Below are 144,179 nucleotides of genomic sequence, written 5' to 3' on the forward strand. Positions count from 1 at the left end.
CTTAGAGGGCAAGGTTTGGAGTTGAGACCTAAATTCAAATCCAGCTTCAGATACTATGTAAAGGGCTTAAACTGAGCAGATGCACTTGGATAACCAAGCACTTAAGGCTAATTACCAATTGGACAATACTCTATTAACATATGCTTGGAGGATGGCCCTGCCCAACTATTCTGTGCTGGCTTGATCTGTGGGTGTAGACAGAAAATTGTGAGAAGGATCAGAGGGTGGAGTAAGACAAGTGGGAGTCACTTTTTGGCTGTGGAGAGAGAGAAAGGTGTGGAGATTTCTATGTCCATTCCCCTGTCTGCTACTCCAAAAGACCAAGAATAAAGATCAAGGACTTTTGCTTATCCGGACTCCGGCTGATTCTAAGGAATCCAGGGTGCTAACTCAGTCTTCACATTTGGCATCCAACATGAGGCTGGAGATGGGCGAGAATATTTTCCTAATATCTGCTCCATTTCAGCTAGAAAAGGTTACTAGGTTAGCCCTTAACAAATTAAGTTGCCTATTTGTCTATTAAAATACTCACCCAAATTCATGGTCACTGAGGACTTCTTCAGTGAAAGTAGGGTCCTTGGTCCACAATATTGGGATGTGCACCTGAGGAACAAATGTTAGAAGCATGTCTCCAAAAGACCATAGAAACACTAAGGAATTATAAATTGCACATGCTCCAGAAAAAATTCAAAGACATGCTCCTTTTCAATATTTAGGATATGAAGTATACCCTAAGGTGCTTACAGTACAAAAACTTTCCTTAAGAACAGAGAAGCTAAACACCTTAAATGACTTCCAGAAATTGATAGGAGATATCTAATGGATGCGTCCAGTGTTAGGCCTGACTACCTATCAATTGAAACCATTATATGACATTTTAAGAGGAGACAGTGCTTTAAACTCACCACGTCAGCTTACAAAAGAAGCTCAAGAAGCTTTGAGAGAAGTTAAACTGGTTTTATCCAATGTGGTTGAAAGAGTCACTCAAAATCACTCAAAAACCATGGACCCAGATTTAACACCACATACTAAGATAAGATCAAAGTGGGTCCATGATTTAGGCATAAAGAATGAGATCATAAATAAATTAGAGGAACATAGGATAGTTTACCTCTCAGACTTGTAGAGGAGGAAGGAATTTGTGACCAAAGGAGAACCAGAGATCATTATCGATCACAAAATAGAAAATTTTGATTACATCAAATTAAAAAGCTTCTGTACAAACAAAACTAATGCAAACAAGATTAGAAGGGAAGTAACAAATTGGGAAAACATTTTTACAGTTAAAGGTTCTGATAAAGGCCTCATCTCCAAAATATACAGAGAATTGACTCTATTTTATAAGAAATCAAGCCATTCTCCAATTGATAAATGGTCAAAGGATATGAACAGACAGTTTTCAGATGATGAAATTGAAACTATTTCCACTCATATGAAAGAGTGTTCCAAATCACTATTGATCAGAGAAATGCAAATTAAGACAACTCTGAGATACCACTACACACCTGTCAGAATGGCTAAGATGACAGGAACAAATAATAATGAATGTTGGAGGGAATGTGGGAAAACTGGGACACTGATGCATTGTTGGTGAAGTTGTGAAAGAATCAAACCATTCTGGAGAGCAATCTGGAATTATGCCCAAAAAGTTATCAAACTGTGCATATCCTTTGATCCAGCAGTGCTACTACTGGGCTTATATCCCAAGGTAATACTAAAGAAGGGAAAAGGACCTGTATGTGCCAAAATGTTTGTGGCAGCCCTTTTTGTAGTGGCTAGAAACTGGAAAATGAATGGATGCCCATCAATTGGAGAATAGTTGGGTAAATTATGGTATATGAATGTTATGGAATATTATTGTTCTGTAAGAAATGACAAACAGGAGGAATACAGAGAGGCTTGGAGAGACTTACATCAACTGATGCTGAGTGAAATGAGCAGAACTAGGAGATCATTATACACTTCAACAATGATACTGTTAGGAGGATGTATTCTGATGGAAGTGGATATCTTAAACATAGAGAAGAGCTAAACTAATTCCAATTGATCAGTGATGACAGATCAATGACAGAATCAGCTACACTGAGAAATGAGTGTAAATTATTAGCATTTTTTTGTTTTTCTCCCCAGATTATTTTTACCTTTCGAATCCAATTCTTCCTTAGCAACAATAATAACAACAAAATTTGGTTCTGCACATATATATTGTACCTAGGCTATACTATAAGATATTTAATATGTAGGGGAATGCCTGCCATCTAGGGGAGGGGGTAGAGGGAAGGAGGGAAAAAATTCAGAACAGAAGGGAGTACAAGCTTGGGATAATGTTGTAAAAAATTACCTATGCATATATAGTCAAAAATGTTATAATTCAAAAATTAATAAAAAAAAATTTTCAAATCAGTCAAAAACCCTTGGAAATATAAGTTTTTGCTACACAAGAGGCACCCACAGCAGCCCTTTATCAAGGAGATAGTGTGATAGAGTGGGTAAACCTCCCAGCACAACCAGAAAAAAGCCTTACTCCTTACCCAGTGCTTGTGGCTAGAATTTTATTAAAGGCCATTAAAAGATCAGTACAATTATCTGGGATAAGACTTGACAAGATATACACCTTTTATACTAATGCACAAATTAATGTGTGCTGTGAAACCATCCTAGAGTGGCAAATTTTATTAGCCACGGCTCCAAATTTTACACATGGGTCCCCATTAAAGATAACCTGGCTATTACATAATTGCCTATGGATTTTTGAAGAAAAGGTTTCTAAGGTTTCTCCTAAAGGACCAAGTATCTTTACAGATGCATCCAAACATAACATTTGTGCTGTATACTCTCATGAGTTAACTATAAAAAGAGTAGTAAGAGCTTCCTTTTCAGTCCACTCAGCAGAATGAATTGTATCATTCTAGCTCTTACTTATCATCCAGGAGATGTAAATATAATATCTAATTCGGCCTATTTAGTATGTGTGGTACAAAGAATTGCCACAGCTCAAATAAAATTTATAGCCTCTAATATATAGCAGTTCTTTAAGGAACTTCAAGAGCAAGTGAGAAAGTATCCAGGTAAGATTTATATCTTGCATGTCCACTATCATAGTGAACTTCCAGGTCCTACTTTTGATGGTAATTCAAAGGCAGATAGCCTTCTAACTATGTTGACTAATACTCCTTTATTTCAAGAAGCCCAAGAATCTCATTTTAAATATCATTAGGCTGTTCAAGCTTTACATTTACAATTTGGAATAACAAGAGGGGAAGCTAGGAGCATAGTAAAAGCCTGTACAGCTTGTATTCCTTTCCATGCTTCTACACTCCCTTCAAGGAAGAACCCTCATGGTTTGAGACCTGATGAAATTTGGCAAATGGATATGACCCATTATAAATCTTTTGGTTGTCTGTCTTTTATCCATGTTGTGGTAGACACCTTTTCAGGATTCACTTTTGCAATACCAGCAGCAAAAGAGACAGCCCAAGTGGTCACTTATACAAGCATTTGCAATTATAGGTGTGCCACAAACAATAAAAATAGATAATTGACCTGAATATACTTCTAAATGTTTTGCACACTTTTGTGCACAGTATAAGATTTTTACGCACCACTGGCATACCTTTTAATCCTCAAGGACAGGCAATAGTAGAGAGGAGAAACAGAGACATTAAGACACTCCTCCAAAAACAAAAGAAAGGGGGAACACAAATAATCCTTGAGAACTTCTAAATTTAGCTCTTTATACCATTAATTTTAAAATTTTCAATAAAGATGCATTGGCTCTAGCAGACTGGTTTTATAACCTACCAAAAAGGCAGTGTCCAGTGCAAGCAGCTCCACTATCTTTAGATAATCACCCAGTGATGTGGAGAGACCCAGAAAGTGGTGAATGGAAGGGACCAGATAGGTTAACTGCTTAGGGGAGAGGGTTTGCTTGTATCTCTATAGGGGAGAAGGAATCAGATGGGTGCCAACGAGCCATACTCGCCTTGTCCATCAGAGAGAGATGGAGCAGACCCTTTAAAAGAAGGAGAAGACCCATGAAACATCAGGTGGTTCTGTCGCTGACTGTGCCTACCACTGAAAGCATGGCAGTTATGGCATTTGACTCATGGACATCAAAAATTGTGGGACTTCAAAACCCTCAGGCATCATTGGATTCTCTGAGACATGAAAAGACTGTTGTATGACTTGAAAACCCTCAGGAATCATTGGATTTTCTGAGAAATAATAAGACTGTTGCAGGACTTCAAAAACTTGTGGGGATCATTGGATTCCCTGAAATGTGAAGCAATGGACAATAGATTCGTTTTGGACTATCTCTTGGCTGCTGAAGAAGACGTATGTGTGACTGATGTTTACATAGCCTCCTTCTAGGACTTCTGGAAATCTTTTACAACACCATGTTGATTTATATTGTTTGTTATATCACTACTAGCATGTACAATTCATGTTTGTTACACCATATTGAGCCTGCATTGGCTATGGGGAGAGTCATCACAAATAGCCTGTGCATTATTGCTATGTGCTTGTGTAATACCTTTCATGCTGATTGGTTTGTGTGTACCTGTTTCTAATAAGACCCTTCAGTTCAGAAACCCACTAGCAATCCTCACTTCCCTTTGGTGCTTTTCATCTCCCTTCCTGAGAACTCAGGGAAGGTGTGATCATCTCCTTTTTAGTGCTTTCACCTCCCTTCCTGAGAAGTCGGGGGAGGGGGATGTGATCACCTCCTTTTTGGGGTTCTCACCTCCCTGAGAAGTCATGGATGGCATGACCACTTGTGTTCTGAAACCAAAGATAGTGGGAGATGTAAAGGGCTGAAACTGAGCAGATGCACTTGGATAACTGAGCACTTAAGGCTAATTACCAATTGGACAATATTAACATATGCTTGGAGAATGGCCCTGCCCAACTATTCTGTGCTGGCTCAATCTGTGGGTGTAGACAGAGAATTGTGAGAGGGATCAGAAGGTAGAGTAAGACAAGTGGGAGTCACTTTTTGGCTGTGGAGAGAGAGAAAGGTATGGCGATTCCTATGTCCATTCCCCTGACTGCTACTCCAAAAGACAAAGAATAAAGATCAAGGACTTTTGTTTATCCTGACTCTGGCTGATTCTAAGGTATCCAGGGTGCTAACTCAGTCTTCACAATACATCTTTGTAGAATTGGGCAAGTCACTTACCCTCTGCCTTGATTTCCCCAAATATATAATGGGTGGTTGTGTGGATCAAATGATATATTTTTAAGTGCCTGTCACATAGTAGTTTTTTTTAATATTTGTTCCCTTCTTTCCCTTCCTAATGAAGTTTTCTCTTTTGAATATGCAATTAGTTATCCTAACTAAAATAACTTTATGATAAGCATAATCAAATTTTTTCCAAAGATTAGTAAAGATACCTCAACATGAAAACTCCTTCCACATGTTCCCAGAATTACATTTCCATTTGGGTCCTTCATAAAGACCTCAGTTCACTGTTTTCACATCTCTCTGGAAGTTCAAATCTTTTCTTTGATTCTTTATATTGGACCATTATCTCCCTTGGAGAATTTAGGCAAAAAATAGGCAACTTATAGTACTGGTATAAAGGAATGCCCTTGAACAAGTAGGTAGTTCTCTACCACTCTTTACCATTTATATTTCTTTTCTCTTCATTTTTTTCTCTCTCTCTCTTCCTCACTCTTCCTTCTCTCTTCATATCTCTCGCCCAGCTTTCTTTTTTTTTTTTTTCAAGGTTAAATGGTTTACTATTTTAAAATAATATTTTATTATTTTTCTGTGTTAAAACAATTTTTTCCATCTCTTAACTTTCCTTGTTCCCTGGCTATTTTATTTCTGACTTTTTTTCTTCTCACATGCCAATAGCCTCCTTGAGCATTATTATTTAGGCACTCAGGACCAGAGAAGTCTTAATCTTTACATCTACCTGCCTGGAAGCAGAAGTCTGGACTAATGAGATGATTTAAGAGATTCAGACACAGAAGGGAAAATTAGAGATTATCTAATCCAACTGGTTAATTTTGCAGATTAATAAATGAGGGTGGGGCAGCTAGGTGGTAAAGTGGATAGAGCACCAGTCTTGAATTCAGGAGGACCGGAGTTCAAATCTGGTCTGAGACACTTAACACTTCCTAGCTGTGAGACCCTGGGCAAGTCACTTAACCCCAGCCTCAGAAAAAGAAAAAAAATAAATGAGGGTGCAGGGAGTTTTAATGGCTTGCCCAACATTATACAGGACCTAAATGTCACAACCAGCTAGGATCTGAATTCAGGATTTCAGATACTGAAATCACTGTTCTAGCCATAACAAAACTCTTAAGATTTCTTCCAGCTCTCTGATTTGATTCTCTTCTTCTGTAAAAGAACTAAATCTCCTCCCACCTCCCTCTCTCTCTCTCTCTCTCTCTCTCTCTCTCTCTCTCTCTCTCCTCTCTCTCTCTCTCTCTCTCTCTCCCTCCCTCCCTCCCTCCCTCTCTCTCTCTCTCTCTCTCTCTCTCTCTCTCTCTCTCTCTCTCTCTCTCTCTCTCTCTGCCCCCCTCTCTCTCTATCTCTCTCTCTCTCTCCCCCCCCCTCTCTCTTTCCTCTTTCTCTCTCTCTCTTTCTCTCTCTCTCTCTCTCTCTCTCTCTCTCTCTCTCTCTCTCTCTCTCTCTCTCTCCCTCTCTCTCTCTCTCTCTCTCTCTCTTTCTCTCTCTCTCTTTCTCTCTTTCTCTCTCTCTCTCTCTCTCTGTCTGTCTCTCTCTCTCTCTCTCTCTCTCTCTCTCTCTCTCTCTCTCTCTCTCTTTATATCTGTGTGTCTCTCTGTCTCTCCCTCCCTCTCTCCCTTTCTCTGTTTGTCTGCCTGTTTCTCTGTCTGTCTGTCTATCTCTCCTCTTCCTTAATTAAATCTTCTGGAATCAGTGAATGTTCCTATTGTACTCCACTTAAGACACTTTCATGAGAAACTATAAAATGTATCTAATCTCAAGGAAATGTTAATGGGCTCAGAAGGCTGAATATGACACTTATTCCCTTTCTTTAAGGGGTTCTTCTTCCCTGGATCATGTGTAAAGCCAGAGTGTGATAAAGCCAGCTTTTATCAGTTCTTGAGCTGATTGTTAAATTTTCAGTATAAGCAGTTACAAATCATAAAAATTAGAATTTGATTATTTTGTTGTCTAAACTTAAGAAAGTGATGGAAAAAATGCTAATAATGCAGATTAAATTTAAAGTATGCCATGCATTGGTTTTTCCACAGAGTCAGTTGTTAAATATTTACCAGTAAATCACTGAATATAACCCAGACAAGGGAAGTATTAGAAGAATCTGGCTTCTAATGAAAACAAGGTTGGGATCTCTTTTCTCTCATTCATTGTCTCATAAACCCTGGTCCTGGAACCCTAGAGATGCATTATTTAAAACTTAAGTTTTGGCTTATGTCTATGTCTTGGCAAAAGTTGGGGATAGAAAAAGTATCCATTCATGTCTGGGATAGTTATTTCTTTATTTCCCACAAAAAAAAATTGCTAAAAGACACAGACTTACAGCACAAGAATTGACAGGTGGTTAAAACAGTATTAAATAATAATTTTTAATTATCTTTTGTCATTGAGTCTTTTAGTCATGTTCCACTCTTGGTGACCACATTTGGTGTTTTCTTGGCAAAATTGAGGCAAAAAAGATTAAGAAACTTACCCAGGTCACAGAACAAGTAAGGGTTTCCAACACTTGATCTGCTGCATCACCTTCACTCTAGTAAGTACCTTTTATAGCAGCTGCTTAGTGGATAGAATGCTGCACCTGGAATCAAGAAGAGGAGTTCAAATTCAGCCTCAAAAACTGATCCTGGACAAATCACTTAACTTCAGTTTGCCTTAAACCAATGGAAAATGAAATAGCAAACCAATTCAGTATTTTTACCAAGAAAATACTATGATCAGTATGATCAGTGAGATATGAGTGAATGACTTGATAACAATAATTCAATCTTCTGAGAAGCTGATACTTAGATCAGTATACAAAGTACGGTTTTATATTTAGTTTAAATTAACATCCCATCATCTGGCTCTTTCTTTCTGTGAATACATCCTGGACTAAAGGCTTGATCAAAGGCCAAACTCTTCTCTGTCTCCCTACCCTCTGCAATCCTATATATGCAAAAAATAAAAATGAAACATTGGAATCTTGATAATGATACACAGAGAGATCTCTGATCTCATTGTATTGAGAGTTCCCACCAACCAAACCCATCTTATAACAATTCTTGTCCATGTCTTCCCCAAATTCTGCCACAAAGGGATCACTCAACAAGCTGTGGATTTTCCTTGCTTCAACTCTTGCCATGTGACTAGCCCGCCTTCTCTTTTTGCCACATAATTTTAAAATTATATCATCACTCTTGTTCTTTTTCAGAATTTCTATTGCTTCTCCTTTGAAGCTTGCTCATGCCTTTCATGCTTCGTTCTCCTGTCCTCTGTGTGATGTTTATCTTTAGTTGTGTAGTGACATTGCTATCCTCTGAAGAGAGAGGTAGGGAAAGGAACTAGAGTAACCCATAGCAACTTTGAAATTATAACAACCCATGAGCAAATTTTTATGTGCAATATAATTTTAGGTATAATGGTTTATGTTTTATAAATTATATATAATTTATAGATAATGTTATTTTCTGATCTAATTAATTGATTTTATATCTATAAAGGATACTAAATAAATTAATTCTACATACATTTCAAGTGAGCCAAAATTTTCATTAATAAACAGGAAAATTTTGCTTCAAAATTTCCAAAATCTAAAAGATAAAAAATCATTTATCTAAAACTATCAGCATTATTTATAATGAGAATAGACTAGAGACCATCCCAGTAAAGTCAAGTGTAAAACAAGAATGCCCATTGTCACCAAATGTTGTATTGGAAATCCTCACAGTAGCAGAAAGAGGTGAAAAAGAAATTGAAGGAATCAGAATAGGGTGATAAAACTATCTTTTTGTAGGCATTATGATGATATTCTTGGAAAGTCCCAGAAATTCAACTAAAAATGTTAGTTGAAACAAGTCATAATTTCAGGAAACTAACAGGATATAAAGTAAATCCACATAAATCATCAGCATTTTTATATATCACAACAAAACTCTGCAAAAAGAGACAACAAAAAACATCCCATTTAAAATAATTCTATGTAATATATTAGTGCACCTGCCTAAACAAATCCAGGGACTATATAAACAAAATTATTTTTTAAAAAAGCACCTTTTTTACAAATAAAATCAGATTAAAATAATTGGAGATATGTGAATTGCTTATGGGTAGGCAGAGCCAATATAATAAAAAATGATAAACTAATTTATATCTTCAACACCATCCTAATTAGATTACACAAAATTATACTGAATTCAAAAAAATAGTAATAAAATTAATTTAGAAAAACAAAAAATAACAATATCAAAGGAAGTAATGAAAAAAGCACAAAGGAAGGAAGTTTCACAGTATAGATTTTAAATTTTATTATAAGGCAGCAATTATCAAAACTATCTGGTACTAGCTAAGAAATAGAAAGGCAGATCAATGGAATAGAGTAGGCATATCATTTATAGCAGTAAATATACATAATAATCTTATATTTGACAAGTGTCAAGACTTAAGAATTTGGAATAAGAATTCATTGTTTAGTAAAAATTGTTGGAAAACCTGGAAAACAATATAGCAGAAACTAGGCATGGACTAATATCTCACACTATTTAGAAAGATAAGATCAAAATGGATATATGTTCTAGATCATAAAGAAAGATTTTATGAGAAAATTAGAAGAACATAGTATAGATTATTTATCAGATTTATGGATGTGAACAATTTATGAATAAACAAGAAATAGAGAACAAAATTAGGTATAAAATGGATAGTTTCGAGTACATTGAAAAGTTTTTATAGAAATAAAATAAATATAGCCATGATTAGAAAGAAAGTAGAAAATTAGAGGAAAAAATATAGAAAGTTTATCAGATAAAGGTCTCATAACTAAAATATATAAAATTTTTATCAAATCCATATAGCTATTCCTATTTATATCTAATGATAGCCATCTTTATGGTGGGAGGAAAGGAAAAAAGAAAAAATAGGAATATCAAGTGTGCATATTAAATTTGCAGTTTTATGTACAATCATCTTTTTATTGTATTGTAGTATAGAAATGCTTGCTGTAATCCATAAATTAAAAATAAAATTCAAATAAAACACTTTATATCTATAATTAATGCAGAAAATTTAGTTGGCTGAGTTATCTGGGAGGAATACAAAGAATTCATATTCACTTTCTAGTTTCAGAACTGACTTCATTCTAACTTGGGACAAATCACTTACTCTCCAATTTCAATCATTGTAATATACAGGAAGAACAATAATATGGAAAAATGTAATAATATTAAACGGATGAAAATCAGGAAAAATTTCTGACAAAAAGTTAAAGAAATTTTGTCATAGTATTTTGAAAAAAGAAAGCACTCAACAAAAACATCTCAGTTAGGAATGGAATCTGAGAATTTGAAGAGCCTCAGAATACAGACAATGCCTTAATCCCTCCTATCATATCTCAGACAAGTGGCCATTCAACCTCTGAAAAAATATTTCTAGTGATATGGAATTTATTACTTCATGAAATTACCTAAATAATTAAATAGCTCTTTTTAGTTAATATTGAGCAAAGATCTTTCCTATAATTTTTACCAATTGATAGTGGTTCTGAACTTTGGAGTTAGGAAAAAAAAAATAATTCTGATCTCTTTTCCACATCATAGCCTTCTCAGCATTTCAAGTCAGAATTTATATTCCTTTTCAAGCCTTCTCATCTCTAGGATTAATATTCTTTCAATTGTTTTTGTCAAAAAATCAAAGATTTAAAGTGAGAAGAAAACTTAAAGATCATCTAATCTTTTAAGATGAATTTCAGAAGGGTCAAATGATATGTTTAAAATAATAAGATCCAAGATATTCTGTCTCTAAAGTCAATGCTTTTAACACTATATACTCTATTACAATAAGGAATGAAAATATTATTTGTGTTCTCTAGTATTCAACATCATGTGAATTCCTCCACTGTTATCAAGAAAATTAAGGGCAAAAGCTATGGATAGGAACTTTCTTGTTGAAGGAAGGAAGGCAATGAGGCAGACTAAATTTACATCAGGATCTACATGCATGTGCTTACAGACCAACTAAATGCCACAAGTTGTGTCATCTGTTGATCTCTACATTTAGCATTCACTTCTCTCCTGGATTGTAATCCCACATCATTAACTACCTAATTAACATTTCCAACTGGATGTTCAGTAAGTATGCTGTTCAATCATTTTTCTGTCATGTCTGACCCCAGTTGGAGTTTCCTGGCAAAGTTAATGGTTTGCATTTCCTTCTCTAGCTCATTTTACAGATGAGGAAATTGAGGCAAACAGGATTGAATGATTTGTCCAGCGTGTCACAGAATTAATAAATATCTGAGGATAGATTTGAACTGGTGAAGATCAATGTTCCTGACTCTAGGTCCAGTACTCTCTCCACTGTGCCACTTGATTGACCCTTCCAATATGCGTTGTCAAATGTCTTATTTCCAAAGGAGAATTCATTATTTTTGGCCAAAAACCATTCCTTCTTCTTAATTTCTTTATTGTTGTTAGAATACTACCATCTCTTTAGAAGCTTAGATTTGTAACCTCTAAGTCATTCTCGATTCTCCCTTCTGTCTCATACCCTTCACATCTAATCAGTTGTCAAGTCTCTTCTTCACTCCTCTCTTATTATCATCAAGGATAACACCATCCTCTCAATCACTTAGATTCATATCACTCAAAATTATTGATCTTATAACTCTGAGATTTACCCCCACATCTCCTTTATGGTAGTTTTATTGCCCTTTCCTTGAGCACCAATCACTTATGCCAGGCATAATTATCATTATCTTTGTCACAAAGTTGTGTTGTCAGGTCCCACTAGTTTGCATGTACTGGTGAGAGTGCAAGAGTCGGGGGTGAAGACAGGGTTATATTTCCTTAGAGGATGTGATCTTGTGTTAATCTAAAAGATGACCAGAAATATCTGATGAGCACGAACACATAAATTCTTGTCTGAGACACCAAAATCTGAAAGCTTTCCTTTGTGTTGTTTGGTGACCTGTCACTTGTATCCCACTCATCTACATATTAATCTCTAGTATTAGTTCTGATTTAATTTGTCCTCCCTTGCCCTTGGAATTTTTTCCTTCTTAGTTTCTTTCTTGGATTTTTTTTCCCCCTTTATCCTGTCTTAGGAACCGAAGACAACCTCTCTTAGAATCTGGAATGCAGAAAATCTTTCCAGAAGCCCTTTCACTTCTTTGAGAAAGGAGAATTTTTTTCATTTAATGTACAATTACATGCTGTATAAGATAACAGAATCTCAGACTCAGAAGAACTTCAGAGGTCTTATGGTTCAACTACATGAACAGGAAATACCACTACAATATCTGTATGGAAGGAACATCTGCTTGAAGTTCTTTGAAGGGATACTTATTATGTTCTGAACCAGTTCATTCTGCTTTTGAACTCATCTAATTGTTAGGCAAGTGTTTCTTCTATTGGGGGCAGCTAGGTGGCTCAGTGGATAGAGCACCAGCCCTTAAGTCAGGAGGACCTAAAGTTCAAATCTGGTCTCAAACACTTAACATTTCCTAGCTGTGTGACCCTGGGCAAGTCACTTAATCCCAAGTGCCTCAGCAAAAAAAAAAAAAGTGTTTCTTCTATTAATCTTAAATCTGTTTTGGATAATTCTGACTTCTAGGGCCAAGCATAATCCTGTTGAAACTGACTTTTTTTTTTACCTTTTTTTTTTCCCCTAACAACCAGTTCTTTCTAACAGATAGAAGCAGGTAAGTGGCCTATGGTCACATGCTTAAATGAAATAATGTTTGAAAAAATGCTTCTCATCATGTCTAGCACATAGTAGACATCTGATTCACTGTTGGTAGTGTTGTGAACTGATCCAACTCTTCTGGAAAGCAATTTGAAAATATGGCCATAGGATTATAAAATTATGCATACCTTTTGACCCCAGATCTGTATCCTGAAGAGATTTTTTTTAAAGTAAAATAACTCAATATGAACAAAATTATTTATAATAGCTCTATTTTTTTGGTGGTGAAGAATTAGAAATTGAGAGAAGTCTGAGCAAGTTGTGGTATATATATTGTGCTATTAGAAATGATAAGCAGATCATTTCAGAAAAACATAGGAAGACATTTATAAACTGATACAAAATGAATTGAAACCAGGAAAACATTGTACATAGTTACCAGCAATATTGTAATAATATTCAACTGTGAAAAATCTCTTCTTAGAAATATAATAATTTGAGATAATTCCAAAGAACTTATAATGAAAAATGCTAAACACATCTACAAAAAGAACTGATGGAGTCTAACTGCAAATAAAAACATAGTTTTTAAAACTTTATTTTATTTTTCTTAGAGTTTTTTGTTTGTTTTCTAACATGGATAATATGAAAATATGTTTGCACAATTGCACATATATAATCTATTTTAAATTGCTTGCCTTCTCAAAGAGGAGAGAAGGGAGAAAAGGAAGGATAGAATTTAGAATTCAAAATTTTAAAAAATGAATATTAAAAATTGTTATTATAAATAATTGGAAAAATATAAACGTTTTCCAAAAAGTATGTGGAGGGCACCTCTTATGGAGCTAGGCACCAAATTTAGCTCCCTGCTGGGGAAATATTCTTTGTTAAGATGACAGGATATAATCTTTTTGATTCCTGTGATTGGAAGAGGTGGGAAGGGCAGTGCTATGTCAAAGATGAATGGTAATTAATTGAGCATCATAGGAAACTTGCCCATTATATGATCTATGACAGTGTGGGTCCTGGATAAATGCAAATGCAAAAGATCTGTTCAGTAGCTTCACAAAATTGTCTTAAACTTCTGAGACAATCTTACCAAATAAGCTATTTGAAATGTTTTATTTCCTAGTATTTTTTTAAAAGAGTACCCCTGAGTCTTTGCACTGTAATCAGCTTATAACATGAAGGAAATAAAACCTTCATCCTCTATATCTTATGTATTCATTGTACAGTGTTATAGTCATTGTATATTTTGTCTTCTCAGTTCTCTTTATACTTTTGAGATTTTTATATATAATATATACTATGATGCAATAATATTCTATTATATTCATGCAACACAATTTGTTTAGTTATTCCCAAATTGATAAATACCCTCTTTCTAGCTCTTTGCCATCACATATTTGTATAATTTTTAAGTCTTTCTTTCTGTCTTTCACTTCCTTGAGAATGTATACTTTCTAGTAAGATCTCTGAGACAAAGGATATAGACATTTCAGACACTTTTTCAGGATAACTACAAATTGCTTTCCTAAATAGAATGGCCTATTCAGAGCTCCCCCAATAGTCTAGTAATGTTACTGTTATCCTGGAGTCACTCCATCCTTGACTGTCTCCATCTTTTGTCACTTTTGCCAATTTGCATTGTATAAGAATGGTGATAATTTGTTTTTCTCTAATTGTTACTAATCTTGAAAAACCTTTCATAAGTTTGCTTTAAGTTTAAGATTCTTTTAAAACATCTACTCCAGGTTCAAATCACCCAAAAGTTATTGATCTTGCAACTCTGAGTGATTCATTCCCAGATCTCTTATAGGGTGGAAGTTATGTTGCCCTTTCCCGAGTACCAATCACTTGTCCCAGGTATACTATTACCTTTATCATCTATTCTTTTGTAGTTCTTTGTGTTAAATATTTGTGTTAATTCTCTTTATATTTTAGATATCAGACTCTCATCAAAGATAAGTGATGTAGATTTGTTCCTGTACCTATTGTTTCCTCTCTTATCCTAGCTGCATTGATTTCATTTGTACACAAAATTTTCAATTTCATGTCATCAAAATTGTTTTGTTTGGAGGGAATATTCTATACATTTTTGTTTAAGGATTCTCCCTTTCATTATAGTTTTAAAAAGTACCTTCCTATCCATTTCCTCTGATTTTTATCATGATATAAAATTATTTACTTATTTTTAAATTTTATTTAAGTTTTTGATTTTCAAAACCTATGCATGGATAATTTTCAACATTTGCCCTGGCAAAACCTTGTGTTCAAATTTTTCCCCTTCCTTCTCCTCACCCTCTCCTTTAGATGGCAAGTAATTCAATTTATGTTAAACATGTGTAATTTTTCTATATATATATTTCCACAATTATATGATATAACATTTTATATATGAATGCCCAGTTGAAATTTATTGTGACATATGCTATAAGATGTCCTTTTTTTTTGCCAAACTATTATTCAGTTTTCCCATCAAATTTTTTAGTAAAGAGTTATTGCCTAAGCAGTTTATGTTCTTAGTTTTATTGAATACTTGATTATTGAATTCAGTTGTTTCTGATTCTTGTTTATCTAGTCTGATCCACTAATTTGTATTTGCTTAACCAGCAATGATTAGTTTTGATGGTTAATGCTTTATAATATAGTATATTCAACAATACTCTTTTCCCTTTATTTCTTGTCCTTTTTCATAATTTCCCCTAGATTCCAATTAAATTTTGTTATCTAGATCAATAAAATAATCCTTTTACAGTCTGACTAATATACACCTGTCATTTTTATTATTTGAATTATTTGAATATTTTGATAATAATGAACAATGAATATCTCTTCAATTGTTTAAAATTATGTTTGCATAAAAGTTTTTTATAAATTGCTTTTATAGATGTTGAATAAGTCTTGGTGGACTGACTCCCTAATACAATATGAATTTTGTAGTTATTTTGAATACTATTCCACATTCTATTTATCCTACTTTTTTAGTATCACTTATATAGAAATGAAAATATTTTAATGGTTTTTTTGTGTCCCACTTCTTTATTAAAGATAATTATTGTCTTGATTAGTTCCCCTGATCAGAAACTCTGCTGTAACCTGAGAGATCTGGTCCTGAAAGAGAGAAATTTTGTAATAATTGCTGTCCTATCCAGCATAACAAATTCAGATTGCTCTTTAAAGTGCATACAAGTTATATAAGTTACAAGTGCAGTATCTAGTTCTTCAACTCAGTTGGGCACAATTTCATGCATAAATTCATCTAAAACATATTAAGCCTCTATGTAAGGTAATATGCTAGCTAGGAAAACAGAGATCATGAATACTACAATCCCTGCTTTAAGGAAATTTACAACCTCCCGGGGGAAATGTTAACAGGTATACAAATAAGTATAATACAAGGCAGGGTGTGGGAAGGGAAAAGAGAACTTTTATGGTCTATTCCAGTTATTTTTCCTAGGACATTCTTTCCTAAACTCAAATCACTCTGGCTCTCCTTGATTGGCCAAAAAGAGGTCACTGGCCAAAGCCCCATTTGGTCATTTTGGCCCCAGATTGATTCAGAGTGAATGTAAACAGGAATTACTTCTGTTTTGGCCAGAAATCCTGAGGCTCTTCCCCTTCCAGATTAGATTTTTTTTTTTTAAACTAAATGAAAAAGGCTGTTTTTTGCCTCAATTCTTACCTGGTATTTATCACTGAATGGGCATTACACCCAGGGCCATCTCCAGTCATTCTGATCTATCTCTTACCACTGGACCCAGATAGCATTGAGGCTAGTGACTTGGCAAAGCTCACCCTTCCTTAAAGCCAACTCATTTGTATGTCACCTCAGGAAACAGATCTCTGGAGAGTTCACCCCACCCCTTTTCCTTTTAATTGTTCCTCCCGGCTTTTCTTTATCAAAAGAGTGCTAGATCTCTCTAGCAGATGATGGAGTCTCTTTTAAAAGAGATAGTACCCAATAGCTCTTTACAGACGTCTGCTCTGCCTGGCATACTCTCTAGCTTCAGGGAAGCAGAGAATATTACCCAAGAACAAGGGTTCTGCCTCCAAGTGCTCTCTCTACCTCAATGTTTTGTCCAAACTTCAGGACACAAGATGAATCTTCTCTAAACATTTCTGAAGACTCTAACAAGAGGAATGTCTTCAATTAGAGACCACCTCAACCAGTCATTTTCTGACTGCTTGTTAGGTTGTTTTTCCTCTAGATTTTGGTCAATTCACCTTGAAATGATCAGCACTAAGCAGCTGTAATGACCAGCTTGAAAGATCTGACTTAGAACTTGTTAGGATTGCTAGGTGAGAACTCAGGTTGTCTGGACAATGACAAGGTGAGAATTCAGGTTGTCTGGACAATTACAAGGTGAGAACTCAGGTTGACTTGATAGTTTTCTGGCTCAGAGCCTAGAAGGAGCAAGTTCATTGGCTGAAATGGTTCTTCCCAGAAGCCCTTGCATTATCCTACGCCCATTCTCTGAGAGGATAAAAAGAGGCAACATTGAGCTTGGAAAGCATTCTGGACTGGGGAAGGACAAGGGCTGGAGGACAGCACTCCAGGAAGAGGAGAAGTCTCTGCATTACATCAGGCCTGACGGGGCTCTCTGCAGGAAGGGAAGTCACTTCTCTGGACAAGAGTTAACAGCAACTGCCTGGAGACAACAGTTCACTACAAGAAGAAGAATCTGTCTGAGAGATTTGAGTAGACACAACAGATCTCTTCCCAGAGAGCGATCTGGCAGCTTCTGGAGACGACAGCTCGCTACAAGAACTCACTGGAAAACTCACTTCAATCAGCTCCTGGGCCAGCCCTCCAGCTAAGCAATCCCTTCAAATTGCGCCCCTAAAGAATGACTCAGCTCTATGCCCATTCCAAGCAGGAAGTAGTTTCAGAAGATGAGATTATTGCCCCATACCCCAAAGGACTTATTTTTTTTGAGGGGAAACTGATTGTTGGGGCAAATGGACCCCAGAGAAATATTGTCCAGTGTCTGAGTGGGCCCCCTACTGGGGGTGCAAACTGATCCTGTGCTAATCTCCGCTATTGTTCCCTAGTAACCAACTTTGTACCCCTCAGGTGTCACCAAACTTTGGCCTCAGTTCATCTCTGTAACATTTCTACCCTACTGGCTTCTGTATTTCACTCCCAATTTACAGAGACTACTTAACAAGTGTCCCTGGTTTTGGCTTCTAAAATTTCAACATTGGTTTGCTAAACTTCTTTCTGTTTAAGGACTCACAACCCATTTTTCAAAAGATTTCTTTAACAAATTAAAAGATTGGGGAAGTGGTAAGATCTTGAATAACTGGGTGATACTGGTAGAGAGGGACTAGATTGATGGAATTGCTCTCTGGGGCAGGCAGGGAAGGGCACTGGTAGGAATCAAGTTTAGTCTCATAATCTTACTCTGTGTGGAAGGTGTAGGCAGCCCCATCTTGCCATGTCCAGTCAGAAATCTGAGTTATATCAGACTCCTGAGATTGAATTTCCCCTATAAATCTATTCATGTCTCATATCATCCTTGCTGAATGAGTCCCTCTTTGGATTATAGTCACCACAGCATTCTGCCTCAAGGTTTCTTTTCTTTCACCCCCATCCCCACACCACATGGTGTTCCCCCACTGTGCCTTATAGTGTCTTTCATCTTCAATAGGTAACTAACTCTTTTAGGGTGCTAAATTCCCCTATAGATTTAGCCTGCCAGCTAAGGGCATACTCCAACCTCATGGAGTGTTCCCTTCTTCTTGCTTAATTTTGAGTTCCATTAGGGAACTTGTCTTTTCCATCATTAATTATTTAAACCTTTTTTTTTTTTTTTTGGCTATGGGCTCTCTCAACTCTTACTATATTTACCATTTCTGGTGTCCATTATATCTCTTCAATTGGTCTAAAGCCTTTTCTCCTAAATAAATCTACCTTTTACCAAAGAAAATGGCCATTGTGAATTCTTCACATGACCTGATCCCAGCATTTAGTGCCTCAACATTAGATGCCTGAACTCAAACTAATTGGTAATTGCTTTCCTAAATCACATTATTTGATGCCTATAAATCACATCAATGGTATCACCTTCTTGATGTGTTATTCATCATCAAGAATCTTCATTCTTGAATGAATCTTGAATAACCTGTTTAGTATTTAGGTGATGAGGAAGTGATATCAACAGTTGGAGCCTTTAGTCCCCTGAGCCACCCATCTGTAGTGATGAGGTCCTGAGTAACTAGGTAGGGTTGGCAGCAAAAGACTGGATACTTGATGGAATTACACCCTGAAGTAACAGAAAAGGGAATTGATGGGGATCAGTTTAACTTTGTATCCTACCCTTTGTGGAGGTTGTCCAGTCAAAAATCCAAGTTATGTCAAATCCCTGAGGTTAAATTTCCCCTGTAAAAAATCCCTGAGGTTAAATTTCCTCTATAAATCTGTCCATGGCTCATGCCATCTTTGCTGAACTCCTTTGGGTTACATCTGTCACAGCACTCTGCCTCATAGTGTCTTTCTCTTCCTTTCTCCCCCATGCCATGTGAGGTCTCTCCTCTCATCCCCCACCATACCTCTATTCTTTTCTCCTTATAGCTAATTAACTTTTGTAGGGTGTTAAATCCCTTCTAGGATTTAGCTTGCCAATGGCATACTCCAAACTCATGGAGTGTTCCCTTTCTCCTGGTTAATTGTGAGTTTCACTTAGAGAACTTGTTTTATCCACTGTCAATTATTACATGCTCTCCCAACTCTATTTCATGTTTACCAATCCTGGTGTTTGTTCTATCTCTTCATTCTGTCAGTAACTTCTTCTAAATAAACTTACCTTTTGCAGTGAGAATGGACATTTTTCACATGACCGAACCCCAACATTTGATGCCTACATCAATCTCTTCATTTGGTGCTGAACTCCAAAGACATCATTTGGCTACATAATCACATCATTTGGAATTAGGAACTGCTCTCTTAAATCGAATCATTAGGAATGTCCTGATATCTTTTGAAGAAAATTTAGCTTAAGAGTTAGGATACACCTAACTACAATAGAGTATCACAGTTCCTTCCTTATTTCAAGACCAACACTCTATCTACCAAATAGGATACACCTAACTACAATAGAGTATCACAGTTCCTTCCCTATTTTAAGACCAGCACTCTATCTACCAATTAGGGTATCTCTAAAAACTGAATTTCATTTACAATATTTTACTCCAGTCAGACTTGGGTTTTTCTTCTCTAGAAATTGAATAATGAATTTACCAATTACCTTAATTTGCTTGAATTCCCTTATTATCCACAAGAGACTGGAATAACTTTGGAATCAAATCAGCCAGTGAGGAGGCAAATTGAGTGTTCCTTAAGTTTGACATACCAGGGATCATTTGCATAGTCTAGTGGGTAAACCCAGAACCCTTCTGTTATGCTAGCAACCACAGTGCCTGCTCAAACAGCTTCATGCTGGTTCCAAATGGACAGAACTTGCAGAAACATCCTGCTTCTAGGTACTGAGTATTCTTCCTAATCTCCTTCCTCTCTTTGTTGTAAAACCATACAAATCACTTCCTAAACTCCCAATCTTTGGAGCAATAGACTAGGTTATGCTGTTCCTAAATGCTTCTAGCTTTTATATTCAAACTGTGTCCCCATTCCCTCTGTTCAGGCAGATGCTATACCCCCAATTAATTATTCTGCCTCCAGTTAACTCCTTCCAATACACACGATTTGGGGAATCTTGAAGTTTTGCAACAAGGACTACAAATCTGGGCACTGGAGATGGATATTATCATTTGTATTTTTTGAGGTTAATAGATGAGGAAAACAAATCAGAGAAGACTGTATATTGTATATTGAGTTTCATGTCTTTGGGAAAAAAAATTCTTACATAGAAAATGTAGACTAAAATGTTATAAGGCTTATCAAAGGGAGAAAAAGATTTCATATCAATCACTGAGCTGAGCTTAGATATATCAAATGCAAATCAATGTGATTGCTCATGAAAGGAGTGTCCAAAGGTTAAAACTACTTCTTTTCAGGCCTGTAAACTGTCACACTAACTAACATTCACACTAATCAATACTCCTGGTAATTCATTCATCCTGGTCAGATGCTCTCTTAGAAAAGCAGCTTAATCTCATATCTTCCTATAAATCATATATAGTGTAATTCTTACTTGCACTGCTAAGTTGGGTATCCAGAGTATAGCTAATATATCTCTCCTCAAGTTTTTGAGAATAAATCCTGAGAGATTGAGGATGGAGTAATACTATAGTTTATAAGCCTCAATCAATACACCAATACACCAATTAGTTGGTATCAATTAGCCAGCCAAGTTTAATTACCTTTTAGAGAGCAGTATTTCTTAAGGTGGTATAGTTAAAACCATTTGGAGCAAAACATCTCCCCAAAACTGAAAGCACACTTTCATAAGTATACACAGAATTCTGAGGAAATTGGACCCAAACTTAAAAAGCCCAAGTGACAAAGGGCTATTTCATAGATTCTGGAAGTTTTGGAGTTTGTTTTGTTTTGTTGTAGGGAGGGTAGACGGATTGGCTTTTTTCTTCTTTTTTAAAAATGTCAGTAATATTTTATTTTTCCAATTACATGTAAAGCTTTCAACATTTTGTAAGATTTTGAGTTCCAAATTTCCCTAAGTTATACATGCATAATAAGTTTAAACAGTTTCATATTAGTCATGCTATGAAAGAAAAATCAGAACAAAAGGAAAAATTACAAGAAAAAATTGGTGAAAATACTATGCTTCAATCAACATTCACTTTCCATAGTTCCTTCTCTAGATGTGGGTGGCATTTTTCACCCCAAGTCTATTGGAATTGTCTTGGATCACCGTATTGCTGAGAAGAGTTAAATCTATCATAGTTGATCATCACATAATCTTGTTGTTATTGTGTACAATATTCTCTTGGTTCTTCTAACTTCACTCAGCATCAGTTCATGTAAGTCTTTCCAGGTTTTTCTGAAATCAGCCTGCTTATAATTTCTTCTAGAACAATAATATTCCATTACCTTTATATACTATAATATATTCAACCATTCACCAATTGGTGGGCATCCACTCAGCTTCTAATTCCTTGGGAGTTGGCTTTTTTTCCCCTAAAAATCCTTTTCTCTTTTTTGTGGAACCCTCATGAAGTTTTCCTTAGATACTGTGTAACTTTCTGCTTGATATCTTATAGAGTTCTGCTTACCTTTCCTTCAGTGTGATTAATTTGTCTTTGACTCATGGTGTGGCTTCTGCTCTCAGTCATAGTTATCCCAAGGGTACTGCTAGAAATGTCAAAATTTTCAGTCTTTCAAAGTTGACAAGGTTTCCCTCTGTTCAAGGTGATAGCGGGGATGTTGAGAGAAGGATAAAGGCTCTTCTCTCCAAGTAATTCCTTCATTGGGCTTTTTTGGAAAGATTTCCACCACAACCTGGCCAGGCATTTGTATTCTGAAATGTGAAGTGGCTTGGAATTTTATATCAACTTCACAAGCACCTCTTCAGTCAATTCTAACATACTTCCTTTACTACATCCAATGATTTTCACTTCTTCCAAAGTGATAAAGGACTTTTTGCACTGAGTTTTAATGTCTTTGGTGGAGTGATTGATTCAGTAGAGGTGATCTCCCCTAATGAAAGTGTCAGAGGGCATATAACATCTTATTAATAACTTGAAGTAGAGTGGGTGATTGATTTTTTTTTGTTTTATTTTTAGTTTACTACCATTACACACACACACATACACACACACACATTCATACACAAATACAAACAAATATGTATACGTGTGTATGTGTGTGTATTCAACAAGAGGTTTCAATGAACTTTTCTTTTTCTGTCTGAACTGTTCAAGAGTCTCAATCAGTTTTAATTAGTCTCAATAATTCAAACATCTCTACTCCAATCCCATATCTACATAGCAGCAAAAGTGATTTTCTTAAAGCACAGGATCTGACTGTCTCTCTCACTCATTTACACACACATATACACACACTTTCTTGCTCTCACTCTCCCTTTCTCTGAATAATGAAATAATGAAAAAAAAATACAAATTTAGAGGTTTCCTGCTACCATAGGGTCAAATATAATTTCCTGTTTGGTATTTGAAGTTCTTTGCAATCTGGCTCCTTTATACATTTCTAGCCTTATCATATACTTTCTCCCCCCAAATTCCCAATTCTACTGGCCAATAGACCCTTTGTCACAAACAACAATCCATTGCTCATTTCCATGCTATTATACTAGCTGCCTTCCCTATTCCTAGAATGGTCTCCCTCTTAACTTCCACCTTTTGTAATTCTATTTTCCTTTCAGATTCAGCTTAAGCAATACTATCCCCTCATCCCTCATCTCTCAATTGTTATTGATTTCCTTTCTAAGGCTATGTTGCATCTATTTTTTTAAAAGTCTTGTCTAGGATGAATACAGAGAGGCTTGGAGAGACTTACATGAACTGATGCTAAGTGAAATGAGCAGAACCAGGAGATCATTATACATTTCAACAACAATACTGTATGAGGATGTATTCTGATGGAAGTGGATATCTTCGACAAAGAGAAGATCTAATTCAGTTCCAATTGATCAAGATGCACAGAATCAGCCACACCCAGAAAAGGAAATGAGTGTAAATTGTTTGCATTTTTGTTTTTCTTCCCAGGTTATTTTTACCTCCTAAATCCAATTCTCCCTGTGCAACAAGAGAACTGTTTGATTCTGTACACATATACTCTATCTAAGATATACTATAACATTATTAACTTGTATAAAACTGCTTACCCTCTAGGGAAGAGGGTAGAGGGAGGGAAGAGAAAAGTCGGAACAGAAGTGAATGCAAGCAATAATGCTGTCAAAAATTACCCAAGCATATGTTCTGTCAATAAAAAGTTATAATTAAAAAAAAATAAAAGTCTTATCTAACATTAAGCTCTATTGGGAATGGGGGGGATTAACATTAAATCCAGGAGATTATACCACTATTTCAATCCCCTTCCCCATTAAGAGTATCCTCTCAGCTATAGACTGTGGCAGAGTGCAGGTTAGGTTCAGTCTTGGCTTGGCTCTTTGGAGTTGGGCTGGTTCCTTTTCTCATACTTTTAAACTTATTTAAACTCCTATTTAGACAACCCAAATTAATCTAAGGATTTTGCCCATGTCAAAGTAGCCTCAAAACAGGGAAGAAAAAAATTTCTCAATATATAATATAAATCAGATTGGGACAGATTTGTATGTGTATATGTATGTATGTATAAAAATTCTAAAAGACTTACAATACACATTGACAGAGAAACACAAGATAAGATTTATCTCTTCTTAAAGGTTAATAGATTGCATCAGAATATCAAATAATTAAATCTCAAATAGGCATGGCCTCACTTCACTTTGGCTCTGAACTCCAATCAATTCCCCATCATCTTCCTGTTAATGGCCACTTTTTCTGTTGAAGAGATTCTCTTGAGCACCAATTAGTTGGACCTGATGCACCTCTGAACCTCTCAAACACACAAAATTGCCTCTATACCTGGATGGATCCATTTTGAGAGGAGATGTTCAATCTCCTCACACAGGAAAGGAAAGTCAAAGCAGAAAATGTAGCCAGGGCCTAAGAAAAACATATCCCATTAAGAATCTATTCCATATAGGAGAGGTTGTGAATGCCAGGGTGAGGAAGGGCTAGTCTATTTACAAACATGTACAAAGTGTAGGACTTGCACAATACTGCCTAGAATGGGCATCTGCATCGCCTTTTAACTCACCTCCTGTCATAAGTTGGAGAGAATTAAGGAACCATTCTGGGTTTTCTATGTAATACTAAAGTTACAAGTCTTTTCATCAACAAGTCCCCACATAGCCAGAAGCAGCCAGTAAATCTATCATCCCCAAAGGGCCCAAATATCGAGCCAGTACATGTGGTTGGTCAAAACCAGAAAGATCAACTAACTATATTCCATGGCATGGCTGTTGTCACATACTTGTGTAGACACACCAATATACGTTCTATGAACATATGTTAGAATGTAAGTTCCTTGAGGGCAAGGATTGGTCTGGATGTTTCCAGAACTTAATACAATGTTGGGACCATAGTAGGTGCTTAACAAATGGTTGTTGATTGAGCTATGAAATTAGAATATAACTGTAATATATGACTTCAAGATGCTTTCTTATCTTTTTTATACAAAAACCTGAAAGAATACGAGCAACAATATATTCTTTCACTTTGAGCATTACAAAAATTAAGTGATGTCGTAGGAGAAAAGGGGTAGAAAAGGGAATCTTTGGTTTCCTTTAAAACAACTTGTTTCACCTTGTGAAAAAGAAAACAGCTTGTCCTGATTCTACAGTTCCTTGTGCTTTCCCTCCCAAAATGACTTTGTATTCATTCTGTATGTATTCTCTATATCTTCTGTAGGTGTACTCTTATAAGTGGGCAGCTGGGTGGCACAATGGATGCGCATGTTAGGAAAATTCATCTTTGTGAATCCAAAATACAGCCCCAGGTAATTACTAGTTGTGTGACGCTGGACAAGCTATTAAACTCTGTCTCAGTTCCTCATTTATAAAATGAGCTAGAGAAGGAAATGGTAAATCATTCCAGTACTTTTGCTAAGAAAATTCCAAGATGGGGTCATGAAGAATCAGATACAACTGAACAACAACTTATAAAGGTATTATTACACTCTGTGGAGCAAGGGCAGGAATGAGCCTATAGGTGCCTTTCCATGGAATGTGTACCAGAGCTCTTCTGACAACTTTTGAGTTCACATGGGTCTAGGTGCTAGAGGGCTTTGCTTTGAGAGAAAGATGCAATTCCTTTTTTAGCCACAGAAAAGAAAAAGTTAACAATTCTAACGATCTGCAATTTTCTTCTCTTCTATTCTGCAAATTGTTAATACTCTTGAACCTCTCCTACATAAGAAGCAGCATTGTGCCTTTCCTATACCCATGGTAGTTTTGAACATTTGTTTCACCTAGACAAGACTGAGACTAGAAAACAAAGTCCTAGCTACACTTCTACTTTGTATTCTTTCTGAGAATATAGGTGACTGATTAGTCCAAAGATGAATGCGTCCTAGCTTGTGCATGAGAAGTTAACAGATCCTGGGTCCTCAGTGAGCACAAAAAGTATCTTCTTCATGTCCACCAATACATATCTTTAGAGAAAAAATGACCAATAACAAGAAAATGAGCCTATTCCCTGTTTTGGCAAACTAAAAGACATCTACCTACCTAAAGAGAATTCTATGGATTAAGATGAAATGAACTAGGATGAAATGTAAAATGTTTATTAGCAATTCTGCAAATAGCATCCCATTTAAGCTATCTTTTTTCCCTCTCAAAATGCAGGGCTCTTGATGGAATGATCAATGTGGAGTGAGAGAGCAGAGATAAGTTGGCCATAGAAAAGGTGGAACAGGTGGTTTGGAGGTAATTGTGGTGTTCAACTGGGGCAAGGTCACATGGAACTTGAAGCAGGCTGAGAGCAATTTCAATAGCAGTAGTGTCATCAGCAGCAGTTGAGATTTTCCCTTCTAAGGCAACAAGAAAGCACAAGGGAAGACACTGAGAAGTGCCTGAGAAATATAAAGATTGATACTATTGAAGGTCACTTCTATGGTTGCAGTTCTAGTTTGGGTAGATTCATTACAGAGAATGTGAACAACTGAATTGCCTCTATCCAACTCTCTTATTACCTCCAATTGATTGTTCATTAACAAGCACTGGGTTGCAATTGGTTTTTGTATTGTAAAATGTTTTCTTTATAGTGATTTTTCCTCTTTCATGCTATAAAACTAGAGTTAACCCAGATATGTGTGTTTTCTGCTGTACATTGGTTTATAGTGTGAATGTACAGTGGGATAATACTAGCAATTCAAGAAAGTCAGCAAGGAAACATTTTTTCTAGTGCAGAAATTGGAGTTAGTTTATCTGTCTCTGTCTCTCTGTCTTTCCCTGTCTGTAACGTGCTCTCCTGGCAGTTACAGTTACTAGCTTAATAACCAGTAGCGCACTCAAGAACAACCACGTGTAATCTTAAAAGCCTTTATTATACCTACTCACATAATGCCCTAACTGATGCCCTGACTTGTTGGTTCCCTAGTGAACACCTGGTCAGAAGACCCACGTGTTCACTACCAAAACCCTTACCTCTTTTGGCTATCCATCTTGGCTTGGCCACCCAGGCTAGGAAGCCAAGGTGAAGAAGGCCAGGTTAAAGAGGACCTCCTGCTGCCTGCAGTGGGCTTACATAGGGCCTGTGAGGTCACACACACAGCCAATCAGCGAGAGAGTCACACATTATGAAGCTATCTCAATATGGCCAGGATCCCGCCCAAGGGCAGTCCTAATATCCACAGAAATTACTTCCGGGCCTCAATCTCCTGATGCACTGTGGCACCCATTTAAAGGCCCCTTACACCTGTCTTCCTTCCTCCTTCCCTCTTTGTTGTTAGGGGCATAATTTATGTATCATTTATTCTCTATTTCCTTCTAATGTTATAAGCTCTTAAAAGGAGAACCTTGAAGGGGAACCCAGGGCTACTCATCTGCCTAGAATTAAAAAGCCAGATTTTTTATTTTTTTTAAATATAGCTTTTTATTTACAAGATATATGCATGGTTAATTTTTCAGCATTAACAATTGCAAAATCTTTTGTTCCAATTTTTCCTCTCCTTCCCCCCCACCCTCTCCCCCAGATGGCAGGTTGACCAATACATATTAAATATGTTAAAGTATATGTTAATTACAATATATGTATATATGTCTATACAGTTATTTTGCTGTACAAAAAGAATCGGACTTTGAAATAGTGTACAATTAGCCTGTGAAGGAAATAAAAAATATAGGCGGACAAAAATAGATTAGGAATTCTATTAGTGGTTCATACCCATCTCCGAGAGTTCTTTCACTGGGTGTAGCTGGTTCTATTCATTACTGCTCTGTTGGAACTGATTTGGTTCATCTCATTGTTGAAGATGGCCACATCCATTAGAATTGATCATCATATAGTATTGTTGTTGAAGTACATAATGATCTCCTGGTCCTGCTCATTTCACTCAGCATCAGTTCATGTAAGTTTCTCCAGGCCTTTCTGAAATCATCCTGCTGGTCATTTCTTATAGAACAATAATATTCCATAACATTCATATACCATAATTTATTCAGCCATTCTCCAATTGATGGGCATCCACTCAGTTTCCAGTTTCTGGCCACTACATAGAAGGCTACCACAAACATTCTTGCACATACAGGTCCCTTTCCCTTCTTTAAGATCTCTTTGGGATGTAGGCCCAGTAGTAACACTGCTGGATCAAAGGTATGCACAAGTTTGATAACTTTTTGAGCATAGTTCCAAATTGCTCTCCGAATAGTTGGATGTATACAATTCCACCAACAATGTATCAGTGTCCTTGTTTTCCCAATCCCCTCCAAAACTGTGCATTTTCTTTCCCTGTCATTCTAGCCAATCTGACAGGTGTGTAGTATCTCAGAGTTGTCTTAATTTGCATTTCTCTAATTAATGACTTGGAGCATCTTTTCATATGGCTAGAAATAGTTTCAATTTCTTCATTTGAGAATTGTCTGTTCATATCCTTTGACCATTTATCAATTGGAGAATGGCTTGATTTCTTATAGAGTCAATTCCCTATATATTTTGGAAATGAGGCCTTTATCAGAACCTTTGACTATAAAAATGTTTTCCCAGTTTATTGCTTCCTTTCTAATCTTGTCTGTGTTAGTTTTGTTTGTACAAAAGCTTTTCAATTTGATATAATCAAAATTTTCTATTTTGTGATCAATAATGATCTTTAGTTCTTCTTTGGTCATAAATTCCTTCCTCTTTCACAGGCCTGAGAGGTAAACTATCCTATGTTCTTCTAATTTATTTATAATTTCATTATTTATGCCTAGGTCATGAACCTATTTTGACCTTATCTTGGTGTATGGTGTTAAGTGTGGGTCAATACCTAGTTTCTACCATATTAATTTTCAATTTTCCCAGCAGTTTTTGTCAAACAGTGAGTTCTTATCCCAAAAGCTGGTATCTTTGGGTTTGTCAAACACTAGATTATTAAAGTTATTGATTATTTTGTCCTTTGAACCTAACCTATTCCACTGATCAACTAATCTATTTCTTAGACAATACCAAATGCTTTTGGTAATCGCTGCTTTATAATATAATTTTAGATCTGGTACAGCTAGGCCACCTTCATTTGATATTTTTTTTTATTAGTTCCCTTGAAATTCTTGACCTTTTGTTTTTCCATATGCAATTATTTAGTTTCCAATTACTTTTTGGTCTATTTACCCCTAACTTTTTGTTGTATGTAGTTTTTTTTTTTGCTTTGTGATTTAAAAAATAAAGCATTTACTATTTCTGCCTTCCTACATTTAATTTTGAGGTCTTTATGTCCTATCATATGGTCAATTTTTTTATAGGTTCCATGAACTGCTTCGAAGAAAGTATACTCCTTTTTGGCACCATTCAGTTTTCTCCCAAGATCTATCATACCTAATTTTTCTAATATTCTATTTACCTCTTTAATTTCTTTCTTAGTTATTTTGTCTGATTTTCACTGTTGATATAATTTGGATTTATTGATGTAATCTGGCTTATTGGTGGAACCCAGAGAGTTCTTCTTTCCAGAGAGTCTTTGGAAAGAAGGTGCATCAGGTCTAGACAAGTCGCTCTTCCCAAGTACCAGCTGAGGAAAAAAGTCTCATATTACTTTCAGTTTATGTTCAGTTATGTATTGACAATGGAGGCTTCTGGGAAATGTATTTTTTCCAATTGGAAAGAGACAGTAGAACTGAAAGAGGGAGGAACTGTGCTATGAGAACAAATACTAATCCCAGAACTCAATGGCAATTGAAATGTGCTGCTACTTTTGATGAACCATAAAATTGACTATAATTATAAGAAACTGGAGTCTCCACTAGTTTGCTGATCTATTTATGGTGATTTGCCTCTATATATAACTTGCTATTTGCCTAATGTGCCTACCTCATTGAAATGTGGGGATATGGCAGATTTATCCACTCTCCACTTTTTCATCTTTTGACTACGAAGGGAATGTTCTTCCCCTCCTCTCCCAATCCCACCCCACATATTCTCCAGCAGACACAACTGAAAAAAAAAAGTAACTCTGTCCCATTTTTCTAATCCCGAGTCTCTTTTTTTATATATAGTTTTTATTTACAAGATATATGCATGGGTAATTTTATAGCATCGACAATTGCCAAAACTTTTGTTCTAATTTTTCCCCTCCTTCCCCCCCCCCCAGATGGCAGGTTGACCAATACATGTCAAATATGTTAAAGTATAAATTAAATACAATATATGAATACATGTCCAAACAGTTGTTTTGCTGTACAAAAAGAATCGGACTTTGAAATAATGTACAATTAACCTGTGAAGGAAATCCAAAATGCAGGCGGACAAAAATAGGGGTATTGGGAATTCTATGTAGTGGTTCATAGTCATCTCCTAGAGTTCTTTCACTGGGTGTAGCTGGTTCACTTCATTACTGTTCTATGGAACTGATTTGGTTCATCTCATTGTTGAAGAGGGACACATCCATCAGAATTGATCATCATATACTATTGTTGTTGAAGTATATAATAATTTCTTGGTCCTACTCATTTCACTCAGCATCAGTTCATATAAGTCTCTCCAGGCCTTTCTGAAATCATCCTTCTGGTCATTTCTTACAGAACATAATATTCATATACCACAATTTCTTCAGCCATTCTCCAATTGATGGACATCCACTTAGTTTCCAGTTTCTGGCCACTACAAAAGGCTGCCACAAACATTCTTGCACATACAGGTCCCTTTCCCTTCTTTAAGATCTCTTTGGGATATAAGCCCAGTAGTAACACTGCTGGTCAAAGGGTATGCACAGTTTTATAACTTTTTGAGCATAGTTCCAAATTGCTCTCCAGAATGGCTGGATATATACAATTCCACCAACAATGTATCAGTGTCCTTGTTTTCCCACATCCCCTCCAACATTGTGCATTATCTTTCCCTGTCATTCTAGCCAATCTGCCGAGTCTCTTTTTTATAAGTGAGATTGTACCCATTATTTCAGGGTCTGTCATTACTTGAAATCAAAGATGGGGGTGGGGGCAGGCACAACTTTAAGGGGTTCTTATATTTTACAAAGTATCTACAGGCTTGGCATGAAAGGTTAAAAGATCTCAGCAATAGAATTGTAGAGAGAGAATTACATTTCAATTCTATTAACGATACTATAATTCTTCCAAGAAGAACTCTCAAATTTGAACTAGGAACTTGCATAGATTTCCCCTGGAATATGAGCCATTGGAACCATGGTGCCCATGATGATCTGGGAGGCACTCTTTGACCCTGGAATGGGGTGAGGGGAAACTAAGAGAGACCAGAAGAGAAAGTCTCAGCTCTAGGCTGGCTCTGTAAGTATGATCTGTGAGGATTTAAATTCTGCCTCTTTTGGGTTATTAAAAAGAAAGTAAGAACCCAGACTGTCCCCTTTCCCTCATTCCCGGTTCCACAGTGAATTATTGCCATATGTGTATATAGTGAAACAGTGACACCTGGTGGTTATGTTTATATTTTCTTCCTCTCACCTCCTACTCCTACCTCCTACTCCATCCCCATGTAAATATTTTTAAGAGTATGGACTGTTCTTCTTTCATTTTTGTATTCCCAAAGCTTAATATAATGTTTGACATACAGTAGACACTTAATAAATGCTTGTTGGTTGATGTGGACTAGATGACATCTAGCTAGCTAGCTCTAAAGCTATGATCTATGAATTTACGATAAAAGGCCATAATCTCATTAGGTTAATGGGGGGAGGGAAGGAAACTGATCAAAGTGATTAAAGGTAACACTTCCCCTCGATCACTTATAAATAAATCCTATCACATTTCTATATCATCTGTTCTCATCAAATCCAATAATTGTCCATGTGGATATAGTCTGCCCCGGATAAAACAATCCTAATGTTTTAGGACAATCCTAATATAAAACATGGCCATATGCCCGAAACTTAGTTTTAAAACATGATCACCTATAGAAAACATTTTATTATTTATTGTATACCATTTTAAAAAACTTTTAAAAAATTAACATGTTTCCTCCCTCGCCTTCTTGTTTCTTTCACTTATGATTTTTTAGATACTTGAATAAGAAAAGCTCAAGAGAAAGTTATAACTGGGCAAGCATTTGGTTGGCAGCTAGGTGGTCAGTGGATACTATGCTAGCCCTGGAGTCTGGAAGATTTGAATTCAAATCCAGCCTTCGAACCGTTAGTAGTTGTGTAACACCCTTGGCAAAACTTTTAACTTCTGTTTGTCTTGTTGTTTGTAGAGCACCAATAACATCAAAGAATGATGCCCTGACTTGTAAACTGAATTTAAGGGAGTTATTAAGTTGTCTGCCCCACTCTCTTTTCTTGAGTCATCAAAGTCCAATGGCAACACAAAAGTCAGAATGACTGGCAATGGCCCAGGATCCAGAGGATGACCTTAGCATGCTTGATATCTGAGCTATAAGTATTCCACAGCACCTGCTTCAGCTGCCTTCAATGGACCTTGAAACATTTTTTTCATCCATCCATTCCATTGGGGGAAGTGCTCCATGCTTGGAGTAAACATCTAATTCACTGACAGAATTATAGCCAGAGGTGAGAATTGGGTGAATCAGGTAGATAAGCAGTTCTAAAAAGGGATTGGCAAGCCCTTATTCAAGAGGTGCTAGTCCTGCTGAAAACCCCATAAACCCACCCAATCCACTAGAGAAGGAAATGACAAATAACTCTAGTATCTTTGCTAAGATACTGGACCCAAGGACAACAGGGTATATAGGGTCATAAAAAGTCAGAGATAACTAAACAACTTTGTAAAAAGCTAATGGCCATGAATAAAACAGTCATTTTGGGATTGCTCTTATTCATATATTTATTTGAATGATCCTTCTATTATTTTACAGATGATGACTTCTGTTAACAAAAAGATCAACTCCTAACCCTTAAAACCTAAAATCATTTGATTCCCAAGGGTATTCTTTTTGTGTGATCTATATCAGCTACACTATTTTCTTTGACATTCTCCTCTTCCTGATTCAGGTAGAGCCTGGAAACTATATACTTCCCCCTGGTGGTTACTATTGATGTCTGTTTCACATTAATTTTAATGAAAGCAATTATTAAAGAAATAGAAAAGACAGAATGAGAAAAAGTAGCAATATTTGAAGACATGTCCCAAAGGAATAAAGGAAGATGCTCCATTTAGTAGAAAAACATGAATTCTTGCAGAAAGAGCTGAGAGGAAAAATATTGGGTTTTAGTCCTGACCCTATCACCAATAACTTGTGTTCCCTTAACTTTAGCTGATGCTTGCGTTTTGTTAAATAAATTTTAAAAAAGGTATAATATTTCCACCTACCTTCCAAGGTTTCTTGGAATTAAGTGAGTTATCAGAAGTGTGAGTTCTTTTAAAAAGTTAAATGTGCCATATAAACATTTGCTTTGATAAATTCATTCTTTGAACAAAAAAAAGTAATATGAGCTATGGCATCACTGGCATGTATAATGCTTACATGTGATTCTGTAACGGCTGCAACTCTACATTAGAGGCTGAATACAAAATGTTACTTAAATGTTCCTGTTGGCACACAGTACTCTATTTTTAGCAAACCCAATTAAACAGGATTGGTTATTATGGCTTTTAATTTCTAGTTGAGTCTCACTCGATCTTCAAGTCTTCTTTATTTATATTATTACAGCAAAGTAGAACTAGAGGAGGCACCAGTGTCCTATATCTGTTTTAATCATCCAGGTGTAATGAAGATAGGCTGTTAGAAATAAAGGCAAATGACTAGAAAGTTATAGGAAAAAAGGCAAATAACTATAAAGATTCTTAGAAATCATCTAGTTCATTCTCCTCATTTACAGATAAGGAAACTAAAGCTCAAAGATATTAAACCATGGAAATAAGAGTGGAACCAGGTCTTTTAGCTCCAAATCCAGTATTCTTTCTAATCTACCATACTGCCTTTGAAAGACACCAAAAGATATAACACTATATCTAATCTATTTCTATGTCATAATTATTTGCAGTGTGGTAACTGTGGTAATGAGGTTCTTTAGATGATTGGCATCCATGACAAAATTAGTAGAATATTTTCCTTTCTTTAGTTTAAATTGCAGTTAGAGGAAGGTTATTTACTAGGCTGATACAGTAAAAAGAACACAGAATAAAAAGAGGAAGCGCAAGTTATTTGTATAACCTTGGCCAAATCACCCCCTAAACTGAATTTATTTCCTCATCTATAAAAGGAGTGTTTTGAACTTTAATCTATAATCTAAAATAGCATTTCTTCTAAATTCTTCCTCTTTCTTGTCTTTGCACTCTTATGAGTTAGCTACTATTGTCAGTCAGGTCTTGGATGTCCTGTATGTCCCAAATTTGCTTCCCACTAATGATCTGATAAAAAACACAATTAGTTCAAAGCAAAGACATTTTCTAAGATGGCACAGCAAAACAGTAGCTACAAAACATTCTCCGGAGTGCACTCTTCCACAAATATACATAGTCTCCACTGGAAGAGTAGGCAGGAACAAAATACAATGGTAATGAAACATATATACAGAAAACATATATGACCAAGACAATTCATGCCCCCCAGTACTGTAAGGCATTTAATGTTTTTTTCTCTCTTCATGGAATTTAATAATGCTTACCTGGAAGCACAGTATCTCTTCTGGGCTCTCAGCATCCATTCCTGGACACAACTTGATTCTTGATTGACATGTTCATGTCTCTTTTCTATTGTGTCTTCTGCCTCATGTTGCTAAATGCCACTCTTTCCCGCATTCATATCTGACCAGAAATTACATATGTCTCCATATAAAATGTGGAGACATATAAAAATCAGTGGGCTACTAACCCTTTTGTTTTCTGAATTATACTTGTCTTTATACTATAACCTCCTTATTTGTGATTATATCTTGGATTGAGTCAAATCAATTGATCAGGGGTCAACTCCCTATTTTTTACTAAAAATGCCACAAATTAAGGAGTTTTTAAAAACATTTGTGTGCAAAATACTTTGTCTTCACAAAAAAAAAAAAAAAACCCAAACCCCAAATTAAAAAAACACCAAAACTCTCAAGTTTCTGCCCTCCAGAAGCTTCTATACTCTTGGTGATATCCTATATTTGTAAATGAATAAAGAATATATAGAAAGTAATTTGGTGGGGAAAGAGCACCAATATCCCTCCTATGATCAGGAAAGGTCTTGTCTGGGAAGAGGTGATACCTGAGCTGGGCCTTAAAGGAGACGAGTGGTTTCCGGAGGCTCTATGATATTATAACATACAAGTATTTCAAACATAGACATTTTTATTTGTCAACAAAAATATAGCCTCTCATTAACCTTACCACTGTCTTATGAGATGCTTCTTAGATTCAAGGGATTAAAGTCCTGCTTGAGGTGTATTATTTCTATATCTGGGCAGCTCAACCTTCCCAGACCTGTTTTCTCATAGGTACAAATAAGACTGGACGGGATGGAATCTGAGTCCTTTGTGAGGTGACAACGATGATGCTTGTGGGATTTCATGCTCGACGGATCTTCCTTCTCCAGAACTAGGCAAAGAAGGGATTATTTGCCTCTCTCTTTTATGATTGTCAAGCTTAGGCCAAGAAGCTGAGCGGGAGCTTGGCTGAAGGGTCAGCCTGTCTCTACGCTGCATTAAGCTACCTTTACGCTGGAGTTCCTGTCACAGAACTCCCATTTCGTAAGGGACAAAGGCTGTACTTCCTTTATTCCCAGCTCTTCTCACTTCCGAACGTTTAGCTCCACCGTTTCATCAGCAGCCTTGCCAAAGGCACTTATATGTCCTTTTCTTGAGTGTAGGAGCGCTCTGAGAGACAGTACTGTCTAGTTCGCTTATGTTCTCACCTCAGTGTTTAGCACAATTTGTGTCGGATACATAGTAAATGTTTCACAAACGCCCGCTCTGTTGATCTAATCTATGTATCCATCCACTGCCATCTAACTTCTATCCATTTGTTTCCTAGCTACTATGTATCTTCCATCAGCCACTATCTATCCATCTATCCATTTGCCATTTATCTCTTGTCTTTGTATTATTTATCCATCTATTATCCATCTGTCATCTATCATTTATCCATCTATATGTCTGTCTGCCCATCCACCCACCCATCCATCCATCCATCCATCCATCCATCCATCCATCCATCCATCCATCCATTCATCCTGTCTCTCTTCAGAAAACCTCACTTCACTCATAAGGTTCCACCCTGGAGACCATCGCCAGGGGGTGGGATTTTCGTCTCTCTCCCTGTTTCCGGGTCCCTAGAGGACAGGCACTTGGTGCCACCTACAGCGGCCCTCGCTCAGCTCTCGCGAGCTTACGTTGTCCCGGAAGTAGCTGGGCGCCGTGATCGAGGGGCGCTGTTCGTACCGGGATGTGTGGGGATTGTGTGGAGAAGGAATATCCGAATCGGGTGAGCTGCAGGGCATGGGGTCTTCTCAGTTTCCCCTGGCCTAGAGTCCGGATATCTCCTACTCTGTAGATGGGGAAGGAAGGGCTGCCTGAGCTATGAGCGTAGAAATAGACTCGCTCTGACCCCCGGGAGGAAGGATGGTCGGCCCCGGTGGGCTGACGTATATATGTTTTGGCCCTTGACCTTTACCCTGGCGGTACCCATCAGGCATAGTCCCGCTTCTGGAGCCAGCTGAGGGCCTGCGTAGGTAGAGCGGGTCCTTTATCGTCTGATTAAAGTTTCTGCGGTATTCTCTGTCCTGTTCCACAATCACTATATTGTTCCTTCCCAATCAGGCTTTTTGTAAATTATTAATTTTATTGGGGAATTGATCCAGATTTCCCAGCAGAGTTTTTCTTTAACTTTCTTTTTTCAATCAACAAAAATCCACCACTCCTTCTTAGTCTTTGAAAAAGAAAGAAAAACAAAAACCTTGTTGCAAACATGTATGGGCAAGCAAAATAAACCCCTTCATTGGTCACGTCCCCAAAATAGATGTCTCTGTCTGCCTTGAGTCCTTTCCCTACTTCTCTGGATAGCACAGGACCTCTAGATTCCAGATTGAACCCTATGGGTAGGCACTATGTAAATGCGTATTCTTATCCCTTCTGATGGAAAGTAATCTTGCTTTGTCTACCTCACAGGGTTATTGTAAGGAAAGTCCTTTGTCATCCCTAAAGCACTGTAGAAGTGTGAGCTATTAACGTCCAACGGTGATTGATAGAGAGACGGGGGATTGATGTTCAAGTCTAAATTCTACAAAAGTTACAGTTCTACAACATCTTGGATTTTTAGCAGGGATGCTAACTTCTTTAGTATTTTTTTCTTTTTTTCTTTCCTCTAATTTTTCTTCTATTATATAGGTTTTTTAAACTTAAAAAAAAAAGTTCTATAGGATTTTAAAAGGGGTGGGAAGAGTTAGAAGCATTTACAGACTTCACAACAACTGTCTTGTATATATCCCTTATTTTGTTTTATTACTAGGGTTCCTCCCATCTCAAAGATTTCATAGATCTTTTTTTATTTTGCTTTCCCCAAATATCCATCTTGCTTGTCTTAAAATCTTCATCCATACATATGATACAGAAAAACCATAGGAAAGGTTTATAGACGCGATTAAAGGTCATCCAAGCGCCTCTCATAGTATTTCATAATATCAAAGCCAGTTTTAAAGCATCAAGGCAGATTTTTTGTTTTTGTTTTTTGTTGTTGTTTTTGTATTTTTTATTACATATTTCATAGAATCACTCTTGGTTCTTTGGGAACAGTCCTGAAGCAGGAAGGGGGTTTGTTCTCTCCCCTCCCCACTCCCCCCTCTGTTTGACATAGAGCTACAGGTTTTCAATTTAGTCCCTAAATAGCTAAAGAAATGACAGATACAGATACTCAACGGCCACTATTTTTTTTTTTTTTTTGAGTTTGGGGTTAAGTGACTTGACCAGGGTCACACAGCTAGGAAGTGTTAAGTGTCTGAGATCAGATTTGAATTCGGATCCTCCTGAATTCAAGGCTGGTCCTCTTTCCACTGCGCCACCTAGCTGCCCCAACGGCCACTATTTTGGCCACAACCAGGGACCATGCCCAGCCTTGTCCAATGGCAAGTGTTCAGTAAAGTAAATGTTCAGCATTGTAATGCAATTCCAAAATGTTTTAATCCCTTTGATGTAAATATCTTCTATAGCAGTTTTGTGTAATTTTTTTGTGTTTTTTTTTTTTGTTTGTTTGTTTGTTTGTTTTGTTTTTTGGAAGAGATTTGATTGTAAGCCTGTTCTCTGTTTTGAGGAATCTTATGTTTGGACCAATTCTTAAATGTAGAGGAATATCTAAAAATATTTAATATAATATACTCTTTCTTAGTTTGGTTTCCTGGAGGTCTCTGGGAGCAGCCTTCCTTTCAGTTCAGTAATCACCACAAGTACAACCAGGTCATTAAAAGTCCAAATCCTTTATTATCTCTTTCAAAGTCTTGTCTCTTTTCCTCCCAGGTTAGCTTTCTTATAGTCCAGATCCTTTATTATCTCCTTCCTGGGGCTGGGCAGCTTTCTGGAGAGGCTTTCAGTCTGGCCTTGGTCTTAGTGGGGAAAAGTGCAGGAGTCCAGGCCAGCCACCAGGAAGATCGAATTGAATTTTTCCCCCAGTCTTTTGCCTTCTCTCCTTGCTGAGGGTCCTAATTTATATGCTCTACACTGAGTATACATCAATTATTATATAACTAGGAACCATTATTTGTTGTAGGATTAAATCAAGGCTAAACTAGATTTAACCATTGTCTCCTTGATTCCACTTAGTACCTTGTTTCAAGTTCTGGCCCATAACATTTAAGATCCTTTGTGGCCATAGGGCAAAGAATATCTAAATAAGGATTCAAAAAATTTAGGTTCTAATGTTATTTCTGCTATTAGTAAATATGAACTTAGATCTGTCTCATTATCAATCACCTGATATGTAAAATGGGATAGTTAGCACTATCTAGTCTTCTAGTTGTTATGAAAAACAGATGAGATAATTATAGGAAAATCCTATAATACATTTACATAGCATAAATATAAAATTTCTTGGGCTTTAGTTTTTCAACTATAAAATGAGAGTTTGGACTCTGATCCTTTGAACCTCCTGATGGATTAATATTTTGACTCCTTCACTGCCTGTGTGACCTTGTTCAAGTTATTTAACCTTTATGGACTTCAGTTTCCTGATCCTGATTCAGAAGAACTTCTAGCTTAAAAAAAATTTAATTTATAACCTTACGAACATGAGCAGAAGTCAACGAGATAGGCAAAGAGCTCACCTTTCCAGACATTTCATATTTCTATTCCTCAAGCACTCCATATTCCCACAGAACTGGTTTCTGTGCTGTGCCTTATTATACATGTTCTCCATTTTCCACTTCTGTAACTTTGTACAGGCTATTCCCCTACCTCCTACCTTCACCCCATGTTTGAAATATCCTATTTTCTCATCTCTTGAAGGTGAGAGATGGAATCACTAACAGCTTTCAAGATTCAGCTTGCTGAAAGGTTTTCCAAAAGCCTTTGCTGACTTGATTCCCCTCACCTCTTAGTTATTCTGTATCATTAATGTCTAGCTAGGGGCCTTAATGTAGGCATTTTATAAATGTTTATTTAATTGGATCCTTCATTTCTACAATTGTTTACTGAGCAAAATCCAACAGGGTATGTTCAGAGCACTGGTAGGTCCTAAGGAAGATAATAAAGTTTTAGATGGGACACAATTTCAAAGTTGGAAAGCCCCTCAGTACCTGTCATATAGTTCAACTCATATACTTGAAAAAGAGTCCTCTCTCCAGCAGATCTGACAAATAGTCATCCAGCTTTGATGAACTCTGCTTAAAAAAGAGAGAGAACCATTTCCTCCTTAAGCAGCCCATTACACTTTTGTATAATTCTGTTCCAAAGTTTTTCCTTTTGCTGAGCCAAACTGTTTCTTTGCAACTTTAATTAGTCAACCTGGGGTATACGAGGTGTCCAAGGAGGACTAGCATCTCTAGTGAAAGGGCTTGCCAAGCCTTTTCCAGGGCTACCTTTGATGTCCACCTGGTTCTCAATTCGCCTGTGGCTCCTAGAAAGTAGCACCCAACCCTCGGTAAACCCTCTCAGCAGACAGGCTAAACCAGATTGAGGGTAACTGATGGGTCACAAACCTATTGGTGAGTTTGCAAGTATTTATGCCAAGCATGTGAAGACTGATTTTTCTTGTGAAGCAGAATGGGTGGATGAGAACAGTTGTTCTCAGGGTAGCTAAAGGAAGTGCTTAGAATTTAGATATCAAACACACCAAGGTCATCCTGACTGTCCTGCCACTGGACTTTGATGATTCTGGAAAAAAGAGTGAGGCTGATGATTTTGTGGATAACTCTGCTTCACTTAAGACGTTACTCAGTGGTGTCATTGATCCTCTTTGAAAATGAAAGACAAATAACAACAGCAGGTAAAATCAATTTGATTTCTTTACTTCCAAATTCCACTCAGCAGCCACAGAGCAAGAGCAGTTAAATTAGATGCCACCATCTGAGATTATCAAAAAACAAAGATTCAAAAATAGAGAATGACAGAAAGTGAGGAGAGTAAGATATTCTAGATTGTGAAACATTATAGTGGCAAGCCATAGAGTTAGGCTGTAATGGAGGCAAGAAAGCAGACTAGCCGATTATAATATTAGGGCACCTAAGATCAAGAAATGGATATAGAGTTGGAGTGAGTGATAGAGAGGCTGGAGGCTATAGTGAGGGATTTTCAAGTACCAGATCTTGACAGCTGAGAAGCCTTTGAGTTTGACAAGGAGGTTACATAAGACTTGGAATAGCATAATTTCAACAGAGTAAAGAAGACAGATTGAAGGTAAAAGAAGGCATTCATATTGAGGAAATAGAGGCAGCAGATATAAATTACTTATATATAAGAGATGATTAGTATTCGAGGAAAGGAGGAAGGAAAGACAGTGGTTTAATGATGGGAATATGGAGTTATATCAAGGGAAAGTCTTATTTGGATAAAAGAGACCTAGTTGTATATGTAAAGGTCAAAGGGAAGGAATTAGTGGGGAGGGAGAGATTGAAAATGTTATCTAAGGGAGCAGCTAGGTGGCGCAGTGGATAGAGCACCAGCCTTGAATTCAGGAGGACCTGAGTTCAAATTTGGTCTCAGACACTTAACACTTCCTAGCAGTATGACCCTGGGCAAGTCACTTAACCCCAGCCTCGGGGGGAAAAAAAAGAAAAAGAAAAGAAAATGTTATCTAGGGAGGGGATAATGAGTTAGTCTCATTATAAATCTGGCATATGTAGGTAGCTGCTAATTCAGACTGCCAATATGTACAATATTTAGATGTTTCTCTTTTGGATATGTACAGATGTCTGGAGGTTTGTGGTGGTTGCATTTCATAGACAAGCAGCCAGTTGGCCTGAATTCAGTACAGATGGTGATGTGTTTACAATGAGTTCTTGAACAGAATCATGAACCAAATATGAGAATGGACAGTATTAATTTGCAAAACCCAATTTTTTTTCTGAACTCAAAAACCTTTCTTCCCTCAGAAATTAGTCTAATGAATTAGTTTGAAACACAACTGAATCTAATTTGTACTATTTTCTAAAACTATTGTATTAGTACATCATTTGAGACTAACAAAATCTTTTCCAAAGTAATCCAGAATTGAAACTAGGATGCCAATCATGTCCATTCTTTGGTTTAAACTATTCAGCGATGCAAGAATATTCATTAAAATCTCATTAATTTTAACTAGAGAAGTCAAACTTAAGTAGTAAAAAGTGATTTTACATATAAAAATATTTTAAATAGTTTTATTATTTTCATAATCTCCATATGCAGTAAGTTATATTAGGCTAACAATGTTTCTTCATTCAAACTATAGTCTAATAAAATTTCTTAAAATACCGATAAATGACTTTCAATACATAAGTACTCAAATATTTTGCTTAAAACTTATTATCAATCTGTATCCAGAAAGAGGACTGTAAGAACTGAATATGGATCTCAACAAAGTATTTTCACGTTTTTATTTGTTGTTTGCTTGCTTTTTGTTTTCTTTCTCATTTTGGTCTGACTTTTCTTATGCAACATGATAATTGTGGAAATAGGTATAGAAGAATTGCATATGTTTAACATATATTGGGTTACTTGCTGTCTAAGGGAAGAGGTGGGGGAAGATAAAAATTTGGAACACAAGGTTTTGCAAGGTGAATATTGAAAACTGCATATATTTTGAAAAGTTAAAAAAAATAAAAAAAGATTATCTTCTAAAATTTTCTTAACCAAATAAATTCAGTACAGTTCCTTTCAGAATTACCATAAATTCCTGAAATTAATTTTTCTGTAATATATTGTGAATTGTGTCACTTCTTATCACAACATTCTTTCTGGGTCAGGAGTGAAGGATAGGCATTCCTCACAGCAAATGTACATATTTTTTCAATTCAAATACAACTTAACTACATTTCCCAAGTGTACTTATTAACATAATTGAAATTTATTTTTAAACCTTATTAATGTGTTTCTGCTAATATTTTGAAACTATTGTTGTAGTAGGCTACATATTATTGTGGAATTGATGTTTTCTTTTTTCCTCCCAGTATAAAGAAACCCTGTAATTCTGTATATTTAAATCCACATTCTCAAAAGTCTGATGATTGCAGCTATTCATCATATGGAGGACTCATTGACAAAGGTCCCTTGTAGCTTATCTTCACTGTTTTCAGTGATTTGGAGCTCAAAAGCCAACTCTGGAATCTGTATGGTACATTTATATTCAGCTATTCCAAACACTTGGTTTTTTTAATAACACAAAAGTTAGATTGTATATCTTTTCTTCCATTATGCCGGTTCCTGAAGCTTGCATTTTATAAAGAGATCCATTTTGTGGTAAGATCACAGATACCTTTACAGTGGCAACTGTGAGAAAATAGCATTTTTGTATTGGAAATAGCATTGAACTAGGAATAAGACAGTTACAGGAGTGGTTTGTTTACTTGGTAACCATATGACTGTTATTTAACTTTCTCATCTGTAAAATCTTTCCCAGAATTGTTGTGAGACTTAAAAAAATATACATACAAGTATAAACTGTAGAGTACTGTACAGATTATACTTCAAAAGATCTATGATTTCATTGGTTTCACTTATGTGAAAAGAGATCTTTTTCATAATTCTTTTCACCAAAAGAAAAAAAAAATCACCTGCTGATGAGCTTTTTCAAATTTAGCTACATCTTGGCTTATAGAACTTACCAGAAAATGTTCACTATTATTACAGTAATACTCATTTTAAACAAAAGTATTCTAGTTTTGCTAATTTCTCTTTGTACTAGTTCATACAGGTTTTTCATGTATTTCTGAAATCTTTTCATTTTTTTTAAAGCACAATATTACTCGATCACATTGATTTGCCTCAATTTGTTTAGTCATTCCCCAAATGATGAGCATCCTTTTCAATTTTTTTCAAAAGAAAAAGTACTGCTATAAACTTTTTGTACATATATATCCTTTTCATTTGATCTCTTTCAAGCAAGCAAACCACAAAAAAAGATGAAAATACTATATTGTGATCCATATTCAGTCTCCTCAGTCATCTTTCTGGATGCAGATGGCTCTGTCCATCATAAGTCTATTGGAACTGACTAATAATACTGATGTTTAAGAATTATTTGTTTCATCTGTCCATAGAGGAATGTAAAAAATTAAGATTTTTAAAGTTTATTATGTTTCTCAAAAAAAAAAAAAAAAAAAGAACCTACTAGAACTTGGGTTCCACAGGCATATTTTTTTTTATTATTAGTTTTTTATTTACAAGATATATGCATGGATAATTTTATAGCACTGACAATTGCCAAGCCTTTTGTTTCCCTCCTTCCCCTCACTCCCCCTCCCCCAGATGGCAGGTTGACCAATGCATGTTACATATGTTAAAGTATAAATTAAATACAATATATGTATACATGTCCAACAGTCATTTTGCTGTACAAAAAGAATCGGCTTTGAAATAGTGTACAATTCCTGTGAAGGAAATTAAAAATGCAGGTGGACAAAAATAGGGGTATTGGGAATTCTATGTAGTGGTTCATAGTCATCTCCCAGAGTTCTTTCGCTGGGTGTATACCACAATTTATTCAGCCATTCTCCAATTGATGAGCATCCACTCAGTTTCCAGTTCCTGCCACAGGCATATTTTTAACAGAATGCAGGGCTATGTCTAATCTGAGAAGTCATGAATCTTATTTCTTATAAATGTAACATAATTATATTTTAATTTGAGGGATATATTATATAATTTGAGGGATAGCTAGGTGGCATAGTAGATAAGAATATCAGCTTGGAATCAGGAAAACATCTTTCACTGAGTTCAAATCTAACCTTAGACCACATACTACCTCTATGACCCTGGCAAGTCATTTCATCCTGTTTGCCTCGGTTACCTCATCTGTAAAATGAACTGGAGAAGGAAATGGCAGATTACTTAAGTATTTTTGCCAAAAAAAAAAAAAAAAGCAAACCAAAAAAACCCCAAAACCCAAATGAGGTCGCAAAGAATTGGACATGACTGAATAACAAAAATTCTTGTAGGGTATCAACTTGTATATAGTTTTTTGATCATTTTTATAGACTCCAAAGTAGAAGGGACCTTAGATATGCTCTGGTTTACAAATCCTAATTTCTCTGTTGTAGGAACAAACCCAGAAGAGGCTATGACTTTTTTCTGATATTACACAGCTAGTGGCAAAATTGGAACTAGTTTCTAGCACTCTAACACTCGTGTTTTTTCCACTGGACCATGCTGTTTTTATGAAGCATTACTACAAATAATGTTATAAAGATCAAACAAACTTTCTTCTGTTTTGTATTTGTATCCTATTTCATGGATTATAATCTTGTTATCTTTCCCCTACAAATCATCAGCTACAGTTGGAAACGTTTTTTGGTCCATGAATCATATTTGGCTGAATTATGATTATATTAAGAACTAAGAGGAATTACTCTAAAGTTCAGCTGAATACCATACAAATACAATTAGAAGGCATGGCAGAGTGGGTAATACCCTGGATTTGAGTCAGGGAAGACCAGGCTTTGGATACTATATCAGACTTAGACACAGCCATATGACCACTTCACCTCGAACAGCCTCAATTTCCCTATCTCTAAAGTCACTAACAAGCATTTATTACTCATCTCTTGGGTATCAAAAACTGTACTACACAATTGGAATATTACTAAACAAACTGCCACCCCTATTCTTAAGGAACTTGCATTTTATTGGGGAAGATATGTATAAGGGGTAACAGGAATGAGGAAGAGTTTTATGTAGAAAGAGGTGTTTAAATTGCTTCTTGAAGAAATAAAAGGAATCTAAGGAAAAAAAGATTCTAAAAGGGAATAATATTATCTAACTCACATAGTTGTAAGGATCATATGAGCCAATGTGTGTAAAACACTCTGCAAATCTTAAAGAATCACATACATTCCCTGCCTATTACTACCACCAATTTTACCATAGTTCCAAATTGTTCTCCAGAACAATTGGACTCCTTTACCCCTTATTAGAAGTTCATTAGTGTCCTGGTTTTCCCAAATCCCCTCCAACATTTTCCTTTTTTGTCATATCAGCCAATCAGATAGGTGTGAAGTAGTAGTTGTTTTAATTTGTATTTCTCTAACCAAGTGATTTGTAGCATTGTTTCATATGAGTAAAGATGACTTTGATTTCTTTATCTGAAAACTGAATATTTTTATTCTTTGACCATCTATTTATTGAGGAATGACTTGTATTTTAATAATTTGACTGTTTATATATTTGGGAAAGAAGTCCTTTATCATAGATACTTGTTGTGAAGTTTTCCCTTGATTTTATGCATTTCCTTTTCATTTTTGGTTGCATTGGTTTTGTTTGTGTAAAGTTTTTAATTTTATATATAATCAAAATTATTTTACATTTCTAAATGCTCTCTATATTTTCTTTGGTCCTAAATTCTTCCTTTATCCAAAAATAAACTATTCCATGCTGTGTAAATCATGTACCTATTTTGATCTTGTAGAGTGTAAGAAAATGAATTTTTATTCTGAAAGCTTGGATTTTTATCATATACTAGATTACTATGAGCACTTACTATAATGTATTGTGTATCTAGTCTGTCCAGTGATCTACCACTTTATTTCTTAGCCAATACCAGATTGTTTTGATGATTACCACTATATAATACAATTTGAGATATGATATGACTTTCACATCATTTTTTACTGATTGTCTTAATATCCTTGATCTTTTGTTCTTCCAGATAAATTTTGTAAAAAATTCTGTAAAAAATTTTTGTTAATTTGATTGTGTGGTACTGAATAAATAGATTTAGATTTATCTGTATTCGTTAATATTTTTCCAATTGTTTAGATGTGACTTCATTTGTGTGAGAAGTGTTTTGTAGTTGTCTTCATATAATTCCTGGGTTTATTTTGGCAGATTGACTCCCAAGTATTTTATGTAACCTAGTTTAAATGGAAGTTGTTTTTCTGTGTCTTCTTGTTAGACTTCAGGAATATATAGAAATGATGATGATTTATGTGGATTTATTTTGTATCTTGCAACTTTGCTAAAGTTTTTAATTATTTCAAGTATTTTTTTAGTTAATTCTTTAGAATTGGCTCCATTAATATTATAGAGTATTAAATGTGTGTTTCATTTTTAGTGACTTTTTTTTTTTTTTTAAGCTTATACTATCAAGGATTCAGGACAGGAAAGGCCCTTAGAGATCAATATTCCAATCCCCTCATTTTTCAGTGAGACTCAGAAAGGTTATATTATTAAGGTCACACAGGCAATATAGTATGATATTTGATCTGTGGCAAGATATAATTGGTATTCTCTCACTGCATCTTTTAGCCACTTGGAAGGCTAATCATCTGAACTCCAATTTGATAAAGAGGGTCTTGGATCTTTTTGGAATGTTGTACTTTCTTCAAAAGAGCAAATTTGAGTCATGGGTTTTTCTGAAAGTTTTGTCTCCATGTTCATCGAAATTTTTCATTAGTAATTTTGTAGTGAAAATGTTTTAGTCTTATTTAAAATATTATATCTAAATGCGATAATACTGTGGATTTAAAAGACTATATTCTTGTTTTAATTTTTTTTTTTTAGGGTAACACCTGCCTGGAGAATGGGTCTTTTTTGCTGAACTACATAGGCTGTGCAATGTGCAATAAACGGGACTTTATGCTGATTGCAAACAAATCCATGAAAGAGGAAGATGGAGAAGAAATAGTTACCTATGATCGTAAGCAGGCTTTGTGTTTCTTGATTAGTGGACTATTTGTTGTTTAATTTAACTGATAAGTAAATAGGACTTTAGGTTTAAATTTTTGTGTTGTGTGAAGTGCTTTGTTAACTTTTTAATCTTTTTAAGAAAAAATACACTAAAAGCTCAATAGTGAAAAAAACACAGGAACAAAACTTCATTTGAGTTCTGACTGACCAGCTGCATGTCATTGAACTTCTATGAATCTCAGTTTCTCACCTATAAAATACTGTTTGCCTCCAGGATTGTTGTAAGGAAAGCACTCTGAAAACTGTAGAGAACTATCTAAATGTGAGCTGCTATTATTATTTAATAGACTATAAGCTCATTGACAGTAAGGATTGTTTCTTTTCTTTTTTTTTTTTTTTTAATGTCCAACCTGTAGCACAGTGCCTGAGATATAGTAGGTACTTTAATAAATATTTGTTGATTGATTGATTCTACATGAGAGGATTTCCCAGATCATTGAAATCTTCACAAACCTAAGACAGATGAGATATTTGCCGGTAGAGTCAAAATTGAGGGGACAGAAAGCATAAAATTTTCATTTACTGTCTTAAGCACATTTTGCTCTTAGAATAGAAGGGCATTATTTTATTTTATTGATTGATTGATTTTGACTCATAATTTATTTATTTTCTTCTGACCTTAGTTACAGATTAGCTGGTAATGGTGCTATATTGTTGTATTTACTGCTCCAGGTTGCTGTGCTTTTTGAATTCTTATTAATTCCTTTTAAGTTTTTCTGTTATCTTCCTTTTCTTGAACTGTCAATGCACCTGCTTGTAGTAGGATCTCATTATCCTCAACTGATCTGACCAAAATTTTTTTTCAATATTTTAATAGTTTTTATTTACTAGATATATGCATGGGTAATTTTACAACATTGACAATTGCCAAGCCTTTTGTTCTAATTTTTCCCCTGCTTCCCCCCCCAAGATGGCAGGTTGACCAATTCATGTTACATATGTTAAAGAATAAATTAAATACAATATATGTATACATGTTCAAACAGTGGTTTTGCTGTACAAAAAGAATCGGACTTTGAAATAGTGTACAATTAGCTTGTGAAGGAAATCCAAAATGCAAGTGGACAAAATTAGAGGGATTGGGAATTCTATGTAGTGATTCATAGTCATTTCCCAGAGTTGTTTTGCTGGGTGTAGCTGGTTCAGTTCATTACTGCTCTATTGGAACTGATTTGGTTCATCTCATTGTTGAAAATGGCCACATCCATCAGAATTGATCATCATATAGTATTGTTGTTGAATTATACAATGATCTCCTGATCCTACTCATTTCACTCAGCATCAGTTCATGTAAATCTCTCCAGGCCTTTCTGAAATCATCCTGTTGGTCATTTCTTACAGAACAATAATATTCCATAATATTCATATACCATGGGAAACCAAATTTTAAAGAAAACCAAATAACTTCACTTATTAAAATTATGTATAAAGTGAAAAAAAAATCTCAAAATGAGGGTCATAGGATCTCTCATCTCAGTCAAGTATATGAATTTACCACATGAATTTCAGGATAATCCTTTTACTTACTGAAGCCTTTTTGGGAGGCTAATTTCCAGCTTCTTTATCCTAGAATCAGATAATTGGAATAAGTGGGATATTCTCTCAATAAAGAATTTGGGGGTGAAGAGGGATGGATAGCATCCCTTTAAAATAGAACCAGGCAATATTGATAAGGCAGCACAATTTTAAAAAAAAACTTTCCTTTTCCTTTTTGTATCTTTTAAACTTTTTTTTAACCACTAAATTCACTTTAAATGTCTGAAGTAAATCTTATTTATCCACCCCTAATTCTGACTAGTCCTGATTAGTTCATCGCAGAGATTTAGTTACCTTACCTTTAGTTATCTTAGAGTTTAGTTACCCTCTTTTTGGAGGGATGGAAGAATTGTTATCACATAGTAGCCAGACATGAGTATTTTACTTTAAACTTAAATACATAATGGGAAAAGGGAAAAAAAAATTCCATGTACACAGAGAACATGATAGGATTCAGAACAGAAAAGAGGATTCAATATAAAAGAAATTTTCATTACAAGAAGGCCTATATAATAAATATTCACATCTGTGTCAACTTTTCTTTGCTTCCTTGTAGATTTTCTTTTATTTTCTGCTGTGTACTTTTTACTTTATCCCTATCCCTCTCACTGCCTTAAAGAAGGCTACAATTAAGCATGGAGATACAAACACATACACAGAAACACATATGTATACACATAGACATTTATCTCCATAGACATAAATGCACATATAAACTCATACCCATATTTTTAACATCACTCTGTGGTTAGTTCTACTTGTCATCTGCTTCTCTGAAGGTAGATAGTATCTTTCTTCATAAGTCCAAGTCTTGGGAGGGAGTGGAGGGAGGGAGGGGATAATTTGGAAAAATGAATTAAAAAAAAAATTAAAAAAAAAAAAGTCCAAGTCTTTCTAAATCAACCATCTTATCATTATTCCAACCTAAACACATCCTGTCTGAAAAATTGCTTATTTAATTCCTCTCCCCCCCCCATTTTCTGCATTCCTTCTATTCTTGGCTGAATAGGTTTTATTTATACAAGTAAATTTTAATTAAAAGTAATAAAATGCAAAATGGATAATTTTGAATACATTAAATTAAAAAGGTTTTGCATAAACAAAACCAATGTAGCCAAAATTAGAAGGGAAATAGAAAAATGGGTAAAAAAATTTTTTACAGCCAGTCTTTCTGATAAAGGACTCATTTCTAAAATATTAGAAAACTGACTCAAATTTATAAAAATGCAAACCATTCCCCTGTTGATAAATGGTCAAAGGATATGAACAATTTTCAGATGAAGAAATTAAAACCATTTCTAAAACTACGGAAAAAATGCTCAAAATTACTATTAATTAAATTGGAATTTTATATACTTTCAGGATACGATTTCAATTCTTTCGTTGTAAAATAGTATAATAATATGTATTTGTTTGTTTGTTTTTAATACATTGTACATGGCAACCAGAAGATTATATGATGATCAAGTCTGATGGATGTTGCTCTTTTCATCAATGAGATAATTCAAGCCAGTTTCAGTGATCTTGTGATGAAGAGAGCCATCTACATACAGAGAGAGGAATGTGGGAACTGAGTGTAGATTACAACATAGCATTTTCATTCTTTTTATTGTTATTTGCTTGCATTTTATTTTCTTTCTCATTTTTTTCCAGTTTGATTTGATTTTTCTTGTGCAGCAAGATAATTGTATAAATATTGTATGCATAAATTGGATTTAACATATTTTTACCATGCTTAACATATATTAGATTACTTGCTATCTAGGGAAGATGGTAGGGGGAAGGGGGAATTGGAACACAAAATTTTGCAAGGGTCAATGTTAAAAAATTATCCATGCATATGTTTTTAAAATAAAAAGCTTTAATAAAAACAAATAAATAAATGAAGGTAGATATAATAAAATTGCTTACATTTCACAAAATAATTAGAGCTAAGATTCTTTTAAAACAATTGCCATGTAAAGAGAAAAATACTACTATTCTAAGGTGAATGAAATGTGTCATTTTCCCCATTTGTCTTACAGATGTGTGTAAGAATTGTCATCACATAGTAGCCAGGCATGAGTATACATTCAGTGTCATGGATGAATACCAGGTAAATATCTTAAATCTTTGGAATTAAAAAAAAACAACTGTATAAAAACCTAGGCACAGTACTTAAAAGATTCTAATAACAAGAATCAGAGATTCACCAAATCTTAGGCAGCCTCAGAAAGTACATAGTCCCATACACTCCTGAGCAGAAATCTTCTCTGTTATCATCTCCAAATGTAATTGTTTACCTTTTACTTGAAGACCTAGAATACTAAAGAATTGATTATCTTCTGAAGCCTCCCATTATACTTTTGTACAACTCTGATTTGTAATTGTTTAAAATAGCTCTCTTCAGTTCCCATCTATTAGTCCTGTTTTAGACTTTTAGAACCAGGTAAAACCAGCCCAGTCCCTTTCCATCATGGCAGCCCTTTAGCTGCTTAAAAATTATTATGATGTCCACCTTGAGTTTACTCTTCTCCACACTTTTTTATGTTTAATCCTCTTAAAACTTCATTATAAGTCATAACAACATTCTGGTCTTCCTTCTCTTTGTGTTCTTTAACTTAACAATAAACTTTCTAACATATATATTACTATAAACAGATTAGAACAGGATTATAATCTCTCTCATTCTAAACATGATATTTATATTAATGCAAATAAGGACAAAATGACTTTTTTAGTTGCTATGTTTCATTGCTACCACAAGTTTTTAATTCCCTAAACCTCCAGGGTCCTTTTTTTAAATGGAATGTTTTAACCATTCCTCTTTCCCTTGATATGTCATTGATTTGTTTTTTACTTATATTGGATTTAACATTTACCCTTATTAAATTTCATTTTGTTATATTTTCCCCATTGCTCTAGCCTATTAAAATTTTTTGGTTTCCCAATCTTGTTATCCAACATGGCAGTTCTTCTCATCAGTATCATGTGTACAAATTTTATGTGCATGCTCTCTAAGCTTTCTTAATCTGGAGTCTGTGAATTTGGTTGGAAAAAAAATTGCATCTTTTATTTTCACTAATCTTGAACTGATATATGCTTTCTTTCAATTATTTAAAAATATTATTCTGAGGAATCCATAGTCTTTACCAGACTGATAATCCTGAGATTAAAAAAAAAAAAAAACATTTCTCCTTCCTACCTGCATTTTTATGTCTAATTGAAAGGAGAACTTTGGATGTAAATGAATCTGCACCAAACTATTCACACTGGAAAACCAAGTCAAAGCATATGGCCTAATGCTCATTAGCTAGGATTGCTGTCTTTGTGTTATATGTGAAAAATATTACATTAGGCCTGTTCATGTGACTGTTAACGTATTTTTTTTTTAATTTGTCTGGCTATCATGGACCAGTATTGTAGTTTTAGTATTGGCCTCTGCCATTACTGTATCTGCATGTTAAATCTGAAGTTGTGATAAAGAATCTACTCAAGAAGGTGCAACGCAGTCTTATTTCTAATAAAAGCAAGATAGAAAATTCCATAACCTGACATTTATAGCTGAATAAGCAAAAATCAGTGTCTTATTTTTGGAACAAGTGTTAGGCTTAAATTAGGTCCAGAAAAGCAGATTTGCTTTGCTTTTAACAAACAATACATGTGAAAACTTATAAAATCTATTTGCTTTGCTTTTAACAAACAATACATGTGAAAACTTATAAAATCTATCATTAGGAAGATTGTTCATTTCACTTTACAGGAAAGTTCTTCACAGATTCACTAAAGAGGTCTGCTAACTAGTGCTTACACTTACACCCTTAATATCTTCTTTACAGAATTAGAGTTTTGCAGTTTGAAGGGACTTCGGTTCCCATCTGATCCATCTTTACTCAAAAAAGAATTCCCTCTACCTTATACTCACCAATGATTGTCTTTCCTTTGCTGAAAGATCTCCCAGACTGGGGAACTTGATATTTTCAGAGTAGCCACTTTTACTTTTGAACAGCTATAATTGTTAGCAAGTTTTTTCTGACACCAAGCCTAAATTTGCCCTTCACTTCTTTTTCCTTTTTTCCTATCTACCTTGTGGTGCCAAACAGAACAGAGCTAATCTCTCTTCCTTGTGACTGCCCTTCAGATATGTGAAGATAGTTTGCATGTCACTAATGGATAGAATGCTATCTTTGAAGTCTAAGGACTTAGGTTCAAATCTTATCTCTATTACTTACCACCTGTGTGACCTTAGGAAAATCATTTAACCTTTCTAATCTATAAAATAAGCACTTCTAAAAATCTGTAAAGATGATCTCCAAGGTCTCTTCCAGTTTTAAAATTAAGACTCTATACCTCATTTTGTGTGCTGACTTATCGAAATTTGATTTTGGTGGTTTTTCAGCAGCATGTAATTTCAGTTTAATGATGGAAGGGCTCATATTTTTCTGATTATTACATCTGAACCACATCCCAGAATTTTTCCTCTGTCCATTATAATAGTTGCATTCTCCAAATTTCTTTTGCAATATCAGTATCATATAATTTATTCTTAATTATTTCATGTGCATTTTTTAAAAAACTGCTTATATGCTTCTTAAGGAGAAGAAGCACTTTTTTGTTTTATATTGCCTAGTAAACATTTATTGGTAGATTGATTCAGTGACACTGTTATCCACCCAGCCACTCATGTTTTCACACTTCCTATATCTGATCAAATGCCGGGTCCTGTTGATTCTGCTTCTACAATATATCTTCCATCTGTCATGATTAAAAAGAAACAGTTTGAGAGACAGTTTCTGGGTAATTTAATCATTTTATTAATAAACCCCAGCACTTTTATTAATAAAAGGATGGTCATTTAGCTTGGAGCCTTGGCTCAAGGCTTCTATGTTCTTTGGTTAACAATTAATGAGAGAAAGAATTTTACAGTGAGGGACTCAGAATGATATCATCTCACTCTTGGACTAAGAGACTATCTCTATATCTAGACTACCACCCTCTCTGGGCAGTCTGTTCAAAGAATTTATGCCCTATCCAAGCCTGAGCAGAACACAATGATGGCTCCACCTTGGTAGGGTCTTGAGCAAGAAGGCTAGTTCAATCTTATCAACAGCAATATCTTTCAAGAAACAGAGCTTTTTAAAATCAGGACTTTAGGGAAAGGATCTCCCCAACTCATTGGTTATTTGTAATCATTTCTCTCACATGAGTACCTTTGTTTCTGTTCCTTCTGACATCACTCTATTTAAAGACCTCTTATCTGGACTGTTTTAATAACTTCATGACCAGTTGTCCATTGTCAGATATACCTTTCTATACCATTTCTTTATACCATTAACAGATTCATCTTTCTTATATACACAACCAGTAGTGTCCATCCTGTGTCCAAAACCCTTCAGGAGACTCTTCCTAAAGAAAGTTCATTCTCAGCTTCAAATTAAAGGCCCTTCATAGTCTGACTCCAAGCTACCTATCTAGCTTTTCTTCTTCATGCTCCTACATGCTTTAGCCAAACTAGATTATTCAGTGTTTTACGTGTCTAGAGTTTTCTGCCCTTGTTTATTCTATTCCTTAGGATACTTAGAATGTCTTTCACTCCTCCTGTCTCTCCCTTTTGAAATCCAGCCCATCCTGTAAATCATCTCATATATTACATCCTTTATAAAATGTTCTTTGTTCTCGCACTTTAATCAACAAGTATTCACCTTCTGACTTTCCTGGTTTCCTTCAAGTTTCAATTAAAATTCTACCTTCTGCAAAAAGCCTTTTCTGGTTTCCTTTAATGTTAGTGCCTTCCTTCTAAGATCACTTCCAGTTTATCTTAAATATAACTTATTTATGTACTTAGTTGTTAACATTTTATCTCTCTTATTAGATTATGAGCCCCTTGTGGGCAAAGATTATTTTTGCTTTTCCTTGTATCCCCAAAATTAGCACAGTGCTTGGCACATAGTAACTACTTAATAAATACTTCTTGGCTTGACTTTGCTTTGTATCTCTTTTTACACACTCTTTTCTACATGTTTATAAGTTGTATTGAAAAAACAAAAGGTCCTGAATTCAAAGGTAGATTCTCACTCTCCACTCAACCCTTTGCCACATCCTTGGTCACTTATATGTAACTTGTTGAGGCCAACTCAAACCTCAAACTGTTTACTTTATATGAAAAGCTCTGAAGATACAAAGTGGCATAAAATTAAGGTAGTACTGATGTTTTTGGAAGAAACTTAAATAGAAAGCATGTTTATGCCATTATGCAGGTAAAAACTCTTACAAAACAGAATCAAAGCTATAATATGAGCCTTGAGTTTTCCAAGAGTAAATATGCACTTTGTCTTGTTCTAGGAATATACCATGCTGTGTCTCTTATGTGGCAAAGCAGAAGATTCCATCAGTGTCCTCCCTGATGACCCCCGACAGATGGCTCCACTGTTTTGAACATGGACAACTATTTCACCTAATAGTTTCACATTTTATTTTCAGTTCAAATGGTTCACTTTTTTCAAAGTTCAGAAGTGGCTATTAAAAAAATGTTCCAAGGAGGTGTTCCTCCCTAGAGCTGAATCCCTGACCGAGCCTCCTGTTGACATCACTGGAGTCAGAATGGTACTAGTAGCTGCATGTCTCTGGGAGAAATAAAATGACTTAAATTGCCCAAACGTGTATCTTTTGAGGAGGAATTAAATGTCTCTCTTTTTGTAATGGAATAAAAACTGGCCTGAAAATCAGAAAACATGTTATAGGCCTATTCACTGTGTACTATTTGGGAACTTGAGTCACTTTTCCAAGCCTCCGGTTTCTCATCTGTAAAACAGAAATGATAACTCTTGTTCTACCTATCTTATAGGATTATGCAGATTGCTATGAAATTATGTATGTGATTATACTTTAAAAACTATAAAAGCATTCTACAGATATTGGATTTGGAATCAAGAGTCCTGGGCCTGTACTTTCTGTATGACCATGGACAAGTTAGTTAATCTCTAGGCCCCAATTTTCCCATCTGTAAAATAAAGTCCTTGCTAAATCTTTAATCATATGATCTTTTGTACATTTTTTAAAAAACTTACATATGTGAAAGACTTGGTAATACCAAACCATACCTTTTAATATTTAAAAGTGATGAAAATTCTAAACTGTTAATACCAGGGAGAGGACTTTCCATTGTTTTCATTTCAGCAATCAAGTCTTTGGTGAGTTTGGGAAATTTAAAATACCAGTGATTGCACTCATGGAAATCCTGTAACTAAATAGTAACAAGCTGTTGTTTTATTCTTGGAAAATGTTTGCACTTTGCTACATACCTATATCTGACCCCAGTATAGCAGCCATTTGATAACATTCATCCTCAGCAGCAGAGAAAATTCTCCATTAAAAATCTAGCAAGACTTTTTTTTTTAAACTTGGTAAATCAAAACCAGTCCTATTGACTGTTTAGAATTTTCTGCCAAGCCCAAATTAGTCATTCAGGGCTTAGGAGGAAGATGTTCTTCATTTCAGCTTTATCTTTATAAAGTATTTTTGTTCTGGATTATATTTATTTTTTAAATTGAAGCATAAGCTCCTGTTATGTTTCTCTAATATCAAGTCAATCATGATATGGTGTTTCAGTCTTCTTGTTATGTGCTTCTAAAGTAATACAAAATGCACTTTTATCAAGTTAGAACAGATTTTCGTATTATTATTATTTTAACATTATTCAGTGCAATAGGTCTGATAGAAAACCTCTTGAACCAAGCTTTTTTAATGGAAACTTGTTATAGTGAAAAGAACATTGAAATCAAATCCAGAGACCTGTATTCAAGTCTTGGCTCCATCCCTTAGTAATTTTGTGGCCTTAGGCAAATCACATATTTTCTGAACCTCATTTTTTCACCTCTTGCAAATGAGGAAATTATGCTAAATTATCTCTAAGATTTCTTATATCTCTAAATATTCTGTAATCTGCTTTGTCTTCTACCAAGGTGAAAGGGATAATCAAGGTAAAATCTCTGGATTATTTTGTTTTGGGGACTGAAAAATGAAAGGAAAGGAAATAAATTGGCAACTCCTAGTCTTGGGGGTTCAAATGCATTTCAATATGCTTTTTTTTTTTTTTTTTTTAGTGATAAAGTAGAATTGGGCATTGGAGCTTATTTCAGATTCACTCCAATTCTCAGTCATGCTTTGTGAATGAAGAGAAATCACTTATTCTTTGTTTCTTATAATGATGAGAATATTTGTCAGTGAAGATAATAGGATGAAAAAAAGTTCTAGTATTTTATTTTTATAAACAGAATAAGGGATTTGTATGAATGGATACAAAGTGAAATAAATAGGACCAAAAAGATCAATATATACACAATAACTAAAATAGTGTAAAAAGAAATTTGACTCCAAGTAACTGAAAAATTAGTGAGTAATCAATCAATCACTCAAGTCTGAGGACCTGGGTTCAAATGTCACATCTGCTATGTTAGCACTTTATATACTTTGGCAAATCATGTAACTACTGTGGGCCTCAATTTTTTTACTTGTGAAATGAAGGTATTAGATTAAATGACTTCTGAGATATATTCCATCTCATCTATGATCCTGTGCTGTTTATAATAGAGAAGAGAGGAATTAACAATAAATTGTTAAGTGCTTACTATGTGCCAAATACTGTGCTAAGTGTTAGAGATAGAAAAAGAAGAAAGAGCTCCTGCTCACAAGGAGCTTGCACTCTAATGGGGAAGGCAAATAGTTACATTGCAATCTATATACAGGACAGATAGGAAATAACAGAGGGAAAATACTAGAATTAAGAAGGGTTAGAGCAGAATAGTCTGCTATTGTATCCTATTCTATAGATCAGGCTGGTTTTTTTGCTTAATTTTTTTTTCTTATTTACAAAGGAGTCACTCATGAACAAGAGGAGTAAGAGATTTTTTCTTCCAAAAAAGACAAAAGAGATCAATAAAACATATTTTTAAAAAACTGATCAGGGCTTAACAAGAGTAATAAAACTAGTCTTTATAACACTTTAGTATTTACAGAATCCTCTGTCCAATAGCCCTGACATAAGAACTACAAATATTGTTTTCCCTGTTAATAATGAGGTAACTGAGGTTTAGAAAAGTGAAGTGATTTGTACTTATTGCATTGGCAATCCCATTGAATTCCAAATACTCCTTGTATCCCATAGAAGATAGATGGGCCTACTATTCTCATAATCTAATTGCTAAGTCTGTACTGGCACTGCTGATGTAGGGTAGAGGGATTTGTCCTAATACAATCTTAGGATCAGAATGGCAAAGTTTCATACAAGAGAACATGGCGCTCCCAATAAGACCATAAAGTGAACTAGCTTTACTGATGCTCACAAAATGAAGTGCAGCTAAAGAGAATGATGGAAACAAGCCAGGTTTGCTGGGATCCTGGATAACATTTTGCAACCTGCTGAGCCCACAAAGGCAATGAGGTAGAAGGCTTAGCCTTCTAAGGAACCTTTTCCTGTTCAAGCAGCTAGTAGCATAGAATACAGCATTCTAGCTGTAGATGTTCTATAACACTAAGCTTGGAGAAGATTTATTGCTGAAGGGTTCAGCATGAGGATGTAGGATATAGTGATCATTTATTAGCTAAGAGCTCCAAACTGCATTCAGGCCAATTGTCAAAAAGTGTGGGGGGGTAGGGGAGGAAATGTATAAGACAAAAGAGGAATAATCAATTTACAATCAACTTACAAAACTGGGCTTTACAGATGGGTATTGTGATGTCCTCCCCCTCCTCTCCCCAGATACTTTTGGACCCAGTATAATCCAGAAATTGTACTCCTAAGTTATGCCTCTGAATATCAGATGTTTTAGTGAAAGCTAGAATATCTTCTCATAGGTACAAATGAGTCTGGTTCTAGTCCAACAAAAATTGAGTACTTCTTATTGTTGTTCAGTCCTTAAGTCACGTCCAATTACATGCCATGGTCTTTGTCCATGAGGTTTTCTTGACAGACACTGGAGTGGTTTGACATTTTCTTTTCCAGTGTGAACCCATCTTACAATAAGGAACTGATGCAAATAGGAGTTTAAGTGATTTGGCCAGGTTCACATAGGTAGTACTAAGTGTCTGAGGTCACATTAGAACTCAGATCTTCCTGAATCCAGGCTCGATGGGCTATCCACTGCACTTCAGTTATTAAGCACTTACTAAGGACAAAATATTGTACTAGTCTCTGGCGATACAAAGACTCCCTGCCTTTGGGAACTTTCATGGGGAGGGTGAATGTGGGGAAGAGCTGGCTAACATGTAAACAGATAAGTAGGATACAGGATACAGGGGACTGGAAAAAGCACAAACTAGGGATCATGTCTCAAGAAGAGTAACATTCCACAAGCCGGGGGATCTAGGCTCTAATCATGACCTTTGTGCCTTATTTTGCCAGACCATAAGGTAAAGATAATTATTTATTGCCTCAGCCTTATTTCCTTCAAATCAATTATCCTTGATAATAATACCTTGTCAATTGTCTTATGGTTACAGAGCACTTTACAAATGTTTTATTTAATCCTCACCACAAATGGAAGAGAAAGTATTATTACTATCCCCATTTTGCAAATGAACTGTCTCAAATTAAACGTCTTGCCCCAACAGTCATAAAACAGTAGAAGACCGAGACTCTACTTCATAACATATGAATTGTAGTTATGTCCATTCAAATGGTGACAACTACAACTGGAAATATATTGACTTCCTAAGTAAGCAAGAATAAAAGTGTAGTTTATCAGAAACTGACTTGGGCTGGGACACCAAAGAAGGGAATTAATGCATTAATGATAGAGGGAAAAATAAAATGGTGCCTCTGTGGCTCAGGATTCTAGCTTTCTTCAGGGACTTTGTTGTTGAATTGTTTCAATCATATCTGACTCCCCGTGACCCCATTTGGGTGTTTCTTGGCAAAGATAATGGATTGGTTTGCTATTTCTCCAGTTCATTTTACAGATGAGGAAACTGAAGCAAACAGGATTAAGTGACTTACCCAGGGTGACACAACTAGTTAGTGCCTTAGCTCTTCCTGATTCTAGGCCCCATGTAGCATAATGGAGAATATGACTTATGTGGAATTTCCCAAATGGAATTTGGTTTGATAAGATATCTGGCTTGTTCTAGTTGACAGTAATAAGCTTTCTATTTAACAAGCCTAATACAGATGACCCTGTTGTAGGGATCGTTTCCCTTCCACCCTAATGGAAGAATGGCCAGCATAAGCATTCAAACCTAAACAGATTGTTATGAGTTTGAGGTCAGGGAGTAGAATATGAATTTAGGATTCTAAAGAGAAGCCTGGCAAAGGGATGATGACAAGCTTTTTTTTTTTTTTTTTAAGATGATTAAAGAATAAATGATTTAAGAATAAAAGGCCTTTTGTTTTTCTCAGGACCTTATCTTCCTGCTCTTTAAAAAAAAAAAAAATCAATAATAGCCAGCTATACCGTTAGATGGCACAGGGGATAGAGCTCAGGCTTAGAGTTAGGCTACTCATCTTCATGAGCTCAAGTCCAGCCTCAGACACTAGTTGTGTCATTCTGGGCAAGTTACTTACCTCAGTCTGCCTTAGTTTTCTCATCCATCAAATGAGCTGAAAAAAGCAAACCATTCCAGTATCTTTGCTAAGAAAACTCCAGGTGAGATCATGACTGAACAACAAAATTTACTTCCTAAGAGTTTCTAGAGATTAGGAGTAGCTAATTGTCCCTAAAATCACCCTAATAGAGATGTATTCCTGATTATAGCTCTAGCTTTCTGGTGACCTTGGCCTAAGAAGAAAGAAACACAAGAAATGCAGCATTTTTCACACCTGACCTTTATTGGATTCACTTAATCTAGAATTCAAGCCCTTCACGACTTTCAAGCACCTTCCCTTCCTCGAGGGTTTAAGAAGATGCAATCATCCTGTGAAGAGCCAACCCAGACTTTGGAGTCCTGACTCATCCCCAGAGGAGCACTGAGGAGCCAAAAGGGAACAGGTGGACTAGAGAGGAAAGAATGTTCCAATAATGGTACTGATCTTGGGCATCTCCTGAGTCTAGCATCCTGAGAGGAATGCTAGACTCTGGAAAAGGGAACTCTGAAGCTGGAATAGGGGGAGATGGGGTTGTATACTGAGTAGCTCATCTATATGGCAACTTTGAGGAGACGCTTGATATCTGGTTCGATATTGATGGTAGGGAAAGATCTGCTATATCGACGGAAGGGCTCGCCCTCAGGCCCCACTAGGAACTTCTCAAAGTTCCAGGCAATATCTGAGCGACGCACAGGACTCCACATGATGAGCTTGGGGTCTGTCATAAGGGAGAATGGGTCGTCATCTGGGTAGGGGAGTTTGTCCTTCAGGTAGGCAAAAACAGGATGCTCATTCTGCCCATTCACCTCACACTTTTGGATAAGGACAAAGTTGGGCTGGAAGCCAGCCCCAGGACGGACATGCTTGAGACTGTTCAGGATCTCTTCATTCTGACAGTTTTCCTAGAAGGAAAAAAGAAGGTGAAAATAGAATGGAGGATATAGACAATGTCAGTTTTTCATATCCACATTCATATTCTTTTTCCTCCCTTTTTTCCTCTTCTCTTTCTCCCCACCTTCATATTCTCTCCCTTCCTGTACACTCTTCTTCTCACCTTTGGGGTTTTTGCCTCATAGCAAACTTCTTAACTCCTTGCCTCATCACATGCCTGTCTTGGAGTTCTTTATTATTTTGCCTTCCCATAACACATCCTTTGAACTTTTATAGCTCCTTAATTGTCCCTTTACTGAATGAGGCAAACTTAGCTGTGCTGTTGGAGGCCTAGTGTTTAACAGAGAGAATTGACAGGGGAGGGGAGAAGAGGGAAAAGAGATTTCAAATCATCCTGTAATACTGCCTTCCCTATCTCTTTTTGCTATTGCTGCTCTTCTAAGTATTGAATATAGCCACTTTCCCTACCCCAATAATCCCCACTAACCAACAAGATGGGGACTTTGAAGAAACAGCATTTCTAGTCTCTTGCTCCTACCCCTCTGAGAACTGAATAGAAAGCAGAAAACTCTGATGTAGATAACTCTTACCCAGGAGTGCCTTTCTCAGGTCTCATTCTCAATAAAGTAATGGCAGGACAATGGCAGTGAATGAATCACCTCCATATTGATTCACTTATTTCCCGCAACAGATGGGATGAGTTAAATGAAACAGAAGGTACCAAATGTGTGTTGGGTAGAGACAGAAAGCAAAGAGGGTAAAGGCATATGGATACCTAATAATCCTTCTTGATGAAATGTTAGCTCTCTACCCAGCTTTAGAGGACAGCAGCCAGCTGTGCATTACTCTGTGTAGCTCAGTGTGCTTGAGCCCTCATTGACAACATCACCCTCATCCTCAGCCAGCATTACGAAATAATGAATGATACTGTGGAACTTTGAGGTGCGGTCCTCCTACGGAGGCATCTTTTTCTCTCCTTTCTCACTGACAAGGAGCCAAGCTACTTCTGTTGCTTAGGAAAAGTTCTTCTCTCTCCCCTACTAGAGCCAATTTGTACAGTCAGATCAGAACCATATCCCTATCATTTATCCTAAGTTAATTACTACTAGACCGCTTATCTCTTATGTTAATGTCTAGTTAACTGCTACACAGTCATGGGCTCCATCCAACTGCTCACTCTTCAGAGGAATGATGGACAGGGGCTGAAGAAAGCAGCCTCTGTATTCCTGCTGCCATGGTCAGCCTAGCGATATGATAGCATGATATAATGTTGGCTACTTGACTGAACCAACTTTTTTGGTTTTTATCTGCCCCTCTGGCTTCTCTGGCTTCACGTTACTATAGTTGAGATGTGGGGGCCTTGGCTGCATAGAAATTATATAAACCCTGATACCGGTCTCCTCCACCTACTGTAAACTTGATTACTGACAAGCATTCGATATAAATAGTAATACCTGGTTTTTGTATACTTGATACTTTTTAGACTGAGTTCACATACATTGGCATTGTTTCCCATTTTATAGATGAAGAAATTAAAACTCAGAAAACTTTATCCCAATGTATAATACTTGATACTTTTTAAACTGAGTTCACATACATTAACATAAAAAGCTTATTATTATTGTTTCCCATTTTATAGGTGAAAAAATTGAAACTCAGAAAGCTTCATGTAGCCCAATGGCACATGGCTGAAGATAGATCCAACCCCAGACTCTAGAAACAACAGTTCAATTTAGTTTTCTTAGTTATTAGTTTTCTATATCACATACCACTCTAAGATGCTCACCTTTAGCCATTCACTAACCACATCAATGTGAAGATATGGTCACTGTGTGGTCAGTCACAGACTAAGAATGACTTTCTTTTATCCCCCCATGCTTTTTTAATAGACCAATCTAAATACCCAGAGACACCAACATGTTTGAGGGTATAGAACATGCACATTTATATACAGTCCCTAATTAATCTCATTCCTCCCATACCAACCACACACATCAGTTCCCCTGAGAAAGGAAGCAGGAGCCCAGAACCATCTCATGGGCACCATGCCCGGTGCCCCTCACCTGATGCCCAAACTGGTTGCAGGGGAAGCCAAGTATTACTAGGCGCCTCGGGAATCGACACTGCAACTCGTTGAGCTGGGTGTAGTCCCGGGTGGTCGTGCCTCAGAGGGAAGCCACATTTTCGATAAGCACGGCCCGCCCCCGGAAAGTGCTGAAATCTATCTTCTCCCCTTCCAGGCTGGTAGCACTGAGGTCGTAGAAAGATTTGGCGATGTGAGCCATGGTGAGAAGGCAGAATGACTGCTGGGTGGGTGTGGTGCCTACTTAAAAGGCCTGTTGAGGGTTGGGAGGATAGGGAGGGAAAAGAGGAGGAACAGGAAAAAAGGGAGAGTCTGCCGTTTGAGGTTAGAAGTTCCCAGAATGACTTAGCACAAATAATGTTATACCTGTAGGAGTAATCTGAGTAAGTGCCAGTTATTTATAGCCTTAGTCTCTAAACAAAGTGCCTGCCCCACCCTGCCCTGCTTGGCAACGGAGGAAGGGCTGATTTGTTATCTCTGGGTCTGTGTGAATAATTCAGTCTCTCTGCCCTGCCTTCGGAAACCAGAGCCCCCCTGAGTCTAATGGGGAGGAGGGAGGCAAGAAAGGTAGTGATGGCATAGCAAAAGCACTGGCTCCTGCCTCTGCTCGGGGGGTGCAGCTATTTCCAAGAACATCCAGTGCCCATCACATCCTAAAGAACATACACCAGCAGCTATCTGCGTGACCTTCCTGCAGAGATCAGCTATCACCTTGTGTCAGTGCTCTCTTCACCACTGCAAAATGAGACTTTTTTCTTATGACTTTGAGATTTTTATGACTGAGAGTTTCTGAGGCTAAAAATCTATGGACAATTTGGCCTTTCTCCAAACATATCTGGGTTGATCAGTCTTCACACTTGTCATTGAGCCCATACTCAAAGCTTTTTTTTTGTTTAGTGGGATTCGCCAGACCTTGTGCTTTGCTGGCATAACCTTCAGGAATCAAGGGCTTCTGTGTCATTATGAAATATTGGATGATGAAGGAAGGAAACAAGTATTTTATTAAACGCATTGAAACTATTATCGCATTTTGATCTTTATGACAATCCTGGTCTATAGGCACTACTATTATCTTTATAATTTAGGAAAGTGAATTATACACTTTCCCCAAATACATATATATCCCCATATACAAATGGGGATATTAAAAAAAAAAAAAAAAGTGACTTGCCCATGCTCCTTCAGCTTGCAATTATCTGAGGCTGGATTTCCACTCCTCTTCCTGGACTGGCCCTTTATTCACTGAGCTACTCTGTAGCTTTTAAGGGATATAACCTCCAAAATTGGATAACTCCCATTATCAAAATGGTAGAATTACCATCCAGTCCTTCTGTCCTATCAAAATATCCAAGAAATTCCAAAATGTTCTCAAATAGCATCTTAATGAATCAAATCAGTAAGCACTACAATAAAGTGTGCAAGTATGTTCCTTTTCACAAAGTTAATTGATTCTACGAAAATGAATATTAGGAGAAATTGCATTAAATTGGTTGTGTGCCCTTGGACAAAGAATAACAAGAGGTGAACTCTCTTGGAAAGTTTCTTCAGCTGTAAAATTAAACCTTTAATACATGCTAGCTGTGTAATCATAGGCAAGTCATATAACTGCTAGTGCCCCAAGCAACTTTCTTTTTCCTTAAAAAAAAAAATTTTTTTTTAAATTTTATTGAGAGTTTGCTAGTTCCAAGTTGGCTTGGAAACATTAAAACAGCCTTCTCTTCAGTCACATAGTCCTTGAATAGACGCATGCTTTTCTGTCCACCATAAAAAAAAAAAAAATGCATCAGTGTCCAAATTTAGAAGAGACGTTGATAAACAAGTCAAATCTTCACTAGGGCTAGATATTTCATCTGCATCAGCAGAGATTTTCGTTAGGTGAGAACAAACTTCTTGATCCCAAACTTTTCAGCATGATAAAGTCTCCTCATTATAATGGACAAATCTTCCCAGAGATAGCAGAATTTGTAGATGCATTTTTTTTATCAGTTTGCCACCCCTGCTCTCGGCCTTAGCCAATCTTATAGATCTTGTCTATGTTGATATAATAAAGATACCAGCTTAGGCCACAAAGAATGCCACATGGGCAGATACCAAACTCCACATACAAACCACTTTATGATGCAGACCTTGGTTGGTTTGAAGAACCAGTTCCTTGGTGTGCTAGAATCTAATTATGACCCAGTTTGGTGGGGTTAGATCAGTTTTCTGACCTTACCATTTGTGAGGTCCAAAATTATCCAATTTGCAAGAAAAAAACATTGAGGCAGAGTTCCAAACCAATAGTGCTTTATTAAATGTTCCATGGTCTCCTCTAATGAAATGAAATTCAAATATGCCCCCTTACTGTAGGGCCTTGGTTCTATAGTGCTTGAGACATAGAAGGGGCAAAGTAAAATACAAATTTCATTAGATGATGGACTTTGCTTTTGATCTCGAGGGCCAGAAATGATTATGCATTAGCATAAGTAGTCACAGGATGGGCAAGACAAGGGTCATCTCTCTGGTGACTAAGTGATCATAAGATGGGTCCTTCTTCATGCTGGGTAAAACATGGTGGTCCATGAGGGTGAACCAGAGGTACAAAAATAAGTTGAGGGACTTTCCATATAACATTAGGACATCCCACCCACGTTGGGTTTAATCATCATCATTCTTGTGGTTAGGCGAGTGAAACTTAAAACCAGTACTTTAAAGTTTGGAACCTATTTTCCTTTATTTAAGATATGTAAAAATATGTATTCATATATGTAGTTCCTATGCTTCTATTACTTGATTAGACTAATTAAATGTATTTTACTGGATGAATATATCACTAATAATTGCTAACAGTCATTACCCCTATGGAATCATACTGAACTGAATAATATGATTGGAGCAAAATAGGTATCTCATTAAAATCATCTTTGTCCAATCTACTGAGGTTTGTGAAAGCTGCCATAGCTTACTTATCTCTCCACATTCCAGTCCCTAATTGGCTTCTCTGGACCCCAGCCTGACCTCAGCTCTCCCTTTAATTCACAGTGGCAGTAATCATTGGTCACTGACCACATGACTTTCTCAATCTCAAAGCAAAGCAGCAAAAGCAGGCAACTATATTCTTCTCTGTATTGCATATGCTGAATGCAGTGGTGGACTTAAAGTGAAAGAAAAGAAATTGAGGACATCCTAGGACACTATATACATATGCCCAAATCCCATCACTACTCTTTTTAACTTGTTGGAAATTTCTGGTGAATGGGGAGAATAATGATCAGAACTGAAATTATCTTTTTTTCTCTCATTATCTTCACCCAGGGAATCCACTGTTGTAGTTTTCATCATTCAAAGAGTATAATTAATTAATATAACATTGAATACACCCACACCCACACACACCCCCACATACACAGTCCTAATAGGTACATTTTCCTTAATTATTATTGATATCAATTAATCAGCTAGACTTAATTAGCTTTTAAAATAGGATATTTATTATGGTGGTATAGTTGGTATGAAATATTCTCCCCCCAAAATACATGTAGCATGTTCTCCCATTAAATACATTAAGATAAGAGGAAAATGAAGTAGAATATGGAGCATGTGTGGCAAAGATTATAACTCACAACTCTTAGAAGTCCTTTTGTAGGAATCCTCAAGATGTTTTCCTTAGGTATAGTGGTCGGTTTCTATTAGATTACTTATAGAGTCTTGAAATTGCTTTTCCTCAGTATATGTTATCAGTGGTTCCAAAGATGGTGGAAGGACTAGAAAATCAATTTTAAAAGTCCAAATTCTCCATTAACAGGCAGGGAAGAATAAGAGTCCAAAACCATGGCTATTCTCCTCTCCTCCCCGCCATTCTCCACCTCAAGCAATTCCTTCTCAAGAATTTAGTTAGAGACTTCCACCACAAAATTGATAGATGCTCAAATTCTTAAGTTTCAAAGTGAACAGGTATTTTATACAAAATCCCACAAGATATGACTAGATTTCCTCAACCAATTTGAATACAATTCCTATGTAATATCATTCCAATTCATCTAATGACTTTCAAGGACATCTAAATTGGTCAAGGATTTTTCTGCACTTAGCCGAAAGTCTGTGATTGATTAGTTGATATCTATATCTTATTCATTCCTCTGAATGAATGATGAGGTTTTCCTCACCTGACAAGGTTATCAGATCATAGTATCCTATCTCTAGAATGAATTGATTAACTCAATTGACCCCTATCCTTTTACACACACACACACACACACACACACACACACACACACACACACACACACACACGACACATATTAAATATTCAAATGGATTAATAGGCCAAAAAGTATAATTAAGCACCTTGTATTTAATATAGGAATGTTTTGCAAAGCCAGGCAGGAGCAAAGAAAAAGTCCAGGTCAGAAAAATGAGAAAAATAGAAACATGAATAAAAACATCTTTATCCGTGCCATGAAAAAAGTGACCAATTTATGATATAATGACTTAAAAATTTTCAAAAAGTATTAAGTAACTTGTAGCTCTTGACCTCTGTTCTCTGGTATAATACACTGTAGTAAAGGACTAGAGCTAATATAGGAAGCTATTATATCTCAGAATGGAATGAATCAATTGCAACCCCTTTTTATCATGGAGAAGAAATGGATGGATAAGTGGAGATGAAGGAATTTTAAATTTCTGTTCAAACTTTGCTGTTTTAAAGCAAGAAGAATCACAAATAATGTAGGGGTAATCAAAGATTGGCCTCTAGGAATCACTGGGGATTTGGGATGAAACACAACTTTTCCTCACAAGGACAGCCACCCTTACACATCTTGCAATTCTCTGCTAGTAGTACAGTCATCTCCAATCTGCTATTCCCAAGGTCTCATTATAGTGCCCCTTTTCTAAGCTCTTTCTTGAGAGGGCAAGAGCTGGATTCTACCTATGATCCCCATCCTGATACCAGATAAAAAAAATTCCCAGTTTATGGCTGAAATAAAATGGACTTAAAGCATTAAGAAAAGAATCCTAAAGAAAGGAATAATCACCCAGACCAAGACTATGGACCAAGTGTCAGTAAGCTCCCTAAAGTTATTTATAGAATCAGACTCTCTTACTTCAAAGGACATTTGTACATCATTAATTCTAACCCTAAGAGGTTATACTTACTAATACTTTGGCTGTCACTCACCAAAGGACCTTCTATCAGTAACCTCTTATTCTAAGAAGAGTATGTACCTATTAGCAGGCTGGGCCCTTCATGGAAGACCTACTCTACCCTGGTCACAGTACCTTATTTCTAGGATTGTTTCACTATAAATGGAGAGAAATGGATGAGAATTTTCAGCTGCTTATATTCTCTCTCTCTCTCTCTCTCTCTCTCTCTCTCTCTCTCTCTCTCTCTCTCTCTCTCTCTCTCTGTCTCTCTCTCTGTCTCTGTCTCTCTCTGTCTCTGTCTCTCTCTCTCTCTCTCTCTCTCTCTCTCTCTCTCTCTCTCTCTCTCTCTCTCTCTCTGTGTGTCTCTGTCTCTCTGTGTATCTGTCTGTCTCTCTGTCTCTGTCTCTCTGTCTCTATGTCTGTCTCTTCTGTTTCTGTATCTCTCTTTGTTTCTGTCTCTATCTGTCTCTCTCTCTCTGGCAATTAGAGTTAAGTGACTTGATCAAAGTCATATAGTGAGTGTCTGAGGCCAGAAATGAACTGAGGTCCTTCTGACTCTAGGATGGTGCTCTATCCACTGTATCACCTACCTGTCCCCAACTATCCATTCTCCAACCTTTACCCCTCAATTACCATAAATATGATGGGGAAAAATCATAGAACATTCATTATTCATTATTTCATGTATAACTCTGATCATATCATTCCATTCAGAAAACTTCAGTAACTTCCCATTGCTTATCAATTAAATTCCAAACTGCATAATCTGACATTCAAGGCTCTCCATGATGGGATTCCATTCCACTTTTCCATCCTTGTCTACTTCTACTTTTACTTTATGTGCTCAAACTGTACTACTTACTGTACCAAAACTAAAACAGCTAAAATTAGAAGAAAAGCAACAAACTGAGAGGGAAATGTGATAAAAGCCTCACTTCTTAAATGTATAGGGAGCTGAGCCAATTTGTAAGAATATTATCCATTCTCCAAATGATAAATGTTGAAGAGCTATGAATAGGCCATTTTCAGAAGAAGAAATCAAAGCTATAGTCATTTAGGAAAAAAAAATGCTCTAAATCACTACTTAAAGAAATGTAAATTTAAAAAGCTCTGAGGGACTACCTCAGGCTCATCAGATTGGCTAAGATGACAAAAAAGGAAAATGACAAATATTGGAGGTGATGAGGTGCTAGGCAAAATAAGTATTCCTGTATTAGTGGAAATGTCTAAGCACTCTAAAAATCAGTATGGTTCTATGCTCCAAAAGTTATGTTAATACCATTTGATCCAAAAAGATTACCACCAGATCTATACCCCAAAGAAATCCAAGGAAAAGGGGGGAAAATCCATATGTACAAAAAGGATTTATTGTAGCTCTTTTTGTTATGGTAAAGAATTAGAAATTAAGAGGATGACCATCAGTAGGGGAATGCCTGAAGAAATTATGGTATATGAATATGATGAAATGCTATTGTGTTATATAAGGTGATGAAGAAAAACCTGGGAAGATACATGAACTGATGCAAAGTAAAATAAGAAAAATTAATTTATATAGCAACAGCAATTCTGTAAAGATAAATAAACTGTGAAAGACTTATTAAGTGATCAACACAATGGCCCATCACAAGTTGACTCAAAATGCAGATTGAAGTATATATTTTTCTCTTCCTTTTTTTTCAGAATGTTGATAATGTATAAATTTATCTTGTGTAGATTTGTATTAGTAATGCATATTGCCTTCTCAATGAATGGAGGGAAGAAGAAAATTTGGAACTGAAAATAATATTGAATTTTTAAACATTTAAAAATAAAATTTGTAAAAGAAGTGGGAGGAGGTATTTTTTCATCTTTCTTATTTGGGACCAAGCTTGTCTAGCATATATTAAAGAGATATTTTGAAAAATTATTTAGGAAGGGAACAATCACTAAAAGACAGCATGACTTATCAAGGATAGATCATGGTAAAATAATATTTCTGGTTCAACACAATCTTTGATAGATCTAATGCTTCACACATGCTCAATGTTCTTTTTTTTTTTTTATCAGTTTATTTCCTTTTTAGCAAACCATATGTTACTCTTTTCCCCTTTGAGTCTCCTGCATTTGGATTCTTCAAAGATTGTAGTGAGGTCTTAAACATAATGTAACTGGAAAGAAGCAAGAAACATCTCTCTTGCTATTGCTGTGGATAAGAGAAATGATTAATGCTAAATGATAGTGCAGATAGGGAGATTCTGTAAGTGGTTGATTTACCAAATTCAAAGAATAATGAACAATATTAACATATAAGGAAGGCTATATTCTCAACAACTATCTTTTCCTTCTTTAAGTATTCTTACCTCACCATGGTGAAGCAAGTCTCCCTTTTGTTAATTTGTGAATGTTTCATAAGTATCTCATTTTGTCCTAATCTCAAAACCTGAAGGATCAGACTGTTCTAGTAAGACCTGGACTACTATATTATCCATGATTTATTCTGTATGATTCTTATCCACATCCTTCAAAAAATCTTCCAGATGGCCTAGCTGTACCAGATCTAAAATATTATAAAGCAGTAGTCATCAAAACCATTTGGTTTTGGTTAAGAAATAGATCAGTGGACTGTAGTAATCTAGTGTTTGACAAACCCAAAGATCCTAGCTTTTGGAGAAAAAACTCATTATTTGACAAAAACTGCTGGGGAAATTGGAAACTTGTGTGGCATAAACTAGACATTAACCAACACCTGACATGATATACCAAGATAAGGTCAAAATCAGTTGATGATCTAGACATAAAGAATGATATTATAAACATATTAGAAGAATACAAGATAGTTTACCTCAGATCTATGGAGGTGGGAGGAATTTGTGACCAAAGAAAAACTGAAGATCATTACTGAGCACAAAATAGATAATTTTGATTAAGTTAAAAAGTTTTTGTACAAACAAAACTAATGCAGACAAGATTAAAAGGGAAGCAATAAAAAAAGGGAAGCAATAAACTGGGAAAACATTTTTATATCCAAGGGTTCTGATAAAGGCCTCATTTCTAAAATATATAGAAAATTGACTCAAATTTATAAGAATTCAAGCCATTCTCCAATTGCTAAATGATCAAAGGTTATGAACAGTCTTCAGATGAAAAAATTAAAACCATTTCTAGTCATATCAAAAGGTGTTCCAAATCACTATTGATCAGAAAAATGCAAATAAGACAACTCTGAGATACCACTACACACCTCTCAGATTGGCTAAGGTGACAGGAAAAGACAAGGATGAATGTTGGAGGGGAAGTGGGAAAACTGATACACTAATGAATTGTGGTGGAGTTGTGAATAATTCAACCATTCTGGAGAACAATTTCAAACTATATTCTTTTTTTATTTTTAAAATTATTTTTTAAAATATCTTTTTATTTTCTATATATATATATATGCAAAGATAGTTTTCAACATTCACTCTTATAAAACCTTGTGCTTCATTTTTTTGTTTTTCTCCCCAGGTTATTTTTACCTTCTGAATCCAATTCTTCCTTTGCAACAACAACAATAACAACAAAATTTGGTTCTGCACATATATATTGTACCTAGGATATACTATAACATATTTAATATGTATGGGAATGCCTGCCATCTAGGGGAGGGGGTGGAGGGAAGGAGGGGAAAAATTCGGAACAGAAGGGAGTACAAGGGATAATGCTGTAAAAAATTACCTATGCATATGTACTTGTCAAAAAAATGTTATAATTATTAAATTAATTTAAAAAAAAAACCTTGTGCTTCAAATTTTTTCTCCTTTCCTTCCCCCTTACCCCCTCTCCTAGGCAGCAAGTAATCCAATATATATTAAATATGTGCAATTCTTCTATACATATTTCCACAATTTTCATGCTGCACAAGAAAAATCAGATCAAAAAAAGGAAAAAAAACAAGAAAGAAAAAGCAACCAAACAATAACAACAAAAGGTGAAAATACTGTGTTGTCATCTACATTCAGTCCACACAATCCTCCTTCTGAGTGCAGATGGCTTTCTCCATCACAAGTCTATTAGAATTGGCCTGAATCACTTCCTTGTTGAAGAATCATGTCCATCAGAATTGATGATCACATAGTCTTGTTGCTGTGCATAATGTTCTCTTGGTTCTATTAATTTCATTCAGCATCAGTTCAAGTAAGTCTCTCCAGGCTTTTCTGAAATCATCCTGCTGATCGTTTCTTATAGAACAATAATATTCCATTACCTTCATATGCCATAATTTATTCAGCCAATTTCCAACTGATTGGCATCCACTCAGTTTCCAGTTCCTTGACATTAAAAAAAGGGCTGCCACAAACTGGAACTATATTCTAAAGGTTATGAAATTGTGCATACCTTTTGATCCAGCAGTGTCACTACTTGTATCCCAAAGAGATCATAAAAGAGAGGGAAAAAATATGCAAAAATATTTGTAACAGCTCTTTTTGTAGTGGCAAGGAATTGGAAATTGAGTGGATATCTGTCAATTAGAGAATGGCTCAATAAGTTATGGTATACAAATGTAATGGAATATTATTGTTCTATAAAAATGACGAGCAAGCTGATTTTAGAAAAGCTTGAAAAACTTTATATGAATTTATATGGAGTGAAGTGAGCACAACCAGGGGAACATTGTGCACAACCAGGAGAACATTGTACACAGTTACAGCAAGATTGTGAGTGATGATCAATTGTGAGATTTAGCTCTTCTCAGCAATACTGTGATCCTAAACAATTCCAACAGACTTGGGATGGAAAATGTCATCTGCATCCAGAAAGAAACTGAATGCGAATTGAAGCATACTATTTAACCTTTTTTTTTAATTGCTTTTTCTTTCTCATGGTTTTTCTCGTTTGTTCTGAGACTGGAGCATGACTAGGATGGAAACCAAGACATATAAGTGGGATGAATGTTATGAGGTACTGTCCCAAACTCCCAATTGAACTAACAGACTAAATCCCCAGTTTAAGGCTATTCCATATACTCAGATTTACAGTTAGCCCATAGGGGTTGGTGTTGGTTTTTCAAATGCTTAGAAGAAAAATCCACAAATATGCTTCATTACTATGTTGTCAATAAGTTGACCGCAATTATCTTTTGAAAAGAGTTATTTACAAAACTAACAGTTATGGTAAAAACAGTTTTCATAAAATATCTCCCCAGAAGTTTGTGACCCATCTACAAAGTCTGGGGAAAGTGAGCTCAACTAAGAATTCATTATCCCTGTTTGTAGGAAGTCCTTTCCTTCCTTACATAGAGTTCTCATGAAATTCTCCTAAGGCAAATCTAGTTTTCTGCTGAGCTCTATGTAGAGCCTCGAATCTGCCTTTCCTTATCACATCCAGTTAATCTTTGGCTCCCAGTGCAGATATGTTCACCAGCTATGGCTGCCCTGGGAATGCTGTTAGGATGCATTTGATGATTGAAATTCTCCTGTCCTCTAAAGTTCTCCATACTCTCAAAGTGGAGAGGGTAGGAATTTGAGGCACTTTGGGTGTTTCTCCTCCCATCCATACACCCACAAATGATTCCTTCTCAGAGTTTGGCTGGAGGCTTCTCTCCATTGCCAGATGCTTAAATCCTTAGTTTTTAACTGGCCTGATAGAAGATCCCACACTGTGACCAGTTCTGACTTCCTATCATGGATACTTAAAATTCCTTTTGATTGGTGCCCAGACTCTGTTTCTACATAGTTCTGATGGATTCAGTAAGACGTATTATTACATGACAAAAGCCCACAGAACTAGTCATTAGTCTTTATAAAAGTGTTGGTTGAAGACAATGAGATGATTCAAAACAATTTCAATTGTTCAGTGATGATGAGAACCATAGACACCCAAAAAGAAGACTGTGGGAGCTGAGTGTGGACCACAACATGGCATTTTTACTCTTTTTGTTATTGTTTGCTTGCATTTTGTTTTCTTTCCCAGTTTTTTTTTCCTTATTGATCTAATTTTTCTCATGCTGCAAGATTACTATATAAATATGTATACATATATTGGATTTAACATATATTTTAACACATTTAACATGTACTGGACTACCTGCCATCTAAGGGAGAGGGAAGAAGAAGGAGGGGATAATTTGGAACAGCAGGCTTTGCAAGGGTCAATGTTGAAAAATTACCCATGCATATGTTTTGTAAATAAAAAGTTTTAATAAAAAAAGTATTAGTTGAAGGAATTGAGGATACTTGGAAGAAAAGTAACTGTCTCCTGGATACAGAGGTGAAGTATAATGCATGTAAAATGTAGCATAATTTGTTAACAGTGGGTTAGTTTTTTGTTTGTTTGTTTGTTTAACTACTTTACTACTAAACCAAATATATTTCTACTTTATTTTGTGCAGAAGGAAGGTTTTTGTATTTTGAGGGAGAATGGAAAAGTGTATCAGAAAGTATACTTTTTAAAAAAGACATTAAAATTAGATAGAAAGTTAAAGGTTAAAAGATAAGAACATAGGGGCATCTAGGTGATGCAGTAGATAGAGCTCCAGCCCTGAAGTCAGGAGGACTTGAGTTCAAATGTGACCTCAGATCTCAGACAACACTTACCCAGCTGGGTGACCCTGGGCAAGTCACTTAAGCCTAATTACCAAAAAAAAAAAAAAAAAAAAAAAGATAAGAACATGAAGCAAACTGTTAGCAGACTGCTTCTTTTTCTTATGCCTTAATTTCTCCATCTGTAAATCGGAGGCAGTCAAACTTTTGTAGAATATCTTTGGGATCTATAAGTCTAAAGTTTCTATGGGTCAGTTCCAAGTTTTTTGAACATACCTGAGAGTAGGAATTTTTGCCTTTCTGACCTAATGATTAGAACTCTGACTTCAGAGTTAGAAGACTTGAGTTCAAATTCAACCTGTAGCCTTCCTATGCTAAAAGTATAAAGCTGAGTATCCCCTTATATCAAAGGAAACTAAGGTTTGGTCCCTCCTGAGGAAATCCTGGTGTTCTTCTTTTTAGAACAGTTAGCAGTGGAGTAGTTGGAGAACTGGGAGTCAGGAAGACTTGGAATCCAGTGCTGTCTGAGTGACATTAGGCCAATAATTTCATTTGTCTTTCTGGGGCTTTGATACCTCTGTGGGATTTGGATTCGATGATGCCTCAAGTTCCTTTCAGCTCTACATTTTTGATCCTGTGATTTCATGTTCTATGATTCTAGAAAATTACAATTTGTTAGAGTCTTATTGAACTATAGTGCAGTGGATAGAAGGCTGAAGCTGGAGTCATGAAGACTTATCTTCCCAAATTCAAAGCAGATCTCAGATAATTACTAGCTGTGTGATCCTGGCCAGTAACAACCCTATTTGCCTCAGTTCTTCATTTGTAAAAATGAAGTGGAGAAGAAAATGGCAAACACTCTAGTATCTTTGCCAAGAAAATCTCAAATTGTGTCATGAAGAGTTAGATATGACTTAAAAAGACTCAAGAACATAACTCGACTTAAAAAGACTCAAGAACATAACTCTCTAATTCTATAAATGGCAGATTTAATGATTTGCAATGGCAGAAAAATGAAATCATAAGCCCACTCTCTCTCTCTCTCTCACTCTCTCTCTCTCTCTCACTTTCTCTCTCTCTCTCTCTCTCTCTCTCTCTCTCTCTCTCTCTCTCTCTCTCTCTCTCTCTCTCTCTCTCTCTTATGAATTGGGGTTATATGACTTGTCCAGGGTCACACAGCTAGGAAGTGTTGTGTTTGAGATCAGATTTGAACTCAGGTCCTCCTGATTTCAAGGATAGTACTCTATCCACTACACCACTTAGCTGCCCCACTAATAGATCTCTTTACCAAGCAACCAAGTAATTAGTATTTGCCATTGACAATGGCTAAACTATAATAGTGCCAACATATCCTGAACTTATTTTCATGTTTCCTCAGTATTCCTAAGATCTTCTTGAACCTTTCATTGGCTATCCCTTTGTAATCCCTCTGCCCCAAGACAGTGAAGTGAGAGTTTTCAGTGTTGCTATCTCTCCTTAGGTCTCTTTATCTCTATCTACTCTGAGTGTCAGAGAGCAGTTTTTTCCTAGCAGCAACCAATAATTGCAAGTGCCAATAAACTTACAGGACAAGATAATCCATATGTAATTCCTTTTTGGTTTAGCAGAAAAAGCATCAGATGGAATATGTCAGATGATGAATAACTTAATCTTCCCTAGTTTAGTAGTTTTCTCTTCTGTTAAGGTAAGACTACTGCCATGTCCACTTCACAGGACTTTTGTGGAAATAATTGATGTTAAAAACTTCTGCCCTATATAGTACTGTAAAGTATTAGATTATCTGTGTTCAGGGCATATGAAAGACTTAGGAATAATGGAGTCTCAATCCCTCATTTACAGGTGATGGGATACAGACAGAAAGCCAGCATTCAAGTTCAGATCTTATGATCTCCAACTCAGATACAACTACATCATTTTATTTCTGTCCCATTCCCCCCCCCCATCTCAATCCCAAATATCCCTAGTCTTTTTAGCTTTTAGCTTTTTGAAGTATTTATAATAGCATTTTTTTGTGAGGACAAAAAAATCCTGTGAAAACAAAGAGGATGCCAAATAACAAAATACTAATGTGCTATAAGAAATTAGATACAGACTGGTTTTTAAGCAATATGAACAAAAGGAAATATGAACTTATATGAACTGGTGCAGAAGGAAATGAGCAAAGACCAAAGACCAATCTATATTATAGCATCATTATTATAGAAATAAACAATTTTGAAAGGCATGAGGACTGATCAACTAACTGATCAATCGTTTTCCAAAGGACCAGTAAGGAAAAATCTTGCCAATGTGACTGGGAGATGATGGATGAATATGCAAAAGAAGAAATGCATTTTTGGATCTGACCAATGTGGAAATGTTTTGCTTGGTTATGTGATAAAAGGTTCTTTCTTTTTTGTGGGGTTGAAGGGATGGGAAGGGATTGCAAGAATAGAAGTGGGGGGAGAATACGTGATTTTTGCCTGTTTCCTTGAAGTATCCAATACAAGGTTGAAATTAACTTGAAAGATCATTTCGTTTCTTCTCTGCATTTCATGCAGACAGATAAAGTTCTGTTCCCAAACAATTAAAAATAAATGTTGGTTTTTAAAAGACCTTCCAGAGATGATGATAATTAAATTTCCACAAGAACTTATTTTAGTAAATCAATGTTGGGAAATTCTTTCTTGTGTCTCACTCAAATCCTATAGTTGTAAGTCCATTTCTCACAAAGATAAAGAGATGTTTCAGCCTCCATAGTAGACTTCCTTAGAGGTGACATCAGATTAAAAAACAGTAGGAATTGCATTGCTGTGACTTAGGATACCTAGACCCCTCCCTTATACCAACACCCCAAATCCCCATTCCCATTTTCCTGAGACTTGCTATCCCAGGACTGTTGTGTTACATCCCAGTGGTGATTTTAAACTTCCTTTATTCTGTAAACACCTGTGTTTAAAATTGATGAGCCCCTGCTCATACAATGAACCCCAGAAACAGTTCGGCAATGTTCACAAGTCACAGAGACAGACAGGGTTCAGAAACCAGTGTCATTTCTGGAGCTATATGCCAACACAGCAGGGGCAGGAATAGCAGAGATGGGCTAAGAGGCAAAGGGAGCCCTACAATGCTTCAAGTCATTCCTGGGCTTATGGAAGGGTTATGAGACACCAGTACTGTTATGTCCCCCCCAAGCCAGGCTTCTTCTTTAAAACAAAACTCTTGTCTTCCTCCCCTAATATGCCAATTGGCGATGAAGTCCAGGACCCCTGCCTAAGTATAGAACCTGGCCCCATTCTGAAAATATGGATCTCTGCCCCATTTGCAAGGAACTGGTGCCTATGACACTGTTGTGAATACAGGGTGGGCTTAGTAATGTTTGTGGAATGAATTGGAGGCCACTTTGACACCTATTTTAGGATAAGCATCCAGTGCCCAAGGTAACACTGCCTTGTTCTAATCTAACGCATGGGGCAGTCTAGCTTTATCTGCCCTGATATGCTGAGATTCTTCCTGCTGGTGACTTTTCCCCTCTTCTATGGAATTTATTTTGTATTTCTATAATGCACTTGTGTACCATTACATAATATATAGTCATCTCTGCTTGTGTCTTAGCTTTCTACTAGACTATACACTTTGTGAAGGCAGGATCCCAGTGTTTTATGTAAACTCTATATTGGCTTCAAGCAACTAACATATTGCAGTCTCTCCTTACTGCACAGTTGGACTATTGCAATAAGGCTGTTAGTTGGTCTGCCCACCACTTTAGCACTTTAACCCAAAGGATTTCCCAAAAGGAAAGATGTCATCCTCATATTCAATAAACTCCAGTGACTCCCTATCACATCTAGGATCAATGCACAATTCTGTTTGGTATTCAAAGTCCTTTATAACTTAGCCCCATCTTTTCAGACTTATTACTTGCATCACTTCCCCACATTCTCAGATCCCATGATACTGGCCTTCTTGTTTTCTATTCTATGAATAAATTCCTTCATCGCTCAGCTCTGGACCTTTCTCCTGATTATCTCCCATGGAATGTTCTCCTTCCTCATCTCTGCCTCCTAGCTTCTGGGGTTTCCTTTAAGTTCCAATTAAAATTCACTTTCTATAGGAGCCCCTCAAACTTTAATTAATTCTCATGCCTTCCTTCTGTTGATTATTTCCATTTATCCTGTATGTACTTTGTACATTTTTGTTTGCTTGTTTCCCCCATTAGAGTGTGAGATACTTGAGAGTTAGGATAGCCTTTAATCTTTCTTCGCCTATCTGCAGCGTTAGCACAGTGCCTGGTACATAGTAGGCACTTAATATTTATTGACTATCAATTAAGCACCTAATAGAGGCTTAATAAATTTAGCTGATTTAATTGGAGTCCCATCTTTGTCTCCTCTACCTTAACCTTAACTCTCCCATATGTCAGAAGTCCCATATGTTCCTATTTTTTCCCTATTAGCCTCAAGCTATTCCCATTCTTAATTTCCCAGGTCTTCCTATAACCTGTGTTATGAAGAAGAGACTGGATTGAATGGTTTAGATGGTGTGTTGTAAGGGGATGCAGGGTCACATACTCCCTTTACTTTTGCCATGGTACTCAATGAATTTTACTTCCAAGTTGTTGAATCCACAATAGTTTTGTTAGGTCCCCTTATATGAGGTATCAGAAGGCAGATAGATAACCTCTCCTCCAGGCTGTTCCTCTTTTGGGATGTTAGAGTGGGATGACCCCAAAGTGGGTCTTATTATCTTAATCTCCCAAGGGACAAACATACTCTCAGTCCCTTTGGACTTGAAGGCAAATTGGGCCCAGTCTAGGAATGTAGGGGAAGGAGGCAACTTTCCAAATTGGAGGCTCTGAATAAAAATCACAATGAATTTTCAGCTGAAATATTTCCCTCAGCCCATTGGAGAAGCAAGATGTGCATACTTTATTCTTAAGGGTACCCAGAATGTCTTTGAAAGTTTCTCACTTAATATTTGGCACTTCTCCCACTTCTCATTCTCATTCCTGAAAGGTAGGATATAAAAAGTCAGTGACTTTCTCTCATTAATTCTCTCATTAATTGTCAAGCAAATTGATGGATTGCTTTCGAAAAGAGTTGGTTCAAGTTGCTGAAAAGGTATATCTTCCTGCCCCAGTCCCAAGGGATCAGGGGGAAATGTTTTTCTCAGTTAGAAAGTGAAGGCAGAAAACTAATTCCACCTCTCCTTGAGGATACAATCCAAGAGAGAATGGCTACTTTCATCTCACAAAGTACCCTGCTCTTCCATGGATTTTATATCTGCCCCCCCAACCAATCCTTGAAGAGTTTGCTTATATTGGTAACATCCATCAGTCTCCAAATCTTCTCCACAGTAGAATCTCATTTCCCTGTTCTACTTGCTCCAAATATAGGAGCTCAGAAACAGGAAAAATGCATGTGCTTATATTATAAGTAGGGAGAAGACAGAAGTGAGGGAAATGAGACCAATTTGTCAAAGAAGTCAGTTTCCTCCCAAACAAGAAAGTGTCTTTTTCCACTGCCCAGATTCCTTTTCCTGAGCTACTTTTCTCCTTTACCCAATATCCTGTTGCTATTTTTTTTCCTGCTTCCATGTAGTAGGAAAGGGTCTTCACTAAAAGTTGGGAAGCATTAAGCCTTCTCCCAAAATGTCAGTAGTCAGGTAGGATCAGACACCAGCATGGGAGAGTAGTGGGGTAGGTAGGTATGTTCTTCCACATGCTAAGGTACTGTCCAGTGGCGTATTCTCTCTTTCTGCCCTGCTCCCTCCTGGTTTCCTCACAACATTGATGCAGATAAATAAATAAATAAATAAATGAGGCATGAGAATGAATTTCCCTAGGTTGCAATGCTCCCTGTTTTGGAGAGCATAGAAATAAAAAAGACTCATGAATTTGGCTACAACTCCTTAAACTAGCCCCCATTTCAGGTGGAGGAAGGAGAGTAGGAGTTGACAGCCCTGATAGGAACAAAGGGAAGGAGAATTATGGGGTGTGTGTGTGTGTGTGTGTGTGTGTGTGTGTGTGTGTGTGTGTGTGTGTGACAGAGAGAGGCAAAAGAATGGATGTGGCTATGGTCTCAGACACTCTAGGGAGGGAGGGACCCAATGAAGCAAGGTGGAGGAGTAAAGGGATAGAGGTTGTAGATGCTCATCACTACACATCTTGGGAATACAGGAAGCCTGAGGCTCAGGGAAGACATTTAAGGACACTAGTCCCTGGAGGGGAAGAAAAGGTCTCTAACAGAGGTTGGGGATCCTGCTCCAGGGGCTGGACAATGATACCTACTGACATTCAATGAATTTTTCTGGGTAAGGGAAGAGCAGTAGGGGAGTGAAACCCAGAGCCCTTTACTGTCCCCTGGTCTGTGAAGGGGAAAATGTGACACAGAGCAGAGGGATGCCCTGCATGGGATTCTCAACACCAGCAATTTTTTGAAGAGTTCCCTGTGCCTTCAGTTTTTGCTGTCTTTCTCTTCCAACTCAGCTAGTGCCAGTTCCTCCCTGGCATGTGCTCGGAGACCATCAAGCTCTTTCTTGTGTGCCTGCAGAACCAACTCCGTCAGTCGAGTGAAGGACTGGGGGACAAAAAAATACATTAGCCTTGATCTTCCCGTGCTCTTGTTGACCCTTTCCCTTCTTGTGGCCACCTGAGCTTTTGGGTCCATGAATATTTTTCTTTTTTCTTCCCTTTCCCCCTACTCCCCACCATGAGTGACTCTCTCCCCAGGCAAAACATCTGCCATAACCCCCACCCTACCACCACCACCGTACTCTAAGCCACTCACCTCCTTTATGTTGAGGTTGGTGCAGGCACTAGTTTCAAAGAAGTCCATGCCATACTCTTTAGCCAGCTGCAAGGAGAAGAAAACCCCTGAGAGGGGGTTGGCAAGAGAGGAAGAAAGGAAAGTTGCCCTTGAGGTCCCTGGAAGCTGGTGGAAAAAGCAGTCTTCCCTGGAATTACCCTTATCTTCTACTTCTTGGGGATATTTCCCTAGATAGCTCCTTAGCTCTATCCCCTGACCACCCCACTCCCAACTTTCCTATGACTCTTTTCTAGCTGCATTCGCAGGAGATGAGTTTTCCATTCTTTATCTTTCTTTGCCCCATTCTCTGACATGAGTGAGGATATGGATAATGATGAGCACGTAAAATGAGCTGAAGAAGGAAGGGCTCCTCCAAGCCTCTAGACAGGCTGACTTAATCAGAGACAATATTTTTTGACTGAAATTTCCTGCCCTTAGTTCAAGCTCTGAATAAAATGAAGAAAGCTAGAAGTTCCAGGTGGTGAAGAGGCAGAGCATTTCCAGGCTAGGGATACAGATTGTATACAAAAGTGTAGAGGGGAAATGCAAGAAGAACATGAGTGAAAAACAGCAGGTGAGTTTGGCTGTAGCATCACTTGCTTTGTGTAAGGAGGAAGAGATAAAATTCAGTTCAATTCATCAAGCATTTATTGGGTATTTTAGTGTATGTCTGTCATTTTTTTAGTCATGTCTTACTTCATGACCCATCTGGAGTTTTCTTGGCAAAGATACTGCAGTGGTTTGCCATTTCCTTTTCTAGCTCATTTGATAGATGAAACTGAGGCAAACTGGATTAAATGGCTTGCTCAGAGTCACACAGCATGTAAATGTCTGAAACTGGTTTTGAACTGGAGAAGATGAGTCTTCTTGACTCCAGGTTCTGTCCTCTATCCACTTAACCATCTAGATGCCACTACTTAGCTGCCATCATTAGGTATACAAAGAGAGAATGAAAAAATAGTTGATGTCTAAAAGGAGAAGCATACTTACATTGGAAATATCCATCTCTTCTACTTCCTTAAGAAAGGAGTAATATATAATTAGTTTGGAAAAATAGGTTGAAGTTACATTGTGAAGGATTTTACATTTCAAGTAGAGGAATTTGTATTTTATTTTAGAGGTTCTGGGGAGCTAATGGAAGTACCTGAAACAATGCAGTGACATAGCCAAACTATTGGTTCTTTTGGAGCACCAATGTAGTAACTGTATGGAAGATGGATTGAAAAGGGGAGAAATGAGGCAGGAAGACTGATTAGATTAGGAGTTTCTTTATAGAAACAGTCCAGTCAAGATTGGTGATGAGGACCTGGACTACAGTGAACCAAATTCACAAAATTTAATATCCCATGCAGTCAAAATATTTGTAGTTACTCTTTTTGTAGTGGCAAAGAACTGGAAATTGAGTGAATGCTCATCAGCTGGGGAATGACTAAGTAAGTTTTGGTATATGAATGTAATGGAATATTATTGCTTTATAAGAAATGATGAACAGGCTGACTTCAGAAAAGCCTGGAAAGACTTACGTGAATTGATGCTGAGTGAAGTGAGCAGAGCCAAGAGAAAACATTGTCCATAGTAACAACAAGATTATGTGAGATCAACTGTGATGGACTTGGCTCTTCTCAACAATTTAGTAATTCAAGGACAATTCCAGTAGAGTTGGGATGGAAAGGCTATTCTCATTCACAGAGAGAACTATGGAGATTGAATGTGGATCTAAGCAAAGTATTTCCACCTTTTTTTTGTTTGTTTCTTTCTTGTGGTTTTTCCCTTTTGGTCTGATTTTTCTTGCACAACATGAGAAATATGGAAATACATTTAAAATCATTGCACATCTTTAATCTACATCAGATTACTTGCTGCCTTGAGGAAAGGAAGATAAGAGAAGAAGGGAGAAAAATTTGGATCATAAAGTCTTACAAAATTGAATGTTGAAAAGTACATTTACATGTATTTGGAAAAATAAAATGCTATTTTAAAAAATTCCATCAGTCACTATGGCCTTCCTCAAGCATGGGCACTTTTGTCACCAGATTCTCAGCTTCTGAGGACATAGGATCCTCCTTTCAAATGCCCCTCCCTCCACTTAACTAGTGCACTCATTTTTAGAACCATGCCTTGGCACTGATCTGTCCAGATTGGTAGAATTAGAGAGAACTTACTTAACTTACCATAACATTCATCTGACCTTCCTCTACACTCCCCACATACCTTTGTACCCCACCCTAACTTCCTTCCCACCTCTTATTCTATGACTTCATTCAAGTTTTTTTGATTACAAAGGCCCAAAGTCCCTTCCTGAACACCACTCCCCTTATTAGGGTGTTGTTCTGCCCTATTAGACTAAAACTTCATTCATTTAAAGAGAAAGAGGTAAACTCAAAGTACAAATTGAAGCATATTTTGGGAGGACATGGTTAATGTGATTATTTGTGATAATGATTAATGTGATTATTTATTATACATGTTTGTAATAGGTTTTATTTTTCTTGCTTTCTTGGTAAGAAGATAGGTGGAAAGAATTCAGAGATGAAAATAAAATAAAATTGATTTTTTCAAAAAGAATATAAGCTCTTTGAAGGCAAGGATGGGTTTCATTTTTTGTATTTATAGTCCTAGAAACTACCACAGAATCTGGTGTATAGTTGATACTTAACATACTTGTTGACTTAGGCAGCTGAATAAATAGCAGGAGTGAGATAGAATATGAAAGAGTCAAGGATGATTCCTACATTTCTAAGCCAGATAATGGAAGAAATAATAGTGCCCTTGATGGAAATAGAAAAGTGGGAAGGGAAGGTAAAGTGTTATAGGTGGTAGACACGTTAAGTTTGACAGGCCTGTGGAACACCCAGGTAGAGATCTTAAACCAGCAACTGGATATCTAGAAACCCAGGAGAGAAGATGGGTGAAGAGATGCAAGGTTGGCAAAAGTTAATTTGATGGATTGGTACTATTAAGTTATTTGATTCTTCATGGCCCCATTTGTGGGGTTTCTTTGGCAAAGATACTAAAGGAGTTTGCTAAGTCTTTCTCCAGCTCATTTTACCAAGGAGGAAACTGAGGCAAACAGGGTTAACTTAAGCCCGGAGTAAACAGCTAGTAGTGTCTCAGATTCAAATTTGAACTCAAGTCTTCGTGATTCTAGGGCCAGTACTCTATCCACTATGCTACCTAGTTGATGAGTATTTTAGTGAATTCCAATTAATTAGAAGGCAAAGAAAATTAGGCCAACTGCTGGGTTCTTACGGTGAACTAAAAGCACGTTCCTGGGTATAACCTAGAGGAGGGACCTACACCTGACAGGAGCAATATTTCTCTAGAGGACAACCAAACTGACCCATAGCAGGAAGTGGGCTGAGAGAAAAGCCATTAAATTTAGCAGTAAAGAGACCGTTGATGAATTCTGGCAGAACAATTTCAACTGAAAGGGGAGCAGAGTGATGAAAGTACATGTCAAAGGTTAAAATGAGCTAAGAATTGAAAGAGTCAATAAGGAAAGATAGTCTTTTCTAGGAATTTCATTTGTAAAATAGGAAAAACAGCATGATCAGAGGCTGGTAGGATTAAGGGTTTTTTTGTTGTTGTTTTGTTTTGTTTTTTAAAGAATGAGGAATAGGAGCAACGAGATGGTGCAGTGGATAGAGCACCAGCCCTGAAGTCAGAGGGACCTGAGTTCCAATCTAGCTTGAGACACTTTCTAGCTGTGTGACCCTGGGCAAGTCATTTAACCTCAATTGCCTCAGCAAAAAAAGGAAAAAAAAGAATGAGGGATATCTAGAGATTTGTATGCAGGGGGGGGGGGGGGGGAAGAAGTCAGTATATAAAGAAAGATTGAAAATTAGGTAGAAAGAAGAGATGATTAAAAGCACAAATTCCTGAAAAATTCCCTGAAGGAATTAAATTAAAAGCCCTAGGCTAAGAATATCTTGTCTCAGGCACTTAATAGCTATGTGACTTGAACAAGTCATTTAACCACAAAGATCCTCAGTTTCCTTATCATATATACTTTCTTGTGGATTCGTTGTTTGGATCAAATGAAATATTAATCAACAAATGGTTGATTGGTTGGTTGTTGTCCTTCATTCCTGAAGCTGACCAAAATGACATCACTATTTTAGAGTTGAATTACAGTGGATCCAACTGTGGCTGATCAATGCTCTGCCACAGGTCAGACACAAATAGTCCCTATGAACTCTATCTTTGCACATCTTTGCATTTCTCCTGAGTTAATTCAATTCTGCTTTGCTCACAGAGCAGAGAACCTTTTCCAATGAGGGCCAGCCAGGTTGGGGAGTCCTGTGCCAGTATCTCCCATGTCATACTATCAATAAATAAACATTTGTTAAGTGCCTACTAGGTGCCAAACACTGTGCTAAGCAAGCCCTGAAGACCAAAAGAGGCAAAAGACTTGTCCTGAAGGAGCTCACAAGTAATGAGGGAAATGCAAACCAATATATACCAAGCAAGCTCTATACAGGCTGTACATACACATTCCAGGGCCATCTGACTACTGGCTCTTCCGGGGAAGGTGAGGCAGGTGACCTTGCACAGCCCTCCCTCATTTAAATCCAATTCACTTGCATGTCACATATGACCTCATTCATGTCATGGTCCTCTTTGAGAACAAAGGACAACCATCACCAACAACAATAAAATAAACAGGATAAATAGAAAATAATTAGCAAACGGAAGGCACTGGAAAGATATACTGTAGAGGATGGGATTTTTAATTAAGACTTAGAGGAAGCCAAAGAGGTCAGCAGTTGGAGAGGAGGTGAGAGTTCATAAAGTCCTTTGCCAACCTTGCAGTGTCAACTTACTAAAAATAAATATATAAATGAAAATAACAATGTCCACTAAATGGGAGTAGTTCTTATTTTTGTTGTAACTCTCTCCAGCAGGGTCTGTGCTGCTTATATTAATGTGTTTGATAATGACAATAAAATTCTTTAGAAAGCAGCTGTTCAAAAATTGAGCTTTGTTTACCAAAGCTCTAGATTAGCCCATTTACTCCAATAAGGATTGGGGTGGGGGGGAAGGGGAGAATAAAACAATGATGATGATGATGATGATGATAATAATAATAATAATAATAATAATAATAATAAAAAACTAGCACTAAAATAGCATTTTGCTTTAAAGTTTGCAAAGCACTTTACAGATATTATCTCACAACAACCCAGGGGAGGTAGATGCTATTATTATACCCATTATAAAGATGAAAAAAAATGGAATCAGGTAGTAATCAAGTTCTTACTCAGGGTCAGAAAGCTAGTAAGTGACGAAGGCTGCAATTAGAACCTAAATCTTCCTGACCCCAGGTCAGGTATTCTGTCCACTGTACCACAACTTTCCCACCCACTTACCTGCTGACCTTGTTCTCTTCCCACTTGCCTTTTCTGTTCTTCATCAGCCTTATTCCCAATAAGGATTTTCTGGACTCCCTCTGGTGCATACTAGGAACAAAGAAGACAGAACTAACTATTGCCTACTGCCTGCCTTCCATCTCATCCCAATTACTGAATAGTACTGTTATCCTCAGAGCTCTACCACAAAACCATCTCCAAAATGCCTCACTGAGGCATTGCATGTCCAGTTCCCCTAGCAACTGCCCAGGGTACCTCAGAAGGATTGCCACAGTGACAGCTTTAGGTACACAACTGTCTATCTGGAATTGGTGTTTTGGGTATTTAGAACTTCAGAATGTTGGAATCAAAAGGACCTCAGAAGTAAACTCATTTTATAGATACTCTAAGACTTTCAAGTCTTGCAAGTAATAAAGGAGATGCAAACCAATATATACAAAGCAAGCCATATACAGGCTGCACCCATTCCAGAGCCATCTCCAGTCATCTTGATCTATATCTTGCCACTTTTCAGATTCACTTGAAAGATTCCTATCAGTCAGGCTCTTGACTATTGTTATCTCACAGACCTCTTTGGCAGTTTGGTAAAGCCTGTGGATCTCACCTCAGAATAATTTTATTAATGTACATAATAAATTATATAGTATTAAAAAGGAAACTAAAGATTAGTGAAAATAAAATGAAAAATTTCCTCCATGTTCATTGACCCCCTGAAATCATTCCAAGGGTAAGAACCCCATTATAAGTCATCTATCTAACTTCCACATTTCACAATGAGAAAAATAGAGGTCAGAGAAGTGAGATGAGAAGAGCCTCAGTGAGAACCTAGGTATCCAGATTCCTAGTGGATTCTATCCTATTTCAGCCCTGAAAGCCTATGGAAGAAGTAGTTCATAGATCAGGATGAGAATAGAGGCAAATCTTGAACCAAACTAAGTCAACGGAAGATAACTTTGATAACTTTGAACTCTTCCTTAAAGTCTTGCTGGGTCCTTAATCCATGAGAACCAGGACTAAGAATTTAATCTTCAGTCTCAGAGTTCTGAGCCCTCCCATCTCATCTCTGTCCTTTGAGATCTCCTGCCTTCACTTATAGAGTAAATGTGGTTTGTCTTACCTCATCCACATCACTGACCCACTTCATGATGTGCTGGTAAGATCGCTCACTGCTGATGTCATAGACTAAAAATATTCCCTGAGATAGATATAGAGAAAGAATGAGAGATACCCATAGACACACACACACATACACATTTACACACAGAGAAATATCCTGAGAACTAATAAGTCAAAAGAGGGCACCTCAGGACCATAACTGCTAGGGTCCAACCTCCTTTCTTTGTCTCAGGGTATGTATACTATGCTCACCCTTACCCCTTTCCTATTCCCTCTCACCATCAACTCCACCTCTTGGAGATGGATCCAAACCACTTTGGCTTCTAATAAAATTTCCTCTGGTCTTTGGGAGATGATTTTCTCTGTTTAACTTATCCACTTATGTATATCTCCCCTAACCCCCCATGGCTCAAGTTCCACGAAAGAAAAGGTTCTTTTCTTCACAGTTTTTCACACGGTAGAAGATAGAAAATGTTTGTTGAACTGGACATTGCTCCAAGGATCCTCCACCTTCTTCAGGTACCATTTCATTTTTATCTTTGTATTCTACTCTCTGGAACATAGTAAATCATTGCTTGCTTGATTGACCTCCCTATATCTTTCATGACCTTTTCCCCTAGAACCTCATTCACATTTTTCCATTTTGCCCTCATCTATAATTTTGTTGCTATAGTCATCTATGTATGTATATATTTCAGAGTTTAGTAGAGTGCCTGACACATAGTTGTTGTTTAATAAATGTTTATTGACTGACTGATACTCTCTAAGTATTTAAGTCACAGAGGGACTGCAGCCTGTAACATTACCACAATAATAAAATCAGACTATGGGTATATAATGTATCATAATCCCCCTGGTAAAATGTAAACTTCATGAATAGAGAGACTCACTCTGGGCGAATCTATGCTACATGTTGCAGATAAATGTTAGAGGCTGTGTCTTAGTTAAAATTTGAATCTCCTTTAGCAACATATTCCAGTGGAATGGAAAGAACAACTATGACCTGAACATTCTTAGGCTTCAAGTTCACAGTTTATGACTCCTAGCACCTCTAGCATCCTGCCCATAAAGCACAATGGGCTTCTTCTTACATGTCCCCTTCCTAGTGGAATATTGAAATGATCTTGACTTAAGCTACTCAGTTTACATTAATCTCCTGAAGCCTCTCATCTCCATACTGTCCATTTCCTACAGATCAACATAAAACTATATTATCTGTACTGGAGGAGGTTGTCACAGAAATATTACAGTAGACATTTAATAAATGTTTGCTGAGCTTGCTGAAAATAAGGAAACCCACATGCTCTCCTCCCCAATGCAAATTAAGGGTAGTTCTCCCAGCATCCTTTTGTACAGATTACTACAGAAGCAAGTCTCTTTACCTTCCAACTTCCCCGGCAAGGGGCTTACCTGGGCCCGTCTGTAGTACTGCTTGGTGATGGTCTGATATCTCTCCTGTCCTGCAGTATCCCTGAAATAGAGAGTCAGGTTCTCCAGAATAAGAACATGATACAGCAAGGATGGGGAGGGAAGGGGAGAGAAGGAAAGGGAAGAGAATCTTATCCTGAAAGAGGACAGAACTAGAGAGTTGAATGTGTAAACCAATGGAGCTCTAAGCCCCAGAACCTGGCAGGAAACAGGGACCTTATTATGAAGATGAGAAGTCAGATCTGGTTATGAGCTTACATGGGGGAAGGCATTGCTCTCCTGGCATGCATCTGGGCCATAAAAGGCAATGAAACTGGGCATCTCTGGAAAAGTCAAAATATGTGGCTTGATGATGTGAGAGAGACTGTTTTAATCCCTACCTTGCCACCCTCAATTCTCTAGGGATCTCTCTGAAAGCCCCTCCTACACTGTTCCAATTCAAGATGTAATTCCTACAGTTTCCCTAAAACAATATTGCCTGGAGTTTTGGACCAGAGAGTCATAGTGACTTCTTGTGGTGACATATGGAAACTGCACCATGGTTCTCTGGCAGGTCCCCAAAATTATCGAACTTGTCTTCACACAATAGTTCTCTCTCTCTCCTATCATTCTTCCTCCCCCCCCCATGCCCTGAACTGTGAGATACAGTACATAAAAAAATTTAGTTTCAATTCTCTCTATTCCATGACCCTTCTGTTTCCCTTCCCAAGAGATGTTTCAGGATTCTCCGATGGACCTAGGACATATACAAAGCAAGGCCAATTTAAGGATTTTTGCTGCTCAGTCATTCAGTTATTTCCACCTCACATGGATCCTATGTAACCCCACGGACAAGTGTCTATGGGATTTTCTTGGTAAAGATACTGGAATTGTCATTTCCTCTTGTTATTTTAAGAAGAAGCATGGAGGTAAATAGGAGTTAAACCCAGAGCCACACATTTAATAAATGTCTGAGTTTGGATTTGAACTCAGAGCTTCCTGGCTCCAGGGCTAGTGACAATTTAAGGCCTAACATTAAAATTGAGCTGCAACTCTGTTCCCCTCTTCCTGTTCTCCCAGTGAGCAATCCCACATGGCCACAGCTTCCTTGTTCTCCCATCTAACTCACCAAATCTGTATCCGAACTTTGACGCCATCTACTTCTATAGTCTTCATTTTAAAGTCAACTCCTGAGGGGAGAGAGGGGAGAAAGAACAGGTTAGGAGATGCCTCCATAGAATTGAGAGAGCTCAAAGGAAAACAAAACATTTAGAAAGGAATAAGATACCTGACTGGAGGATCCCTTCTCTCACTCTGTCCAGAAGACTGAGAATCATGTGAAGCAGAGGAATGTTGAGGAGGCAGGAAGAGATAGATGTAACATAAGGGAGTTTTTCATAGCTGCCTCAATTAACAGTTTTATAACATCTAAAATCTGTCTTACTGTATTCATGTGTGAAGTCTATTTATACATTTGGGAACAACTTACATTTATCCCAGCCTTGAGTTTTAATCCCTAGAAATAGCAAGCAAATTAACTATATACACCTTATTTTTTCCTATCACATTAATCCTGAAGAGGGATCATGACACTCTCTAGAACACTATCAGGTATCAAAGGAATATTAACAGAGCTTGGAGTGGGGAAAGGACAACCTTATCTTAACTCCTATCTTGGACCATTGTATTACCTATGTGAAAACTAGAATTGGCTGAAGAAGCTCCAATGATCCTAGGCATTTGAGTAAGAAAAAAAAACAATTAATAGAATATCAGGACCTTAGAATTGTACATGTACATATATCTAAGGTGCATGATACAGGCAAATCCAATCTACTGCTAAAACTAGTCCAAAACAGAAGTATCTGCCCACATGTGGGGAGATTTGCATCAAGGGGAGACAATGGAGCATGTAGTAAGTCCCAGCAGTAACAGGGAGTAAATTTGCCAAGAGGTGAAGAAATACTTTTGGTTACCACTGGATAAGTGCCATATTTTCCATTTCCCAAATGTGTCCAGGAAAACCATCACACTATGTTAGCTTAAGCAATCTAAAAACAAGTTAGCTTAAACATAACAATTTGTACTCTATTTCACATTTCATTTGTGTAGTATTTCGGGAATTTTCATCAGCTAGGACAGGCTTGTATTAGATGGATTGTTTGTGTCTTCACTTAGCTTCATATCTAGAAAAGGGGATATCCAAATAGGCACACTAGTGTGTTCAGGTATAGAAGCAACACATCAACTCTGGATTTCTTAGAAGTCCTAATTATTTATGGAATATTATACTATTTATGGAAACAACTCATGGTAAGAAAGTGGATATGGCATCCAGTTTGTGGAGATAGCAGTTGGTGCATAAAAGGCAGTTCTCTTGATGTTGACTTAACTCCCTTCCTTATCTTTCATCATTTAGGGCTTGAGCAACTATTCCCCTTTGTCTTCTCACATCCAATTACTCTTCTTCCTCCCATCCCCTTTCAAAACCCTTTCCCCCATCATATCCACCTAGATTGTCTTCTTCAGGACTTGAACCTTTCATATATGAAATGAATTTTCCCCCTACCCTGATTTCTATCTATAGAAGCTAGGATCATTAACATAGGACAGAGTTATTGTTATATGACTATTATGTTAATGATCCTAGCTTCTCTCACTGCCCCAAAAGTGCCAGCTTCCAGTGTTTGGTACTGTGAAAAGATAAAGAATGTTACTTCTGATTTTTACTATATTGATTTTACAATGTAATTGATTTTATGCTATATTGATTTTTATAATTCTTAGTGTTTGCCTAAACTTACCTTGATCAGAAATGCAGTTTTTGATCAGGTAGCTCAAAAGGATGATGTTATTACTCATGTAGTTAACCCCTGAGACATCTGCTTGCTGTATGGAAGCCTCAACCAAGTAACCTTGTGCCCTTCTCCCCAAAAGATAAGATTTCTGTCTTTGTCCTTCTGCAATTAGAGGAGGTTTAATCTCTTCCAAGGGGACAGCAAAACTGGTGATTCTGATTTCCTAGCCAAGATTATAAGAGATAGAGGAACTGAAATTCCTTAATTGCCAGAGAGGGGTATAATTAGCCACACCTGAAAGCCAACTCACTTTTCCCAGTATAACCTGATGGAAAATTCTAAAACTGCCCAGAGTACTCCCCCTTTACAATATTTATATAAAGAGGATCCCCTGCCTTCTTACTGGAGTCACAGGTCTTACTGGGGTAGCCAGTCTGACTCACTTTGTTAAGTTCTATGAATCATTGTTAATAAATTGATTTTTTCCCCCTGAGACTGGGGTTAAGTGACTTGCCCAGGATCACACCGCTAGGAAGTGTTAAGTGTCTGAGACCAGATTTGAACTCCGGTCCTCCTGAATTCAAGGCTGGTGCTCTATCCACTAAGCCACCTAGCTGCCCCCGTTAATAAATTGATTTTGCTCTAAGTATGTACCTCAGTCTACCTTTACTGCATTTATTTGCCACAGCCCAGGACTATTTAAAGATCAACCTTCAATATCCCCAAATCAAAGCCTCCTTTCACCCACCTTAACGGCCTTCTCAAGGGCCAATGATCACAGGCTAATGTAATCTAGCAGTGGGTGAAACCCTTGAAATCAAACATGGGAGGCTAGTCTTTTTCACGCTCCCCACTAACTTAGACTCTTCCTCTAAGAATGCATATTTTGAATAGAGAGTCTTCAGCTTCTAGACTTCACTTAATAGCTAATTGTTGAAGAGGCAATGCTACAAAAGAAACAATTCTGTATATGGAGTCAGAAGAGCTATCAAACTGGAGGCTTTGCCACTTATTACTACTGTGTCTTTGGGCAATCCTTTGGGGGCTGTTTCCTCATCAGTAAAATGAGAGTCTTAGGTTAAAGAACTTCTAATTCAGTTCTAAATTTATGATTCCTTTCTCTGAGACTATTTACTTAGTAAATTCACTGATATAAAAATATTCTTCCATCCATTTTTCATCCTAAATCCAGCACTTGCATAGCTATGATAGTCTGACCCATAACAGTGGAGTTAAGTAATTATATTTTCTATTTATATACCACCATTATCAGCATATCCCTGCTAAACTTTTCTTCAGGTATTATTCCCATTGTCTAACTTTTAGTGTTCCCTTGTAGGAAGACTAAAGGATGGATATTGCTAACTCTTTTCTACTTTCATTTAAGGGGAAGTTATTACCAGGTAAGTTGTACTCCAGAGAGGCAGCAGGGCATAATGAATCTGGGGAAATGTCCTTAGAATCAAGAAAAGAAGGGTCCAAGTACTCTCTCTGATGAATACTAAGTCATATAACCTCTTTCTTTTATTTGTTTTTTAAAGAAAGAAGTTAGTTTTACTCTGAATTTAACATATTCCAAATAGCATGGGCATTTACATGAACAATAATAAAGAACAGAAAAGAAGGCTAATTGTATGAAATTGCCTCTATTATATCTATAAGAAATCTAGGTGACACAATGGCCCTGGACACTGGCCCTGGAATCATAAAGATTTGAGTTCAAATATGATCACCTTCTACCTATGTAACCCTGGACAAAATCAACTATTCCCTACCTCCCTCAATTTTCTCATCTATAAAAATAATACCTAACTACCAAGGTTGCTGTAAACATAAAATGAGATAATTTCATTTGCATTTCTCTATATAAATGCTGGCTATTATTAATATTTTTAGTTTGCATTTCTTTTCAAGTATAGATCAACCTATAGTTTTCAAAGCTGTCCTGCTCCTTTGACCTTCTTTATTTCCTTTATAATATACTTTTTTTTTTTTAAGGTTATAGGAATTAAGTGATTTGCCTAGTCATTCTGCTAGCAAGTATTTGAGGCCAAATTTGAACTCAAGACCTTCAATCAACCTAGTTCTCTCTGGTCTTTTTTTTCTTTTTTGTCCTGTCCACTTAAAAAAAAAAAAGATAACTCAAGGACTCTCTTTTCTTTTCTTTTTTTTTTAAATTATAGTTTTTATTTACCAATTATATGCATGGGTAATTTTACAGCATTGACAATTGCCAAACCTTTTGTTCTCATTTTTCCCCTTCTTCCCCCCCACCCTCTCCCCCAGATGGCAAGTTGACTAATACATGTTAAATATGTTAAAGTAGAAATTAAACACAATATATGTATAAGGACTCTCTTTTCAATCTTGAATTGTTTTTGTTTTCTCCTTCTGCTACCTTCCCTTATTTTCTGACACTTCCCCTTCCTCACCCTAGGAAACTATTACTTACATTTATTGTACACCTAAAGAATAGAGGCAGGAAGCAATTTTCTTAAGATCAAACACTGAGACTATAATGTTTGAACAGAAAACAAGTACCTAGTCATAACACAGAACACCCCCCCCCAAAGCACCAGGGATTCTTAGCAACCAAGTCTTCTGCCTCTACAATGCCAGCCAGCTTTTTCAATGAATTCCTCACTTGAACCCCAAATGACAGCATTTGTCCATCATTGGAATGTGTTACAAGCTTTCCAAAAAGCTAGACAGATTAAATCCATTTTCTCACCCTCTAGCCATCCAGACCAATAATTATTTAATTAGGAAAAAAACCAAAAAACCTGAACCAAATCAAATTGGTCAGACATGATTCATTTTTCACTAGCTGGAGCTGACTCACATCTATTGAGCTGTACTTTTCCAAGCAGGCAATGCCTGACAGTCTAGAAGAGCAAGAGCAAACGCTTTCAAGAGTGATACTGGATGTGGGCCAGGCTGTAATGTTCAGGCTTGAACTCTCTCCCTAAGACAACAGTTATTATGGTTCACAGTTCACATACCTGAACACTCTACCTTGTAGGATCAGCATAGTGCTGAGCCCACGGTAGTTACTCAAAAATTGCTGTTATTCAACAAGCATTTATTAAGTACCTTCTAAGCACCACCACTGTGCTAGCCCCTAGGGAAAGGTATAAGAAATGACGCAATCCCAATTTTCAAGGAGCTTATATCCCAATGGAGGAGACATCAAGAATATAGATGCTATTGTTGTGTTTGGTCATTTCAAATTATAGAGTCTTGGTAAAGATAATGGAATGGTTTGCATTCATTCTCCAGTTTATTTATTTGTTTGTTTTATATTTTATATATTTTTAGTGAATTTATTTATTTTTAATACTATTGCTTTATGGATCATGTTGGGAGAGAAAAAGTAAAAGGGGAAAACATGGGTGACATTTTTAAAAAAACAGAAAAAAAGAAGTGAATATAGCATGTATTGATTTACATTCAGTCTCCTTAGTGTTTGTTTTTGTTTTTGTTTCTGGATGCAGAAAAAGTCAATTGGGATTGCTTTGGATCACTGAACCACTGAAAAGAACCAAGTCTTTCATAGTTGATCATCGCACATTCTTGCTATTATTGTGTACAATATATTCCTGGTTATGCTTGTTTCACTCAACATCAGTTCATGTAAATCTTTCCAGGCCTTTCTATAATCAGCTTATTCATCATTTTTATAGAACAATAATATTCCATTATCTTCACATACCACAACTTGTTCAGCCATTCCCCAACTGAAGGGCATCTACTCATTTTCCAACTCTTTGCTACCATAGAAAGAATTGCTATGAATATTTTTGCACATGTGGGTCTTTTTCTCTTCTTTGAGATTTCTTTGGGATATAAGCCCAGTAGAAACACTGCTGGGTGAAAGAGTATGCATAGTTTGATAGCCCTTTGGGCATAGTTCCAAATTGTTCTCTAGAATGGTTGGATCATTTCACAACTCCACCACAAAGCATCAGTGTCCCAGTTTTCCCACATCTCCTTCAATATTTATCTTTATCTTATCCAATCATCTTAGCCAATCTGAGAAGTGTGAGGTAGTTCCTTAGAGTTGTTGTAATTTGTATTTCTCTAATCAATAGTGAGGTAGAGTATTTTTCACATAACTATAGATGGCTTTAACTTCATCATCGTCTGTTCATATCATTTGACCATTTATCAATTTCTCTGTTTTTTTTTTTTTTAACAGATGAGGAAATTGAGACAAACAGCATCAAGTGATGCTGTGAACCAAGTGGCAGGTTCACATAGATAGTGGCAGAATCCAGATTTCAACTCAGAAAAACAATTCTTTCTGATCCAAGGCCCAGCACTGTATCCACTGTACCACCTAGCTGCTAGATATATAGCTATATATAGATTATACCTGACTATAGCTAGATATATAGATATAGACAGAGGCAGAAACATAGATGTAGTGTTGTGTATATATACATTATATATACACATAAAAATATCTACAAAACAGTTGATTATAACAATATATTCATAATATATTAAAGGCTTTCATAATTAAAAAAATAATCTTCATAAGGACCATGTGAAACAGTGGTGTGGAAAAGAATTAACATGAATAATACATAATGGAAGACTGAGACACAGAAAGATTGAATGCCTTGTGCATGGCAAGGTCATGTAAAGTCAGGCTGCATCTCATGGACAAGATAAAGAAGCTCTATACCTCACAGGCTGAGGTGCTATTAACTCTGCTATTTCCATGTAGACACTTGATCTCCAGAGAGTCATTTGACAAAGGTATAGATCTCAGGTGAGAAAGATACTTCAGGTCTGAATAAAGATGTTCTTCTATCCTCCCCTAAACCCTGCTCAAATTAAAACCTTTAACAGCTCTACTTTCCTCAATTTGTCATAGGAGGAAGGAGCAGAAAGAGAGTAAGATTAGTGGCTCTTAAGAGAATGAATAGATAAGTGCACCACTGGTCAGCAACTCAGGCCGGGCTCAGGCCTTCTGACTCCCTCGTGGGCCTTTAGGTCAGGATCACGCCTAAGTATTCTCACAGTCCTTCTGAACAGGAATAATAAACTGTATTTTACAAGGCTATTTTAAGGAATTTATCTTAAAGTATTATGCAAATAGGAGTTATTATTGATAACAGCAAAACAATTCAAAGGTTCAAAGAAGGTATTCCTTCCATTTCTTTTCCTTTCCTTCTTGCTCGCTTGGTTTTTTGCCCCTTCTCTCTGATCAATTAAGCCAAGAATATCTTTGTTCCTCTTAGGGCTTCACTAAGAAGCTATGTCTGAACTTTCTCTTCCATGCCCATGGAACTCTTCCTCAAGCCAATCCCCATTCCTTTTCAGCTTCCTTTTATGTGTTACCTTTCCCCCTTGGAATGTAAGCTCTTGGAGGTCATGGACTTTTTCTTTCTGCTTGTATTTGTATTCCCACAATGGCTGGCATATATATATATATATATATATATATATATATATATATATATATATATATATATATATATACTAAGTATATGATCTATGGTTTGATTTCCTTTACCTGGCTTCTACAAAACTGGAGTCTTCACTGTTCCCCAAGACACCTCTTCAATTTCCTAATTATTCCATCTTGGAGTGATCTCTTCCTCTCTTCTATACCCAGTATATTTCTTCTGAATCTCTAGTACAGCAATTATTCTAAACTGTTTTGTTATTTTTGTATTTGTGCACATGTCTTACCTTCATGCGTTATTGTCCTCATATGCCCTGCAGGATGTCTTATACCTAACTGGAGCTCAATAGATATTTGTTGAATGTATCCATGCATGAATGAATACCTTCAACCCTTCATTTCCAGCACTCCCTGTTTCAGACTTGAATGGGCAAAGATAAATGGGCTTCCTTCTTCATTGGGAATGGAGCACCCTCAAGCTAAGGAAGGATAAAGGTGTAGCAGAATATAATGGCCTTGTGGTTCCAAGGAACACAGCACTATGGTACAAGGAGAATGCTATTCATATTTAGCAGCCTATGCTTTTGTGTTTCAGGTGTGGGAAGAAATGCAAAGAAAAAGAGGCTGAGAAAAAAACACGAATCATTTTACATGTAATCTACTTGTCATCACTACCTTTTCCACATTTCTGCTTAATCTTTCCCCAAAGAAATAATCTTTCAAACTCTTATCTTACCCAGAATCATAATTTCTTCTGAGAAAAAAGACACTGTCATCTTTCTATCATTATCCCCTCAAATATCAAATTCTTATCCTGTTGGGATTAATGATTTACACCTGGAGACTAAGTACATTCACTTGCTAAAGAAAAAGCAGTCAGGAAAACTCTGGAAAACAGACATGAAAACAAAGTTACCTGTCCTGTCTCTTGTCTACAGGCAAGAAATATAATGATACCTTATATTTATGGAGCATCTTTATTTCGGAAAACTTTCAGACATCATTGCATCAGTCCTTATAACATTCTTTGAAACAGGTCAGAGGTTGTATTATTATCTGGAAATACAGAGCAGCTTGCCCCAGTTACACAGTCAGTGGAGAAGCCAAATCATTAGAAAGGTCTTGATTCCTATCCCAGTCTCTTTCCACCTCTCGGCGGATGGTCTTCCAAGAACCAAAACATTTAAGATTTGGAAAGACTCTTAGTGAATATTTAAAACAATTCCCTAATTTTACAAATGAAGAAACTAAGGTTGAACAAGGTTAAGTGTTTAAGATCACATAGCTATTTAGTGGCACAGGAGGGATAACAGTCCTAAAAGATGTCAAGGATTATACACTATCATGGCACTAGAATGATGCTACCTGTGTACATATGGTTCCATTCTCAAGGGCAGAGAAAAACCCAAAGGAAGTTGGGAATAGTAATATTTACTCTATGTCTGGGAATAACAACATTTACTCTGTGGCCCCATGAAATCTTTTTTGGAGAGTTGTCTGAGAATCCAATGGGAGGGAGACAAAGCTCCAACTCAAATTGGTACTTGCTAAGTACTGTGACCTACATTTTTGTTTTGTTTTGTGACCATATTTTTTAAAACAAAAAATGAGGACACCTGGTCTAACAGAGGATATTGCTTTTGCAAAGCTTAATTGAAAATATAATTTATTTTCCTTTAATTGGAACTGTCCTAGCATATCTGGGATATGATAGTCATAACATTCATAAACACAATTGGTTGGCATTTGCTGGACTTGAGGTAGGCCCCTAAGGCAGTGACATTTGTTATTTAAACTGTTAAATGTGTATATGGCTTAGCTCTTGGTCTAGACGCAAAGACAGAAACCATGTTTCATTTTTTTTTTTTGAAAGCTCCTCTATGCCCGGTGCTACACACATAGTAGGCATTCAGCAGATTCATGTATGAATGAATTGCTCACACATACCCATCCAAAGGAAGGTTCTGAAGGTTATATAATATGGCCAAGGCAAAGTAGTTATTTTCTGCCCTCACATTTTCTTCGTTTTCTCTTATATTTATCATATATGTATTATCATATAAATAAATACTTGTCATAAGGACTATAAAGACTTCAGGAAAAAACAAAACTCTTTTGTTACAGATAAGTCCTAGAAGTTCATAATTTAATCTGTCTTAGCAAAACACTACCTATGGGCAGGATCGATCCCCCTGACCTGGCAGAATGCCTCCCTCCCATTATCATTGCCACCCTTTCCCCATGATCTCCTCTCCTCCTCAGAGCCACATTCCTCCATTATTAACTGCCAACTGCTATCAGTGTCACAGCAGGGAATGTCAGAGTGGTGGCAGCTGCTACCCACCAGAACAGAAAAATCCAAAGGAGCTTTAGGGCTAGAGCAGATGCAGACAGGATGATGCTGAACATTGCTCCATTTTTTAACAATCTGAGACCAAAAGAGAACACCATGTAAAGGAAAAATGGGAGGACTTCCTGAAAAGAGAGAAAGGCATTTCCTGGAAAACTGACACTGCATCACTCATTTGTTGTTCTGTAGTGTCTTATTCTTCATGATTCCAGGGATCTTACTGTCTGTGGAAGGGATATTGGAGTGGTTTGCCATTTCCTTTGCCCAAGATCATACTGCTAGTCAGTGTCCAAGGTTTGATTTAAATTCAGATCTTCCTGACTCCAGGACCAATACTCTAGCTGCCCCTTTCCAGCACAATCTGACTCAAAAGAGCTGAAGATCAGAGGACAGAGATCACAGGCAAGGGAGAAGCAATGATACTGGAAGGCATCCTACCATTGTCACAGAAAATAATACGGGTGCTTCCTGTAGGTAGTGGATAGAATGCTGAATCTGGAGTCAGGAATCCAGATCAATCTCCTATTGTAGGGATCTTGAAATTATTCAAATCCAACTTCCTAGCTGTGTGGCAAGACACTTAGCCTCTGTTTGCCTCAGTTACCTCATCTGTAAAATAGGGATAACAATAGCATCTACCACCTAGGGTTGTTGTGAGGATCAAATGAGATAATATTTATTTAAAAAAAGAAAAAGCACTTATACAATACCTGGCATATACCAGGCATTATGTAAACGCTTATTCTTTCCCTTCCTCCCCAGAGGAGACTAGAAATAGCTCTTAGAAGCATGACAGAAAATCACTGAGGTAGGTGGGAGACGACAGACTGTGGTGGAGACAAGGGGACAGTGCTGAGTAAGTGCATTTGACTAAAGAGCAGAAAATACCTGAAGTCTGTATGGAAGAGGAACAGAAGCTCAGATATGCTCTTGCCATGCCTGTCTTCACCAATTACTGAGCAAACTCCACTCCCTTTCTCAAGTTTCAGTCAGTACCCCGTGGATTAACATCCAATATTGGGTTCCTACTGCCAAGACACTGACACATTTCACTGGAAATGGAGCTCTCTTGGGGAGCCAGAACATAATCAAAGCAGCACAAAGAAAGAGGAAAGGAATGATCCAAAGACTTAGCAATGGGATTCCTCTAAGAGGAACAACCCAATTTTCCTTAAATTCAATCCTCATTCATGTATGGCAGACTCAAGTTTACTCACACAAACCCTAAGCCAGAAGCCTACTGTCCAATGAGCCAGTCCACTGAAAGCAAGGAAAGAAAATTGAGAAAAATGTGTATTGGGTTCACAGAACTCCAAGAGTTAAAGCCTTCTCTATAGTAAAGTCCCTGTGAGGTTGTCCAAACTCATCTATAAGTCAACAAGTAAGATTGTAATATGTGCTGGGCGCTAATGCTAAATATTGAGGGAACAAAGAAATGAAAAGAAAAAACCAACAAAGGAAAACCAACAGAGAATAAAGCTAGGAGTAACAGATAAAAGTTTCAAAGAACATTTCAATTTAAGGTAACAAACTTCCTCACAATGAGAGCTATGAGAGAAATGACTATTAATAACCAATGATTTGGGGAGATCCAGAATTCTTGCTTTTTTTCTATAGTCCTCATTTCAAAATTCAGTCTCTTGAAGGGCATTACTGAAAATGAGATTGGATAAACTTTCTTAACAATATTTTTCAGACCCCACCCAGGTGGGGAAGCCATTGTACTATACTCAGGTTTAGATGAGAATGATTTGAATAAAATGCCCAAGGCTGGAGGTGACTTAGAAATAAATAACATAACCAAAGTTCATTAGAATAGGCCCAGCACCCATTGCAATATTCATTCTTTCATTAATTGTTAACCACCGGAATTGATTGCTACCCTCAGGAACATCCCTCTTCCAAGAACATCTAAACTGTGAGCCTGACACCATGACTGTCAGTAGCTTTAAAGAATATCACAGAGCTCTTTTTTTATTATTAAAAATGCTGGCGTTATTAATAAAATGAGTAATTACCTAGAAAATGTCTTTTGAACTTTTTAAACATCACAGTTGTCCAAAAGTGGAAAAGGTTTCCTTGGAAAATAGTAGATTCCCCTTCACTTAAGGTCTCCAACAAAGGCTAGGTGACAACTTGTCAAGCATATTACTTTAAAGGAGTTTCTTGTTCAGGGTCCAGATAGGACAGGTTTTTGAGGCCTATTCCAATCTTGTGATTCTTCTAATATAGCAGTTTCTGCTGGCAGGGGACTAGGCTGGACATTATAACTGCAGTCACACTTAGCGAGGATAGCCCAAGATTGCTCCAGCTGAGTATACTTAAAAACCCAGCAACTCCTTCTGCTGTGAATCCTGTTCTTGTAAAGGGGTGAAAGCATGGCATGACTAGTGACTGAGCTAAATGAGCAAACCTGAAGATCCAGTAAAAGTTGACGTTTTGGTCTCTAATAATATAGACTGATGGCCTAGATGATCTGTCTGTCTCAAACTATTAATCATTAAAAATCCAAAAATAATAATAGTTAATCATTTGTAGAGCACAATTTTGCCCATTTTAACATATGATGAATCTACTCTCATCATACTGAGTGTCAGTGGATTTAAATGAATGAATTTGTGTATTCAGGGCAGGAAACATGCCCAAAAGATGTTTCAAACATCAAAGACAAACTAGAGAAGGGGAATCATTCTGAAGCAAAACCTAGTAAAATCTCATATTTCCTACCATAGAATATAGTTATTTGTCTTGAACTGGTCTTGGAAGACCTACTGGTCTTTCAGAAATATAATTTGGGATGATACCTAACGTTTATCTATTACTTTAGAATTTACAAAGCACTATGTTCACCACAAGCCTCCTAATTAAATGCAACAAGTATGATTACTCCATTTTACATATAGGGAAACTGAGGCTCAAGGAGGTTAAAGTGATTTTTTCAAAGATTATGAAACCAAGTGCCAGTGCCTGGATTCATATGATCATAGACCAAGAGCTGAAAAGGACCTTAGAGTTAATCTAATCCAAACCAAGTCACTCCTGACTTTAAATTCTTTTCCATTAGACCATGATGTTTCCCAGTGTATGATAAAGCAGAAGAAGAGAGAAGTGGTAGTAATATACACCAAATTGAGTCTATCATATTATGGGGACCCTCAGAGAACTATACAAAAAAAAAAAAAAAAAGGGAAGCAACTACCAGCAATCCTTTTCTATTGTCATACAATTTACTTGCTCACCAACTTATAGACATATATACATTCATACATATACGCACACATGTGTGTATACACATATATATATATACACACATGTGTATGTATATATACACACACATTTATTCATTTATTTTCTGGGTCTTCCCTACTTATACACGACTTAATAAGTCATGAATAAGATTTAATGGGATAATACAAGCACATGCATAGAGTCAGCTTGGAACTTGTAGGAAAGAGAAGGTTTTATATCTGCAAAATTCATGCATGCTGTGAGAATCTTAGTGGGAAGGAGAAGAGTATTTATATAATACATGGCACCTATTATGTACTAAGCATTAAACTAAAAGCTTATACCATTTATTCTCACAACCCTGGGAAGCAGGTGCTATTATTTCTTTTCTACAAGGGAGGAAACTGAGGCAAACAAGTTAAGTGACTTTCCCAGAGCCATATAGCAAGAAGGAATTTGAAGCTGAATTTGAACTCAGGTCTTTTTGACTTCAGGTCCAGCACACTTTCAAGTGTGCCAACCAGATGCTTGGTACAAATCACCACCTCTCTCTGAGTCTCAATTATCCCAGCTGGGAAATGAGATTAATGATGACCTTCCTTTTATCATATCTAACTGGAAAACTCCTGAGATCTTTGATTTTTTAATACTAGCAAGTTGAACACAGAAGCAGAGTTCGGAAGCTTTCATTACCCTAATTCTAGTAGACTTTAAGCCACTTGTGTAGATGATTAGTTTTTCATCTTTGTCTTCATGTCCTTCATGTCCTGTGCCTGGCACAGAGCGGACATTCAATAAATGTTTGAATGAAAATGAATTTCAGAAGTTTAGTGAATCTCACAGAGAAACAGAGAAACAAAATATTAGATCACATAAGAGTTTCCAAATGAAAAGCAGATCAACTGGAGAGGTGAGTGGGTGTAATGGGCAAATATTGACTTTTACATTGTAAAATCCATCACCATTCTATCAAGGGAGGTCAGGAGGGGAATAGAAAATGGAGGAAGAAGCAGAGACCAGAGAATAATGTATTGGAAATGGAGGGGGGAAAGGAGGGAGAAATCTTATCTTGAAGAAGTGAATGCAGGAAATCCTTGTCCCTAGAGCTAGCAATATAGAGTACTCAGAGATATGGACTGATTAATAACTCTGTAATCTTAATAACACTTTGTGCTTATCTTCTCTCCAAGGACCTCAAAGCATGTTCACAGGTATTATCTCATTCCTGCTGATGACATCTCTGGGAAAGAGAAGCATAGAAGTTTGGGTCTATTATGTTGATGTCAAAGGAGATTCGGAGGACAGAGAAAGAAAGCTTTCTCTACCCACCTCCCATTCTCTTCCTTACCCTAATGGAAGGAAGTTGATGAAAGGTGATACTGTGGCAGTGTACACTTGGCAGGAGAACAGAACCCCAAAGCTAGTAGTCAAACCTGTCTGACAGGAAACTTAAAGGGGCTTTCATTCATTCCCCTGAGCTGCCCATTACTGCCAGTATTACAAACAGGTGCTATTAGGCCAGTCCTGTATTTCCAGCCCCCAAGGAGAACTCTGAAAGATCAGCAAGAAGCAAATGGTATGAATAATGCAGGAGTGTGCTGTATGAAAGATGAAAACTACTTGGCAGATTTAGAAACTGTTCTATTACTTTAGTTACTCTAATAGAGGACTTATGTCCACTTGCTAAATTTAGTAGCGGAAGTTTACATTCCGAGGACTCAAGTTAAAAGGCACAAAGGATCCTCTTTCCTTTTGATGGCAACAAAATAAATAAGTGTTCACATATCCTCCTTCCTTCTTTTGGCTTCCACCAATCTGAGGCTCCTGCTTAGGTAGAATCTACTCTTCTGAGAGTTTAGTATTAGTAACCAAGGCTCCCTCTTGACAAGGGAGAAGAGGGACATGGGAAGAAGAGCTGCACATCCTCTCACATCCAGGTGGAATCTGTGTACATGGCAGCTCCCAAAGAGAATGATTGTACTTGACTTCCTGGGTCAGATTTGGCAGCTCCTTTGCAGCACTGACAATACCTTGTGGACTTAACCTCTCAGTTCTAAAACTACATCTCATGTGATCTGATTGAAGGATTGAAGGCCTTGAATGGCCTCCGGCGTACTTCACTTTATTCCTCAGGTATATTCTTGCCAGCTGCCTCTTCTCTCCACCCCCACAACTTTACAGTGGAACTAAAATCAAATCCATATTTCCATTGCTACTAGAAAATGTAGGGCAATCTACTACCCTGTGGTTCCACTCAGCATCTCTTAACTATCCAACACAAAATAATCCTTTCTGATCACCTCTTCACTATATTTAATATCTCTCCCATTAGAAAGGAAGCTCTTTGGGCAAAAACTGCCTTCGCTTTTATATTCAGAATCCTTAGTGTTGGACGCACATGGTGTGTATATAATAAATGCTTTTTCATTAATATATTATTCTCCCAATATGATATAAGCACATGGCAATCTTTTAAAGGATGATTCATCGACTCCCTTTGCAAGCATTCAAACTTACCTAGCATCAAATAGAACAGGTTTTATGTATCTATGAACACAGAAAGGACTTTTATATGAACCCAGCAAAAATTTCTTTCCCCTATCTGATGTGCCTCTCTCCCCAAGATCCTGTATAGTATCCTTCACATATTTCCTGAAAGGACCCCATCAAAGAAAAAAAATCGAGAACTCAGTCCTATGCTGATTCCACATTCTTCTTATGCATCCCAACCCTCAGACCAATAGAATTATAGTCTCCTTAGACTCCCTCCAGCACTTCAGACTTCCACTTTCCTGTTTCAGTAGTATCTTTCATATATCTCTTCACAGACTGCCTTTCCAACTGCCAGTCCCATGCTTCACTCTGTTACTCTTCCAGTTCTCTGAAAGTGTCTGTTTTTCAGGAAAGTGTTACAGCTCTTTTTGAATGAAAAAGCCAAAGCCATAATTCCTGCAAATTGTATAAATCTTTCTAGCTCTTTCAGGTAAATCCAGGGTCAGAATACCTTTAGGTCATTTAAGACTTTTGGTTCTATGACCTAAGACTCACATTTTCCTAACCACACACACACATACACAAATCTTCTCAAGCAGCAGTGGTAAAACCTATTTTTCCTTTGCTTGCTTGCTCCAAAGTGTCTATATTTTCTCTTCTAAATAGTCCATCCTAGATTCCTTCTTCAATTACCTGGTCAGCTTGTTATCCAGTCATGTCAGTCATATTTGACTCTTCCTGACTTTAGAAATTTTTTGGGCAGAGATAATAGGAGCGATTTACCGTTTCCTTCTCCAGCTCATTTTGCAGATGAGAAAACTGAGGCAAATAGAGTTAAGTGATTTGCTTGCTCAGGGTCATACATCTTGTAAATGTCTGAGGCCAGATTGAAACTCATGATGACAAGTCATCCTAACTCCAGACCTGGCTCTCTATCCCCTTTTAATCAGTCCTCTCTATTGAACTGGGGAGAGAGAGGGGACAATGATGACTCAAAATAGCATTTGCCCTCATTTTCCATTTCTTACCTTTGGTAGCTGGGCTAAGATTATATAAATCACCCCAGGGCTTCTCTGAGAATTTTTAGAGATCTCTAAAGGGACAGGGGGAGATGAGGAATTAGCTCATGCTGGTACAGGCACGTGCATTAAAAGAAGAGCCTGCACTAAGCAAGGCTGAAAACCTCTTTCTGCATTTGCTACATGATAGAAGTGATTTACCTTCCAGCTGCTGGTAAAACTGTGCAATCCAGGATGCTCCCTCTCTAGGGAATAAAATTGCAGAAAGGTAAAAGCTCTTATTGTATAAAGGGAAGTAGTCTAGTTTTATATAAATGCCATGGGATGGGAGGGGAGTAGAAAATTCATTTCAAACATTTATGTTAGACATTGGGATAGAAAGAAGAAAAGTAAAACATATAGTCCCTATCTTCAAGGAGCTCACATTCTAATAAGGGGTAAAAGTCACATATATAAATTAATATGATCAAAATAGAATGTGATAAAGAGGGTATCTAGAAAAAAATGCCCTAAGATATGAGTACAAGTGTTTACTTTTAACTGGAGATAAGGGGGAGTCAAGGTAGGTTTCATGGAAGAGGTGGTACCTAGTACCTGAACTGGTCTTTAAAGACAAAAGAGTTTGACAGGTAGAGAAGTAGAAAAAGAGAATTTCAGGTATCAGGAATGATCCTCAAATATAGATTAGCAGATATAGCCTCCTTGCAAATTGATTCTAGTCTTTTCCTCCTCCAATCCATACTATATACCAATGCCAGGCTGATATTCCTAAAATACTGCTATAATTTTATCAATTCCTTGTTCAGAACTCATTCATGCTCCAATTTCCATTTCATAAAATCATCATTAGCAACCATCTAACCCAATCCTGCAAGATAAAACTTCATTTCCTTTGACTGGCATTTAAGATCTTCTACAGATTGATTTCGAATTTCCTTTCCAACTTGATCTCCCCAGACAAAAACACACAAACCAATGTCCTAACCAAACTGATCTTTTGTTTCCTGAACATGCCACATAAATCTCCAGATCTTTGGCTCTGTTCATTCTATTTCCCACTCTGTAACACTCATCCCCTTCCCCCATACTTATCTGTCCTTCAGAGTCAAGTGCAAGTCCCTTCTTCTCCATGAAAGTTCACTAACCAGACTGTGTCAATAACCTTTCTGGTCTGAATTCCTATTGCACTATCTATAGTATTTATTTAGTACTTTGTCATCTAGCACTCCTATGATAGTTCTTGTGTTGTTTAACTTTTCCTGAGTCATGTCTCCCCAACTAGATGATAAACTCATTGAAGGCAAAAGTCTGGTGTACCATATTAGTATATATCATATCAGTGATTACCTCTTTGCACTCAATAGGTATTCAACAAATAGCTGGTGCCTGTTTTACTTCTTCATTTTGTCTGTAACCTCTTCTCTTAAATAAAGGTACCTTTTGGCAAAGAGGAAGCCCTTGTGAATTCATCACACGTGTTTTGTGCTTTGTATTTTGAACAAGGAATTGCTACTCTAAACTCATTACAAGGACATCATCTTTGCCCCTGCTAGGGACTCCTCCCATCTGGCTAATGCAGTTACCCCAGGAAAGAAAATCAATGGACACTTCCATGGCTGCACAGACAGGCTGTCTGTCTGTCTGGAACAGAATGGGGAGAAGTGTACAAAAAAAGAATACCATATGTACTCTAGAACTATCTCATCATCTGATCTCTGGCCGTGACTTGCCCTAATTATGCTGTACCTGGACAATGTCTCAGATTTCTGAAATGGTTGTAATAGATAGAAAAGAATGAAGCTGTCTGCAAAATTTCAAGCCCTGGCTTGGTTTTCCAATGGATTTTTCTTGTGATGAGAAAATTTTTGTCACAGGGCACCGAAATTGGAAGAGAAAAAGGGGTTTTATTTGTGTCTAGGTTCAAAGTTCCAATTCCAGGACAAGGCTGTTTTCTTTATCTCAGTTTCCCAATCTACTAAAAGTTTACTTAAAAAAAAAAAAATTTAAAAACATGATTATATCCATACATGACAGAAGAACTAACTGTATACATTGCATTTTTGTTTTCAAAAGTTGGGTTTTCATTTTTATACACGCTGATTCATTTAATTTCTACAATAATTTGTGAGGTTAACATGACAAAAAAAAAAAAAAAAAAAAAATCATCCCAATTTATAGATGAGAGGGGCAGCTAGGTGGCGCAGTGGATAGAGCATCAGCCCTGAATTCAGGAGGACCAGAGTTCAAATCTGATCTCAGACACTTAAAACTTCCTAGCTGTGTGACCCTGGGCAAGTCACTTAACCCCAGCCTCAGAGGGAAAAAAAAAAAAATTATAGATGAGATAAGGAAATGAAGATTCAGAGCAATAACTTGCCTGAAGTCACACAGAAACAGAAGCAGGGATATAATCCAAAGCTCCTGATCCCAAGTCCAAGACTTCATCCACTATACCACATTCCCTTTTTAACATAAGTAGCTATTGTTCATTGCCCTGGCTCCTTAATCTGTGCCTTAGTTTCTTTAAACCCATCACTGGTGTTTCCTGATTCTTTATGAAGTTACCTTACAATGTCCTCTAGCACTGGGGAGGAGGGGGCAAATTGTGTTAAAATCTCTAACCCTTTTCCTCCTAAGTCTTATTTAAATGTAGTAAATCACACCAAAGAAATGAGAATTATAAAAATTTCTTACTTTAAGCTCTTATGAATTCAAAAAGAGAAGACAAAAACCAATATAAAGAAAAAGACTTTTTCCTTGTCTTTCCAAATGTAAAACCCATTAAAGTGCAAAGGGAGGATAGGTAAAGCAGAGGCATATGTCACCTAACAATGATTTTCTAAGAACTCTTTAGTTGAAAGAACACTATAAAGGGCAATGGGTCCCAAAGTATTAAGTTTATAAATGCAAAATATATTCCTGGGTCAAGAAAGTCCCTCATAATTCTCACAGACACTTGAAGGGAAAGTTGAATGAAGGCTGGTGAAGTTCTAGGCCCCAGGAAAAGAGAGGCCTAGAAAAGGATATGGGTCTAAGTTAGGGAATAGTAGTGCTAAGTAAGGGCTGGAATGGTGGCTGAAGAGAGTCATGGGGACTGATTCAAGGCTCAAGGTCAGTAAAAGGTATAGTTTTGGGCCAGACCAATCTGAGAAGAGCAAAAGCTGGAAAACCTAGAAATGCTAGTCATAAAATTAGTAATGATTTACTCTGAGATATCATTGTTTGAGAAATTTTATGAGGTGAATGACAGCACGACTTTAAGAAAAGTTCTTCCCTATTCCAAACCAAAAGGTTTGAAACCAAAGGGTGATTTTGAGAACAACTGCTTTCAGACCAAGACTCCTTATTGAGACAATAAGAGCAAAGTTGCAGAGACCAAGCCTTCTTAAATGTCCATTCCACAAGGTCCCAGCCCATAAATTTACTTTCTGCCCTTCCTCACCAAGACCTAACAGGATAAGTATAACCAGCCTATAAAGAGAAAAGACACCATATTGGTTATACTGGTAGCATGCCCTATGGGTTACACTAATGCAAAATATAAATGGCCAAGATTAAATGCTGACTATACCTACCAAGCTACCTATGTTAGGTGCTAAGGACATAAAGAAAAATAAGATTGTATAATTTGTTCCCTAAAAAAAAATAGGCAGAGGTGAACAGTGCATCCAGAGGGCAGGAGCTGAAATTTCATGTATGGTATACAATGCTTTCCCCCTTACCTATGGAAGCTAGATTTGTTTTATCTTTTAAGTAATTAATTATTTTTAGAAATTGAAATTGTGTGCTCAAAAATAATTTTTTAATTAACAAAATTAAAAAACCTGTCTTCAAGATTTAATTAATTCAGGCTATTGACCTACCTTTCTGATTTCTTTTGTATAAAACAGCCATGATACAAAGGAGCAAGATAACCAACATCTACATAGGATAGCTAGAGCCAATGAAACCTGATGAGCATTGCTTTCCCCCAAGATCTATGTAAATCTTCTGCTGTTAGATATCATTTTTTTGTTTCAATTTCAGACCCAAAATACCAAGGGACTGACCAGAATTCAGCCCAAGCCAAGGTATCTGTAGAAGGAGGATGAACAAATTTAAGGAAAGTGAGCCCCTGGGGCCTTCATCTTCTGTTGGCACTTTAAGTATGAAACCTGGGAAAGACCTCAATTTAAAAAGGCTCAAGTCACACACTGCACCTTGAGCCATCTCTGGAGGAGAGGGAGAGGATGACAATTTTTCAAAGTTGTATCTTGCTTATACACAACTTAATGGAAAGTTCTTGATCACAACAACTCTGGAAAAATTCACCTCATTCCATTGTCACCTTATAAATTATTGACTAAACTGTGTCAATTCAGTCACTAGTCACTCATATGAATAGGCTGTGTCCTTGAAAATTGTATCTCAACTAGAAACTGGGTCCCCATCAGTGAGGGAATGGCTAAATAAGTTATGGGATATGAATGTATTATTCTATATGAAATGATGAGCAATCTGATTTCAAAAAAGCTAGGAAAGTCTTACATGAACTGATGCTAAGTGAAGTGAGGAGAACCAAGAGATCATATACAGCAACAACCAAATTCTGTGATGGTTAATTCTGATGGACGCGGTTCTTTTCATCAGTGAAGTGATTAAGGGCAATCCTAATAGATATAGGATGCAGAAAGCCATTCACTTCCAGAGAAGACTTTCCATAGAAGACTGAATGTGAATCAAAGCATAGTATTTTCACCTTTGTTGTTATTGTTTGCTTAGTTTTTTTTTTTTATTTCTCATTTTTTCTCTTTTTGTTCTGATTTTTCTTGCACATTATAAGTATGAAAATGTTTTTAGAAGAATTGCACATGTTTGAAGAGCGAGAAGGAGGGAGAAAAATTTGGAACACAAGGTTTTGCAAGGGTGGCTGTTGAACACTATCTTTGCATCTCTTTTGAAAAATAAAAAGCTATTATGAAAAAAGAAAAAAAAAGAAAATTGTATCTGGAAGGCAGATTTAGTAAATAGTTTTTGGATGAACTTTTAATATATTTTATTTGGAAATTAATAATTTCCAGGACTACTAGATGGAATTTCTAGCTAGAATTCAGTTTACATTTGTAACAACTGAGAGGGACTGAATTTGGGAATAGGAAATTTGAAGTTTCTTTTCTATTAATTAAAAAAGACAAAGTATGGTAAAAGAGATTTCTAACTAGGCTCACCATGTAAAAGCTTAGTAACAATAGCCATCCCAAAGAAGCCTACAGAATAAGGAAACTACAAGGGTATTATCTGTATTATCTATAAAACTACATTAAGGGTATTATATGTAATGTAAATTTGATATCTAGGTATCTCAATAGTTAAGAGGAATGGCTTTTCATTTAGAAGTCTTGAATTACAAAAAGATTTATTTGTGAATAGGGGAAAGAAGTTTGATTTTTTTTTCCTGAAGCAATTTGGGTTAAGTGACTTGTTCAGGGTCACACAGCCAGGAAGTATTAAGTGTTTGAAATCATATTTGAACTCAGGTCCTCCTGACTTCAGGGCTGATGCTCTATCCACTGTACCACCTAACCACCCCAAAAAGTTTGTTTTTTTTTTTTTAAGGTTTTTCTGGGAACGTGTAAATAGCAGTAGAAAGTTGAAATATTCTTGAGAAGTAAGGAGAGTTATTCAAGCCTTTGGTGTTCTGAAATTTTTGGAAAGTGCTATAGAAACTGTTATTCCAACATCAACTATTACTGTTGTTGTTGTTGTTTGCTGAGGCAATTAGGGTTAAGTGATCCGCCCAAGGTCTCACAGCTAGGGAGTATCAAGTGTCTGAGGCCAGATTTAAATTCAGGTCCTCCTGACTTCAGGGCTGATGCTCAATCCACTGTGCCTCCTGGCTGCCCCAACTATTATTGTTTTAATGTTCTTTTTTTCCTTGTTTGAAAATCTTTATGCTAGGGATGATTCATCTGTTGCTGTCCACTAGTGGGAATATTAATAAAGACTGGTTTCCTTTGGTCCTGTTTTAATCAAGGTATCAACATTAGATTTTACACTTTAGAGAAAAAGGTTGCTAACTTAATGACTCAACAACCTGTAGTTTCTAACAGGCTGTTTTGTCGAGTTCTCCTGAATAGTATCTTTGAGTGGTATATCTGAATATTGAACTGCTACTAGATTTAATATCAGCCTCTCCCCTCCCAGGAAGATAGATGACCCTTTGAAAAATGTTTAAACTTTTATTGGTTCTTCTTCCCCTCATGCTTCTTTCACATCAGCCATGGTCATAAGCCATCTTGACTCAGCTGCTTACTCAGAAGGAAACTTCCCTCAATACTTTTTCTTTCCAGAACTGGGGACTCCATCGGTGCCCTTGCTTTTATTGGTCACTTTTTTCAGAGCCTCCATTCCCCTCTTGCTATACTTCTGACTCTCCAGAATTCATCACCATTTCACCATCACCACCACCATGTGTCCTCCCACCTACACACACCCCTACCCCTGCTCTCAAAACATACACACGTTACCTTCCTTTTATGTATTGCCTTCTGATATGGAAATAATGAACATGAACTGGACTAGACTAAGAGTCTGAGATAATAGAGGATAGAAGGGCCTTCATGCTATGGTCCACGGGGTCATGAACACTTAGACACAACTGAATGGCTGAACAACATTAGAATGTTAGCTCCTGGAGAACAATGACTGTATTTTTGTTTTCCCAGCACCTAGCATTTAATAAACATTTATTGCTTGGCTGCTACTCTAAATCTACATGATATGATGGGAAACCTCCCCCCACCAGCTGTATATGAATGGCTCAAGTTGTCCTATAGCTTACATAAGTATATCCAGCCTGTGGAGGAGTGGTCCCTAACTATGGCCCTGAAATTTTCAGGTTGTCTAAAAATTGCTCAAGAAACTGTTTGAAAGTATTTTGTTTTATTTTGTTTTGTTTCCAGAATTAGTGATATGAAAAATGTTTGTCAGACAAAGGTAGAGCTATATCATTATAAAAATTATGAAATATAGTTTCTATTCTTTTTTACACGTAAAAATAACTTCGGGGGGTTATACATATAAATTATTTTTTTACATATTTCCTTATGAATCATGTTGGGAGAAAAAAATCAGAACAAATGGGAAAAACCACGAGAGAAAAAGAAAATAGAAGAAAAAGGGAAAAAAAGTGAATATAGCATATGTTGATTTACATTCAGTCTCCAAAGTTTTCTCTATATGTGAATGGTGTTTTCCATCCAAATTTTTTTGGGATTGCCTTGGATCACTGAACTGCTGAGAAGAACTAAGCCTGTTAATGGTTTATCATCAGACAGTTTCTATTCTTGCTCTGGAATTGTGAATTTTCCCTTCCCCTCCCCCCTCTCTCTTCACCTCTTCTTCTCCTCCCTCTTTCTCCCTCCCCCCCCTCATTTGTGAATTTGAGACACCTGGAGCTCCTGGGTCTCTTGGTAGGAGGTGACTGGCAACAGAAGGAAATTCAAGAGGATGACCAATGACAGATAGACACCAGATTCCAGGGCCATTTCTGCACTTACCAATGTGATGGCCCAAACAGGGGTAGTCATATCAAGCTCATGGGACCAGCAGAAAGGAGCACAGCCCTGATATAAAGGGTACCCCTCCATAACTGAGTGGAAGCAATGAGTGAGTTGGGGTAATGTTCAGGCACTGGCATTGAGACCCTCCTCATGGGTGTAGGAAGCCATGAGAATAATTGGCTGAAGACAATGGATGGCAATGATACAGGCCATTGCAAAGCTAGCAATGAAATGGGCAATAATAAAAAGGCAGGCCTATGAGAGCCCTTTCTTTATTATAATCTGTAACTGACTAATCCATCCAAATTGCTGCCATCATAATATATAGTGGTCTCTGGACCACATTTCCCCAGGAAGACTTAAAGAACTAAGGGTCAGAATGATGGGGTGGGAGTGGGGATGAGGGAGTAGAATGTTTGCTTTCTGGAAAGAAAGGGGAGGTCAAAATATATACCCAGTCTTTACAGAATAAGGAGAAAAATTCCCTCAGAGGCCTCTAATGAGACAAAGATTTGGTATCCCATTCAATCCCCCATAGGATTCTTAAAAAGCAGAAGGCTCTGGATGGTGGGTTAGGAAATGCTAAGTCATTCAATCAGTCAATAAACATTTATTAAACACTTACTATATAAAGAAAAACTGTTGGAAACTGCTGGGGGAAAAAAGAAAAGCAGAAAGACTTTTACAATCTAATGTGAGGAAACAATATAAAAATAACTATGTACAGATAAGAGTGAATATTGGAAATAATCAATAAAAAGAAGGTACTAGCATCAAGGGGGATCAGGAGGGTAATTGTCAGTGTCAGCCCTGGCACTAGAATATGACCTTTTATTTACCCTTCTATAGACGCACACCCTCCAACCTATAATGAGAATCTATGACTGCAGGAAGTAGCATAATCCTCTCAAAAGTCCTGATATTCCTGGTGCTATTTGTTCCAACTTATGAGTAACTCTTTATATGAAACATACACACACACACACACACACACACACACACACACACACACACACACACAAACAGTAGTTTTGATTGTTTTTTTTTTTAGAAGAAAGGAGATGAAATCCAGAAGTTCTGGTCTTCTTTCTCTCATTTTCAATTGCTTTTATTGGAAGCTCTTCCATTCTTTTAATTATGGTTTTGGAGTCTTTTATTTTTCATTCCCTGCTGCACAAATCTTTGAGGCCAGGATTGTCTCTTACCACAATGGTAAAAACAATATCCTAAGCTCATCTCCCTCAAGTTAAACTAGTTTTTCCTTAAAAGATATTGATAGTTGTGGCTAAGAATTAGAAATTGAAGGGATGCCTATCAATAAGGGAATAGCTAAACAAGCTGTGGTAGGCGATTATAATGGAATATTATTGTGTTATATGCAATGACAAGTAGGATGATATCAGAGAAACCTGGAAAAACATATACTATATATATATATATATATATATATATATAAACTCATGTAAAGTGAAGTGCACAGAACCAGGAGAATATTGTACATAGTAACAGCAATATTATTCAGCGAAGAATTGTAAATGGCTTAGCTATTCTCAGGAATACAACGATCCCAAAGGACAAATGACAAAGCATATTATACACCTCCAGAGAAAGATCTGATATTGTTTGGATACAGATTGAAACAAGCTATTTTTTACTTCCTCTCTTTCATTCTTTTATTCAAATCTACTTGTACAAAATGACTAATATGGAAAGGTTTTACAAGATTGTACATGTATTTTTAAAAATCAGAAAAAAAGATATGACATTATCCTCAGTACATAATTGACTCAGAGGACTAAGGCTGGGGCTATTGATAGAGCTTCCTGGTCACTTGGGTACAAAACAGCCAGGACATGAGCAGATAAGAGCTCTTCCTCAGGATTTTAATCACATAATAGCAAAATGACCAACATCTACACAAAAGAGCACATTTAGCTGAATCAAAGCTATATCCTGGATAGACATCCTTTTGCTGCCCTGAATGTCCTTCCCCTGGTATAGCTAAATCAACCTTTTGTTAACTCCTAGATGGATTATGAATGTCTCATTCCCTTCCAATTTCATACTGAAACTACACAGAGACTGATCTGAGTCAGACCTATACAAATGGCATCATTTAAGTTGACTAGCAAACACTTCATTTTAGGCTAGAATGCAGAATATATGGAGTATGTGCAATAATCTGGAAAGATATACTAGAGCAGATTGTGACAGGTTTTAGAAGCCAATATGAGTCTGAACAGCCAGATTTAATTAGTACAAATCATAACTTCCTCTTTATACTGCTATATTGTTTGTCCTTCATTCTAGAAGAGGACCATGACATCTGGAAGGTGAAGTCATGACCTGTAAATGAATTAGATTTAAGTGAGGGTGACTGTGCAATGTCACCAGCCTCATTTCTCCTTCAGTGCCACCTGGGTCCAGTGGCAAGATAGAGATCAGGAGGACTGGAGTCCTAGTTGTAGTGGGGAACCTTGACCTCTTTAAGCTAAGGTCTTTAACAGAGTTTGACTGAGGCAATGACCATTAAGGCTAAGTATGACATGAGACAAAGAAAGGTCTCCTTTACCTAGTCAAAAAAATTTATTTGGGAGAGAAAGACCCCAGGATTTCTGGTCAAAGCAGAAGCAAGGACCAAGTAGGGGTTGGCATGAGACCTGTTATTTGTTGGTCAATGAGAGCTGGAGTGATTTAGGTTTAGGACATGGTACCAAGAAAGAAATCTAGTCTATAAACACAAGATATCTTTGAGATTTCAGAGATCAAAATTGATATTACTTTGGGTAGAGTACCTGAAGGTAACCTTTGTGGACAGAAGGAAGAAGGAAAGGAAGGGAAGAGCTGTGTTGTCCAACTGGTCAATTCCTTCAAAAATGAAGGACAAACAACAATCACTTTGATTATATTATTATTATATATTTTTTATTATTCATATTTATTGAATTATTCAATTTTGCATTATTCAGATTTGTATTACATGTTTCTATTCCAACAATAAAATTATAATTTCAAATAGTGCACATTCAAAATCATGTGACTATACCCTATATTTCTTTTTTTTTTTGGGGGGGGGGTGGATGAAGCAGTTACTTGCCCACAGTCACACAGCTAGTAAATGTTTAGTCTGAGACTGGATTTGAATTCAGGTCCTCCTGACTCCACAGTCAGCACTCTATCCACTGTACCACCTAGCTGCCCCTATACCTTATATTTCTTAAACTGATAGGGGGCCATTATTCTATGTCTCTCCTGCCCTTTGTAACTAAATTCCTTGGAAAGGCTGTCTACAATTGTTGTCTCTACTTTCTCTCCTTCACTCTCTTGAACATGTTTGATCACTCTATCCTGGTTCTCCTCTCACCTAACTATTTCTCTCTTTATCTTTTTCTAGATTTTCTTCCAGATCTTACCCTTTAACCAGAGGCATCCCTCAGGGTTTTGTCCTGGACCCTCTTCTCCTTCTACACTATTTCACTTAGTGACCTCATTAGCTCGAAAGGATTTAATTACCATCTCAATGCTGACGATTCTCAGATCTACTTGATTTGCTCCAAATTCTCTGCTGGCCTCCAATCTCATATCTCCAATTGCCTTGCAGACATCCCAAATTAGATGGCATCTTAAACGAAATATGTCAAAAACAGAACTCATTATCTTTCTCCCTAAACTTTCACACACTCATACACTCTTATTATTGTAAGGGATAACACTGTCTTCCCAGTCCCACATGCTTGCAATGAAGGAGACATCTTGGATTCTCCAGTCTCTGACTCCCCCCCCCCATATTCACTCTGTTGTGAGCCTCTTTCCCTCCTTTGACACTGCCACCTCACCTTACATCTGGATTACTGCAATAAATTGTCTCCAGTCTCCCCTTACTCTATTTTTTTCCTCTTTTCAGTCACTAAAGTGATTAAAGTATATTCTGATCATGTCACCCCTCAGCCTCCCCACTCATTAAACTCCTCTGGCTCCCTATTGCTTCCAAGATCAAATATAAAGCACTATTGACATCCAAAGTCCCTCATAATCTCACCCCCTCATACCTTCCAGGCCTTCTTATACAGTCCTCTTCCATATATACATTTCAAGTCAGTGACACAAGCCTCCTTGCCATTCCACAAACAAGGCACTCCATATCTTGTCTCCTGTTCCAGGCATTTTCTCTGGCTGTATTCCATGCCTGGAACACTCCATTTTTCATTCTTACTACTGACTTTTCCTGGCTTCCTTTAAATCCCAACTAAAATCTCACTTTCTTCAGGAAGCTTTCCTTAATCCTTCTTAATGCTTCTTCCTTCTATTAGTTATTTCCTATTTATCCTACATATAGTTGTCTCCCTTATATAAGGGCAGGAACTATCTTTATCCTCTTTTTTGGTATCCTCAACACTTAACACAGTGGCTTGTACATAGTAGGCTCTTAATAAATGTTTACTGGTTGATTAGTTGGTTGACCACTTTAGGGGATTCATTAGTCACACTATTTGGGATCTGAAGATTCAGTGATATGATCAGATTTGTGCATCTGGCAACTATATGGAGGATGGAGTGGCACCTAGAACACCAATTAAGAGGCTATTGCAATAGTCCAAGTGAGAAGTGATGAGGATTTGAATTAGAGTGGTAATAGTATGAGTAGAAAGAAGCAAGGGGATGTGAGAGAGGGGGTAGATAGAGTAGGTCAGTAGATAGAGTAGGTCAGTAGATAGAGTACCTGGCTTGAAGTCAGGAAGACTTATCTTCCTCAGTTCAAATCCAGCCTCAGATATTTACTAGATCAGTGATCCCCGGGGAATTCAACTAACCCTGTTTGCCTCAATTATTTCATCTGTTAAATGAGCAGGAGAAGGAAATGGCAAACTACTCTAGTATCTTTGCCAAAAAAAAAAACCCAAATGGAATCATGAAGAGTCAAATATGATTAAGATAGCTAATTATACAAAAATATAAATGATAAGGTTAAATCTCCTGAACCCTAATCTTTTTTCTGAGCTATAGTTCCACACTGTCAACTATCTTTTGGAAGTCTCAAACTGGATGTCATTTGGCAAATCAAATTCAATGCATCCAAAATAGAACTCATTATCTTCTCCACCAACCTTTTTTTTCTTTTCCCTTACTTTCCCAGCTCAAAAACTTAGTATAAATTTTAACTTGTTTCTTGCATCCATCCCGATAATAACAAATCTCATTGTTTCCTACCTTAAAAACATCTCTTGACCCCTTCTCTCTACTCATACAGCCACCACTGTGATAAAAGTTCTTATCATCTCACTCTGGAATTCTTATTAATAACCTTCTGGCTGGATCCCCTGTCTCAAGTCCTTTCCCCTCTACTCCATCCTTCACTCAGCTGCCAAACTGATTTTCCTAAAGCAGAGGTCTGACCATGTCACTTTCTCTACTCACTAAATTCTAGTCTCTCCCTTACCTTCAGGATCCAATGTAAAAACCCTCTATTTGACATTTAAAACCTTTCCACTTGATCCCTCTCTCCCTATATTTTCTTATGTTTTACTCTCATCCACACACTTTATGATCCTTCTACATTTGAGATTTGAATGCTCTTCATAAATCACTCCATCTCCTGAGCCTGTGCCTCTGTATAGGCTGCCAGCCATGCTTGGGATTCTTTCCTTCTTCACCTCCCTCTCCTGCCTTCTCTGTCTTTTTCCAAGACTCAGTTCAAAGTCTATCTTTAGCAGGAGGACTTACTTTTCCCTAGAAAGTAAATGGCTCACGCATTTGGCACTAGGCTAATGCATAAAGCTCAGGCCTAAGAGAACAGTAGCTTCAAGATTACTTAAGTCCTAAGTGATAGTATATTGTTGCAAGCCTGTGTCCTGTCCTTTATTCTCTACCTGTCTACTTAGCCATTTCTTTTCTCACTCCCAAGAAAGAAAGTGGGCCTAGGAAACCATGAAACCCTTTTCCAGACTCTTATTTTATTCCTTGAGCACAGCCCCAAGAGAAATGGCAGTCTTAAAAATGGAGAAGGTGATGCTTTCAAAAAAAACTGAGAAATCATTTGAACTGGTGCAAAGTGAAATGAGCCAGAACAACATTGTACATAGTAACAGCAGTCCTGTGATGATCAACTGCAAAAGACTTAACTATTTTGGCTCAGAACAATTCCAAAGGACCCATGATGAAAAATATTATATACTTTCAGAGAAAAAAAAATTGATGAATTCTTTTTTCACCTTATTTTTCTTGTTTCATGTGTGTGTGTTTATATTCTTTTGCAACATATCTAGTATAGAAATGTTTTGCATGACTTTACATATATAATAGATGTCATATTGCTTACCTTTCACACCAGATGATGGAGGGGCAGAAGAAAGGAAGAAAATTTGGAACTCAAAATTTCAAAAGATTAATGTTAAAATTTTTAATGTAATTAGATAAAATTTGACAAAATAAAAATATTTTTTTAAAAAAAGAATAGCAATTATGGCCTAAAAATACCTCTGACTCCAGATTTCATAAATATCTTAAAATCTTTGAGGCAATATGTTATCACCTAAGCAATGACCTACTCCAACATTGTTTGGCCGTTATATTCAAGGAGATTTCCTTCTAGCCAAAGAAAAGTCTGACAGATTTCTTCTCCTTCAACACCAAGCCAAGCAAAGGGGGAGGATGCAAATAAGCAATCAGAATAAGGGTTATGTAAGAAAAGTATTCTATTTTCCAAAGCCAGAAGATAAGTTTATTCAATAAATTGACAACAATAAACATTTATGAAGCACTTACTATGTGCTATGCATGTTAAGATTTGAGAAAAAGAAGAACAGTAGGAATATTCTTCACCTTTTGTATCCACAGGATTTAAGAACGACCAAAGGACTTTCATGGGGAGAGTTGTGAAGACAGAGACAGAAGAAAATGTTCTACCCTTACTAGAGTAATGATAGCACAGTCCTGTTCTATTATTACTACCAAGCAGTTTACCCCCTTTTCTATGGTCTATTTAGAGAGATATGTCTCTTTTAAAATATATATTTAATAGTTTCCCAGTTATATTAAACCAATTTAAAACATTTTTTTAAACTTTTGAGTTCCAGATTCTCTCACTTATCCCCACTCCCAGCCCCCATTAAGAAACCATATGTTATGTAAAAATTTCCATAAAAGTCGTGTTGTGAAAGAAAATATAGATCTCTCACCATAATAAAAAAAAAAAAGCCCTCAAGAAAAATAAAGTTAAAAAGAGAGAGACAGACAGAGAAAGAGAGAAAGAGAATTTTTCAATCTGCATTCAGATTCAATCAGTTCTTTCTCTGGGTATAGACAGAATTTTTCATCATAAATTTTTCAGCGTAGTCGTGAGTCATTGTAGTGCTGAGAATAGCAAAGTCATTTACAGCTGGTCATTCTAAAACATTGCTATTACTTTGTATACATTACATTTCACTTTGCTTGAGTTCATGGAGGATTTTCCAGGTATTTTTGTCTTAGATAATCTCTCTCATCATTTCTTATAAAACAGTAATATTCCATCACAATTACATACTACAATTCAGTCATTCCTCAGTTGATGGATATCCCCTCAATTTCCAGCTTTTTGTCCTAGAAGACAGCTGCTATAAATACTTCTTGTACACATAGGTTCTTTTCCTTAAAAAAAAAAAATATATATATATATATATATATATATATATATATGTATGTATATATATATATATATATCTTTTGGTATTCATGGCTAGTAGTGGTATTGTTAGGTCAAAGGTTATGCATGAATTTATAACCCTTTAGGTCATATCTTTTGATTATGTATCAATTGGGGCGTGGCTCTTATTTTATATAAATTTGACTCATTTCCCTCTCTGTTTGAGAAATGAGGCCTTATCAGAGAAACTTGCTTTAAAATTATTTTTACAATTACTATTGTAAACTGTATTTTCCCCTATTCCCTCTCTCCCCTTTCATCCTGTCTCTCCTCAAAAGTGTTTTGCTGCTGATCACTCCCTCCCCTAATATGCACTCGATTTTTATCACTCTCCCCGCTTCTTGTATTCATTCTCCTCCTATTTTCCTACAGGGTAACATAGATTTCTAGACCCACATTGAGTGTGTGTGTGTATGTTATTTTTGTCTTTGAGTCAATTCTGAGGAGAATTTCCATCTTCACCTCTTCCCTTCTACTATAAAAGCTTTTTCTTGCCCCTTTTTTATGGCAGATAATTTACACCTTTCTACTTCTCCCTTTCTCTTTCTCCTAGTACATCCCTCTCTCATCCCTTAACTTCATAATTTTTTAAAAGATATTATTCCTTCACATTCAACTTTCTGTGTTCTCTGTCTACATGTACTCCTTCTAACTGCCATAATAATGAGAAAGCTCTAATGAGTTCTCCTCCTCCCATGTAGGATCATCCTCCCATGTAAGAATGTAAAAAAATAAATCTTATTCAGTCCCTTGTGATATCCCTTTCCTGATTACCTCCTAAGACTTCTTCTGAGTCCCATATTTGAAAATCAATTTTTCCATTCAGTTTTGGTCTTTTCTTCATGAATGCTTGAAAATCCTTTATTTTGTTGAATTACCACCCTTTTCCCTGAAGAATTATACTCCGTTTTGCTGGACAGGTGATTCCTGGTAGTAACCCTATTCTGTTGTTCTACAGAGCATCATATTCCAATCCCTCTGGTCCTTTAATGTAAATGCTCCTAAATCTTGTATTATCCTAACTGTGGCTCCACTAGAATTGTTTCTTTTTGAATGCTTGCAATATTTTCTCCTTGACCTAGAAGTTCCAGAAGTTGATAATAATATTCCTGGGAGTTTTCATTTTGGGATCTCTTTCAGGAGGTGATCAATAGAGTCCTTCAATTTCTATTTTACCTTCTGGTTCTAGAATATCAGAATAGTTTTCACTGATAATTTCTTGAAAGATGATGTTCAGGTTCTTTTTTTCATTATTAGTAGACCTTTCAAATCATCTGTAGTGTAGGCTGACAGATCTAGAAACCATCAGGACTGATGCTGATTCAGAGGTCCCTCCACCTGTTCCTACTTTAGTGATATTTGGGCTGGGGCTGAAGTGTGCGACCCTGGACACCCCAATGTCACACATCTTTTCTGTGATATTCTAAGATGTCTTCAGCTGGAAAGTGTTCCACTATTGGTTTATCCTTTGGGTATTCTGATGATTTAAATTTTTATTCAGATTTTTTATTTAAAGGAATTTGGAGTGATTTGGGGAGAGATTGGGCAAGTTTCTATTTTTACTTCCTATTTTGATTCTGCCCAAGAGGCATATCTCAACAATGATTTTTTTTCTTAAATGAATTCTCAGAAATGGATCTTTCTTACCTATATTGTCAGAATCAGATAAATATTCTTGAGACGCTTCCGTTCTCCTTATCCTCCTTCAAAATAACTTGCTTCAGTCTTTTGCCAAATACTTAGGGAAGCTATTACTGTGTCACTTTCACATTCACATTCATTCTCTTTTAGAGTCACAACCTGTGTGTTTGTGTTTTGCTGCCTATCTTCCTACTCATGGCATATCTTTGGGTATTTGTAAGCAGCTAGGCAGTAGAGAAGATACAGGTCTTGGACTTGGAATGAAAAAGACCAGAATCCTTCCTCAGGCATTTATTAGCAAATCACTTTAACCTCTGTCAGTCTCAGTTATCTCACAGACTGCTTAGGATTTTTTTGAGGATCAAATGTGATATTATATGTAATGTGCTCTGCAAAACTTAAAGCACCATAATTACCTAATATTATTAGCTAAATGTTAGATAATATTATTATGTGCCCTGAGGATTTTCAGCTAAAACGGTTCCACTATGGGTAATTAAGGAGCCCTTTCCAATTTTTCCCTGCACTTCTATACATACTCCATCAAGAACCTAAAAAGGTTGCCAACCAGATCAAATAATGATTTTTTTAAAAGAGGGAAACAAGTCATAAGCATCTTCATTCAGCCCAGGATTGGACAACAGGACAGCCAGAATCCTATGGGCATTAGGAAAGTAATACTGACAGAAAAGTTAGCACAAACTCAGGTAAACATTGATTTTCATACGTGAAAAACCTTTTCAATTTCAAGGAATTTTAATTTTCTATTTTATTCTCTACATTCCTCTCTATTGTCAGTCATAAACTTTTTCCCCAGCTATAGTAATGAAAGCTAATATTCCTCCTTGCTCCCAAAATTTGTTTACAAGAAGATCTTTTCTATCTATCTTATGATTTCCAGGTTTCACAGCAGTTTTTACTAAATATTAAATCCTTACACTAGTAATTAGGGTTTGGGGATTTATTGAATCCACTGTTATTGTATTAATTTGGTATCCATTCCATTCTACTGATTGACTTTTCAAGTTTTTATGTCCACTATCAGAGTTTTAATGATTACTACTTTGTAGTGTAGTTTGAGATCTGGTACTTCTAGGTCTCCATCCTTCCTAATTTTTTCATTATCTTCACACACACAAAAATTGATCCTTTGTTTTTCCAGGTGAATTTTATTTATTTTCTAACTTTCTAAAGTAATTTTTTAGTAGTTTGGAATGTCATTAAGTAAATTAATCTAATATAGTATTGTCATCTTATATTAGCCTGGCCAAACTGTGAATAGTCCACAACATTATGTTATTTACAAAACAAAAACAAAAACCCACACGATTAAAAAAAGCAGGGGTACCAATCTCAATCTCAAACAAGATAATTTATTTTTAATTTTATTGGATTTTTAAGAAAAATATAGCTTCTTTATTTGTTTTAATCATGTCTATTAACATTGTTACCTTGTCTGTGATTATGAATATTACATTTACTTCTTAAAATTCACTTCAAATATAATAAGTACTTCTCCAGGACATAATTTTAACTCTCAGTGAATCTTTATGTTTCAGATGTGCTTTTGTAAATTATGAACATAATGTTGAAGAGATTCATGGTTTGGTGATACCAATATAAAATGACAATGTTACACAGATTAAATTATTTGTTCAATATCATATCATTCAAAGATTATGTGTGTGAAATTTTATAAATTAAAAGCTTAAAGGAAAAAGACTTAGAGAGAAAAGGACTAGGAATCTCTGATAGATGTGAACTTCATTGTATCTTTTTTTCAAATTTAGAAAAATCTACACAAAAAGATAAACAGGAAAAAAAATCTATGGACTTTGAATGGAATTTTTGAAGTCAGGTATGATGAATCTCTGGCAATTACTGAAAAAGGAATGTGTGTGTGTATGTGTGTGTGTGTGTGTGTGTGTGTGTGTGTGTGTGTGTGTGTGTGTGTTAGGGCATAAAAAAGTCTCACAAAGAAATACAGAAAAGCAGAAATGTTAAATTTGCTAACCACTATATTATAAAAATTATATTCAATAATGGGCTTTTAAAATGAATTAAAATTACTGGACATTAAATAATGTGATCTTAAAGAATTCATGGATCAAGGAAGAAATAGAATATAGAAATAGAAAATATCATTAAAAACAACTATGAGACAACATACCAAAACTTCTAGCGTGAAGCCAAAATAATCCTGAGGAGAAAATTTATACACTTACACACTTTCACCAAGAACATATATATGCATATATGTATGTTTGTGTGTGTCTATATGTATATGCACATGTGTATATATATATATATATATATATATATATATATATATACATATGAGGAGGGAAGGAAAGAGAGACAGACAGAATACAAATCAATGAATTAGATGTGAAAATTTTAAAAACCATAAAACCAACAACTTTTAAAATAGCGAAATAGAATTTCTGAAAAATAAATGTGAAATGAACAAAACCAAAAGCAAAAAGTCTCACTGAACTTATAAATAAAATGAAAAATGATTTTTAGAGGGAAAAAATGGAATAGAAGAGTTAAATGAATAGGTACACTGATTTTAAAAGAGTAAAATTAAAATGTCAGTTTCAAAAAAAAAAGATTCAAAACAAAAGAAAAAGGAATAAAGAATATTACTAAGAACTATTTTGAGGTGTTCTGAGTATCTCTATCTTGCCCAAGATGAAATTGTAAAGATCATTCATAGGCTTGCTATTTTTGAGCTGGGATAGTTTGCCAGCAGCAAACCATATGGTATAGACACCTGACTAGCTTTAATTTAATGAAGCTCAGAACTCCAGAGTTCAAGCAATTTACCAGCCTCAGTCTCTCCAGCAGCAGAGATTATAGGCATAGAACACTGTGCCCAGCTATTTTGCTGAATGGTAAGCCAACAAAATTGACCATTTAAACGAAATGGATAATTATTACAAAACAGAAAAAAAAAAAGCAAACAATTCAGATTATAAGGACAGAGAATAAATATTAAAATTAAATTTTAAAAAATTAAATTAAAAATTAAAATTAAAAATATTAAAATAAATAAATAAGAAACTGAATAAGAAATAAATGAATTGTCAAGGGAAAAAAACTAGAATCAGATGAATTTACAATTCTGTATTACTACAGAATTCCTATTCTGTATATATCTTGTTTGTACATAGTTCTTTGAAAGTTCTCTCCACCAATAGGCTGTGAACTCTGAAATCAAGGGGCTGGGTTTTTTTAGAAATTTTGTTTAGCTTTCTTTGCATCCCTAATACTTAGAATTGTCCTTGATAAATAGTAGGAGCTTAATAAATGCTTGTTAACTTATCAAAAGAAGAAATCCAAGCTATTGACAGCCATATGAAAAATGTTCTGAATCACCAATAAATGAAATGCAAATTTAAAACAGCTCTGAGGATTCTACCTCCCACCCACCAGATTGGCAAAGATAACAAAAAAGAAAATGTCATTTGTTGGAAAGGGTGTGGGAGGACAGGCACACTGATGCACTATTGATGGAGCTGTGAACTGATCCAGTCATTCTGGAAAATAATTCAGAACTATATCCAAAAAGTCAATAAACTATCCCTAAACTTTGACTCAACCCTATCACTACTAGGCGTATACCCTCCCAACAAATCAATGTCAGAGGCAAAGGATTCATGTACAAAAATGTTTATAGCAACAATTTTTGTTATTAAAAAAACCTGAAGATGTCCATTAACTGGGGAATGGTTGAACATATTATAGCATATGAATGTAAGGGCATATTATTGTGCTGTAAGAAAATATCAGAGGGAATGAGTCAAAGAACTGAGGTGAGAGGAGGGTAAGCCTAGAAACCTGTGATTTCATTTAGGGAGCTCCTAATTGAGGAAACTCCTTATACCAATGCAGGCCAGTAGCTTCCCTGAAGCTGCCTTAGAAAGCTACTTAGATTACTGTGAGCTTTAAGTGACTTGCTTAGGGAGTCAGTATGTGAGAGGCAGAACTTGAACTTGGGGTTTCCTAATTTGTCGGCCAGCTCTCTATCCAATATTCAAACATCATGTTTCATCTGAATGTGGAAGAAAAGAGGGGGCAGAGAAAGAAGGAGAAGAAGTGGGGGGGGAGAGAGAGAGAGACAGAGACAGAGACAGAGACAAAGACAGACAGAGATAGAGAGACAGAGAGACACAGACAGAGAGACAGAGAGATAGAGAGACAGAGAGACACAGACAGAGAGAGACAGAGAGACAGAGAGAGAGAGACAGAGAAACAGAGAGAGACAGAGAGACAGAGAGACAGAGAGAGACAGAGAGAGAGAGAGAGAGAGAGAGAGAGAGAGAGAGAGAGAGAGAGAGAGAGAGAGAGAGAGAGAGAGAGAGAGAGAGAGAGAGAGGGAGAAGGAAGAAGAGGGAGAGAAAAAGAGCAATGAAACATCTTTTTTAAAAACTTCACAGAAGAAAAGAAAAGGTAGTTCAGGAGAAACAAAGAGACAACTTTGTCAATATATATTGAGTTTTTAAGTATTCTTTCTTTCCTTTTAAAGCTATTTAGAGATTTGAGGTTTTTTAGACAGTCCTCTTTCTGTTCTTCAATGTATATTGGTGGTATTTGTCAAGTTCAAAATAATGAAAAATAAAAAAGATTTTATAACATGTACGCCCTGGGAATTAAAATTCTCTTCCTTGTCCCTTCCTAGCTCTACCTTCCATCACTACTTTCCAAGTCTTCTAATCCAATCCTTCAGTTGACTCTACTTTGACTCTACTATTCCCTCAAGCTATTGTGTTATAAAGTAAATCTCTCCTCTTCCTCATATGGTTATTAACAGATTGGAAAAAGCCATCTACCACTCATTGTCTTTACTTTTCCTCCCAATTGTTCCTCAACTCCTTGTTCCAGACCAATGGGCTCTCCCAGGTTACCGATGATATCTTTCTTAAATGTCACCATTTTTCAGTCCTTATTCCACTTTATCTGACTCAATTGATTACTATTACTTATTGAATATTCTCTTTTCTGCATTGTCATGACATTATTCCCTCTTGGTTCATCTCTTGCCTATTTGGCAGCTCATGTTCAGTCTCCTTTGCTGGTTGTATCAACAGTATCTTATCTCATAACTGTGAATGTCTCCCAAGGTTTTATTTGGGACTCTTTTCTCTTTGGATACTTTCTCAGTGATTTCATCAGCTCCTAAGGATTCAGGAATTATCTCTAGGCAGATGACTCCCAGATTTGTATATCTAACACTAATCTTTCTCTTGCCCTCCAATCCTACATCAATTAGATGGTGTCCTGGAGGTATCTCAAACTGAACATATCCAAAACAACTCGTGTTTTCCCCAAACACATACCTCTTTCTAACTTTACTGGTTCTGTTGAGAACACAGTCCTCCAAGTCACCAGATTTGAAAGTCATGGTATTTTTGCTTTTTCACATTCCTTCACTATGTCCAACCTTCAAATAGTTGTAAAATATTATCAATTCTATCTCTACAATGTATCTTAAATTTATCCCCCTCTCACATGGTCTGTATTCTGCTTCAAGTCATCACCTCTTGCCCATACTAATGATCTCTCTGTTTCAGGCTTCTAGATCTAGTGAGTCTGGAGCTAGGAAGACATGAATTCAAATCAAGCCTCATATACTAATGGACTCTTGGGCAAGAGATTTAGTTTTGGTCTGCCTTAGTTCCTCACCTGTAAAGTGAGAGTAATAATAGCACCTAAATCCAAGGTTGTTTTAAAAGATCAAATGAAATAATATTTATAAAGCAACTATGACATAGTAGGTGCTTAATAAATGGATGTTTCATTCCTTCCTTATTCAATTCATCCTCCACAGAGCTGCCAAAGTGATATTCTGAAGGCACAGGTCTGCCCAAGTCATTCTCCAGTTCAGACAAGCTTCTGTAGTTCCCTGTCGCCTCTAGGCTAAAATACAAATGCCTCTGTTTGGCATTTAGAGCCCTAAACAATCTGGCTCCAGACTTATTACTCATTACTCCCCCATTCATCTAAGGTCTGTTCCAACCAAACTGGCCTACTTGCTATTCCTCATAAACAATACTCCATTTCCCGTTTTCCTGCTATCCTCAATGCCTGAAATGCACTCTTCCTCACCTCCTAGAATCCCAGGTTTTCTTCAAAACTCACCCCAACAGTTGACACCCCCTCCATTACTTTGCATTTATTTCCCATATATTTTGTATGTGTACAGGTTGTTTCCCTGTGATGGAATACGAATTCCTTTAGGGCAGAACTATTTTGTTTTGTTTTGTTTTCCTTTATATACCTAGGGCCTCCCCTTCAAGTGCATTGATACACAGTAGACATTTAAGTAATGCTTGTTGATTGATTCTCAGTAAAGCCAAAGCTCTGAAAATCCCACCCCCCTCCCAAAGACCCAAAGTCTCAAACCGAGCAGCGGCATCTTTTGTTCCCTTGGTCCGGTCTCCAGAAAAATATGCTCTCTACACTGAGAATGCCACAACGGGGGATATAAAGTTCAGGGCCTTATAAACCGCAGGCCATCTGTGGGGAAAGGGAAGCTATATAATAACTCTCTTCTATTCTCTTGGGTTCATCGCATCATCGTTTGCTTCTCACAAGGAGCCCAGCTAGGGAGGCGGTCAGATTCACCAGCCCCTAATTTCCATTATTGAGGCTTTTACTTCCCCAACCTCCAGCCTTCCAGTCTTAGAAGGGTTGGATCACAGCTGACCACGGGGAGGGGGGAGGAGAGGAAGAGCCTACCCAGATTTCCATCCATTCATTCGGATGAAGCGCTTCCCGGGCTACCCGGCAGAGGGAGCAGCCCCCTTATCGCCCCTCCTGGGGGGGGAGACGGCCCCCAGTTGGGGCACCGCTGCCCTTGCCATACGCTCCCACTCTTGCTCGCTCTCCCGCAGCCACCGCCCCTTACCGATGGTGGAGATGTGGGAGGAATGGAACTCGTTGTCCGTGAAGCGGCACAGGAGACAGGTCTTGCCGACCCCGGAATCCCCGATCAGAAGCAGCCGGAAAAGCACATCGTACTGCTTCGCCATGGCTGGGGTCAGGGGGCTGCAGGGCGGCCCCTGGAGGGGAAGGGAGATAGGGTGGACCGGCCGGGGAAAGCGGGTTAGCCCTGCTCGGCTGGGGCTGCTCCCACCGCAGGCGCGGGCAGCATCGTGGCTGGCACCCCGGGAGGATGCTTGCAGCAGCGGGCGGGGGCTATCCCGACCGTGGGGGCCGGGGCTTCCCGCTTGGGCTCCGTGCTTCTTCGAGGCGCCTGGGTTCTAGCTTCCCTCGGTGCAGGAGAACGAAGCCCGCCAAGGTGCCACGGCCGGAGCTCCGCGCTCTCGGCGCTGGCTGTGGGAGGAGAAATGCCTGCCTGCCTGCCAGGCGCGGCAGTGGATGCAGCAGCAGCTCCTGCCCGCCCCTTCCTCCCCTTCGCCCGGAGAGCGCGGGGAGAGGGGGCGGGGGAGCTGAGAGGCGGGCTGGGACTGGGGGAAATGAAGGCACCGTGCAGAAGAAAGCAGGTTGGATGGCAGTGGGGTAACGAGGAAACTAAGAGGGAAGGTGGCGTGCAGATTCACTGATTGCCGGCGCGGCGCCCCTCTACTATTTTGGAGACCCCAGGGAAAACGTATTTTTTAGAAATGATGAGAGCGCCAAGGAAGATTCCGATGTGGGGCTGGGGAGAAAGCCTTGAGCGTGGGACCTCTGGTTCCTACCTGTCAACAAGCCTCTTCCAACACCCACCTCCATTTGTACTTTGCTAACCTTACTGGGGCTACCAGAACCCAGCCTGTCAGCCCCCTACCCACATGGCACGCAGGGTTTCATCCTTATTCAGATGTCATTGTGGATTCCAACCTTGGCTAATGTGGGTTCACATATGGTTATCAAAGGCTAAGGAAAATCCAGAAGCTGCTAGTGGTTGTTTAATACTACCTCTGTCTCTTTTCAATTCCGTGTTTAAAATAGGAAGGATGCTGCTGACTGCTTCATAAGAATGATAGGTGCTCATAAGACTCTACAATTGCAAAATACTATTGAGCTTTTATTGATAACATTCGGTTTCCTCAAGCTGTTTGGAAAGGCAAATGTACTATTTCAGGCTTCTAGATATTATTGTAATCATGTATTGGCCACTTCTATCCCCCTTCAATGGCAGAAAAAAGTGAATTGCCTCCCTAAATATATAATTTAGCAACAAGGAATGACTGACACTTAGAAGATTTAAATAAATATTCCAGAAACTGGCTTTTCTCAGGGTCCTGTACTAGAGAAGAACAAGTCTAGCTTATCCATCAAGAGAAGAGTGAAGTAATACCTAATGTATTTAAACACTTGGAAGAATTTAATGGCCATCTAGTTCAACCATTACATTAAAAAGAATCCCTCTAATGAATATGCAACAAATGGTCTTCCAAGGTTTTTTTTGTTTGTTTGTTTATTTGTTTGTTTTTTAATGATTTCTGTGAAAAAGAACCCATTGTCTTCCAAGGCAACTCATTCTACTTTTGGATACATCTGATTGCTTGAAAGCCTTTTCTTCCATCAAGCCTAAACTGGTCTTTGCAACTTTTGCCTTTTGTTCCTACTTATTCTCTGGGGTTAAAGTGAAGAAATGTAATTCCTTTTTCAAGTGACAGCACTTTAAATACTCTGAAATAGTTTTTGTTCCCTCTAAAATTTTTCCTTTTCCAAGCTAAATATCTCTGATTTCTTGGATGAAAGAACCCTTCAGGGGATAATTAGTCATTTTGGATAGAATATTTTGTGTTATCTTGAAATTCTGTTTTTAAATTTAACATAAATTCATCCCACTTCAGATTAATCCCACTAATTCCTATAATTTTATTAGAGATTCCATGTAAAATCACTCCCATATGTTGATTTTCTCTAGATCATTTAATCTCATATCTGTTAGTATTTCTTTCTAGTTATTTCCACGGTTTTAAAGGAGGAGGGATGTGTTCCCTTTAAAATTATCCCTCTGAAACTGAGTTCCCTTTTGATCTCAGGCCCTCCTGGGGAAGGCATATCCCTCTAGAGAAGTTAAAGCATGTCTTTGATCCTTTGGAGATGCCAGATCCTTTGAATTCCAACTGGAGATCTAGGCTGGATACCAATAAGCATCTAGGCCTGGAAACTTTGGCTTTCTTTCAACATGAAATCTGAAGCCTCAAAACTCTTTTAAAGGGCAGTTTCTGAACTCATTTCTTTGTAGAAGGTCCAGAGTAGCTTGCTAGGACCCTGCCCACTAAGAAGGCATTCTCTTTTCAGTGTCAGCCTCCATTTCCTTAATAGGACTTACCACTAAAGAAGTCAGTCTCTTAGCAAAACTGGTTTCCTGTCCAACAATAAACTTTCATTTTTGCCAATTAATATTTTGGGTTTCATGAATTCTTTCATGAAGAACCTACAAGACCTAAAGGAGATTTTAACAACTTTCTGACTGCCACTAGTCTCATCACCACTAACCTCGTCCTTTTGGCTTTTCTATATCATTTAGGTTACTTCTAGAAATGGACACAATAGAGATAATTCTTAATTTGTGTAAGTGGACCCTTCCACAGGCTTCTAGGTAGATTCTAGGTTTTTATATAATTCAAAATCAAATTTATATAATTCACCCAAACTAATCTATTTATTTAGTGCTATACCAATCAGACTCCCAAGAAACTATTTTAATGACCTAGAAAAAATAACAACAAAATTCATATGGAAGAATAAAAGGTCGAGAATTGCAAGGGAACTAATGAAAAAAAAGTCAGAGGAAGGTGGTCTAAGTGTACCTGATTTAAAGCTATATTATAAAGCAACAGTCACCAAAACCATTTGGTATTGGCTAAGAAATAGACTAGTTGATCAGTGGCATAGGTTAGGTTCACAGGACAAGATAGTGAATAAAAATAGCAATCTAATCTTTGACAAACCCAAAGATCCCAAATTTTGGGATAAGAATTCATTATTTGACAAAAACTGCTGGGAAAACTGGAAATTAGTATGGCAGAAACTAGGCATGGACCCACATTTAACACCACATACTAAGATTAGATCAAAATGGGTCCAAGATTTAGGCATAAAGAACGAAATCATAAATAAATTGGAGGAACATGGGATGGTTTACCTCTCAGACTTGTGGAGGAGGAAGGAGTTTGTGTCCAAGGGAGAACTAGAGACCATTATTGATCACAAAATAGAACATTTTGATTACACCAAATTAAAGAGTTTCTGCACAAACAAAACTAATGCAAACAAGATTAGAAGGGAAGTAACAAATTGGGAAAAAATTTTTACAGTTAAAGGTTCTGATAAAGGCCTCATCTCCAAAATATACAGAGAATTGACTTTAATCTATAAGAAATCAAGCCATTCTCCAATTGATAAATGGTCAAAGGATATGAACAGACAATTTTCAGATGATGAAATTAAAACTATTTCCACTCATATGAAAGAGTGTTCCAAATCACTATTGATCAGAGAAATGCAAATTAAGACAACTCTGAGGTATCATTACACACCTGTCAGATTGGCTAAGATGACAGGAACAAATAACGATGAATGTTGGAGGGGCTGTGGGAAAACTGGGACACTGATGCATTGTTGGTGGAGTTGTGAAAGAATCCAACCATTCTGGAGAGCAATCTGGAATTATGCCCAAAAAGTTATCAAAATGTGCATACCCTTTGACCCAGCCATACTACTACTGGGCTTATACCCCAAGGAACTACTAGAGAAGGGAAAGGGTCCTGTATGTGCCAAAATGTTTGTGGCAGCCCTTTTCATAGTGGCTAGAAGCTGGAAGATGAATGGATGTCCATCAATTGGAGAATGGTTGGGTAAACTATGGTATATGAATGTTATGGAATATTATTGTTCTATAAGAAATGACCAACAGGAGAAATATAGAGAGGCTTGGAGAGACTTACATCAACTGATGCTGAGTGAAACGAGCAGAACCAGAAGATCATTATACACTTCAACAATGATACTGTACGAGGATGTATGCTGATGGAAGTGGATTTCTTCAACATAGAGAAGAGCTAATCCAATTCCAATTGATTAATGATGGAAAGAACCAGCTACATCCAGAAAAGGAACAATGGGAAATGAATGTAAACTGTTATTTTTACCTTCTGAATCCAATTCTTCCTGTGCAACAAAAAATTCGGTTCTACACACATATATTGTATCTAAATTATACTGTAATATATTTAACATATATAAGACTGCTTGCCATCTGGGGGAGGGGTTTGGGGGAGGAAGGGAAAAAATCTGAATAGAAGTAAGTGCAAGGGATAATGTTGTAAAAAATTACCCATGCATATGTACTGTCAAAAAATGTTATAATTATAAAATAAAATAAAAATTTAAAAAAAAAAAAATTTATATAATTCAGATTTGCCCTCTGATCTCTGAAGTGAGGGAGGGAAGGAGGAAGGCCCAGAACAGAGACCAGTCATATAGGAGCTGGCCAAAGGAGAGGAAGAACAAGAGAGATCACAAAGAGAAAGCTTGACACAGCCTCAGACAGGAGAGGGACACATGAATCATGGGGACAGACATCAGCTACCACCCACTGATGGAGGGAAGACAGATAGATACAAGGGCTGTACATGTAAATAGCCTCTTTTTTTCGCACTAGAGGTCTCAAGACAGGTTCCTATCCAACAGTAAATATCTATTCTTTTGCTTTCATTTTGAAGGATTTTTGGGAGGAGGGGGAGTTTTGGTAGGGAAATAGGAAAACAGAGTCAGGAGCAGAGAGAAAGAGCACAGTACTGTACAATAAAATTAACATAGGCATTCTTTTTTGGTATACAGATTTCTTTCACAATTCTTTACCAAGAATTGAATTTGTGTAATGCATATTTATGTAAAGCAAGAACTACTGTACTCTATAAAATTTTCTTTTCTTTCCTCTTCCACCACAATTGTTCCGTTTCAAACCTTCACCATCCCTGGTCTGGACTACTATAATGCCTTGATAATCTACCTCTTTGTATCTGGTCTCATCTTTTCCACTCTGTACACCAAACTGATATTTACTTTAAAAAGCGGTTCATAAACTTTTTGATCTTAGTATCCCTAGGATAAAATAAAAGTTCTTGTTTGTTCTTAAGGATTTTTCACAGTTTGTCTGCAATTTATGTTTCCAGAGTGATTACACAAAATTCCCTCTCATGTACTCTTATGTTCTAGCCCTTTCCATCTCATCTCCATGCCTTTGTATAAGCTAGGCCCACATAAGGAAGGAAGATTCTCCCTCCTCACTTCTTATGAGATAAAATGTAATAGATTTGTGAGAGAGATTATAGAAATAATACAATAGAGATTTGGTTCAGTTTGAAGAAATCAAACCAGGCATCAGTGAAAATAGCTTCATGGGCTCAAGCAATTACAATAAAGAGTCGTAAATAAACAAGCAGTTTATATTTCAGAGTACACAGTTTTTAAAGTCTCAAGGAAGTGGAGGCAGGATATATGTAGTAAGGAAAGAAACCAGGGAGAAGTTTAGAGGCTCAAAGGGAGGGATCGAGGAGGAACCAGATGGAATCCATCTAGCTGACCTCCCAGATCTGTCTAAAGACATACTACTCAAGATCTCAAAGGTTGCTTAAAGATGCTCAAAGTTTGGAGACTGATAAAGAGTTCCTTCTTTACATCATTGTATACAGACTCCTGTGTGGGACTTGGTCATAGTTGATGATAGCCAGATGGGCTCCTTCCTGATAAGGGAAGAAATCAGCTGATTTCAAAGTCCACATCACTTCCACATCTTGGAATACTTGGCTCTCATTAAGGCTCGGAGCCTTTACAGTTGTTACCTCCATCCAGTTCCAGTAATGACTTTGCATTTATTTTGTGTATGCCTATACATGTTGTTGTTTATCCTACCTTCTTAAAGAGGATCATGACTTCAGGGAGGCTTGAGTTGCAAGTGAATTGGATTTAAGTGAGGCCAGGGTGTGCAAAGTCACCAGCCTCCCTCTTTCCTACAGAACCACCAGAAGGGCTGGAGATGGCCCTGGATGTAGTGGGACACCTTTGTTTTTTCAGTTTGACTGAGGAACTACCCAATCAATGATTAAGGCTAGGTAAGGAATGAGACACAGAATGGCCTCTTTTACTTAGTTTAAAAAAAAAAAAAACCAGTCTGGGAAGGGAAGACCCTCAGGGTTTCTCACCAAAGTAGAAACAATTGCTATTTATTCTTTGAGCAAAGACCACACAATGATTACACAATGATCAGATAAGCCTTGCTTATAACTATAATATTGTTATAATAATTGTAACAATAACAACATATTGTTTCTCAATCTGCACAGGGCAGAGCCTTGGTCAAGTAGCATGATTTGAATCCCACTGAGTTTTTTATCTGTATATATACATGCATGTGTGGAGATACATGTGTATATATACTATTTATATATCAGTAAGCACATAGTAGGTGCTTAATAAATTATGATTTAGGGAGGGAGGTTAGTGTCCCCCTCCCTGCTTTTTTCTATTTTTAAATTGTTCCTTCTGGTCCTTGAATCACATTGTCTTGAGGGATTTCACCATACCACTTGCCTTCCTCTGAATGCTCTCCAGAATATCACATTTAGGAATTCACTTCAGAAAAAAAAATGTAAATAGCATCTTTATTAATAAAAATTGAATACTAGTTTAGTTTAGGAGATGATTTTTAAAACTCTTATCATAGCATTATATTTTCTACCAATAACTCTATTTGGAATTATTCCATGAGAAATCATGCCTTACCCCAATATAAACTGATCATCTGAAATCTTATTACCATGCAGATTGACTTGGTTTCAATATTCAACATCTCAATTCACCTTTGTTGCCTCTACTCTCTGATTGGAGGATTGGAAGATGGAGTATTAAACTCCTCCCAAAGTCTTCTTTTATAGAGAACTCACAACCTTCTAGGTAACTCCTATTTTCCATTAGCAACTCTATTTGGCATCCACATATTCCATGGTAAAACCCCTCCATCCCCCTTTTCAGATTCCTGTTGTATGTTGTCTTCCCCCATTAGATTGTAAACTCCTTAAAGATCAGGGAATGTTTCTTTTCCTTACTTGTATCTAGCATAGTGTTTGGTATATTATAGATACTTAATAAATTTCTATTTAATTTAATTTAATTTCTATTTAATATGTAACGTCACTGATGAATTTCTCTCCCTAATTTAACCTATATTTTGTTTCTGTTCAGTCATTTTAAGTCACACCTGACTAAACTCCTTTGGGGATTTTCTTGGCAAAGATACTGGAGTGATTTGCCATTTCCTTATACAGCTCATTTTACAGATGAAGAATTTGAGGCAAACATTGATTTGTCTTGCCCAGGTTGACATAGTTAGTGTCTGTCACCTGACTCCAGGCCCAGTGATCTATCTACTGTACCACCCAACTACCCAACATACCTGTCTTTAGATTAGGTGCTAATTTGGATCTTGGGGATAATTGTCCCAATGGTGATGATGGTGGAGATGAATTGTAACTACTCTTAAGAGTTTAAGGATATTCCTTTGGAAGGCTACCCCCCCAGACTCCTCAAATTCCCTCTTTTTGTAAATTACTTGATTAGGAGACTTCAATCGCTGCTACTTCACTGTCAATTCAGGAAAATAGCATTTTAGTGCTACTTTACTTAAATATAAATCAAAACTCTGTAATTTAAACTATATATAATTATTCTCTTCTTTTGACTGTTAACTCAAAAATTTATTTTCTGACTCCTCAATGGATTTAGCCTGTCAGTCAATGGCATACTCCCACTTCATGGAATATCCCCTTTCTCCATATTAATTGTGAGTTCTACTAGGGAACTTGTCTTCTCCATTGTTAATTGTTAAAGTCCCTTTCCTTGCTAACTATGTGCTCTCCCAAATCTATTTTATATTTGCCATTCCCTGGTGTCTATTTTGCCTCTTCATTATTTTTTTTTTGTTGTTGTTGTTGTTACTTGTTCTTCATAAATAAAGCTACCTTTTGTGGAAAATTCCAATTATTATGAATTTTAATGCTATAAAATGAAGGATAAATATCTGATATTTTTCTATATAATAAAATCCAATAATTAAATTGGGGGAGGGGAAATAATACTTAGTACAACTCTAGTGGTGCTACTGTTGGTTAGATTCTTCATGTTTTGGGAAACATGGAGAAAAATTCTAAGTTGTGAATACTAGGAGCTTCAATCAGAGAAGTTCTAGTGACACTGAAGATATCACAATTCTTTGGAAGTATCATAAAACTTAGTGGCTATGGCCAAAGGGCTATCAAATTGTGCATACCCTTTGATGCAGCAGTGTCCCTACTGGGCCTGTATCCCAAAGAAATCACAAAGGAGGGAAAGGGACCCACATGTGCAAAAAATGTTTGTGGCAGCCCTTTGTGTAGTGGCAAGGAATGGAAAATTGAGTAAATGCTTGTCAGTTGGGAAATGGCTGAATGAGTTATAGTATATGAATGTAATATATAATATAATATATAATGTAATATAATATAATATAATATAATATAATATAATATAATATAATATAATATAATATAATATAATATAATATAATATAATATAATATATAAGAAAAGATCAGCAGAATGATTTCAGAGAGGCCTGGAGAGACTTTCATGATCTGATGTTAAGTGAAATGAGTAGAATCAGGAGAACATTGTGAATAGCAACATCAGGATTATGTAATGATCAATTCTGATGGATATGGCTCTTTTTAACAATGAGGTGATCCAGGCCAATTCCAATAGACTTGTGAAGGAGAGAATCATCTGCAACTAGAAAGAGGACTGTGGGAACTGAAGGTGGATTACAACATAGTATTTTCATCATTTTTTGTTGTTTGCTTGCTTTTTGTTTTCTTTCTCATTTTTTCCCTTTTTTGACCTGACTTTTTTTATGTAGCATAATAAATGTAGAAATATGTATAGAGGAATTGCATGTGTTTAATATACTTTGGATTACTTACTGTTTAGGTGAGGGATGAGGGAAGGAAAGGAGAAAAAATTGTAATATGAGGTTTTACAAGGGTAAATGCTGAACATTATCTTTGCATATATTTTGAAAATAAAAAGCTATTTTAAAAAAATTTAAATCTTAAACACAAAAATGAAAACAAATAAAAACTATCTTTCTGTTTTGCTAGATGATAAAAATGAATTCTATACTAGAACCTCAGCTTTAATTGAATAAAAGCTGATAAAGAAAAGGAAAATGTTTCCTCAATATTCTTTCCTGTGTTTTTTCTTTTATTCCACCAATAATTTTCCTTATTTAAAATTTTCCTTCCTATAATTTTCAAAATTTAGTACTGAGGTTCTGTTTCTCCATGTTTGGTACTGATTTTCAGGAAAGATTTCATTGGAAGGGAGACAAAAATTTAAGTATTAAGGTAGAATGCTTTTCCTTTTTTTTTTTTTTTTTTTACTGTCTATTCCTTTGTTTTAGCTATCTAATCTTTATTAAATTATATAATGGGGGAGAGATGTGGGTGTATATATAAATATGTGTTTTTATGTGTGAATGAATATTTAAGTGTATGAATATGAGTGTGATTGTAATATGTATATGTATATGTGATTGTGTCAGTTTGTATATGTTTGAGTAGTTGAGTGTGTGTGTGTCTGTGTGTGTATGAGTTGAGTGTATGTGTGTTTAGTATAGGCCTGTGATGGCCCTGATGTAGAAAACTGTTTTTTGAAACTCTACTAAGAATATCATGTTGATCTTGATAACTCACCTATAATTTATAATTTAAGTTACTTGGGATATTGAGATATTATTAAGTGACTTGTCCACAGTCACCTAACCAGGATGTATCAGAGACAGAATTTGAAATCATGTCTTCCTAACATCAAGACCAGATCTTCATTCACTGTGCCAATCTGATCTGTTTAACACACTCTCTCCCCATGTAAGAAATACCTCTCCCTCTCCCTCTTCCCCTCCTCCTCTCCCTCTCCTCCCCCTTTCCCTCTTCCCCTCCTCCTCTCCCTCTCCTCCCCCTTTCCCTCTCCCCCTCCCCCTCTCCCCCTCTCCCCCTCTTTCCCCCTCTTCCTCTCTCCCTCTCCCTTTCCCCCTCTCTCTCCCCATGTAAGAAATACCTCTCCCTCTCTTCTCCCCCTTTCCCTCTCCCTCTCCCTCTCCCTCTCTCTCTCCCTCTCCCTCTCCCTCTTCCCCTCCTCCTCTCCCTCTCCCCTCCCCCTCTCTCCCTCTCCCCCTCCCCCTCTCCTCCTCTCCCCCTCTTTCCCCCTCTTCCTCTCTCCCTCTCCCTTTCCCCCTCTCTCTCCCCATGTAAGAAATACCTCTCCCTCTCTTCTCCCCCTTTCCCTCTCCCTCTCCCTCTCCCTCTCCCTCTCCCTCTCTCTCTCCCTCTCCCTCTCCCTCTCCCTCTTCCTCTCCCTCTCCCTCTTCCCCCACCCCAGCCGTTAAAGGGACAAAGAGTGAGACTGTTTTTGTACTAAATAGCCAGGAATACATTTTCCAGAGGTTTAGAGAAAGTGGTTACTCCATTGATTTGATATAGAATATTGTGTTTCAGATTCAGCTTCTAAATTTATAATAAAGAGGAAAAAGCCTGCTGAACTTGATAGGTGCTTTCATTACATTAGAAGACAAGGAAACTGAGCTCTTGAATTCAGTTAGAATTTCCTGGTTACTTTACTGTTCGTTGTTTTTATAGAGGAAGGGGGAGGGGAAAGGAAAAAAATGTGGTTCATTTTGTATATAAAACAGAAAATTTTCAAAACCTTGTTATATTTTCTACTGTGCAATTCATTGGGTGCTAAATGTACTTCCTAGATTAATATAGTTGGAGTCATTGTAGAAACACAGGAGAATTAGCTTGATTCAAATTTTTAAAAATTTTCTCTTCTTTCCACATAAAGTGAATAGCAATTCTGTTTAGTTGTCTTCATTCTGACCCCCTTTGTGCTTCTTAGCTCTATTCCTATTGATCAGAAACTATAAAGTAAGTGATATCCACTGTCTCCTTATTGGAACCATTAGCTGCTCCCCCATTATCCTCTATAGAAAAATGACCTAACCTCATTTCAACTGCAACAGTATTAAATGGAATTCTTCAGTCCAGAAGGAAAATTGACTTTTCAGGGAGCTGTTCTTAATCTATCCTTCAAAAATGAGGTCTGCCATTACCTGAAGGGGAACATTCTCTTATTAAAAGAATTTAGGATATTTCATCATACTGGACTGATTCCCAAAACTGATAGGTTAGGGCTGACAAGCAAAGTCTGACGTGTGAATTCTCCTCCTCTGTCTCTCATGTCACCTTTCAGAGATCCATTTCCTTTCTTGGGAACAGTATTTTCCACCATCTCCTTCCCCATCCCCCACCTTTCAAGGAAAGGATGGACTATCAGGAACCTTATAAAGTCTGCGTTAGCCACAGGACTGTTTATCAGGAAAGACAGCAGAGTGGCTTTGGAGGCTTTAAATATCCAATGTTTTTATACTATCTTTTAATTAAATTAAAATTAAATGATAATTATTATAATTAATTAAAATTAAAGTGTTTTAATTAATTTAACACCCTAAATAGGACAATTAATTCCATTCCTGTATCTGGACAGAACATCCTGGCATCTTCCATAGCTCAACTTGGACTGCAGTGTATTTCAGCAACCTGGGGAAATGCAAGGAGAACAGATAGCCAGCTGTTCCTGTCTTATGAAAACTTCAGGAGCTAGTGTTCAAGTTTCTGTCATACTAGCCGATTCTTTTAACAGAAAAACAAGTGCCTTTTTCTGCACCCAGAGTATACAGAGCATGCTCACTCTTCAGTCAGCAAGTGAGAGCATTGTCACAGAGCTACCATAGCAACAAAGCAAAATGCTTAGAGAGGCTGGACAGGGAACACATGGCAATGCCACCTGCACGATGGCCCTTTCTTTCTTGCAGACCCATATTTATTCTTGCAATGCCATGGTTACTGGGTGTAAGCCACTCTTTTTGCTGAAGGAATCTCCTCATATTTCAAAACCTTTTGGAAAACTGAAAAATAGAGGAAATACCACAATGACCATTGACCAAATCCTTGGCACCCCTATGCATCTACTTGGGCAGTGTTATTGCTGTAAGGTAGTGTGGAATGGAGAGAGGAAATGGAAAGAACAAGGCCTGTTGTTGCTGTTTGTCCTTCTTGAAGTGGATCATAATATCAGGGAGGTGATGTCATGGTATGCAAGTGAATTGGATTTAAGTGAGGAAGGGCTGGGCAAGGTCACCTGCCTCACTTTCCCTTTCAGAGCCACCTTGGTCCAATGGCCAGATATAGATTAGGAGGATTGGTGATAGCCTTAGGTGCAATGGGAGACTATGACCTTTAAAAGCTAAGGTCTTTAATGGGTCTCAGTTTGATTGAGCACAAGGTCTCCTAAACTCTTAAAAAGGAAAGCAGAGAAGAGCCATGACTATACAAATCTAAAAAAAGGAAACCGCCATCTAAGAAAAAAAAAACTAATATGTACTCTACATCTTAAGCACAATTTTTCCAGAAATAATTCAATTAATTTTAACTTTATTAAATTTATCCAAGCCTTTTCTTACTTAGAGAGATATCCAAATTGGCATAGTTTTACTATACCCAAGATTTGAGGTAACATTTCTGAACAAGGAAAAGAACATATGTTAAAATGTAGTTTGGGGTTTATATTCCAAAACCCCCCAATGTCAATACTTGTTGCCTTTCCATAAGGATTAAGATCTGTTTTGACAATTCTTTCTGAAGGAAAAAGAGTCATAACCCAATGTGTTTAGGGTATGGGGAAGGCAAAAATCTGAAGTCAAGAGGTCTTTTTTTTTAAAGCTTCAGTATCTGTTATTGTTGTTGTTCAGTCCTTTTCAGTCATATCCAATTCTTCACCATCCTGTTTGGGGTTTTTTGGCAATGATACTGGAGTGGTTTGCCATTTCCTTCTCTAGCTCATTATACAGATAAGGAAACAAGCAACCAGTAAGTGACTTGCTCAGGGATACTAATAAGTGTCTGATTCCAGATTTGAACTTAGGCAGATGAGTCTTCCCCACTACCTAAGCTGCCCTTATTTTTAAGTCAAACTTTTCCTCTTCACCCAAGTCTAGAAAAGGCTTTTAGACCAGAGAAATATTATTTTCTCAATATTTTCAGTTGAACTAAAAAGGAGGTTAATAATAAACTTCTACAGAACACAGACTTTCACTGTTAATATGATCATATAAAATAACTCTTTCCCTTAACTCTCGACATAGGTTAATTGGCAGTTTACACTACACACCAACTACTATTTCCAGGATTAAACTTAGAATTCCCAGTTTACTGAAGAAATTCACATATTCTGATATTTTCTAGAAATATTTATTAAAACTAGGGCAAGAAATGAAGTTTAGACTTTTTTCCTTGTTG

At 36.9% G+C, this 144,179-nt stretch overlaps 3 protein-coding genes and 1 long non-coding RNA gene across 9 annotated transcripts in view; 1 reads left to right on the plus strand and 3 right to left on the minus strand.

Moving 5' to 3' along the window:
* Positions 1 to 531: 531 nt before the first annotated feature.
* On the minus strand, positions 532 to 36,177 carry LOC141556372 (uncharacterized). Of its 2 annotated transcripts, XR_012486510.1 has the most exons (4): positions 35,263 to 36,177; positions 34,563 to 34,701; positions 7,668 to 7,772; positions 532 to 603 (listed from the first exon to the last, which is right to left on the minus strand). It is a non-coding gene; the product is annotated as an uncharacterized LOC141556372 (long non-coding RNA). The 2 variants fall into 2 exon arrangements; XR_012486509.1 differs by lacking the exon at positions 35,263 to 36,177 and having other exon boundaries at positions 34,563 to 34,925.
* Positions 36,178 to 36,240: 63 nt separating this feature from the next.
* Positions 36,241 to 55,780, plus strand: CHURC1 (churchill domain containing 1). The gene is made up of 4 exons (XM_074290393.1): positions 36,241 to 36,354; positions 47,049 to 47,184; positions 50,795 to 50,865; positions 55,092 to 55,780. Exons 1-4 carry the CDS (start codon positions 36,316 to 36,318, stop codon positions 55,182 to 55,184), a joined length of 339 nt encoding a protein of 112 aa, XP_074146494.1. The 5' UTR covers positions 36,241 to 36,315; the 3' UTR covers positions 55,185 to 55,780.
* A 4,771-nt stretch (positions 55,781 to 60,551) lies between these two features.
* On the minus strand, positions 60,552 to 63,638 carry GPX2 (glutathione peroxidase 2). Its single transcript, XM_074290392.1, has 2 exons — positions 63,282 to 63,638; positions 60,552 to 61,229 (listed from the first exon to the last, which is right to left on the minus strand). The coding sequence occupies exons 1-2, from the start codon at positions 63,501 to 63,503 to the stop codon at positions 60,879 to 60,881; spliced, it is 573 nt and encodes a 190-aa protein (XP_074146493.1). The 5' UTR covers positions 63,504 to 63,638; the 3' UTR covers positions 60,552 to 60,878.
* A 13,181-nt stretch (positions 63,639 to 76,819) lies between these two features.
* RAB15 (RAB15, member RAS oncogene family) overlaps positions 76,820 to 144,179 on the minus strand; it is a 68,265-nt gene continuing 905 nt past the window's right edge. The window contains exons 1-7 of one of the 5 annotated variants that reach the window (XM_074290390.1): positions 130,680 to 131,181; positions 90,729 to 90,789; positions 89,603 to 89,663; positions 88,194 to 88,271; positions 87,077 to 87,166; positions 81,690 to 81,775; positions 76,820 to 81,479 (exon numbers count right to left, since the gene is read on the minus strand). In XM_074290390.1, coding sequence (XP_074146491.1) covers positions 81,695 to 81,775; positions 87,077 to 87,166; positions 88,194 to 88,271; positions 89,603 to 89,663; positions 90,729 to 90,789; positions 130,680 to 130,803 — 495 coding nt within the window. In that variant the 5' untranslated portion in view covers positions 130,804 to 131,181 and the 3' untranslated portion in view covers positions 76,820 to 81,479; positions 81,690 to 81,694. The other 4 variants (XM_074290387.1, XM_074290388.1, XM_074290389.1 and 1 more) reach the window with 4 other exon arrangements.

This window comes from Sminthopsis crassicaudata, chromosome 2, assembly GCF_048593235.1.
Source record: "Sminthopsis crassicaudata isolate SCR6 chromosome 2, ASM4859323v1, whole genome shotgun sequence".
Taxonomy (NCBI): Eukaryota; Metazoa; Chordata; class Mammalia; order Dasyuromorphia; family Dasyuridae; genus Sminthopsis; species Sminthopsis crassicaudata.

Coding starts and splice junctions, on each gene's coding strand:
- CHURC1 (XM_074290393.1), top strand. CDS start 36,316: ATGTGTGGGGATTGTGTGGAGAAGGAATATCCGAATCGG. Junction 36,355..47,048: donor AGAAGGAATATCCGAATCGG/GTGAGCTGCAGG, acceptor TTTTTTTTTTAG/GGTAACACCTGCCTGGAGAA. Junction 50,866..55,091: donor GTGTCATGGATGAATACCAG/GTAAATATCTTA, acceptor GTCTTGTTCTAG/GAATATACCATGCTGTGTCT.